General features: G+C 45.8%; 1 protein-coding gene across 1 annotated transcript; it reads right to left on the bottom strand.

Moving 5' to 3' along the window:
• Positions 1–52173: 52173 nt before the first annotated feature.
• Positions 52174–140931, bottom strand: SYNE3 (spectrin repeat containing nuclear envelope family member 3). Its single transcript, XM_038746849.1, has 17 exons — positions 140782–140931; positions 128533–128705; positions 127010–127319; positions 109560–109721; positions 107853–108197; positions 105458–105594; positions 104480–104654; positions 99435–99617; positions 99116–99259; positions 97008–97142; positions 95081–95242; positions 93589–93761; positions 89406–89535; positions 86668–86817; positions 83962–84111; positions 81122–81160; positions 52174–52508 (listed from the first exon to the last, which is right to left on the bottom strand). Exons 1-17 carry the CDS (start codon positions 140923–140925, stop codon positions 52311–52313), a joined length of 2910 nt encoding a protein of 969 aa, XP_038602777.1. The 5' UTR covers positions 140926–140931; the 3' UTR covers positions 52174–52310.
• Positions 140932–144179: the final 3248 nt, after the last annotated feature.

The following is a 144179-nucleotide window of genomic DNA, read 5'->3' as shown; positions in this document are numbered from 1 at the left end:
GAATTCCTCCCCAATACTTCCAGGATTTGCTCTCTTTCTTTATCATTTATTGTTATTATTATGGCATTTGTTAAGGCTTACTATGTGCCAGGCACTGTTCTAAGTGCTGGGGTAGATACAAGGTAAACAGGTTGTCCCACGTGGGGCTCAGTCTTAATCCCCATTTTCCAGATGAGGGAACTGAGGCACAGGGAAGTTAAGTGACTTCCCCAAAGTCACACAGCTGGCAAGTGGCGGAGGCAGGATTAGAAGCAGGGTGGCTTAGTGGAAAGAGCCCGGGCTTTGGAGTCAGAGGTCGTGGGTTCAAATACCAGCTCCGCCACTTGCCAGCTGTGTGACTTTGGGCAAGTCACTTGACGTCTCTGGGCCTCAGTTCCCTCATCTGGAAAATGGGGATGAAGACTGTGAGCCCCACGTGGGACAACCTGATCACCTTGTAACCTCCCCAGCGCTCAGAACAGTGCTTTGCACATAGTAAGCGCTTAATAAATGCCATAATTATTATTACTGGTATTATTAGAACCCACGACCTCTGACTCCCAAGCTCGTGCTCTTTCCACTAAGCCATCCAAACAGCCCTGGTCCAGTTGCTCTGTCATATCCTGACTAGACTACTGCATCAGCCTTCAAACTAGTCTCCATGCTTCCAGTCTCTCACCTCTCCAGTCATCATCATCATCAACAATCGTATTTATTGAGCACTTACTATGTGCAGAGCACTGTACTAAGCGCTTGGGAAGTACAAATTGGTGACATATAGAGACAGTCCCTACCCAACAGTGGGCTCACACTCTAAAAGGGGGAGACAGAGAACAAAACCAAACATACTAACAAAATAAAATAAATAGAATAGATATGTACAAGTAAAATAAATAAATAGAGTGATAAATATGTACAAACATATATACATATATACAGGTGCTGTGGGGAAGGGAGGGAGTAAGATGGGGGGATGGAGAGGGGGACGAGGGGGAGAGGAAGGAAGGGGCTCAGTCTGGGAAGGCCTCCTGGCGGAGGTGAGCTCTCAGTAGGGCCTTGAAGGGAGGAATAGAGCTAGCTTGGCGGATGGGCAGAGGGAGGGCATTCCAGGCCCGGGGGAGGACGTGGGCCGGGGGTCGATGGCGGGACAGGCGAGAGCGAGGTACGGTGAGGAGATTAGTGGTGGAGGAGCGGAGGGTGCGGGCTGGGCAGTAGAAGGAGAGAAGGGAGGTGAGGTAGGAGGGGGCGAGGTGATGGACAGCCTTGAAGCCCAGGGTGAGGAGTTTCTGCCTGATGCACAGATTGAGTCCATACTTCATTCCATTACCTGGATTATTTTTCTAAAACACCATTCTTTGGCCGTCTCCGCACAAACCTCAAATGGCTACCTATTCACCTCATCAGCGAGAAACTCCTGACCATTGACTTTAGGGCACTCAATCAGCTCTCTCCCTCGTACTTATCCACACCCTTCTCGCATTACACCCCAGCTGGCATTCTTCATTCTTTTTAAGCCAGCCTTCTCAGTGTCCTAGTTATTGTCTCTCTCCCGACCGACTTCTTGCTCATCCTCTCCCCTCTGCCTGAAACTCCTCCCTTCTTCAAATCTGACGGACCACAGATCTTTCAAAACCTTTCTGACATCTCAAAGAGGTCCCCATTTAATTTCTAATTGTTCCCTTACTGCCTTTCCAGCATTCATGTATCCCAAAACACTCAAGCATACACAGAGTGGCCTGTGGTCTAGCCTGGAAGTCAGTGGCCTGGAAGTCAGAAGGACCTGAGTTCTAATCCCAGCTTCTCCACTTATCTAATAATAATAATAATGGCATTTATTAAGCACTTACTATGTGCAAAGCACTGTTCTAAGCGCTGGATCTGCTGTGTGACCTTGGGCAAGTACTTAATTTCTCTGCACTTCAGTTACCTCATCTGGAAAATGGGGATTAAGACTGTGAGCCCCATGTGGGACAACCTGATTACCTTGTGTCTCCCCCAACACTTAGAACAGTGCTTGGCATATAGTAAGCGCTTAACGAATACCAAAATTATTATTATTATTATTATAAAAACCCCAAACCTCCAATTTCACTTTTGTGGCTCAGTGGAACAGAGCCCGGGCTTTGGAGTCAGAGGTTGTGGGTTCAAATCCCGGCTCCACCAATTGCCAGCTGTGTGACTGTGGGCAAGTCACCTAACTTCTCTGTGCCTCAGTTACCTCATCTGTAAAATGGGGATTAAAACTGTGAGCCCCCCGTGGGACAACCTGATCACCTTGTAACCTCCCCAGCACTTAGAACAGTGCTTTGCACATAGTAAGCGCTTAATAAATGCCATCATTATTATTATTATCTACCGTATCTAATTCTTGAGCACTGACATAACCTTCCTTTCCTCTATCTGTAATTTATTTTCACGTCTGTCTTCCCTGCTACATTTGTGAGGCCCTTGAGTGTACATGTCACATCTACTAATTCTTCTGTACTCTCTCGGGTGCCTAGAACAGTGCTCTGTACCCTGAAGGTGCTCAATAAATACTACTGATTGATTGATTGCTGCCACCCCTGTCCATTAGAGGACAACTCCAAATACTACCTAACAGCGGATGAGGTGTCCTACTACGCTCCAGGTTGGAGTGAAATCCCTAGGGAGTTTGGGAACACTAATAATAATAATGGCATTTGTTAAGCGCTTACTATGTGCAAAGCACTGTTCTAAGCACTGATAATAATAATAATGGCATTTATTAAGCACTTACTATATGCAAAGCACTGTTCTAAGCGCTGAGGAGGTTACAAGGTGATCAGGTTGTCCCACGGGGGGCTCACATTTTTAACCCCCATTTTACAGATGGGGGACTGAGGCCCTGAGAAGTGACTTGCCCAAAGTCACCCAGCTGACAATTGGCGGGGTCGGCATTCGAACCCATGACCTCTGACTCCAAAGCCCCTGCTCTTTCCACTGAGCCACCCTGCTTCTCTGCAGAAGGAGCCTCCAGGTATCCTGGCCAAGAATTTCTGCGAATAGTCACCACTGCCCTCTACTGTAAATCAACGAAGAAATTGGGCTTTACAAACACCAAGGAGATTTCATATCCAACACATCCTAAGGGAAGGTCAAAATTGGGGCAAACGAGTCTTCTTAGTGTCAGTTGAAGCAATTTATTCGGACACCCGCGCTACTGAGGGGCTCCTTAACAACAAATTTTTGCAGATGGAAATCTCCCACAGGTGCCTTCTTTCTGAAAGGATCTGCAGCTCCTTAAAACTGATGATCTGAAAGCTGTTTTACGAAAACCAACACGAACCTTCCCTCAGCACAAATCACCTTCAGGATTATCAATTGTTACCGGGCCTCTCTTTAACAAGCGCATGGTGGAAAGATTTTTTTTAAAAACGTGCTTCTTTTCAGTACCGCTTGTTCTGCTCCATATTTCTTCAGAATTGAAGCCACATTAAACATAATAGTGGGGAAAGCAGCCAAAGAAACGCTTCCTTCTCAGTGGGCATTTCAAGATAAAATCTATATTCCTTCAGAGATGTTTCCGCGTAATGTTCGTTAGTTAATGTTGGTTACCGTCCTGTGCATTTCGGTGCCAATGGTACAAGTTGTGGAAGTGTAATAAATCCTTTCATGCTGTTTAATAAAACAAGAAAATGCGTTCCTCACACTTGGATGCTAGACTTTATTACACAAACACAGCTAAAAAAATAAATGGAGTATTTCCTGTTTAGAAGTGGTTACCAGTCAGGTGATGATGATTTTCTGCAGGTGCTGAAATCTGTACTGCAGTTGTTCTTGAAGAAATAAACTCTCCTTTTAAATTAAACAATATGTTTTTCAAGTTGGAATAGTGAGAGGAAAAAGCGCATACTACTTACTGAATTTTAACGGTCGGATAGCCAAAATCTACAGAGTACTTAGGCAGATACAATTCAGTCTATGTCTTTATTCATTCTCTTTCTGTGAACTTTTTTCCATCAGCATCTACATGAGGAAAGAAAATGCAGGTTGATTCATTTTCTCTCTCTCTCTCTCTCTTCACCCCACTCCTTTTCTCCCCATCTCCCTCCTCTTCATCTCAACAGCCAAATTTACTTCAAGTGGAATAGATACAAATGATTCAGTTCTGTTCTGAGCTTGCTTTCTCACAGCTGATAGCTCTCGAGGTGAGAATTTTTAAAAAAATTACTCGCAAATTTATCTTCCTTTCTCAATAAAATGAAAAAGTTCTAGGAATTCAAAACTCTCCGGGATATAAAAAAAAGCCTGCAAATATGGTCATTCCAGGAAGATAAAACTGAAGATTGACTACCCTATTAGTCTGACCTGAGGTGGATGACAAGCAAACACAACTAGCCTCTCAGGTACTAAATTCCCCAGTGCCTACTCTATTTTCATCCCACAGATACAGGAGTTTCTAAGCTTTTCCAAGATATCATGTGGAAAACGTTCCTGCTGACTTTGCAACCTTGCTAATTTAATTCTGTCTTATCCAAGTCCTAATTAGTGTCCATATCCCCTAACACTCTTGCCTCTCATTCAAGCTTTATAGGCCCCAGCATGGAAAAGCATTTTTGAGGGGGAGAAGAAGGGAATGGAGGAGGAATGGGAATTTTTCAGGAAAAAAACCCTACAAAATACAATGAAAACTTTTTATAAAAATCTGCATCATTACTATACAATAAGGTTGATGCCTACAAGAGGCAAAATATTAGCATTACCCTGGCCAGCTTCTATGCTTCCTTTGATGCTTCCTAAAGTTAATGGACTAGGGATACCAGGTTTCTGTGTTTTCCAGGGCAGCCCCTCTGTAGTAGTAATAATACTATTTATTGAGCACCCACTGCGTGCAATGCACTATACTAAAAATAATAATGAGTATGGTACTGGTTGTGTTTAGTATGTGCCAGGCATTGTGCTAAACACAGCGGTAGATACAAGTTAATCAGGCTGGACACAGTCCCTATCCCACATGGTGCTCACAACCCAAATAGGAGGGAGTAGGATTTCCAAGCTAAGTACTAAAGGCTTTGAAAGTACAAAACAAAGAATGACATATCCACTGCCCACAAGGAGCTTACACTAGGCCAAGCTGCACCATGGCCCCAAAACTCTTTCTGATTTGGGGGACACCTCCAAACCCACTTCTCGCAGAGGTGCTGAGGTTTGGTCTTGAGTGCGATTTCAGTTGTCACCTCACCTAATCTATTTGCTGTAACAGCCAGGAAGTTCACCTTAGGATTAGAAAAGATGACCTGAAAATGTACATGTCAGCACGCAAATCCATAGAAAAAAGTTCATCCCTTGACTTACCACATACAAGTTGTTAGCTGCAATAGTACAGTTTCTTGAAAAAGAATTCCAAGCCCATGTCTTCCATGAAGAGAGGGAAGATGCCTATATCCCTCACCTGTCATGCATAACTACCTCTTTCCCTGCCGAGCGAGTGTTTGGTGAAAAAATTCCGAATATAAAACGTAGTGGTAACATTAGAAAGGCTGACAAGTTTTTCGTGTTACTTTAGCACGGCCTTTCTGAAAAGAAAAAAAAAGGAGAAAACTTATCAGTTCATTCTCCCATTAGGCTCCATTACCTCTGCAGAAAACATCAGCTTCTTATTCATGAAGAATGATCTGTCATAAATTGGTACTGGTGTCGTGAGCTGGGGGTGAATGGCTATCCAGAAGACTGCCTGGGACTATGTGCTTTCGGACAGCAGACATCCTGTCTCTCTTGAGCAGATTCTGTGTAGGGCCCAGGCTAAAGTGGCGATGTATGCAGAGGGTTAGAAAGAATCAGAGGAGAGGAAAGAGAGGAGGCGAGAGGGGCCACAGGTCAAAGAGGAAAAAGGACAAATGGAATAGAGGAGAGGGGACAGAAGGAGAAAGACAAAGAGGCAGATGACTGTAAGAATGAGCTTGTCTAACAGATTTTTCTATCAAAGGAATAATACCATTAACTCTTGTTTGAACGAAAAATCGGGGACTTTTATCAGTTATGTTGGTCTGCATTCTAAAACTGAACAGTGGCAAACTGCACATAATAAATCTTCAGACAACAAACACAATTCTAGAGTCCTCTGGGACGTGTTGAAATGTAAGGTGTTGCAGCAAAGAATCTTTTCCATTAAAATTAAAGGGAAGTAAAATGAATATTCAGAATATTCCAAAAATTGTTTTCTTTTCTTGCCCTCGGGGCTTGAAGGGGATGAGAATCTCTCCAAATTGGTTTCAGTGTAGCTATTTACGGCTAATCTTTTGCGGGGTGGGGGAGGGAGGGAGGGAGGGGTGAGAGAATGGACAGGAAGTCAAGAGAGAAGAAGAAGGTTTGGGCTATCAGAAGGGTAAGGGGTATCTTGCACTATTAAGTTCTACCCACCAAAAACACTGTTGGCCACCAGTTTTCCCTGGAGGTGTGTGTGACAAAGTCATGCTTAAAATTTCAAGGGCCAAGATTTATTTTATAAAGAACAGCACAAACTTTAAATTCCACAAAGCAAATAATTATCATCCTCTGGCTATGAGAAATTACCCTGTTGTCTCTATCAGGATGGCCCTGCTCAGATATCTCCCGTGGAGAAACCTCTGTGGAGATGTTTCTCTATAAATTATGTATTATAAATTATTTATAGTCCATAAATTATATATTCTATTATAAACTGCTGATTTATATTAATGTCTGTCCTCCCCTCTAGACTGTAAGCTCATTGTGGGCAGGGAACATGCCTACCAACTCTGTTGTATCGAATTCTCCCTAGTGCTCCTTACAGTGCTCTGCACACAGTAAGTAATCAATAAATACCGGTGATTGATTGATTGATTTATCCAGGTGTAAATGAATTCAGTGTATGGGAGGGAAGGGAGATGGGAGAAAGCAATTAGACTAAAACACACTCTCCATTTCCCCTTCGGATTACTTGCCCCCACACAAGTGCAAGAATCAAAATGCCTGCGAGAAAAACCTGCTTTCATCCCAAGAGCCCAGTCAATTTCAGCTCCACCCAGACAGCTGATGCTTGGCTCCCAGCTCTCACAGTTTCCCCATTGCTTATGATTTCCAGAAGAGTAAAGGCCTAACTCTGAGAGACTGACTCACTGGATAGCTAAAGGCAATGTTTATGTTCTCAGTTTAATCCCTAAAACCAGAAGCATTTGAAATCCTGCAACTGCAGGAAGCATTTCTTTTTGAAAAAACCCATCTAGGCTGCAAAGTAATATTCAGACTGGAGTCAAATAAAGTATGGGTGTCTAATGCTGCTAATACATTGATTTTTTTTCCTTTGGAAGAAGACAGGTTTTGATTATTCATAAGTAAAAATTGAAGCTCCAGGAGTTTTTTTCAATCAGTACCACCACCTAAGCAGCTGAATTTCATTCTTCTAGCATCTGGACTTTCTACATCCTGCTCTGACCCCCTTCCTAAATAGGTAATGTATTTGATTGTATTGAGATAAAAAGAGTCATTCCCAATTTCCTTTTCATCTAAATCCGGGCGGACATACACTATTAATGCGGAATACCTGACAATCAATCAATGGTATTTACTCAGTGCTTACTTTGTGCAGAGCATTGTACTTAGCATTGGGAGAGTATAATACAACAGAATTAGAAGACGCATTCCCTGCACATGACCAGTGAATTCACTTCCCTTTTTTCCGCCAGCAGGTCTCAGCACCTGCTTGCTTGAACATGTACATTGACCCGGTACTTTCCTGGCTGGATTACCTTGGGGAACTTCCTTGACCTCTCTGTGCTCCAGTTTCACCAATCTTACCTCTCAGGCCTTTGGAAATTATTACTTCACTTACTGATGATGGAGAACATCTTGCCTATGGAAAATGCTACCCCATAACCTGAATCTCCTGTCTATCTACGATTGGAAGAGTGGGGCCACAATGATGCCTGGATTCTATTGTCCAATGACCCTCTGAATTTTAAATGGAGGATTTCTTAATGGAAGGAGCTGGTAAAAGTTTGCAATGCATGGATTCTCTCTAGTTTTCCATTCTATTCATTTTTAGTAATGTGACAAAATGATAGTGTTATTATTTATTAAATGCTAATAAAGTTCCAAGAACTCGAGAATATAGAAGAAAATCAGGTCAGACATAATCCTTGTCCTATATGGAGCTTATAGTCTAATAACAATAATAATTCCTTTTATTAAGTGCTTACTAGGTGCAAAGCATTGTTCCAAGCGCTGGGGAGTATACAAGGTGATCAGGTTGTCCCACGTGGGGCTCACTGTCTTAATCCCCATTTTATAGATGAGGTAACTGAGGCACAGAGAAGTGAAGTGACTTGCCCAAAGTCAGACAGCTGACACGTGGCGGAGCCAGGATTTGAACCGCTGACCTCTGACTCCAGAGCCCATGCTCTTTCCACTGAGCCATGCTGCTTCCCTAAGAGAGAGGGAGAGAGAAAAGATATTTTATACCCATTTTACAGATGAGGAAAAAGAGGCCCAGAGAAGTTAAGCGACTCACCCACAGTCATCCAGAAGGCAAATGGTAGAACTGGGCCTAGAACCCAGGCCTCCTGACACCCATCCCCAGCTCTTTCCACTAAACCACACCACCTCACTTCCCTAGACTATAAGCTTGTCATGGACAAGGAATGTGTCTACCAACTCTGTTGTACTCTCCCAAGTGCTCAGTTCTGTGCTCTGCACACAGTAAGTGCTCAGTAAATAGGATTGATTGATTGATTTTCTTCTTCTATCCCTCTAGGAAATCAGCTTAACTGAAGATTATGCCAAAATTTTCGAATGCAAACTTCCCGTAAAAACCTCCCTTTCATGCAGTCACACAAACCCACCCAGAGTCTCTCTCGCCTCTCCTCCCCTTCCTCTGTTCCCCTCCCCTCGCGACCTCCCTTCTGTCACCTTTCACAGACCCCGTCTCCTAGGTCCGCTCAGAGTTTACTGCCAAGCCCGATTGCTTCCTGTGGACCCTCTCTCCCCTCCAAGTTTTCTTTCCGTCCCTGCAGGAGTTGGTCGCTTTGTGGTCATTACTGCTTTCCCCTCTTTCCCATGCACGTTTTACTGCGGGGTGTACTGGGTTTCAAGACGAAGCGGGTGTATCTGGGCCTTCTTTGTGCTTTTTCTGGTAGATGTCGTGTTTTGCTTACTCTCTCCCCAATGGCATCTCGGTTACTTTATTACGGCGGCCCCGTCTCCAGGCTTCTCGGTGAGGGACTCCCGTTTGCTTTCCTCCTGGAGCAGCCCTCCCCCTCAATACACCCCCAACTCCCCCACCACCTCCCCAGCGGCTTGTGTTCACTTTTATTACCTCGGAGGCCATGCCTATGGTCCTTCAGGCTATTTGTTCTGAGACTTTTATTGGCTGCTCCATAAATATGTGGGCCGTTGGGGGTCCTTAGATGGTTTCCTTACCTAGTTTATTGAAGCCGGGCTTCCAGACGGAGTGTTTAGCAGCACTCTCTGTGGCAATCTGGTTTCTTCCGAGCTCTTGCATACTTTCCTACATGTTTGATTTGGCAGCCCGGCTTTCTCCTGGCTTTTTTGATCTCTCGCTCATGTTTGGGCCTTTTGTTGGGGCTTTGGGAGTGGAGGTGGCTTTTCCTAAGCCGTTTTCCTTCAGCCTGGGGATACAAATAAATCCTTGTGCCAAGAGGCAGGTGGAATGGAAAGATCTCAGGTCTCCCTTCAGGCCCCGTGCGCGCAGAGACATGTTTGAGATTTTTGAAGAAGCTAAAAAGACCCACAGCAACCCTCCAATACGCACACAGGGAAGCCCACCTCCCTGATGAGCAGATCAGATTGCTCTATTTCAATTACCTCAAACTCCTCAGAGCCCCAGGTAGGAAAAGGTCTGGCAGATTTAATGTCCTGCATGGGGATTTGGGTTCAGAATCCCAGAGTGGGGGGCCCGTGCTCACATTTAGTCTTAGAAAAACTGACAGTGATAATCTTGGAGTTTCCTTGGTGTAGACGGATAATATGTGGCCAAATCGAAGAATGTGTGTAATTTGAGTTTAGCGCGCGAATCCACCTATTCAAGAAAAGTGAGGTGGGGGTTAAATCAAAACAATGACCCACAGAATGAAATGAAATGGCTTGGTTGTTTTCTAAGGTTCAGAAGGGAATGATCAAATCTGTCCCCCTCCTCCCCTCTCTCAATGCCCCCTTGTAATCACAGCTGTACTATGCTAATGACAACAGACGTGCCCCAAAGAGAGCTTGTGATTACTGAATTTGGTATTGAGGGAATGATTGTTTCAAAAAGAATAAGGGATGGGTTCCAACCCCCTCCACAAAATACCCCAAACACGCATACAACATACATAAACGTCAGTGCAAATAATGTAACATACAAAAGCCAGAGTCGATTCCATTTTGCCATTAGCGATTCTCGGCAATATTTCCATCTTCACTTTTACTGATGGCTGTCTCTTTGCATTTTCAATGACTTTAAATGAGCATTTCCAGTCAATTGTATTAATTGAGCACTTGCTGTGTGCAGAGGACTGAATTAAGCACTTGGGAGAGTACAGTATAACAGAGTTGCAGAGTTGGTATGCGTGTTCTCTATCCACTGTGAGCTTACAGTATACAGTGGGATACAGACATTAATTAGGGCTATGTACACATAAGTGCCATGGAAGGAGTGAATAAAGTGTGCCATTCCAAGGGCAAGGGTGATGCAGAAGGGAGTGGGAGAAGAAAAAAATGAGGGCTTAGTCATTTGTTGGATATGAAAAGAGAGGATGTTTCAGGCTGGAGTCGGGACTTGGGTGAGAGTTTGGTGGTGAGATAAGATGAGATTGAGGTACAGTGAGTAGATTGGCACTAGAGGAGCAAAGTATGTGGGCTGGATTAAAGTAGGAAAGCAGGGAAGTACGTTAGGAAGGGGAAAAGGGTAAATTAGGGTTTTAAATCAAATTGTAAAGAGTTTCTATTTGATGTGGAGGTGGCTGCGCAACCAATGGAGGTTCTAGAGGAGTGGGGAAACATTGACTGAATGGTTTTATAGAAAAACTTTCCAGGCGGCAAAGTATGAACTGAGTTAGGAGAGACAGGAGGCATGGAGGTCAGCAAAGAGGCTGATGCAGTAATCAAGGTGGGATAGGATAAATGCTTTGATTAATGTTGCAGCAGTTTGGATGGCGAGGAAAGGGTAGATTTTAGCAGTGTCATGAAAGTTGAACCAACAGGATTTGATGATAGGTAGATATGGGTAGAATCAGAGAGATGAGTCTAGGTTAATGCCAAGATTACGGGCTTGTGAGACAAGGAGGATGGTGGTACTATCTGTAGTAACGGGAAAGACCTGGGGAGGACAGGGTTTGGGTGGGAAGATAGGTATTCTCTTTTGGACTTGTTATGTTTGATGTGTCAGGGGGACATGCAAGCACAGACGTCCTGAAGGCAGGAGGAAATGTGAGAATACGAAGGAGAGAGATCAGGCCTGGAGTTGTAGATTTGGGAATCATCTGCATAGAGGCGATAGTTGAAGGCATGGGAGCGAATGAGTTCTCCAAGGGAGTGGGTGTAGATGGAGATTATAAAGGGACCTAGAACTGAGCCTAGGGGACTCCCACTGTTAGGGGGTGGGGGGGCAGAGGAGGAGCCCATGGAAGAGACTGAGAATAAGCAGAGAGATAGGAGGAGAACCAGGAGAGAACAGTGTTAGAAGGCGAGATTGGATAAGGGAGCGATCGACAGTCTCAAAAGCAGCTGAGAGGTCAAGGAGGATTAGGATGGGGTTGAGGCCATTGCCCGTATAAATATATTCAAAGGTAAGAAAATATCAAGCTACTGCCCTTTGGGACACCAATACATGTGAGGTTAAAAGTACAGTTTCTATATTTGGTAAAATTTTCTGAGTTTGTCTCTGATTCTCTCAGGAACTAACTCTGATGGGTGTTTCCTGGTATTTTAGCCCCCTGAAAGAAGGCTGAATTCTGCATCTCACAAATATCTCTTTCTCTTGCTGAAAACAGAAAGGGGTTTGCCCTGAAAAGCCTTTTCTCCTTCAGGTTAATTTGTGCCTGAAATACTCAAATATTCTATAACTCATTATATCCAGAAATGTATTAGTTGGGGCAAAAGTGAATTATTTCTTATTCAAGAGATCATCAGAACTAGAAGCGGAACATGGATTAGTTGATTCTGTTCATAACAGTCCTCAGCAAGACTGCAGGATCATCAAACTCTTTAAGCAGAGTTGGAGACCTTCCCACTGCGGATTGTGATGGTTGCCCCTCTGAACCCTATTTCACTTTATCCTCTTGGTCATCACAAAATCATTCAGAATATTAACATACAGCAAAGAAGGAGGGGTGTTGTGGGGTTCTGCACTCCCCTCCTCAGCCTCTCCATTTGAGTGTTGTAGCTTTGTTTTCCTGAGAAGAGTGATCTGATTCTCTCTGGAAAGAAGACGCAATTGGGAACAAAAGTATTCTCAAGGACCTCTTTATGATTCGGCCAAAACTTGGGGTATGGTGCAGGTGGTGAATGACTGTCCATTCGATAGAGTCATTCCCTGCACATTAGCCATTTCTAATCAGTTCCCTCTTTATCTTCAGCTTCAAAGAACAAAAACATTTACTTCTGTAAGAGACACTGTTCGAATTCTTCTTTGGCTGCTGAACTTCCATGGCATTGCCTTCTGAGTGGGATTTTCTGAAGAAATCATTTTAGGAAAGTGTCCATCAATCATCATCAATAGTATTTATTGAGTCTTTACAGTGCAGAGTGCTGTACTAAGCACTTGAGAGAGTAATAATAACAATGATAATAATTGTGATATTTGTTAAGCACTTACTATGTGCCAGGCACTGTGCTAAGCGCTGAGGGGGGACACACGTAAATCCAGTTGCACACATGGGCTCATAATCTCAATCCCCATTTTACAGATGAGGAAACTTAGGCCCAGAGAAGTTAAGTGACTTACCCAAGTGGCAGAGCCAGGATTAGAACCCATGACCTTCTGTCTCCCAGGCCCGGGTTGTAGTCACCACACCTTGCTGCTCCTGCAATAGAGTTGGTAAGGCACATTCCCTGCTCACAGTGAGCTTACGGTCTAGAGGAGGAGATAGACAATAATATACATAAATAATCTATACTATACAATTTAGAGATATGTACATAAGGGTTGTGGGGTTGAAGGTGGGGTGAATATTAAGAGTACAATACCCTAACAGAGTTGGCAAGCACGTTCCCTGTCCACAACAAGCTTACAGTCTTGTGGGGGAGATAGACATTAATATATATAAATAAATTATAGGTATGTACATAAGAGCTTTCAAGGGTGCAAATCCAAGTGCAAGGGTCATGCAGAAGGGAGTAGGAAATGAGGAAATGAGGGCCCAGTCCAGGAAGAGATATGTTGGAAGAGATATGCTTTTAATGAGGTTTTGAAGATGGGATCATCTGTTGGATATGAAGAGGGAGGGAGTTTCAGGCTAGAGGCAGGACGTGGGTTACAGGTCGATGGTGAGACCGATGAGATTGAGGTAGTGAGTAGGTTGACAGTAGAGGAGTGAAGTGTGAGGGCTGGGTTGTGAACCTCAGATGGGATAGGGACTGTGTATGACCTTATGATCTTGCATCTACCCTAGTGCGTAGTAAAGTGCTTGGCACATAGTAAGCACTTTATTACAACAATTAGTATTTATTATTAGGAGACTAAAGAGAAATGTCATTGCAAATCTCAAATTAACACATAAACCATGCCTCTGATGGGGTGAACGAGGGATGAATCTAACATTGTTCATTAATGAATTCCCCTGGGAAGATCACGTTCCATTTGGCCACAATGGAGTCTTTTTCAAAATCACAGAAGAATGGGTCTCCCATTCTATCCCCAAATAACCAGAGGGAGTCAGACTGATAGAAAGCGTTCAGGCTCCTCTCCTGGAAAAGAGCCAACACCTGATAGTTCACTTTGGAAGAAGACTCGGTAGTTGATCTGTATAAGCTTAGAACAGTGCCCATTGTTTAGAACAGTGCTTGGCACATAGTAAACGCTTAACAAATACCATCATTTTTATTATTACAAGGGTTAAAGCTAGAGAGGTCCAGGGCTTGTGAGATGTGAATCGCTGATGGAATGAAGTTACTCTGGGGTGTCAGATGCTTTTGAAAGTCACTTACAGGTCCTGACCAGGGGTCAGGGAGACGAAGAGAGGGAAGAAGGAAGGGAAGAGAAAAGGAGGGAGGGAGGAATGGAGGAAAGGAAGGAGAGAGGGAAGAAAGGAGGGAGGGAGGGAAGAAGGAAAGGAGGAAGAGAGTGAAGGAAGGAGGAAAGGAGGGAAGACGAGAAGGAGGGAGGGTTTCCTGAACCTTTAAAAAATGTTTACCAATAGAAGGAACAGGAGAGTTGTGCCAGAGTGAAAGCTATCCAATGTTTGATGGGCATTAAAGGTTTGGTGTGCTCAAAGTAATTGTCAGGTTGGTCCAGCCCCCTGCCTTTGGATAGGGCCACATGTTCATGATCACACAAAAGAGTCAGGAAAAGCTCTCTGAGGTCAAGTGAACTGAAACATTGAAGAGTTCCAACACCATATATACCACACTAGTGATAGCCTGACTTGACAACTTCATCACCTTCCTCTCTGATTCCCCTGCCTCTGGCCTCTCCCTTCTCTAGCCCATACATCACTCTGTTGCCATATCATTCCTAAGCCATCGCTCTCTGCCCACCTCCTCACTCCTCAAAACCTTCCAAACTGCTTACATTACAAACACCGGTTTTGGACACCCCCTCAGGCTGCTACTATTCAGAAGGAATTAGCAGACCCCATGAGCCCTGAAGGTCACTGCCCTACCTCGCTCCTGCTGCCAACTGCTTCTGAGCTTTGCACTGTGGGAGAGGTTTTCCCCAGTCATTGCTGCCTTGCAAATGCATCCAAGAGGTCAGAGGGAGCTATGCTTCCCCAAGACCTGGTTTCCACTGCAGGATTTGGTTCCATCAAATAACAGCATGAAACCCGAATCTGTTATTCTTTCTTATTTGTCTGTTTCCTTCAGGGTGGAGTTCAATAATATGACACTTCCTTCGTCCTCTCTGAGCATTAAAATTAATTCTTCTTCTGGAGAGGACAAGGTGAACAGCAGGCATGTGAAAATATGCAGAAAGACCCTTGAGGCAAAGATATCTTTAATTATCTCTCCAAGATCTAGTGAACAGTAAATTGGGACCATGCTTCTGCGCATTTAAAGACAGACAGACTGGGACCTTAAATTAACAGTAGTTTCTGTGTAGACAGCACAATTCAGAAACACTTCAAACTCCCAGAGATGTGTGTATGTCTTCTCCAGTCTTCTGAAACAGAAGCAAATATATTTTGAGATTTTGGTGAATTGAAAGAGAGTAGTTGGTGATAAGGTCTCCATCCAAATGATCCCCCTATAGACAACTCTTCTTTTTTTGCTGACCAGCGTTCACCTTCAACCTCATCCTTCAATGGCTACTGGCTGCTCTGTCTTCCCCAGAGGCAGCAGGGAGCAAGTGAGAGCAAGTCATTGGTGGACTGGGCTTGGGATCAGAAGAGTTAAGCCCTTAAAAGTTGACCGAGTGACCCTTGAGAACCACTTAATTTCTCTCTGCCAAAATTCCTTCATTTGTAAACGGGACTGATAAAGCTTGCTCCCATCCTACTTCACCACAACCAGTACAAAAGCCTGGAATATTCTTTTAACTCATTGGAGAAAGAGTCTCCGTGACATAATTCATGGTTATTGTGCGTCTCTAGATGGTGAACTCACTGTGGGCAGGGAACATGCCTACCACGTCTGTTTTATTGTCCTCTCCCAAGTGCTTAGTACTGTGCTCTGCTCACAGTACGCGTATGATTGATTGCTGGGCTGAAATTCCCAAATAGATCTGTCCCAGGTCTTTAATCAGTAGTTTGGGGGTCAAAGTTAGACCATGCACAGTACCTGGAAGTGTGTATCACTTGTGTCATTTTCCCATCAGTGCACCATCAAATCTGCCTTTCTTTGCTTCTTGGCAGAGAGTTTTTGAGCATGATCTCATTCTCTTTCCATGAGCTGCCATGCTGGGTCCAAGAAGATACGGCAGAGCAGCTTTCTCTGGTATCCCCGGTATCTCTAGAGCTGCTCAGACACCATGAGAAACAGCATGGGCTGGGAAGCAGTGTGGCCTACTGGAGAGAGCACGGGGCTGGGAGTCGGAAGGACCTGGGGTCTAATCTTGCTTGCTTGCAATATGACCTTGGGCAAGTCATTTGACTTTTCTGTGGCTCAGTTTCCTCAACATTAAAGTGGGAATACCTGTTTTCCCTCCTCCTTAGACTGTGAGCACCATGTGGGACAGGGACTGTGTCTAATCTAGTTAACTTGTACCTATCTCAGCACTTAGAACAGTGTTTGACACATAGTAAGCACTTAAGTACCATAAAAAAGGAGCGCTAATAAAAAAGGAGCACTATCAAATGGCACTGCTGATTCTCTCTCGGTAAAGGATTCTAAAGGGGCTACCCAGGGCTAGCTTCAGAATTGGCAATTACCTTAAGGCACACCACCAAGAAGCAGTAGCGGGGGTCTGTGAGAAGGGCAGAAGCAGTAGTTTTTTTAAAAAAAAATCTGGAGCAGCACCTTTATTCATAGCAACCGGAAGACAGAAAAGAAAAAGTTCTGGAATAAGGAGAGTAGATCAAGGATTCCTCTAGAGACTCACTGTAAGTTCAGGGGTTTGACCAGACTTTTGTGGGATATCACAGTGAGATGACAGTGGGGAGAGAGGGAGGTGAACTTTTCCCCACTTCAGGGTGCCTAATGTCTGAAAAACTGCCCCTGGGTCTGCCCAGGCTTCAGAAAACCTTTACAGGGAGCAGTCAGAATCCTTGGTGGACTTTGAAGTATCTTACAGAACAGGTTTTCCTTATGGAGCAGTAAACTAAGTGCAGACAAATCCTGTTCACACCCCACCCCTCCTCACACACCTTACAGGAACCAGATGTCAGCGGGAAGACTTCAAATAGGAAGTTAAAGGTAAGAGCTTCAAGGAGTTCAAAGAAGCTTCTTATTCGACATCTTCAGAGGGTTTAGTGGCAATCAATCCACACGAATCTACTCTGAATAGAGCATGGAGCTTAGCACTTGGCAGAGAACACCAGAAACAAATTGCATAGTACAGTGCTCTGCACGCCGTAAGCCCTCAATAAATACCATTGATTGATTGAAACAAAAGATGAAGCTCCTACCCTGAAGAGACTCAAAATCTAAAAGCAAATAGTCAGGTGAATAGTATTTATAAAGGGAGCTTGAGGAAGAGTAAGAATATTAGTATGAATATGTCAGGCTGCAATAGCTGAATCAATAGTTGAATATCAATGAAATATACACATTTACATAAGTGATGATGCTGGGTATAAATAGATCCGTGCAAAGGGTGGCTGTTGGGTTCACATGGGTTGGGGAAACTCGTGATTAACTGCAGACAGCTCCTTGGAAGAGGAGATTTTTAGGAGGATTTTGAATACGAGGAGGACCGAGCCTGGTGTATTCGAGGAAGGAGGAAGTTCGAGACAGGGAACAGGTGGGAAAGTCAAGAGTAGGTTGAACTAAGAGGCATGAAGAGGGGGAGCTGGGGAATAATGAGTGAAAAGAGCTAATATGTAAATTGGAAAAATCTAGTGGAGAGTTGGTTGAAACTATTTATTTCCCTTCACTGTCTCCTTAACTTAGAGGAAAAAAAAATTGGGTATCTATTGGAGGCATAGAGGAGTATAGAGACCTATGCCCATTTCAGGAAAATGACCTGGACAGCAGCATGTTGAAAAAGCAGACGGAAGGTGAAACGGGTGGCGAAGAGAACAGCGAGGAGGATAATACAGCAGCATTAATAATGATAATAATGATGGTGTTTGTTAAGCGCTTACTATGTGCAAAACACTGTTCTAAGCACTGGGGAGGCTACAAGGTGGTCAGGTTGTCCCATGTGGGGCTCATAATCTTAATCCCCATTTTACAGATGAGGTAACTAAGACACAGAGAAGTTAAGTGACTTGCCCAAAGTGTGGCCTAGTGGAAAGAGCACAGGGCTGGGAGTCAGGAGTACTGGGTTCTAATCCTTGCTTCACCACTTGCCTGCTGTGTGACCAGAAGCTTCTCTCTGTCTGATTCCCCATTCTGTAAAGTGGGGAATGAATAGTTATTCCCCCTCCCGCTTTGAGTGTGAGTTCTATGTAGGTCTGCTGTGTCTGATCAATAAATACAATTGAATGAATGATCTGAGTATGTTGTATTTCCTCAAGTGCTTGGTCCATAGAAAGTGCTTAACAAATGCAACAATTATTCATGGTAGTAATAGTCTAGCCTCGATCTGATGATAGCTTGAACCAGAGTGGTAGGTGAAAGAAAATGGCAGGAGATCGAAAGATAAGATTATCATCATCATCAATTGTATTTATTGAGTGCTTACTGTGTGCAGAGCACTGTACTAAGCGTTTGGAAAGTACAAGTTGGCAACATATAGAGACAGTCCCTACCCAACAGTGGGCTCACAGTCTAAAAGGGGGAGACAGAGAACAAAACCAAACATACTAACAAAATAAAATAGAATAGATATGTACGAGTAAAATAAATAAATAAATAGAGTAACAAATACGTACAAACATATATACATATAAACAGGTGCTGTGGGGAAGGGAAGGAGATCAATCATTCAAGAGTATTTGTTGAGTGCTTATTGTGGGCAAAGCACTGTCCTAAGCACTGGAATAGTAAGATGGAGGGTTACTACAAGCATGCTGCTATTAGCACTACTTCTGTGGGGAAAAACAAAAAGGGCAAGTCAAGGAAAAGGGTAAACTGTCAATGGCAGACTGGTTTATGGACACCGTAAATGCGCATATGTGTATGTGTAGTGCATATGTTCAAACCAGCAGGTGATTGAGGAGGGCCAAACTGATCAAATAATGGCTGGAAGATAGTCGTGATGGAGAGAGAGCACCAATGAACAACAAGAACAATGTTCACTAAGAATAAAGAAGCAGCATGGCTTCATGGAAAAAGCACGGGCCTGAGAATCAAAGGAACTGGGTTATAATCCTAGCTCCACCGGTTGCCTGCTGTGTGGATCTTGGGCAAGTCACTTAAACTTTTCTGTTTCCTCAACTATAAAATAGGGACTCAATATCTGTTGACCCTCATACTTAGGCTGCACGCACCATGTGGGACAGTGACTGTGCCTGACCTAAATAACTTGAATCTACCCCATCACTTAGAACAGTGATTAACACATAGTAAGCACTTAACAAATACCATAATTATTATTGATTATTATAATTATCTGTTCCATGAAGAAATTGAGAAGCAGCGTGGCTTAGTTGATAGAACAGGGGCCTGGGAATCAGAAGGACCTGGGTTCTAATCCCAGCTCTGCGAATTGTCTGCTGTGTGACCTAGGGAAACTCTCTTCACTTCTCTGTGCCTCAGTTCCTCATCTGTAAAATGGGGGTTGATTGTGAGCTCCATGCATAGGGCATGTATCCTCCACTGGTACGTTGTAAGAACTTAAACAAATACCACTAAAAAAACCAAGAAATTGCACAGAATTATATGCTTCAACTATTCTGAAAAGGTTTATCATCTCTTACCTTGACGATATTGATGCTCACACCCTTCAGGGACACAGCAAGCAAAGACGCTAGTGGACGGGTTCATCCTGCATTTATCTCACAATTGCTTCAAACTACTAGAGAAGCAGTGTGGCTCAGTGGAAACAACATGGGCTTTGGAGTCAGAGGTCATGGGTTCAACTATCCCGGCTCTGCCACTTGTCAGCTGTATGACTTTGGGCAAGTCACTTAACTTCTCTGTGCCTCAGTTACCTCATCTGTAAAATGGGGATTAAGACTGTGAGCCCCACGTGGGACAACCTGAACACCTTGTATCCCCCCAGCGCTTAGAACAGTGCTTGGCACATAGTAAGTGCTTAATAAATGTCATTATTATTATTATTATTATTATTACTAGTCTTTTGCATCTCCTTGACCTCTATGCCACCCTCTGGTTGACAAGCAGGCACTTGAGGGTGATTCCAAACAACTTTAATTTGGGAAAAGAGAAGAAATAATTGCCAAGGAGATAGGGACTTGGGGTTTTTTTGTTTGTTTGTTTGTTTTTGTTTTTTAGTAGTGGTGATGCTTTGCCCTAAAACCATCCACACTTTCATGCCCAGAGATCCTGTGACCAGCAGCTGGCAGCGCTAGACAGCCGATGAGGATGAAGGGTGCATTCTGTGGATCATAAGAAAGGTAGTGTGGGCGAGCCCTCTGTGAGTATGACAACAGATTCAAAGCTCCGTTGTTTTCCTGGAAAGGAGCAAGGAACAGTGAATAAGGCAAAAACTCCTCACCCTCGGTTTCAAGGCTGTCCATCCCCTCGCCCCCTCCTACCTCACCTCCCTTCTCTCCTTCTCCAGCCCAGCCCACACCCTCCGCTCCTCTGCTGCTAACCTCCTCACCGTGCCTCGTTCTCGCTGTCCTGCCATCGAACCCCGGCCCACGTCATCCCCCCTGGCCTGGAATGCCCTCCCTCTGCCCGTCCGCCAAGCTAGCTCTCTTCCTCCCTTCAAGGCCCTACTGAGAGCTCACCTCCTCCAGGAGGCCTTCCCAGACTGAGCCCCCTCCTTCCTCTCCCCCTCCTCCCCCTTTCCATCCCCTCCGCCTTACCTCCTTCCCTTCCCCACAGCTCCTGTATATATGTATATATGTTTGTACGTATTTATTACTCTGTTTATTTATTTATTTTACTGGTACATTTTTATTCTACTTATTTTATTTTGTTAATATGTTTTGTTTTGTTCTGTGTCCCCCTTCTAGACTGTGAGCCCAATGTTGAGTAGGGACCGTCTCTATTTGTTGCCAACTTGTACTTCCCAAGCGCTTAGTACAGTGCTCTGCACACAGTAAGCACTCAATAAATATGATTGAATGAATGAATGAGTGAATGATCTTAGTAGTAGTAGTAGTAGTAGTAGTAGTAGTAGTAGTAGTAGTAGCAGTAATAATGGTATTTGTTGTGTGATTACTTAGCACAATGCCAGGGTAGCTATATACAATCTGATCAAATACATTCCCTGTCCTACATGAGGCACACAGTCTAAGGTAGCAAATCCTGACTTCACCGATGACCAAACTGAGGAACAGAGAAGGTAAGTACTTTCCCAAGATCACAGAGCATGCAACTAGTGGAGTTGGGATTAGAATGCAGGTCCTCTGACTTTCAGGCCCTTGCTTTTTCCACTAGACCACGTGGCTTCTCGTAATTTTCCAGTGGGTATTATATGCGAAGATCAACCCTGATCAGTAAAAGTTTTGAAAATAGGGTGAGCAACCATTTTTGCAGACTCTGGTCAAATCTGGAGTCATGGGGATGCTCTTGACCTTTCAGCACATTTTGGGAAAGAGCCAGAGAGGTTTAAATGATCACTGACATTATTGTCTTTAGTGTCATTCCCGGTTCTCCACCTATCTCTCTGAGCACTCCGCCTCTTCTTTTGCAGGCTCCTCCTCTGACTTCCACCTTTTAGCTGCAGGGGTGCCTCAATTCTGGGTCCCCCTTTTATTCTCCATCTACACCCATTCCCTTGGAGAACTCATTCACACCTATGACTTCAACTACCGTCTCTACGTGGATGATTCCCAAATCTACCTCTCCAGCCCTGACCTGTCTCCTGCTCTAGAGTTTCACATTTCCTCCTGACTTCGGGATATCTCTACTTGGATTTCCTACTGACACCTCCATTTTAACATGTCCAAAACAGAACTCTTCATCTTCCCACCCAAACCCTGTTCTCCCCGGCTGACTTTCCCATCACTTTAGACTGCACCATTCAGATGTTTAATCGTACAAGTTTTATCACCAGCAATTCCAAGGCTTATAATGGTGGCGTGTGTTAAGTGTTTACCATGGGCCCGGCGGATAGTAGATACCAAATAATCAGGTCAGACACAGTCCCTGTCCCAAACAGGGTTTTCATTCTACAGAAGGAGAACAGCTATCTAATCCCCGCTTCTCTAACACCAACCCGTTCTCTGAATCTTGATTTTATCTATCCCACCACTAACCCTTTGCTCACATCCTCCCTCTGGCCTAAAACTCCCTCCCCTTTCATAACCAACAGACCACCACTCTCCCCACCTTCAAAATCCTCCCAAAATCACATCCAAGAGGTCTTCCCTGACTAAGCCCTGGCCCATGTCCTACCTCTGGCCTGGAATGCCCACTTTCCTCAAATCCACCTAATAATCACTCTTCCCCCCTTCAAAGCCCTACTGAAAGCACACCTCCTCCAAGAGGCCTTCCCAGACTAAGCCCGGCTTTCCTCAGCTACCCCTCCCTTCCGCATCACCATGACTCACTCTCTTTGCTCTTCCCCTCTCCCCCAAAAAGCACTTACTTATGTATATATATATATATATATATATATATATATATATATATATATATATAATTCTATTTGTTTATATTGATTCCTGTTTACTTGTATTGAGGTCTTTCTCTACCCCCCTCTAGACTGTAAGCCCATTGTGGGCAGCGATTGTCTCTCTTTATTGCTGTATTGTACTTTCCAAATGCTTAGTACAGTGCTCTGCACACAGTAAGCGCTCAATAAATATGATTGAATGAATAAACTCTTTATTTCCCCTATCTGCCCTCCCCTCTGCATTGACTATGCACTTGACTGTGTACTCCTTAAGTATTTTGACACTCAGACCAGCCCCACAATATTATGAAAATATTCTTGTACTCTGCTATGTACCCCTAATCTATTTTAATGTCTGTCTCCCCAGGTAGATTGTAAACTCCTTGTGAGCTGGGATTGTGTCTACCAACTCTGTTGTATTTTTTTTAATATGTTCCAGGCACTGTCTGAAGCGCTGGAGTAGATACAAGGTAATCAGGTTGGATACAGACCTTGTCCCACATGGTGCTCACAGTCTTAACCCCCATTTTACAGATGTGGCGAGTGAGATACATTCATTCATTCAATCGTATTTATTGAGCGCTTACTGTGTGCAGAGCACTGTGCTAAGCGCTTGGGAAGTACAAGTTGGCAACATCTAGAGACGGTCCCTACCCAACAGCGGGCTCACAGTCTAGAAGGGGGAGACAAAAAACAGAACAAAACGTATTAAAAATAAATAGAATAGTAAAATATGTACAAGCTATCATCGAATGCCCAACAAATGCCATCATGATTATTATAGTAAGCGCTTAACAAATTCATTCCTTCATTCATTCAATCGTATTTATTGAGCGCTTACTGTGTGCAGAGCACTGGACTAAGCGCTTGGGAAGTACAAGTTGACAACATATAGAGACGGTCCCTACCCAACGGCGGGCTCACAGTCTGGAAGGGGGAGACAGACAACGAAACAAAACGTATTAACAAAATAAAATAAATAGAATAGTAAAATATGTACAAGCCATCGTATTATTATGTGAAGAGTGCCAGGCACAGAGTCAGCGCTTAATACCGCCATCGTTATTATTATTATTTACTATGATGATGATGAGAAGATAAGTCAAGTGACTTTTCCAAGATCACCTGGCAGACAAGTGGCAGAGCTGGAATTGGAACTCGGGTCCTTCTGACTCCCAGCCTATGATCTATCCACTAGACCATGTATATTTTTCCAAGTGCTTAGTACAGTTCCCTGCACACAGTAAACATTCAATATAGACCACTGATTGAGCTCTTTCAGATGGGCAGAAGCAGAGAGGGTGTTTCAACTGTTAGGAAGCCTTCTGCTTACTCTCAAAAACAGTCCAATTCCTCATATAATCATTGTTTTGAATTGAAAGGGGGCTTCCTGATCAAAGCACCTGTATAGATGTCTATATGTTTGTACGGATTTATTACTCATTTATTTATTTTATTTGTACAGATTTATTCTATTTATTTTGTTAACATGTTTTGTTTTGTCGTCCGTCTCCCCCTTCTAGACTGTGAGCCCGCTGTCGGGTAGGGACCGTCTCTAGATGTTGCCAACTTGGACTTCCCAAGCGCTTAGTGCAGTGCTCTGCACACAGTAAGCGCTCAATAAATATGATTGAATGAATTTATTTATTTTATTTGTATATATTTATTCTATTTATTTTATTTTGTGAATATGTTTTGTTTTGTCGTCCGTCTCCCCCTTCTAGACTGTGAGCCCGCTGTCAGGTAGGGACCGTCTCTAGATGTTGCCAACTTGGACTTCCCAAGCGCTTAGTACAGTGCTCCGCACACAGTAAGCACTCAATAAATGCGATTGAATGAATTTATTTTATTTGTATATATTTATTTTATTTATTTTATTTTGTGAATATGTTTCGTTTTGTCATCTGTCTCCCCCTTCTAGACTGTGAGCCCACTGTCGGGTAGGGACCGTCTCTAGATGTTGCCAACTTGGACTTCCCAAGCGCTTAGTGCAGTGCTCTGCACACAGTAAGCGCTCAATAAATACGATTGAATGAATGAATGAATGAAATTCAGATGTCCCTACCGACCTCACCGGGAGGCAAAGAGAAAGTAAACATGACTATTTCCAGTGTAGCAAGTCCAGATTGGCACAGCAGAAGCTGAGGAGCATTCAACAGAAAGCAGCAAAGGCAGAAATAACATCTTGTACACTCTGACCTTTTGGGAGATGTGTGCCTATGTTATAGAAATGCAAATCAGTACTTACACTCCACTGTTTTATGGAATTTGTTAAGCACTTACTGTGCGTCAGACATCGTACTAAGCACTGGGGTAGACACCCGCTAATCAGGTTGGACAGTCCATGTCCCCCATGGGAACATGGGGCTCAAAATCTTATTTCCCATTTTACAGGTATAGTAATTAAGGCAGAAAGAAGGGAAGAGACCTGGCCAAGCATCTGCTGTGTCATCAGCATGGCTCAGTGGAAAGAGCATGGGTTTGGGAGTCAGAGGTCATGGGTTTGAATCCCGACTTGACCATTTGTCAGCTGTGTGACTTTGGGCAAGTCATTTAACTTCTCTGTGCCTCAGTTGCCTCATCTGTCGAATGGGGATTAAGACTGTGAGCCCCCCCATGGGACAACCTGATCACCTTGTATCCTCCCCAGCGCTTAGGAGAGTGCTTTGCAAATAGTGCTTAATAAATGCCATCATTATTATTATAGAGAAGCAGCGTGGCTCAGTGGAAAGAGCATGGGCTTTGGAGTCAGAGGTCATGGGTTCAAATCCTGGCTCTGCCACTTGTCAGCTGTGTGACTTTGGGCAAGTCACTTAACTTCTCTGGGCCTGTTACCTCATCTGTAAAAATAGAGATTAAGACTGTGAGCCCCCCCATGGGGCAACCTGATCACCTTGTAACCTCCCCAGCGCTTAGAACAGTGCTTTGCACATAGTAAGCGCTTAATAAATGCTATATAAAAAAAGTGGCAGAGCTGAGATTAGAACCCAGGTTCTTCTGACTCACAGAACTGTGCTCTATCTAGTAGGCCACCCTGCTTCTCCCTGCTTGTGCATTTAGTTGAAGGCAATAAGATTGCAAAGTTCTTGCATCACTAAAGTAGATGTAGCAAGATGTAACCACTCTATTTGGTTTACATGTTTGTTTTGTTGTCTGTTTCCCCTTTCTAGACTGTGAGCCCGCTGTTGGGTAGGGACTGTCTCTATATGTTGCCAACTTGTACTTCCCAAGCGCTTAGTACAGTGCTCTGCACACAGTAAGCGCTCAATAAATACGATTGAATGAATGAATGAATAACCACTCCCAACTTCTGTCACAGTGCCAGTTGGCCCGTCAGTCAGTCAGTCGTACTTATTGAGTGCTTACTGTATGCAGAGCACTGTAGTAAGTGCTTGGGAGAGTACAGCAAAATGATAGAACAGGCACAATCCCTGCCACAACGAGCGTACAGTCTAGAGGTGGGGAGACAGACATTAATATAAATAAATTACAGATATGCACATCAGTGCTGTGGGGCTGGGTTGGGGGATGAATAAAGGTAATGAGTCAGGGCAACGCAGAAGGGAGAGGAAGAGAAGGAAAAGAGGGCTTAGTCAGGGAAGGCCTCTTGGAGGAGATGTGCCTTCAATAAGGCTTTGAAGCGGGGGAGAGTGATTGCCTGTCGGATATGAAGAGGGAGGGAGTTCCAGGCCAGAGGCAGAACACGGGTGAGAGGTTGGCGGCGAGGCTGATGAGATCGAAGTCCAGTTAGAAGGTTTGCAAAAGAGGAGCCATGTGTGCAGGCCGGGTTGTAGTTGGAGAGTAGAGAGGGAGCTCCAGGGTGACCTGTCCACTGCTGCAGCTGTTCCTTCACCAGATGGAGTGGACACAGGCCATCCGGCCAGGGATTCCAGCCCTTCCCCTCGCCCGCTCTGCAGGAGAGGAGCCACTGTTGGGTTCGCGACCCAACGCCGACTGCGTGGCAAAAATATTCGCCGCACACAAGCGTACCCGGAGCCCCTAGGGTCCCGCACTCAACCACTTTGTCGAGTTAAGTAAGGGTCAGAGCCAAGCGTCTGTTTCTTCCCTGGAGAACGCAAATCAGCTGGGTGCGAGAGGCTGCTGACAGGCGGGGAGGACCTGTGGGCCGAGGGGGGAAAGTAATCAAGACCCAACAGCTCCCTCCGAATGAAGACTGACTTCCTTCTCCCCCTTCCAAGTTATCTGTGGCGGAGCTCCATCCAAGCCAAACAATTGGCAAAGACCGTTCTTCACGACGTAGAAACGCCTGCTTATTTTCAGCCTCGATAAGCCGCGATTGCGGCTCAATCTAACGAATCGTAGTTAAATGTTTGAAGCCTGTTTATCTGGTTGCCATGGCTTTCTCTTCCGCATCAGACACTTGATCCATCAAACATGACAATCCAATAATATTTTTATTTTTAGACATGGGTCGCAGATTCTTTTCATCATCCTACCATTTTCTCCCCCACTTTGGTGCTCTGGAAAATCTGCTCTGTAAAACTTTGGATAAATGAATTACTTTCGCAGCTGGCCAGGGGAGATTTCTATATATATGTGGCAATCGGTTTGTGCTGGAGTGAAGGAACCTTGTCCACCATCAGCCTGATTATTGATAGGAGACCAGCACGGCACGCAATCCACATTGTTTTCCTTGTTTTTTTGGAGACATTTTTCACATTTCCTGGAAGAGAGGAACCGCTGCTCCTTATAAGATGGAGTCAGGGAGGCAGCTGAGAAGAGATGGGGATGGAGCTTTGCTGCCATATTACTATTTGAGGTTGAAATTCTGAAGATCCCACCCGACGCCTGTCTGAAAACACATCGGCTTCAGCTATGTTGGCGTGGCCCGGACTCCCTGGGCAAGGCGTCTGTTGGAAGATCTGGAGACTCAAAAATCATTTTCTGTTTGACACTCACCTCTCGGTCCAAGTTCAACACAGCGCAGACAGAGACAAGGGATTCCGAACCAACTGGATGAGAACAGTCAGACAGACTCCCCGTCTCCCTGGACTCTGGATTCGCTGTCAGTATACTGGGGTGAAGTCACCCCACGAAGGTTTTGGTGCCATCCTGCTGGAATCAGCCCTCTCCATTCATTCATTCAATCGTATTTATTGAGTGCTTATTGTGTGCAGAGCACTGTACTAAGCGCTTGGGAAGTACAAGTTGGCAACATATAGAGATGGTCCCTACCCAACAACGGGCTCACAGTCTAGAAGGGGGAGATGGACAACAAAACAAAACATAGTAACAAAATAAAATAAATAGAACGGTAAATATGTACAAGTAAAATAGAGTAATAAATCTGTACAAACATATATACAGGTGCTGTGGGGAGGGGAAGGAGGTAGGGTGGGGGAGACGAGGAGGGGGAGAGGAAGGAAGGGGCTCAGTCTGGGAAAGCCTCCTGGAGGAGGTGAGCTCTCAGTAGGGAGAGCTCCAGCCTCCAGCCAAACTAAAATTTGGTTCCAATTTCACCATAGGAAGAGAATGAGGCCAGCTAATGGAAAGGCTCCTAGGCTTCACAGGGTTTAGATCCTATTTCTGTTTGCGTGCCATTTCCTCTCCTGGGCAGGCATGGAGTGGTTGGGGGTGCTTATAATCAAAATAATAATAATTGCGGTATTTGGTAAGCGCTTACTCTGTGCCAGGCACTGTACTAAGCACTGGGGTGGATACAAGCAAATTGGGTTGGACACTGTTCCTGTCCCACATGGGGCTCAGGGTTTTAATTCTCGTTTTACGGATAACTGAGGCACAGAAAAGGGAAGTGATTTGCCCAAGGGCACACAGCAGACAAGTGGCAGAGCCAGGATTAGAAACTATGACCTTCTGATTCCGAGGCCCGTGCTCTAGCCACTACGCCATGCTGCTTCTCATGAAGCATGTCCCTTGTGTCTCGTGTCTCTCCCCACTTCAATCCATACTTCATGCTGCTGCCCGGATTATCTTTTTCCAGAAACGCTCTGGGCATATCACTCCCCTCCTCAAAAATCTCCAGTGGCTACCGATCAATCTGCGCATCAGGCAGAAACTCCTCACCCTGGGCTTCAAGGCTGTCCATCCCCTCGCCCCCTCCTACCTCACCTCCCTTCTCTCCTTCTCCAGCCCAGCCCACACCCTCCGCTCCTCCGCCACTAATCTCCTCACCGTACCTCGTTCTCGCCTGTCCCACCAACGACCCCCAGCCCACGTCATCCCCCAGGCCTGGAATGCCCTCCCTCTGCCCATCCGCCAAGCTAGCTCTCTTCCTCCCTTCAAGGCCCTACTGAGAGCTCACCTCCTCCAGGAGGCCTTCCCAGACTGAGCCCCTTCCTTCCTCTCCCCCTCACCCCCCTCTCCATCCCCCCCATCTTACCTCCTTCCCTTCCCCACAGCACCTGTATATATGTATATATGTTTGTACATATTTATTACTCTATTTATTTATTTTACTTGTACATATCTATTCATTTTATTTTGTTAGTATGTTTGGTTTTGTTCTCTGTCTCCCCCTTCTAGACTGTGAGCCCACTGCTGGGTAGGGACTGTCTCTATATGTTTCCAACTTGTACTTCCCAAGCGCTTAGTACAGTGCTCTGCACACAGTAAGCGCTCAATAAATACGATTGATGATTGATGATGATGATGAAGCTACCTCAGTGAGCAAGCAAACCTTCCTTGTTCAGCAAAGGGACAATGTCACATAAAGGGGCCAGCTACTGTGCCTCTTTCCTTGGACCAGACTACCAGCTCCAAGGCAAAGCGAGACACAGCATGGACTAGCAGAAGGAGCACAGGCATAGAATCTGGGTTTTTATCTCGGCTTCACCACTTATTTCCTGTGTGACCTTGGGCAAATCACTCAACTTCTCTGTGCCTCAGTTTACTCAACGGCAGAATGGAGATTAAATACCTGTTCTCCCTCCTACTTAGATTGTAAGATCCATGTGGGACAGGGACTGTGTCCAACTCATTTATCTTGAATCCACCCCACTGCCAAGTACATTGCCTGGCACATAGTAAGTGCTTAACGAATACGATTTTTAAAAAAACCAAAACACCTAAACCATCACATCCCTTTACTGACTCCCTTCCCTGACTAATCTCTCAACTCCTCTCACTCCCTAAGCACTTAGGTATTTAACCACCATCCCCCCCTTCCCCTCCTCCTCCTACCCAACAGTACTAAATTGCTTTTCCTTACCCATAATTTATTTTGGGAATCAGCAAGGCCTATTGGAAAGAGCACAGACCTTGGAGTTGGAGGACCCGGGTTCTAAACCCCACTTTGCCATTTGCCTCCTGAGTGACCTTAGGCAAGTCCTTTAATTTCTCTGGACTTCAGTTACCTCTTCTGTAAAATGGGCATTCAATACCTGCTCTTCCTTCTACATAGACTGTGAGGCCCATGTAAGACAGAGACCGTGTTCGACCTGGTTATCTAGGATCTCTCCCAGTGAGTAGTACAATACTTGGCACACAGTAAGCTCTTAATAAATAATAATGATGGCATTTGTTAAGCGCTTACTATGTGAGAAGCACTGTTCTAAGCGCTGGGGGGCTACAAGGTGATCAGGTTGTCCCATGTGGGGCTCACAGTCTTCATCCCCATTTTCCAGGTGAGGTAATTGAGGCTCAGAGAAGTGAAGCAACTTGCCCAAAGTCACACAGCTGACAAGTGGCGGAGCCGGGTTTAGAACCCATGACCTCTGACTCCCAAGCCCAGGGTCTTTCCACTGAGCCACACTACTTCTTGTTATTAGTAGTAGTAGTAGTTAGTAGTATTGTTCTAGTGATTATCTCCCCTACTAGGCTGTAAGGTCCTTGAGGGCAGGAATCATGCAGCATGGCTCAGTGGAAAGAGCATGGGCTTTGGAGTCAGAGGTCATGGGTTCAAATCCCAGCTCCGCCAACTGTCAGCTGTGTGACTCTGGGCAAGTGACTTAACTTCTCTGTGCCTCAGTTCCCTCATCTGCAAAATGGGGATTAAAACTGTGAACCCCCCATGGGACAACCTGATCACCTTGTAACCTCCCCAGCACTTATAACAGTGCTTTGCACGTAGTAAGTGCTTAACAAATACCATTATTATTATTATTATTATTACTACTAACTCTATTATACTCTTCCAAATGTGTAGCACAGTACTCTGCACAGAGGAAGCACTCAGTAAACTCGACTGACTGATTGATTGGCTGTACCAGCATACAAAGCACCCATCCTTTCCGTGGAGTTCTTTTTCAATTTACATTACCATCAGTATAAAACAGACTCCACCATGGCTAATGGCAGGTTGGAAACACTTCACAGATTCTGCCTAGGTTTTAAAGGCAAGGATATCCGATCCAACAGCCAGCTGAAGGGATGGGGATTTGTTACTGGTACTTTTATTTGTCATGATTAAACAAGGAAGGGCTGGAAAGTGTCGGGTTAAGTAGGACAGGCAGGATGATGTTTTCTTTTGTAGTATTTATTAAGAACTTACTATCAACCACTGCCGGACACTGGGACAGATCTAAGAATCTTCTCGGAGAAGCAGCGTGGCCTAGGGATACAATCAATCAATCAATCAATCGTATTTATTGAGCGCTTACTATGTGCAGAGCACTGTACTAAGCGCTTGGGAAGTACAAATTGGCATCACATAGAGACAGTCCCTACCCAACAGTGGGATCACAGTCTAAAAGGGGGAGACAGAGAACAGAACCAAACATACCAACAAAATAAAATAAGTAGGATAGAAATGTACAAGTAAAATAAATAAATAAATAAATAAATAAATAGAGTAATAAATATGTACAACCATATATACATATATACAGGTGCTGTGGTACAGCACAGGCTTGGGAGTCAGAAGAACCTGGGTTCTAATCCCAGTTTTGCCACTTGTTTGCTGTGTGTGACCTTGGGCGAGTCATTTAACTTCTCTGTGCCTAAGTTACCTCATCTATAAAATGGGGATTTAGGCTGTGAGCCCCATGTGGAACAGAGACTGTGTCCAACCTGATAATCTCGTACCTATCTCAGCACTTAACACAATGCCTGGCACGTAGTAAGCACTTAATAAATACCATTAAAAAAAAGAAGTAGGGAGATCAAGTATCTTATCACCACTTAACATGCGAGGAAACTGAGGCATAGAGAGATGGAATGACTATTGACTTGTCCATGGTCACTCAGCAGCATGACTTAGTGGAAAGAGCACAGGCCTGGAATTGTCCTTTTCATTTTACTGCCAACCTGCCTGAACTTGGAGAACTGTCATTGCCACAGCGGAATGGAGTTGCAAGTTTTAGGAGAGTTGTAGTGGGAGGACTAAGGGATTAAATCTACAGTAAAATTTGACAATCCAATTAGCACTCACCATGGCCTAATGGAAAGAACACGGGCTTAGGAATCAGAGGACCTGGGTTCTAATCCCAGCTCCACCGCTTGTCTGCTCTGTGATCGAGGGTAAGTCACTTAGCTTCTCTGGACCTCAGTTCCCTCATCTGTAAAATGGGGATTCAATACTTAAAATGTGAGCCCCATGTGGGACCTGATATGCTTGGCACATTAATCATTGCTTTACAAATACCACAATTCCTCATCATTACCCATCAGCGCAACCAGCCTGGGCTCAGAGGTCGGACCTAAATTAATGCATCTTCTAAACTGACTGTTGTGTCTGAATGGTGTGAACCCAACAGATTGGTCCCAGCGCAGTCTGGGGCCAAATTTAGAAAGTCCTCCAGGAAAATCCCTTCGAAAAAAACCTACAAGTGCAACAGTTTTGGTGATTCCACTCCAAACCTTCCTACAGAAAGTTAGAATAATTTTTTTAAAGGATGTAGTATAATCACCAAAGATGCCAGTCAGGGACCCTTAAACAAAAAGATTTGTTCAGCTTTTATTTGTTTGTACAGAGAAAAGCATGAAATATTTAACAGCATCTTAACGTCTAACAGATGGGGATAATACATACTTTAAGGGCATTGCTAATCACCTCTCTCCCACATTGCTTCAATTGGAAAAAAGCAAGTGCCCCATTAGAACAATTTATGAACTGGACTTCCACTAAGGGAGCTCGAGCAAGAGGTTCGCAGTCAGTTCAGTGCAACTCTGATAACATCTGTTAGGGTTATTCACTGAAGAGGATTATATTACAATCCTTGGTAATACCGTGAATGCTACAGTAGAACTGGATGAGACTTTAGAATCAATTCCTCTCCGGCAATATGCGTTTATCAGAGCTCGGTATTTTTCCATAGTAGGAAGACGACTGCATTCATGGAATTTCCAAGCACAGAATCCAAAAGCTTGAAAAATCAACCTAGAATAAACTCTAATCTGAACTGGATATTCCGCCCGGTCCCTCACTCCCCACATCAGCAAAACCACCGGGCAGTTTTCCTAGAGTGATTATCTTTTAAACCAATCCCCTTTTACATTCCTCTGTGGATTCCAATTTCATTAGCATGGCTTCATCTCACTCTTCTTTAATTTACTGGATTGAAAATGAGCCCTTTTATTTAGATTGTGTCCCAAACGAGCCCCTAGGGGTCTTGCCCAAAATGTTTTCGTTAAATCTCAAACACTTTTCTGCAAATAAAATCTAGCTGATCGGAGACAGAAGGAGTTTGGAGGGGTTTTTTTCTGGACAATCGCAAGTGGTTAGTCACTTTAACTGGACCTAAGACCCCAGATAGCAAAAACACCAGGATAAGAAGATACTTCTTTAATTCTGAGCAATCTATTTATTTATACCTGCTAAACTGCTCTAGGGTCCCCTAAATGCTTTATTGTCATTCTTTGTAGAAGCACCGGTTCCCACTGATCCACTACAGACTCCATGTCCGCCTGAACTTGGTCAACAAAATGCTCGTTAGCTCATCAAAGAATGTTTTTCTTTCCAAGCCCATGAAAACCTCAGCATCCATTCTCTTTCCCCCGCTTGGAGTAATCCCCAAATTATGCCCAATATCCGGAACAAAGCCCTGGCCCCAAATTTAATTTTCCGGTCTCTGAAGAACTGACTTGACCCAGACCTGGAGCCCTAGCAGGAAACCTTGGGAGTCTGTTCCTACAACTGGGCTGCCCCCAACCTCATCACCCACAGAAAGTGGTTCAGGACAAGAGGAAAGAGCTCTGAGGAAAGACAGCTGTGCAGCCCCAGCCCAACAATACTTATGTAAATATTCTTCTACTTTGCTATTCCCCCATCCCTGTTTTGTTCTGTTTTTATGATATTTGTCAATCACTTTTTATATGCCAGGCATTATACTAACCGCTGGGGCAGATGCAAGTTGTCAGGTTGGATGCAGTCCCCTGTCTCACATAGGGCTCACAATCTCATTCCCCATTTTCCAGATGAGGGAATGGAGGCACAGAGAAGTGATGTTATTTGCCCAAGGTCACACAGCAGATACGTGGAGGAGCTGGGATTAGAACCCAGGTCCTTCTGCCTCTCGGACCATGCTCTATTCACTAGGTGATACTGTGGGGGCAGGACGAGGGCAAGAGATCCGCGGCGAGATAGATGAGATTGAGGTACAGTGAGAAGATTAGCATTAGAGGAGCAAAGTGGGAAAGGGCCCGCAGGAGGCGAGTTTTAAGGCTGCTGAAATGGATTCAAGTATGTTCTCTGCATCCCAGTTTTCAGGCCAGCTGATTAGAGACTAAGGGCAACCATTTTCCAATAAGCCATGATCCAGCTTTTGACACAATGGGATCCCAATGCTTAGCATGTGCCCACATTCAGGAGAGCCCTCCCAATAGATATAAAATGGGCGATTCGGAAACAATTTCCCCTGAAGCACACAAGTGGGGAAATTTTCTCATTATAATTTGGCAGAGGATAAGAGAAGGCGCAAATGAAGACCAGGTTGGAGCTGGAGCCCAGGAAGGAACCAATCCCACAGTGACACTCCAAGAGGAGAGTCGCTGAAACAATAGAAAAAATGGTAATCGTTTTTGAAACCTAATATCATCATCAATCGTATTTATTGAGCACTTACTATGTGCAGAGCACTGTACTAGGCGCTTGGGAAGTACAAATTGGCAACATAATTGGCAACATTGGAAACCTAATAAAGGGAAACAGGGTGGAGAAAGGTTACCGTAGGAACACCGAAAACCAAAGCTGGGAGACATTGATGGAGGATCTGAAAAGGGCCAAGTAGCTGAACTTTATTCTGCTCAGATCTCAGAGGCATTCACATTAGAAAATGATGAATATCGCCAATTAAATGTGTCACAATTGTGCTTTGAAAGCAGAACATGAAAATGATGGTATGATAATCACTACTATAGGACTTCCCAAATTAGTAGTGGAGCAAGAGGGAGGGAGAAACAAGCCCAGGAGATCAAATTAATCACTGAGCTAAAAAGTATTCAAGAAAACTCTGTCAAGATGTGGGAACCACATAAGCATTTACCAGACATTCAAAACGGCCATAAAGGCAGGCGTGAATTCAGAGGCCCAGAATCTCACCTCAGTCAGCCTTCACCCAAACTTTACCAGGAAGATCATCATACCTCTGTTATTCAATGGGAAATAGATAATCTTCCAGAGTCATTTTGATGAAATTTGAGTGAGAGGCATCCCAATCAATCAATCAATCGCATTTATTGAGCACTTACTGTGTGCAGAGCACTGTACTAAGCACTTGGGAAGTACAAGTTGGCAACATATTGAGACAGTCCCTACCCAACAGTGGGCTCACAGTCTAAAATCCCAAGAGGGATTGGGTTTGTACAACCGAAGTGAAGTTGAACATTGAGGATTTATTCTTTTAATTTTTTATGGTATTTGTTAATACATTCATTCAATTGTATTTATTGAGCACTTACTGGGTGCAGAGCACTGTACTAAGTGCTTGAGAGAGCACAGTATAACAATATACAGACACATTCCTGCCCACAATGTGTCAAGAGCTGTTTTAAGCACCAGGATAGATACAAGATAATCAGGTTGGACACAGTCCCGCCCCACATATGGCTCACAGTCTAAATCAGAGAGAAGAGGATTTAATCCCCATTTTACAGATGAGATAACTGAGGCACAGAGAAGTGAAATGACTTGCCCAAGGTCCCAGCAGATAAGTGGCAGAGCTGGGATTAGAACCCAGATCCTAATCTGGGAGAAGCAGTGTTGTTCAGTGGAAAGATTTTGGAGTCAGTGGCCAGGTGTTCAAATCTCCGCTCCACCAATTATCAGCTGTGTGACTTTGGACAAGTCACTTAACTTCTCTGTGCCTCGGTTACCTTATCTGTAAAATGGGGATTGACTGTGAGCCCCACGTGGGACAACCTGATTACCTTGTATCTTCCCCAGCACTTAGAACAGTGCTTTACACATAGTAAGTGCTTAATAAATGCCGTCATTATTATTTTTATTACCTCCCTCCCTTTGTCTTTAAGGACCACTCAGGGCTATCTTTGCCATTCTCGGGGTCCCGTCTCTCACCTGTGATCCTTTACCAATGGCGATTATAACTGCTGCTTCATCGTCCAGTCTGTCTGCTCATCGGGTTGGCCTGACCAGGGCCGCTCCATCGCCAAGCCTGTCTGCTCACCAGTCTGGTCTGAGTGGTTTAGAGTCTGTCCACCAGGCTGGTCTGATTTGGTTCTTCTTCAGCATCCAGTCTGTCCACCGGCCTGGTCTGACCGATGCTAGTTCATCGCCAAATCTATCTGCCCACCAGTCTGATTTGACCAGTTCCTGCTTCAGCGTCCAGCCTCTCTTCCCACCAGGTGGGTCTGATCGGTGTTGCTTCAGTGACCGGTCTGTCGGTCCACCAGGTTGGTCTGATTGGTGCTTCTTCATCACAAGTCTGTCTGTCCATCAGCTGGCCCGACCAGTGCTGCTTCAGTGTCCAGTACACCTGAAGTATGTCTGCCCACCAGGCTGGTCTGCTGTGGGCATTGCAATCCTGCGTCAGGTGTACCAGATGATACATGGCTTACCAGGGAGAACCTATGTGGCTTGTGAAGACTGGCCTAACCCATCACTCACTTTGATAGCTGGAAAAATAGTTAAGATGGATTGGGGTTTTCCATCTGCCCTGGAACTGGGAATGTTCTTCCTGGAAGATCTAATTCCTGAGATGGAAGAAGATGGGCAAATCTCAGGATAGATCTGGGTCAATTCATTATTCTGAGTCTCCATCTCAGCCATTTAGCGTTTGGATTTGCAGGTGTAAGGTGCTCTAACTCCCTTAGGAGAAATAAGGCATCAGTGCTAGCCACACGTCACAGCTCTTTCCAAAACAGCACCATCCTATACTCTTTCATTTTCACAAAAACAGAACTGTGAGTGGTGATGTTCAATTTTTTGGATTCAGTTTGAGTTCCACCAATGATGAGTTTTGTCATAGGTAATTAACATAACAATAATAATAATAATAATAATAATAATGGTATTTCTTAAGCGCTTACTATGTGCAAAGCACTGTTCTAAGCGCTGGGGAGGTTACAAGGTGATCAGGTTGTCCCACGGGGGTCTCACAGTTTTTAATCCCCATTTTACAGATGAGGGAATTGAGGCCCAGAGAAGTTAAGTGACTTGCCCAAAGTCACAAGGCTGACAATTGGTGGAGCTGGGATTTGAACCCATGACCTCTGACTCCAAAGCCCGTGCTCTTTCCACTGAGCCACACTATGCAGTATTCATACCTGAATGTTCATCTCCTCAAAAAAATTCCCAAGCCACCCATTCCATAATGCACATATTTGTGTATGAGACAGACAGAAAGAGAGGTGGGCGGGGGGGTGGGGGAGAGAAATGGAAAGGGAAGCAGTGTGCGCATGCATGTATTTGCATTTGTGCATGGGAGGGAGGGACAGAGAGAGAGATATGCAAAAAGAGAGAGGGAAGCAGATAGGATGAGAGAGAGAGAGAGAGAGAGAGGAAAGGAAGGAAGGAAGGAAGGAAGGAAGGAAGGAAGGAAGGAAGGAAGGAAGGAAGGAAAGGAGAGAGAGAGAGAGAGAGAGAGAGAGAGAGAAAGAGAGAAAGAAGGAAAGAAGGAAGGAAGGGAGAGAGAAAGAGAGAGAGAGAGAGAGAGAAAGAGAGAAAGAGAGAGAGAGAGAAAGAGAGAGAGAAAAAGAGAGAAAGAGAGAAAGAAAGAAAGAAAGAAAGAAAGAAAGAAAGAAAGAAAGAAAAAGAAAGAAAGAAAGAAAGAAAGGAAAAAAGAAAAATGAGCTTTCTAGCTGATACAGCCCAGAAGGAAAGGGGCTTAAAATGCAGCTCAATGGATTTTGGTTAGGAAGATGGAAGAACTCACTGAAAGTGAGGACAGCTGACTTGAATGGGATCCTAGAAGAAATACTTACACTTGTTAATGTGGCCGTTACTGGGTCCCCTTTCCTTTACTCTGCGTAGAAGCTGGGTCAGGAATCCTGAAGCTTCTTGATCAGATTTATGTTTGAAAAAGCATTTCAAAACAATATTTTTCATAGACCAAAATATATATTTTATTTCCAAACATAAAGCAAGCATCAATTTACAAAAAAATGCTACTGCAGTATTGCTGATTCAAACATGAACAAAAAGGCAAAACATTAAAAATGATGTATTGCATAAAAGACCCCCACAGTTTTGGTTAGAAAATACCCTGGTCCACATACTCCTGTATCTAGCAGGAAGGTTAAAGAAAGGTCCTCAGCAAAGTTAATCTTGGACTTGATATAAACCGTGATTACTTGCAAACAAGACAGCTGTTTGGCTCCAACATTGTTTCCCTTAACTGGAAGCTTGATTTACTACAAATGCATATGAAAATTATAAACAATATGACAAAGAGGTTATGGTCCCTGCAGTATGAGTATTTGTGTTTACACAACAGAATGTATTTAGGCATCCAGTCGTTTTGCTTTCCCTGCCGAAAAGCAATTAGCTTAACAGTTGCTACATTAGCTGCATACGTGAAGATGAAGTTGATTCACACGAGCGTCACTGAGTAGGGGATGTGTGAATGTGTGGGTCACCATGACAACTGCCTGGTACAGTGAACACTGAATGAGAAACTACATGAGGAAAGGATATTAGTGAGGACTCTCTCAAACGGTTCTTTGGATTTGAAACTGTGACATCATGACTGCCTGTTTAAGCTTCCATATTCTTGTCAAGGTTCTGAGGGAAATACATTTTCCCAGGAAGGAATTGGGTGCCTCTTCGCTATAGCCTTTTTGTGCTTGTTTTACACCTGCTAGTAAGAGGGAGGTGAAACTACGGCCCAGCCCTACTGCCTTAACTATTCAACTCTTAAGCCTTTACTGCATCAACAAGGATGGAGAGCACTCCGGAAGATTGAGTCCGCTAATAAACCAGTTCATAATAATAATAATAATTGTTGTTAAGTGTTTACTCTGTGCCAAGCACTGTACTAAGCACTAAGATAGGCATAAGACAAATCAGGTCAGACACAGTCCCTGCCCTACATGGGGCTCAGAGCCTAAGGGGAAGGAAGAATCTCTAGTTTTCAATGAGGAATCTGAGGCGATGAGAAGCAAAGTGATTTGCCCAAAGTCACACAGCAGACACGTTGCAGAGCTAGGATCAGAAACCAGGTCCCCTGAATCCCTCTGTCCACTAGCCACCCTGCTTCCTTGAAGAAATGTTTGGTATATTTCCTGGACCTTTTTGCAACATGGTCCTAAGGGATTTTGAGTGGGGATGCTGACTCCACCGTTAGATAGTAAGCTCCTTGAGGGGAGGGAACAATTTTCTCCCTCTTCAAGGCCCTTCCAAAATCACATCTCCTCCAAAAAGGCTTCCCCAATTAATCTCTCATTTCCCCACCCTATTTTCCTCAGCCTTGCCTCTTCAGCACTTCAGTATCACCTAAACACTTGGGTTTTCTTTCTCTTTCTTTCTCTCTCTCTCACACACCCAAACTTCTCACTCCTCACCACTGCTCTTTTATACATATCTTCATATTCTATTGCTTCCCCTTATCTGCAATCTTATTTTTGGTTCTCCCACCACAGTTAGACTGTAAACTCCTTAAGTGCTTGAGCACTTGATATTTATCCCACCCTAAGTCAAACAGCATTCATGTACATATTCTCACACCCTGTCATTTCCCCTATCTGTAATTCATTTTAAGGTCTGTCTTCCCCTCTAGACTGTAAACTCCCTGTGGGCAGGGATCATGTCTACCATCCCCATTGTATTATACTTTCCCAATTGCTTGTACAGTGCTATACACACACAAAGTGCTCCAAATAAAAGCCGCAGAATGACTGAGTCAGGATCATGTCTACTAACTCTACTGTACTCTCCCAAGTGCTTAATACAGTACTCTTCACAGAGTGAGTGCTCAGTAAATACTACTGATTGATTAAGTCTGTTGTACTATGTCAAGCACTTAGTAGAGAGCTTCCCACTCAAAAGGAGTTCAATGCATATCTTTGATGGGTTGATTGTAATGACCATGAGGAGTTGAGTCTGACAGCCTTCCTGTTCCCAGAACCAGAGAGCTGGAGTTTGGGTGTGATCAGGAAAGAGGAGGAAGAGAGAATGACAAAGGAGTGCAGGAGTGTGACTTTAAAGGAGGCTTTCTAAGCAATTCTTCCCCAACTATCCCGATTCCCAAACCCCCAATTTGTCCTATGGAATAGGTCTAGCTTCAAAGCTAGATTCTTCCAGAAGAAGATGATACATACAAAACAGCGATCTCTGTGTCTGGACACTAATTAGTTGTGGTACACAAACCTTATGAAATGACGCACACACCCTCTAATAACAGTGCCTTGAAAGTGGGAAGTGGTTAGTCAGCGCTTTTTTCATGATACAATCAGGACCCAAACAGTATCCCCCTACCTGCTTCCTCCTTGCTGATGAGAAATCTGGAATTATAGCGGCTACGGTTTGGGGAAGGAAAATACTCCTTTAGAGGGATGGAGTAATCTGAGTCCCTTCACACTCAATCATTGAAAAAAGCTAGAATCAACAAACAAAAAAAGCCACATCAAATGGGAGCGGAGAGGGAGGAAATCTTTCCATTCCAGACCTGACAGGGACAGCGTACAATGCTCTTCACACAGTAAGCACTCAATAAATACGTTTGGATGAATGAATGAATGAACAAGGTCCCCAAGTCCCAACTTTCAACAGTGGATTTTAACGCAGACACCAGGGCCAGGAAGCTGCATGGCCTAGTGGAAGAAGTACAGGGTTGGGAGTCAGGAGACTTGGGTTCTAATCCTGACTTCCCACTTGCCTGATGGGTAACTTTGGGCAAGTCACTAAACTTCTCTGGGCCTCAGTTATTTCATTTGTAAAATGGGAATTCAATACCTGTTCTCCCTACTCCTTAGATTGTGAGCACCTCATACGATAGAGACTGTGTCTGGCCTGATTCTCTTGAATTTACCCCAGCGCTTAGCCCAGTTCTTGGCACGTAAGCGCTCAATGAAAACCACAGTTATTACTATTGTTGCGGTAAGAACTCAGTTACCGACTCGAAAAGGGGAAGGAGAGCAAGAATTCACAACTTGGGGAGCACGGTGGATATCTAACCACGCTCCTACATGCCCCCCCACACACTAAATATACCCTCCAGAGGAGGCTAATCAAAATATGAAATCAAAAGTCTCTCTGCCCTTTTAAAATCAATCTCCATTCTTCCTTTCCAGCTGCCTCTTGATTGATCAATGGTATTTATTGAGCGCATAGTATGTGCAGAGCACATAATGTTTTGCCCTTTCGATGACGCAATCAGGGTCAGGAATGTCCTCTTTCTTGATGCAGAACAATTACTAGATTCGACCGTGGTGATGATCACTGCACTAGGGTCTGGACAGTTAAGCTACTGTGTTGAGCCACAAAGAACCCATTTGCGTTGTTCGGGTTTCGGGCAAAGGACATACCCTTAGATGAAAAGGGATCTTGGGGAGGGAAAGGGCAAAATCCCATCACACATGAGCAATTTCCCCCCCCCCCCCCCCCCCCGCCTCTGGTATTTTGCTGGAATTCTTTTTTCTCATTCTGGGAGAACAGAGCAGGAAGGACGCAAGTCACTACTGCCTCAGACGGCTGGAAACTTGCATTCCTCCTGCCGAGAGCGGGATTTTGGTAGGTATAGGCCCGCCTAAGATAAATTGGGGTGTGTTTCTCTAGGATCACCTGGTCCCTAAAGAACTGCCCTCTCTAGCTGAACGGGGTTTGGCAGGTAGCCTAACGCTGACTATCTTGTGAAAAGCAGGGTAATTATGATGGTGCCACTTGGGCTCCCAGAACTAAGGTAGTTTCAGGATTCCTCTCCAGACTGCTTGGAACAGCTTTGATCGCCGTCCTGTAGAATATTTTGTATGTTGAACCTTTTTTGTTAAACCTGCAATTTTTTCATCTCTACAACTTTATCTTGACAGTTTTGTGTGTGATGGGAGCAGGGGGAGGTCAGAGGGGAGACAAGCGGGGAGGAGAATTTAACTTGTAAAATGAAACCGAGAGAGAAATCTTGGATGGGTTAATGGTTGTGTTATTATTTTTCCGCTGGGGTAATTCAAAGGCTGACCTGGATAAGAAATGAAATCTGACTAGCGGTCCATGAGGTGATCACATTCTGGAGACCATTTTGAATACAGAATTTAAAATGGTGTCCGCTATGAACCTTGACTGCTAACTCCTCGAACGCAGCGGGAAACCCTTTTCTGAAGCTGGAACAGGCCAGACTCTAAATATGTTTGAGCAACAGCATGTGTTATGCGAAGAGAAGAAAGGACATTCATTTGTCCCACATGATTTAGGTGATCTTATTCTAGGAGGCAGGGGACTGGACCAATTGACTTTTTGGGTGTCCTTTCCTGACTTGTGATTCTATCTCTAAGAATCATCTTCACTGATTAAAAAGGAGCTTATTTGGTTCAGCAGGAAAGCATGTTATTCTTCATTTTTTAAAATGGAATTTGTTAAGTGATTATTGTGTCAAGCACTTCTCTGAGCACTGGGGTAGATATAAGTGAATCAGGTCGGAGATCCTCCCTGTTCCTGTTCTACATGGGGATCATAGTCTAAGTAGGAGGGGGAACAGGCATTTAATTCCCATTTTGCAGCTGAGTAAACTGAGGCACAGAGAATTATTATTATTATTTACGGTGTTTGTTAAACACTATGTGTCAAACACTGTTCTAAGCGCTGGGGTAGATATGAGTGAATTAAGTTGGACACAGTCCCTGTGCTACATAGGGCTCATTGACTAAGTAGGAGTGAGAACAGAAAAGCTGAGGCACAGAGAATTTAAGTTACTTGCCCAAGGTCATATAGTAAGCATTTGGCAGAGCTCGGATTAGAACTCAGGTCCTTTGGCTCCTAGGCCCGTGTTCTTTCCACCAGGCCAGGCTAGTCCATTTACTCACCAACCTGAGTCTTACAGGCTAAATAACACATGTTCAGTATTCAGGGATGTGCCTTGAATACAGTCTCCACCATGCATAGTAAACATTTAACTCTCATACAGTCAATCAATCAATCAATGGTACTTATTGGGCTCTTGCTGTGTGGAGAGCACTATACTAAGCACTTGAAAACGTACAATATAATAGAATTGGCAGATGTGACTCTTGCCCACAAGGAGCTCACCTGTCTCTGGGGGATGCGGTTGGGTCAAATCTGACTTTCCCAGGCATCCTCTATTTTCTTGAGCCAAGGGAACAGGGTGGGAGGTGGGGATAAATAAAATGCAATGCTATTATGGCCCCTTAATGTATATGTCATTATTCAATCACACCTAGGATCTGCAGAGAGAGACAGGGTTTAGATGTCCCCGCCTGCTGGGAAAATGTTGGAGGCAGAGGAGATACGGTGGCTTGGACTATGGAAGAAATGGGATAATGAGGGACAATGTCCAAAGGGGAAGGAGTGCTCTGCACATAGTAAGCGCTCAATAAATACGATTGATGATCGTCAGAAAGGTAATTCACGTGCCTGGCTAGCATGGGCCACTTAGCCTGGCTAATCCAAACTGGGCCACGTGAGTTCATTCTAGACTGTGAGCCCGTTGTTGGGTAGAGACCATCTCTATATGTTACCGACTTGTACTTCCCAAATGCTTAGTACAGTGCTCTGCACACAGTAAGCGCTCAATAAATACGATTGAATGAATGAATGAATGTTGAAACTCAAGTTTTTCTGATTGATGATCACCACCTTAGGCTATCCCTCTGCCCACCCCACCCCCCATTCTGGGAGCCTGATGCTCTTGTATATACATTCGTTTGGGCCTATTGACCTTAGGTCTGAAGGGTCAGGGAGCGTACAATGTCCAGCCTGTTCGGGCATTCGGGCTCAAGGATTTTTTTTTTATGGCATTTGTTAAGCACTTACTATGTGCCAGGCACTGTATGAAGCGCTGGGCTAGATACAAGCTTATCAGGTTGGACAAAGTCCAGATCCCACGTGGGGCTCAGCAGAATTAACCCCCATTTTACAGATGAAGGCACTGAGGCACAGAGAAGTGACTTGCCCAACGTCACACAGCAGACAAGTGGTGGAGTCAGCATTAGAACCCAGGTCCTTCTGACCCCCAGGCCTGTGCTCTATCCCCTAGGAAAACTGGAAATTTTTGGAGGGGAACCTTATTTTGAGTATTATAATCATTTAAATACTTGGTCGTTGGCCATCCGAAGGTGATCTGGGGCCACCCAAAGATGATCAGGTGGCCACCCCTTGAAAGAGTAATCAACTGCAGGATGGCCTATCCCCTCTAGACTGTAAATTTGCTGTGGGCAGGGAATATTTATGTTATATTGTTTTGTTGTACTATCCCAAGTGGTTAGTACGGCGCCCTGCATGCAGTAAATCCTCAATAAAATACATTTGATTGATTGCACTACTAGGATGGCGCCTAGGTCCAAGGGCTCCATGGGTAAAAAGTAAGCGCTCAATAAATACGATTGAACTGAACTAATAAAAACTGCCACGATCGGTTCTGGTGGTCCAGATGGAGCTGGGATGGTGGGTCTTTTTAGCTTTTATTTTGTTCTGTCCTAAATGTCAGTTTCTTAACGAAAGATTGGGGTCTTTATCTACTCCATCCTACCCTGATGGCCCACAGGATTTTGATCTCATCTAAAATATCAGCAAGCATCAAAAACTTCCCAAACACTCAACCGAAACCTACTAAGATCTGACCTGCCTCGTCCACTCCAAAGCATGGTACTGTGCCGCAAGATTCAATCCGAAAACTTTAAAATGATCCCAATCTCAGGGTCAAGGGGCCCTGAGCAGAGACTTTCCTAAATTTAGATCCTGACCTTGCTAGTAGGAAACAGTCGCTGACATTGTGCAAATCTTCAGGATACGTTACGCCATTCAATTTCTTTCCACCTCAAAACCTGCCCTATACCAAAGAACACTGTTTAATCATTTGCCAGAAGAAACTTTCATCCGTTTTGGATTAGGGTACCCCCTCTGCCATGAATTAGATAATCCGGTGGTTTAGTTAGTTAATGAACAAGACAGATGTTCGACTGGTAAAAAAAAAAAAAAAGCCTCGGGTTTTAGTCAGACTATGCAATATTCATCACATAATCCAAAGTGGCGGGAGTCAGGGGAAATTTGAGTAAAGTGGGGACACAGAAAGCATAAGGTTACTCTTGACAAAGCATTAACCTTTTAAAGGAATCAAATTATTTGATTTACAGCAGACTTGCAGATAATTCCAAAAGGTTTACCAACCCACATGGCTTTAAATCATCCCACCAACGTGATAAAAGCAATACAATCAAAATTCTATCCCACCCTCTTGGGGTGTGTTGCCCGTCAACCCGGGTGAGTGGACAAGGAGCTTTAGGCTCCTGGCCCTTGGACTTCTGGTTTGCCTAATTGTACATTTGAGTATTTGTGTTTGTTCTGTCACCTCATTAGACTGTAGCAGTCGTAAGTAGCATTCGTTGAGTGTCCCTGTGGTGCGGTGCACTGTTCTGGACACTTGGGATGCACAGAAAAAAGAAGCAGCACATTCGCTGCCCATGAGGAGCATAAACTCCTTAAGGCCAGGGGCCAGGCTAGTGTTTCATTCCTCTTCTCAATGTCTCTTAAGTGCCTAATCCAGTGCTCCGCTCAATAGTCACCCAGGACAGTGCTCAACCCACAAAATGTTCTCAATCGATGCTGCTGCTAATGACACATGAGTAGAACACACATTTTTAAACCTGTTCTACCCAATTTCTGAAGGACGCAGTCAGTTTGTGGCTTTTGATGACATAAAGGGGGTGAGAGGCAGCCTTGCTCCCCCCGGGCTGGTCCGTTATTGGAGGCTTGGCAGAGAAGACCCTCATATCACAGGGGTGGACTTTTCCAGGGGAGGCAAGGTGGGGTGAGGGGGGGAATTAGCCTCTCTGGCTAAAATTAAGAGGAGGGACGAGAGGGATCAGCTGGAGAATCGATTCAGCTCAACGCCTCCTGCGGAAAAGGAGCTGTGGGAGAGAATGGGACACCAACCCCAGAGGAAGCACCTCAGAGCCAAAGCTTTCGGGGAGTCTCGCTCCAGCGTCTCTTCGGTTTTATTTCTTTTTCCAGTTGGACGTCTGAGCACCGGACGTTTCCCCTCGGAGCGCTATGTGAGTCTCATTAGCACTAATGGGAGTTACGGGTGTGCGTCGAACATGGAGGAGACCTGTCTATATTTAATATCGGCCACGACACCGACCCAAGTAAATTCCTCCAGCCTCCAGGCGGCAATAAATAACTTAGCAGGTCATTTTTCCCCTAAGAAATATGCATATCTGGAGCTCTGACTCAGGGCTGGCCCCTGCTCTTTCAGTCACTCTGTCTCCTTTCTGGGGACTGTCTCTCTCGCCCAGGTATAGGATTAAGGGAAGATTATGGCTGGTTAGAGGAATCTGGTGGAACAGGCAAAGCCATCACCGCACACAGAAAGGCAGCATTGCATGAGTAAAGCTTTCTGTGGCTTCTTTAAGCAATCAATCAATCAATCGTATTTATTGAGCGCTTACTATGTGCAGAGCACTGTAAGCAGGAAAAATAGGGGCAGGAAGTGAAATGCTGCCTCTCTAAAAGCAATCAAGTGGCTCTCCATCTCTGTGGTCGAAAATTTCAGGATCCCTGGAACGTTTCTCCCGGATGCTGTTGTCCAGAGAATCCTGGATTTTAGATATTTAACCCACTTAAATACAGGGGTAGAGTTTTTCACTGGTGGCATTAACTGGTGGAATCAAAATTAGTCGTGGAATAGAGGAATCCACTCCAGCGCTTAGAACAGTGCTTCGCACATAGTAAGCGCTTAATAAATGCCATCATCATTATTATTATTATTATTAGGGAGGTAGTTAGCACAACAGGCAACTTCAGCTTCACTATTCCATGGTCACAAAAAACAAATAACCGAACTTCTCCCATTATGACTCGTGCACAATTGTGAGAGCGTTACACAAGGGTGTTTTTAGGCACATTTCTTGCTTATGTTTTTGGCTGCTGCCACATGACGCTTCTCTACCAATCAATCAATCAATCACTGAGATTTACTGAGCACTTACTATATGCAGAACACTGTGCGCTTTCTCTTCTCTGTAATTTTTTATTTATATTAATATCAATCTCCTCCTCTAGATCTAAGCTCCATGTAGGCAGGGAACGTATCTACCAACTCTGTTGCATTGGACTCTCTCAAGTTCTTAGAACGGTGCTCTGCACACAGTGAGCACTCAGTAAATACCATTGATTCTCCCCACTCCAAGCCTTCAGAGTACAGTGAAGGGCCATGCTGAACTTATTGACATCTATAAGGGCAGTCACCGACAGGCCACACCCTGTCTGAAATAACTGTGTGACTGACTTGAAGCTGAGAAGCAGGAAAAAAAAAAGACAGAACAAGAAAAGCCAATCCAAAATTTCCTGTGAGTTATGGCAAAATTTACAACCAGGATGTTTCCGAATAAAATCAGATAAATTCCCAATAGGAAAAAGTGTGTTTCTAATTTGGATTCTACCTGCCACGATACTGAATCTTGAAGGTGAAACGTCAGCTCGTTTCATCTCCCAGCCGGGCGTGTGGAAAGAATGCACCGGCTGAATCCTCGGAAATCCAGCCTCGAAGCCTAAGGTTGCCAACTGATGGAAACTCCAAAACTCGGTTCCAGTCGGGGATACGGCCCACACGGTCATTTCCTCTCCCAATTTCTGTCCTTCCTGTCCCCTGCCTCTGTTTCCCTTCCTTTTCACATCCTCCGACTTTGCTCTTCCCTCATTTTGGAGCTGCCCAGCAAGCTCAAAGCCACAGCAAGGTGTCTTGGCAAGAGGACTGATAACTTCCAGATGTCTCTGGTGCCTCATGTTCCCTTGCTGTTTCCTCTTTGATCTAAACTGAGGGCAGGGTGAAGGGACAGAGAGTCTCGAATTGAGACTGCTTGATCATTTTAATCCTGGTGTTTTCAAACCTGCTACCATCGTAAAGAAATCACAGCGGGGAGCAGTGCAGCCTAGTGGATAAAGCATGGGGCCTGAGGGTCAGAGGACTCGGCTCCACCGCTTGCCTGCTGTGAAATCTTGGGCAAGTTACTTAACTTCTCTGTGCCTCAGTTTCTTCAACTGCAACATGGAGATTCAATAGCTGTTCTCCCTCCTACTTTGACTGGAAGACCCATGTAGGACAGGGACTGTATCTGGCCGGATTAAACTGTACTTACCCCAGGACTTAGAATGCTGCTCACATTTAACAAATGCACCCACTGCACACACACCCCCCCCCTCCAAAAAACATTTTATAAAAAAAACTCTGCCTCCAGTTCAGAGAGTGTGTCTTTGGCCACTTTTTAAACAAAATAAGGAGAGGTTTGGGTGTGTCAACCTGGGATCATAATGCCCAAGAAGGATGTGAACTGGAACAGCTCCCTGGAATTAATCTTCTATCAAGCCAGCTACTTCATAAAGGATAGCCTGCAGGCTTTGCAGGAACGAATATAGACAGGAAAATAAGATAAGCCTCCTCTCCTCTCTCTCTGTCTCCCCAAAGCTCCTGACAACCAGTCCTCTGCTATGGATCTTCCTTCCCCTTTCCCTCTCCAAATTCCCCTTACGTCTATTATTCCTTTCTTGCCTTTTTTTTCAATCCTCCTGGCCCTTTCTCTTCACTAAAAACAAAACTAAAAGTTTCTTTCCCTTAGATCCGTTCATCTTTTTCCTCCCGCGCTTTCCTGCCATCGTTCTCTCCTCTATCAGTGAGCATTTATTCGTTGAACACCACTGAACCCAACACCTTGTACAAGATGCTCTGGGGAGTGGTAGAGGAAGTAGAAGGCAAAGCCTCTATCTTTGAGCAGCATACAGTCTAAATATCAGTGCTGTGCAAAAAAAGGTAAAAAAAACACTTCCCGTGTCTATTCTCACTCACCTCCTCTCATCGAGAACAGAGATAATCTGTCCAGTCATGCAGCTTAATATAAGAAACACATTTTCCCTCAGCAGGACATTCTTTAATGCCACCGGGGCCAATCGAACACTTCAACAAATTTGAAACTAAATCAACCACCTTATGTTATTACTCAGGAGGAGCAGTGTGGCTTAGTGGACTGAAAACGGGTTTGGGAGTCGGAAGGATCTGGGTTCTAGTCCCAGCTCCGCCACTTGTCTGCGATCTGGCCTTGGGCAAGTCACTTCACTTTTCCGTGTCTCAGTTACCTCATCTACAAACTGGGAGCCCCATGTAGGACACGGGCTGTGTCCATCCTGATTTGCTTGTATCAACCCCAGCGCTTAATATAGTGCCTGGAACATAATAAGCGCCTAACAAATGCCATTAAAAAAAAAGGGTTCGACATAATGGACAATCACTGTCTGACTTTAACCTCTGATCCTCTCCCAGACTAGACTGTAAGCTCTTTGTAGGCAGGGATCATGTCTACTATGAGAGGCAGTGTGGCTCAGTGGAAAGAGCACGGGCTTTGGAGTCAGAGGTCAATCAACCAATCAATCGTATTTATTGAGCGCTTACTGTGTGCAGGGCACTGTACTAAGCGCTTGGGAAGTACAAGTTGGCAACATATAGAGACAGTCCCTACCCAACAGTGGGCTCACAGGTCATGGGTTCAAACCTCGGCTCTGCCAATTGTCAGCTGTGTGACTTTGGGCAGGTCACTTAACTTCTCCGTGTCTCAGTTACCTCATCTGTAAAATGGGGATTAAGACTGTGAGCCCCCTGTGGGACAACCTGATCACCTTGTAACCTCCCCAGTGCTTAGAACAGTGCTTTGCACATAGTAAGTGCTTAATAAATGCCATCATCATTATTATTATTACCAACTCTGTCATACTGTACTCTCCCAAGGGCGTAGTACAGGGCTTTGCATACAGTAAGTGCTATATGACTGATTGACTGATGGGTCCATTTCTCTTTCCAAACTAACCATAAGGCTCCGGGTGGCAAAAGACAGCGGGGATCTCAAGGCTCCATGGCATCCAGGGGTTCCTGACCTTGCTCCAGCCTAGGATGACTGGGTGCCCCCAGAGATCACCCCTGCTGGGAGCAGTGCCTGGGGCTCTGTCTGAACAGCCAAGTCAAGGACCAACTGCGCTTCAGAGGCTGGGCAGAGTCTGTCATTTCCAGACATGGTTATTGTTTGCTTGGGAGGTCAGTCCGTCTAACAGTCGGCAAGTATTTCTCGAGCACCCACGCGGTGTCCAGCACAGCACTACGCCCATGGCTGCTGTAATGATAACTGTGGTATTTGTTACGATCTTACTGTGTGTCAAGCAGTGTACTAAGTGCTGCGGTAGATACGAGATAATCAGCTCCCACATGGGGCTCCCAGTCTGAGGGAGGGAGAAAAGGTACTGAATCCGCATTTTACAGAGGAGAGAACTGAGGCACAGAGAAGTCCAGTGATTTGCCTAAGGTCACCCAGCAGACAAGTGGTGGAACAGGAGTTAGAATCCAGGTCCTCTGACTTCCTTGTTCTTTCCACTAGGCGCTCCTGCTACCTGTGCTTTCTCTCCAGGACAACGAGCCTTGGCACCACACACACAAGTAATTCCACCTTGTCATCTCCCTCTCTCCCATTCTTCCCTGTCCTCCTCTACCCATACTCTTTCTCTCCATACCAACAACCCTTTTTCCTTCACCCAGTCTGCACAGGATAAAAAAAAAAATTGGAGGGAAATGGCAGGATGAGCACAATCCTCATATGTTGAGCTCAGATCAAGTAAACCCTGGGAGTCCACAAGGCCTGACCTATCATTCCCTTAGAAAGAGGCAGACAGCCAAAGTGACGCCCCACCCCAACCCTCAGGGTGGCAATCCCAGCCAAAACTCCCCAGAGAAACAGGGTCCTCTTGAGCTACAGAAGGAAAGTAACCTCTGGATGCCCCCTTCCTTTCATTCCAACTGAGGCCTACTCCTCTCCCAACTGAATCACAGTATCAGCTCAATGGTGATTTTGTTTAGACTCCTAAAGTACAAATTCAACCCAGGGAAGAACTTAGGAGCAATTTCCTGCGGATTGCTTCATCAGTGCAAATGTTCCAGACTAGGCCTTCCTCGCCATTTTGGGCTGGGGAAATGACATGCAGGACAAATGATCTGAGGACCCTCCTTCTACCTCCTTTCTCTCCTCTGCTTTCTTTTTTATGGTATTTGTTAAGTACTTAGTATGTTCTAAGCATAGAGGGTAGATACAAGTTAATCAGGTTGGAAAGAGTCCTTGTCTAAGGAGGAGGGAGAAAAGGTATTGAATCCCCATTCTGCTCTTTCCTTGTCACCTCCTGTTTCATTAGTCAAAAGCCTAAGGGGACTGGGAAGGCGCAAAGACTTCTTACAATGTTCCCTGTGCTACAATGAATACCATCTTGGGATTTCAACATGTGTGGGGCATGAAAGGAGAAATGGCAGTGCCCCCCAATTTTTGGAGTACCCACGTTTCCCACAAAACACAACCGAGGAACCACTGTTCTAGGCTGGCCAGTTGGCAAACGAGCCTAAGAGCCCATCTCTCTGGCCAGGTCACACATGGCCTGCTCCACAACAGTCGGTACCCAAGAGTATTCTCTCTTTCGGGATGAAACCCAACATCTTCTAATGCCCTGTCCTTTCCATGCCTGCTCCACTACACCCGCCCTGACTCCCTTTAAAAACTGGGGTACTTAAATCACTTTTATGGTGGTTTAGACTATAAGGGGGTGGGCATTCTGAAAGTGTTAGTGAAAAATAGTCCAGTTATAACACTTTATATAGTGATCATAAGACCGAGGTTGAGCTGAGAAGGGGCCCAGGGAGAGGAGAAAAAAAGGAGAGTGAGTGACAGAGAGAGAGAGAGCGCACAAGTGAGCATCCAGGCTGCTCCACTCTCTCACTGAGATGGATCACTGGGTTCATAACCTTGATAACATGGTAAATGTCCTTCTGGAATGATGCTGGTGCCCAGGGCACACTACGCAATAGCCCTCTCCAGCGCCTGGGGGAGGAGAGCGGGTGAGACCATGACCCTGCTGCTCATCTGACACAATTCCAATCTGGAACTCCTCTTTAGCATACTCTTACGTGGAATATCCCTTGGTCCCTTTCACTTTGGTTGTAAACAGTAAAAATCCAGCCCCAAAAAACACTTCTGCTTCTCAATGCGGAGTGCGGTCAGGATCAAAAATACTGTAGGATTATAACCAGGGGGAGGGGGCGGAGGGGGATAGATTGTCAGGCGCTTTTATATCTCTATATAGCAATGTCATATACAGTATAAATATAGGAGCAGCATATACATACTCTGTATATCGCTTCCCTAGCCACACGTACATACACACATACAGTATAAATATATCCCATTTATATTGTATAAAAATTAATTTTGCTCTGGTAATGATGATATTGGATTTAAAGGACTCAGCTTTGGCTGCCCGGCTGTGACCACATTTACAGTTAAAAGGGCGACATGGAGGTTGCGGATGTCACCTCGGGAGGGGCCGATCCTCCAGCTGGCCGCTGGCCACCGGTTAAGTTGGAGGCGGCCCGTTGTAGTGCAGCATCAGGTTGAAGGAGCGGGCGAAGTTGTTGGAAAGTGTGCAGCTGTGGGTCTCTTCTGCCAGAGGCAGCAGGAAAAGCAGGAGAAGCAGCAGCAGCAGGAGGAGTTGGAGGGGCAAGGCCACACGGCACACCCGCTCCAGGAACGTGCACAGGCCCCCCGAGCGACTCTAAAAAAAATCAAAATGGGGCAGAGATTAGTTGGCGTCTTGATGGGGAGGTCACCCACCCACCCTTCCAGCATCCCACTAGAAATGCAAAGGCACATCGACTGTACGGTCCCCCTTCTAGACTGTAAGCTCCCTGTGGGCAGGGACTGTGTCTACCAACTACACCATACTGCTTCTCCTGGAAAGCAGCGGGAAGCTTTCTCCCCACCATGGCCCGGGAAGGCCTGGTTCCCACCATGTCTTCTACACAGCAGTCTACCAAATCCGTTATATTGTATTCTCCCAAGCAGTGCTCTGCACACAGTAAGAACTTAATGCGATTGTCTCTCCTATAGACTGTGAGCTCGTTGTGGGCAGGAATGTGTCCATTTGTTGTTATATTCTACTCTCCCAAGCTCTTAGTACAGTGCTTTGCCCACAGTAAGCGCTCAAAAAATACTATCGAATGAATGAATCGACTCTGCTATGCTGTACTGTGCTCTGTTTACAGTAAGCGCTCAATAAATATGACTGAATGAATGCTCTGCACATAGCAAGTGCTCAATAAACATCATTGCTTGTTGATATTCTAGTCCTCGTTCTACCTCTGCTTTACAGAAAATCATTTTAAACCTCTTCGGGTCTCAGTTTCCTCATCAATCATTCAACAGTATTTGCTGAGCATTTACTCTGTGCAGAGCACTACATTAAACACTTGGGAGCGAACAATAAGGAATCAATCATTGGTATTCACTGAGCAATTACTGTGGGAAGAGCACTTCATTAAGTGCTTGGGACAATACAACAGAGTTGATAGACACATTCCCTGCCCACAGCAAGTTAGACATAATCCTGCCCTTCAAGAGCTTTCAGTCTAACAGGGGAGACAGATACTGAAATAAATTACAAGTAGAGGGAGGCGAGAGAGTATACAAATGCTAACAGTGGGAAATCTATGAAATGGGAACATTTTGAAATCTGTCCCACTGTGGGCACAGTCCCCTAAGTTCCACAGCAAGTAGAAGGCACAAACTTTTGCCCCCAATAAACTGATACCACAGACTTATAGTGTCCCCATAGATAAATTACAGAAAAGTGACACTGCTTAAATATTGTTAACCAAAATAGATCAGGTCTTTGTGAATTGCAAATAAATACGAGCAGGGACTGGTGAGGATACATTCAATAGGGTCACACTCACGTGCAGTGGGTTTGTGAAATACCCTAATGCAACTACAGGCTTGTGTCTTTTCTTAAAGTGAAGTGGGCCTGGGGCCTCTGGCACTACTCAGCTGGCCCACAATATGGACTTTGTGTCCATAAGGGCAGAAGAGCCATCCCTGATTGATTCCCCACGCCCTTTAATCAACTCAACCCAATAATCTAACAATCATTCTTTTTTCTTTTATTTTTTTAAAGGTCCTTGTTAAGCACTAGCTATGTGCGGGCCACCGTATTAAGCTCTGGGCTCGAGACAAGATAATCAGGTTCTGTCTCTGTCCCACACGGGACTCAGAGTCTAAATTGGGGGGAGGAGGATTTAATCCCCATTTTACAAATGAGGTGACTGGGGTACAGAGGAGCTGAGTGACTTGCCTAAGGTCACTCAGCAGACAAGTGGAGGAACCAGGGTTAGAACTCGGGTTCTCTGATTCCCAGGCCCATGCTCTTCCATTAGGCCACTCTTAGCTCTTACATCTCCAGACCCATCCTCGGCACCTTTCTACATATATATAGAACAGTGCTTGGCACATAGTAAGTACCTAACAAATACCATCATTATTATATATGTTCATTCAAGCATTTATCCAGCTATCACAGCTGGCATCCTAGAAGGCTTCTTCTTCTATCCTTGTTCTCCCACTATTTGTAAATAATTAAATCTGCCTGTCGAACCTATTAGGTCGTAAGCTCTTTGAGGGCAGGAGAAGTGTCTTTGTGCCTCTGGTACTTTTCCACACTCTTAGCACTCAGTACAGCCACAATAAATACCAGTGATTGAGTGACTGATTCTAAAGAAAGAACACGGCCCGGTTCCTGCCCTCGCAAAGCTGAAATTCTAATTTTAACCATCTTTCTTTTGAGGGATGGTTCTGTGCTTGGACTGATCTCAGGATCACTTCAAAAAAATGACTTGGCACTCACCAGAGGAAAAACAACTTAACTGTCATCGGGATTGATTTTGTGACTACTGAACAGTTGATATGAATATAATGAATAGGAAGCTGCCAGTTGACCTTATTTCAACAGTGAATTCTGGAAAAAAAAAGTATTTTAGCAGCTGTATTTTTATTCCAGAGGAAAATATTCCCTAAGAGAACTCAGACTCTCTTAATTTCTTTGCAGCAGCAGCAGATCGCTGTGTGCTGCCCATATTTGTGATTGACAGCCTTGCTTTAGTTACCTCGGGCCCCGAGGCTGATGGAGGCTAGGCCCTTTTCACTTAATTCTGCTCGGTAAAATTACTCAGTCCCTCTCTCCCAAAAGAGCTACGATGGAAACTGGTTTCCAATGCTTTCTGCCGGAGAATCCTGGCCCAAAGGAGGTGGAGGCCTGATCTGAAGACAACAACGGCCCCCACAAAAGTGCCACCCTCAGACCTGTTTGGGGAGATCTTCGCGGGCAATGGAGCAGTGATCACCACACACTTAGGCTCGGGAAGGACTGAGGAGGGAAGATGAGTCAGTGTCTTCCTCGTTGCCCTCACCACCTCTTCCTCCTCTTTCTACCATTTCTTTCTCCTCCAGCTCCTTCCCCGCCACCGCCTCCTCGGGTGGATGGAGAAAGAGAATTTAGTCTTAATTTTGTTACTATTATCTTGTAATTTTGGTGTTCTCCAAGCTCAGGTTACTAACTTCCATGGGATATTTAGTCTCTGAAAATACTGGCTGCATCAGGGATACAACTTGGTTAAAAATAATATACTGGAGGGGCACTGCAGCACATGGCATGATAAACCAAGAGAAACTGAGTGGCCTAGTGATAAGAGGCCGGGCTTGGAAGTTAGTTGACCTGGGACCTAATTCTGGCTCGGCCACTTGTCTGCTGTGACCTCGGACCAGTCACCTACCTTCTCTGGGCCTCAGTTTCCTCATCGGTAAAATGGGGATTAAATTCTACTCCCTCCTACCTAGACTGTGACCCCTATGCGGGACAGGGGCTGTGCCCACCCCGATAACCTTGTATCTATCCCAGAATTTAAGACAGTGCTTAGCACACAGTAAGCATTTAACAAATAGAATAGTGATAACAATAATAATAATGACACAAAGGCAAGAACTAACCTGGCTTTTCAATGCTGAATTGTACTTTCCAAGCCCTTAGTTCAGTGTTCTGCACACAGTAAGCACTCAATGCAACCGAATGAATGAATAAGCAAACCAATTATATATCTCAATTCAGACATTCCCTCCCTCCTTCACAGATGACAGATCACCACTCTCCCCTACTTCAAAGCCTTATTAAAATAACATCTCCTCAACAGAAAAGGACACATTTTCCTGTCCATAAAGAGCTTACACTCTATCGGGGGAGACAGATAAAAATATTTTCAAACAAAGAGGCTTCTCCGACTAAGCTCTCCTTTCCCCTACTCCCTCTCCCTTGCGCGTCACCTGTGTACTTGGACCTGTACCCTTTAAGCATTTGATATCTGCCTCACTCTCAGCTCCACTGCATGTATGCAGAGATCTGCAATTTATTTTAACGTCCATCTCCCCTCCTACACTGCAAGCTCCTGGTGGGCGGGGAATGTATCTACCAACTCTGTTGTACTGCACTCTCCCAACTGATAAGTCCAGTGCTCTGCACACGGTAAGTGCTCAGTAATCACCACTGATTGACAGGTACTCAAAAATATACGCATGAACAGTTGGTTGCAAAGTTAGGAAGCTGGGAGAAGTGGGTGGAGCATTTCCACCGCAGCCGCCTGAGCCACCAGGAGGATCTGTACTGGACGAGGAGGAAATAATGGTGCTGAGAATCCCCAGACCGGAGTCCCTCAAGGATCAGAGGTTCTGGGACCCAAGGACAGTGTTGGCACTGGGCATGGCCTTCACCTTCCCCCAGTCAGGGACCACTCTGGACCAGGCCCAGGTTTCTGTTTCACCCACACTGGCCAAAGGGCAGCTTTCTTTTAGACTGTGAGCCCACTGTTGGGTAGGGACTGTCTCTATATGTTGCCAACTTGTACTTCCCAAGCGCTTAGTACAGTGCTCTGCACACAGTAAGCGCTCAATAAATACAATTGAAGATGATGATGGTGGGAACTCCAGCCTGGACCAGACTCCCTGGTTCTGGGATGTCCACAAAGTCACCCTCAGACCCAAACCAAACTCTAGCTAGCTCTGGAAAAACTGGTGGGTTTAGTGAAACTGCTTTGCTTTTTTTATGGTATATGTTAAGGGCTTACTACGTGTCAGGCACTGTACTAAGCGCTGGGGTAGATACAAGCTAATGAGGTTGGGCACAGTCACGGTCCCACATGGGACTCACAGTCTTAATCCCCACTTTACAGGTGAGGCAACCGAGGCACAGAGAAGTTTAGTGACTTGCCCAAGGTCATATAGCAGAGAAATGGCAGAGCTGCGATTAGAACCCAGATCCTTCGGACTCCCAGGGCTGTGCTCTATCCCCTAGACCATGTGGCTTCTGAAAGTTGCTCTCTAAAATGGAGACGTCCTATTGCAGAATTCGATTTGTAAAAATTTTTATTTTAAAGGCAGCATGAGGGGGAATCTAGCAGCTAGAAAGGCAGACCCAGGAGTCGGTTAACTGGGGTTTTCTCCTGGATCTCCATGAGCAATGTGGCTTAATGGAGCCTGGAAATCTGAGGACCTGCATTCTAATCTAGGCTCCACCACTTGACTACCCTGCAGCCTCGGACAAAACACTTCATTTCTCTGTGCCTCTGTTTTTTCATCTGCAAAATTACAGATGCAAAACCTGTTCTCCCTCCTACTTAGACTCTGGGACAAGGGACTGAGCTCAATCTGATTAATTTGTAACTATACCAGCACTTAACACAGTACCTGATAAATAACAATTATTGTTGTTATTATTATTCCCTTAATTTCCATGTCTTGGGAGACACAGATGATGAATGCTTCTTGCCTTCTAAGTCCCACTTGGGATGGTATTTACTGGTATCTACTGAGTGCTTACAGTGTGCAGAACACTGTACTAAGCAGCTACTACATTAAGAGTTGGTGGACATAACCCCTGCCCACAAGGAGCTTACAATCTATGGTTTTTGTAAGATACAGATAGCAGTTTGGGAGCTATTGATGTAAAGATGATGTGCAAATTCAAAGTGTTACTATTGTAAAGGTGAGAAGGATGGGCCTAAGACATGTGGGACAAGTTCTTTGGGAGTCTGTAGGAAACTTGTCTCAGCTGCTGCAGTTGCACAAGTAGTAACAGGAGTTATGCTGTTTATTGAGAGACCAGTGCACTGAACTAAGATCTTGGGAAACAACAGAAAAAGATGCATTTCCTGCCCATACGGAGCTTACACTCTATTGGGGAGACAGATAAAAATATATTGCAATAAAGTAATCAGAATAAATAATTAAATGTATGATGGGAGATTAGATAGATTTCCTGTGAAAATACAGAATGCATCAGATACAGCTGCAGAGCTTTAAACAAACCCTACAACCATTCATTCCATATGGTTTTAGAGTCCATGAGCATGGAGACAGGGGGCTGAAACAGATGATCCCTTGAGGTCACACCAGATTTTAGAGTCGATCACTGCTGCAGGGGCACTGACTTTTTTTTTCCATGAGTGTGGTCATTTTTTTTTTCACGGCAGCTACCCTGGGTAGCTGTTCTTTTGGACATTAAGATATACCGAACCAATTGACCCCGATTATGATAATAATAATAATATTTGTTAAGCTCTTACTATGTGTCAAGCACTGTTCTAAGTGCTGGGGTAGATACAAGTTAATCAGGCTGGACACAGTCCCTGTCCCCCCTGGGGCTCACAGTCTCAATTCCCATTTTACAGAACTGAGAACACAGAGAAGTGAAATGAATTGCCCAAAGTCACACAGCAGACAAGTGGCAGAGCCAGGTTTAGAACTCAGGTCCTTCCGACTCCCAGGCTCGTCCTGTGCTCCATCCACTACTTGCCCAGGGTGCCATTCCTGACTTGCCTCGCTGAACCGACCAGGATTGGGTCACTGGGTACCATGTTTTAGGATAATGAGTAATAAAAGGCAACGACTAAGAGCTTATTGGCATTCCACATTAACTAAAAAAGCAAGGCCTCTGTCTTCCTTGAGGGGAGGGATTCTAAACTAAGTTTCTCTTGTTCACTCCCAAGCATTTTATACAATAGGCATTCAATAAATGCTCACTGATTGAGGGGGCTGGTTAAATTGGTCCAAAAAAAATCTGGATTGTGTGGGAAGCAGCACAGCCTAGTGGAAACAAATTGGGACTGGGAGTCAGAGTACCTGGATTTCAAGCTCAGTTCTGTTCTTTGCCTGCTGCCTGTTCTTTTAGACTGTGAGCCCACTGTTGGGTAGGGACTGTCTCTATATGTTGCCAATTTGTACTTCCCAAGCGCTTAGTACAGTGCTCTGCACATAGTAAGCGCTCAATAAATACGATTGATGATGATGATGCTGGGTGCCCTTGGACAAATCCCTTAACTTCTTTGTGGCCTCAGTTTTTTCATCTGTAAAATGGGAATTCAGCACTTCCCCCCCCGCCCCCCGCCCCTACTTAGACTGTGAGCCCAGTGAGGGACAGAGACTATGTAAGACCTGATTATCTTATACCCAGCCCAGCGCTTCATTCATTTCATTCAATCGTATTTATTGAGCGCTTACTGTGTGCAGAGCACTGTACTAAGCGCTTGGGAAGTACAGGTTGGCAACATATAGAGACAGTCCCTACCCAACAGTGGGCTCACAGTCTAGAAGGGAGAGACAGAACAAAACAAAACATATTAACAAAATAAAATAAATAGAATAAATATGTACAAATAAAATAAATAAATTAATAGAGTAATAAATACATACAAACATACATACATATATACAGGTGCTGTGGGGAGGGGAAGGAGGTAAGGCTGCGGGGATGGAGAGGGGGAGGAGGGGGAGAGGAAGGAGGGGGCTAAGTCTGGGAAGGCCTCCTGGAGGAGGTGAGCTCTCAGTAGGGCTTTGAAGGGAGGAAGAGAGCTAGCTTGGTGGATGTGGGGAGGGAGGGCATTCCAGGCCAGGGGGATGATGTGGGCCGGGGGTCGACAGCGGGACAGGCGAGAGCAAGGCACCGTGAGGAGGTTAGCGACAGAGGAGCGGAGGGTGCAGGCTGGGCTGTAGAAGGAGAGAAGGGAGGTGAGGTAGGAGGGGGTGAGGTGATGGAGAGCCTTGAAGCTGAGGGTGAGGAGTTGCTGCCTGATGCGTATGTTGATTGGTAGCCACTGGAGATTTTTGAGGAGGGGAGTAACATGCCCAGAGCATTTCTGGACAAAGACAATCCGGGTAGCGGCGCAAAGTACGGATTGGAGTGGGGACAGATGGGAGGATGGGAGATCAGAGAGGAGGCTGATACAGTAATCCAGGCGGGATAGGATGAGAGCTTGAATGAGCAGGGTAGCGGTTTGGATGGAGAGGAAAGGGCAGATCTTGGCAATGTTGCAGAGGTGAGACTGGCAGGTTTTGGTGACAGCTTGGATGTGAGGGGTGAACGAGAGAGCAGAGTCGAGGATGACACCAAAGTTGCGGGCTAGTGAGACGGGAAGTAGTGCTGTCAATAGTGATGGGAAAGTCAGGGAGAGGGCAGGGTTTGGGAGGGAAGACAAGGAGTTCAGTCTTGGACATGTTGAGTTTTAGGTGGCGGGCAGACATCCAGATGGAGATGTCCTGAAGGCAGGAGGAGATGCGAACCTGGAGGGAGGGAGAGAGAACAGGGGCCGAGATGTAGATTTGGGTGTCATCAGCGTAGAGATGATAGTTGAAGCCGTGGGAGCGAATGAGGTCACCAAGGGAGTGAGTGTAGATCGAGAACAGAAGGGGGCCAAGCACTGAACCTTGAGGAACCCCTACAGTAAAGGGATGGGAGGGGGAGGAGGAGCCCACAAAAGAGACTGAGAATGAATGACCGGAGAGATAAGAGGAGAACCAGGAGAGGACGGAGTCTGTGAAGCCAAGGTCAGATAGCATGTCGAGGAGAAGGGGGTGGTCCACAGTGTCGGAGGCAACTGAGAGGTCGAGGAGGATTAGGATAGAGTATGAGCCGCTGGATTTGGCAAGCAGGAGGTCATTGGTGACCTTTGAGAGGGCAGTTTCCGTGGAATGTAGGGGATGGAAGCCAGATTGGAGGGGGTCGAGGAGAGAGTTGGCATTGAGGAATTCGAGGCAGCGCATGTAGATGACTTGTTCAAGGAGTTTGGAAAGGAATGGTAGGACGGAGATGGGGCGATAACTAGAAGGTGAGGTGGGGTCAAGAGAGGGTTTTTTTTAGGATGGGAGAGACATGGGCATGTTTGAAGGCAGAGGGGAAGGAACCAGTGGAGAGTGAGCGGTTGAAGATGGAAGTTAAGGAGGGGAGAAGGGACGAAGCAAGAGATTTTATGAGATGAGAGGGAATGGGATCAGAAGCACAGGTGGCCGGAGTAGCACTTGAGAGGAGGGAGGAGAGCTCCTCTGAGGATACTGCTGGGAAGGATGGGAGAGTAGTGGAGAGCATTGAGAGCTGAGGGGTTGCAGAAGGTCGGGGGGAGTGACTTTGGGGAGGTCAGACCTGATGGATTTAATTTTATTAGTGAAGTGGGAGGCCAGATCGTTGGGGGTGAGGGAAGGAGGATGGGGAGGAGCTGGGGGCCTGAAAAGGGAGTTGAATGTACGGAAGAGCTGACGGGGATGATGGGCATGGGTGTCAATAAGGGAGGAGAAATAGTTTTGTCTGGCAGAGGAGAGGGCTGAGTTAAGGCAGGAAAGGATAAACTTGAAGTGAACGAGGTTGGCATGGTGTTTAGACTTTCGCCAGCAGCGTTCGGCAGCTCGAGCATAAGAGCGAAGGAGGTGGACAGTGGCAGTGATCCAGGGCTGTGGGTTAGTGGTGCGAGAGCGGCGAAGGGAAAGGGGAGTGAGCAAGTCTAGCTGAGTAGAAAGGGTAGAGTTGAGAGCAGTAATCTGCTTGGCACTTAACAAATACCACACCTATTAACAAATACCACAGCTGTTTACAGCAAAACAAAGCCCTGAACAGTTCACTTGGGCAAGTCAGTCTAAACATTTTGTCCTCGGTCTTCAGCATAAACAGGTACTTCTAAGATAACAGCACCCATCCCAGTCCTCTGTTGGGTAATAAAACTTCTCCCCCCAACCCCCAAATGATCTGTCACGTAAATCTCTTACACAGCAGCCATGTTCTGGTTATGAAACAGCTGGTTCTGGGCAGTGACTGAGCGTGTTGGTTAATTCTGGCCAAGAATAGCACTTAAGTTTGGAGAGGGGACAAGAATGGTCCTGTGTGAGCCCTTGGTCATCACTCAGATGAATCCACTGTCTCCCGGGAGCCACTGGGAGGCTGGATTGGGTCTCTCACCCCAAATGACAGAGTCTGGGGTCCACAGGGCAAGGTCAACCGGCAGATGCCAGCCTCTCGGGCCAACGGATTGTTTGCAAAGCCCCACGTTGGTTCAAAGCTGGCCAACACTTCCAAAGTGAATTTTAGTTTTAGCAATCTGTTTAGCTTCCTCTGGCTCCTTTCAAGAAGTGCCAATGCAACCTCAAAGTTGGCTTTCCCATCCTCTCTTTCAGCTGGAACTCCCGGGGCAGCAGGCTTACCTTTCTGCCATTCGTCCAGAGGACTTTTCAGGGCATCCAAGGGCTCAGTCACTCTGAATGTGGGCTATGACTCTCTGGCTCTAGACTGTAAGTTCGATGTGGGCAGGGAATGTTTCTGCTATATTATTATATTGTACTCTCCCAAGTGCTTATTCTCCCATCCACCTCTGCAAACAAAAACTCCCTACCATTTATTTTAAAGCACTCAATCACCGTGCCCCCTCCTACCTCACCTCACTACTCTCCTACTATATCCCAGCCCGCACACTTCATTCCTCTAATGCGAATCTTTTCACTGCCTCAAGATCTCATCTATCTGGCCGCCTACCTCTCACCTGCATCCTACCTCTGGCCTTGATCGCCCTCCCTCCTCATATCAGACAGATAATTGCTCTCCCCCTACTTCAAAGCCTTATTGAAGGCACATCTCTTCCAAGAAGGCTTCCCTGATTAAGCCCTCCTCTCTTCTTCTCCCACTCCCTTCTTCATCACCCTGATTTGCTCCCTTCATTCATCCTTCTTCTCATCACCTCAGCACTTGTTTATATCTGTAATTTATTTATGTACGTTGATGTCTCCCCCTCAAGACTGTGAGCTCGTTGTGGGCAGGGAATGTGTCTGTTTACTGTAGTACTCTACTCTCTCAAGTGCTTAGTACAGTGCTTTGCACACAGTAAGTGCTCAACAACCATGACTGACTGACTGGCTTCTGCCTCAGTCACTTGGCATCTCAGTTCCCCAATTGCTGTCCTGTGAAGGCCGCTGGACTTGGGAAAAACAAGGGCTGTTGGGATGGCCACGGTTTGGGTTTTTTTCTCCCTTCTCCATGGTCCTGGACGGAGCCCTCCCATGAAAGCAATGTGTCTGGCAAATCTAAGGCCCCTTTGAAATGGGAAGTGGAAAAGACGGGTTGCCTTCAAACCGGCAAATGCAACGACAACAACATTGTCGTTGTGATGTCCGTTAGGCCCTTACCATGCCAAGCCCCATGCTGAGTACTAGGGAAGGTAGATACAAGATAGTTCGGTTGTATACAATCCCTATCCCATGTGAGGCTCACAAGATGAGGAGAGGACACGGGCACAGAGAATTGAAGTGACTTGCCCAGAAGGCCTGATGCCTGATGTGAGGTCTAGCCCTCCAGACCCAACACCTGGGATCAGACCTGTGGGTGGAACGGATCCGGCCGGGTAGACAGATCTACCGGGCCCCTGCTCTGGCCACCCGAGAGCTGGAGACAGTAGGGATCAAGGGCCCCGCTTGAAGCTTTTTAAGCATATATGTTACCTCTTGGCCCCATCTATATGCCATGTGAGCAGCGGTCATATTTTTTTATTTGTTATACACTTACAACATGCCAGTAACTGAACTAGGCGCTGGGGTAAATACAAACTAATCAGGTTGACAGAGTGCACAACCCAGTGGTAGACTGCAGGCTCGGGAATCGGAAGGACCCGACTTTTAAACCTGGCTCTGCCACATGTCGGCTGTGTGACCTTGGGCTTTGCTTCTCTGTGCCTCAGTTACCTCAACTGTAAAATGGGGGTGAAGACTGTAAGCCCTGTGTGGGACAGGGACTGTGTTCAACCCAATTTGCTTGTATACACCCCAGGGCTTGGTACAGTGCCGGGCACATGATAATAATAATAATAATAATAATAATGGCATTTATTAAGTGCTTACTATGTGCAAAGCACTATTCTAAGCACTGGGGAGGTTACAAGGTGATCAGGTTGTCCCACAGGGGGCTCACAGTCTTCATCCCCATTTTACAGATGAGATAACGGAGGCCCAGAGAAGTTAAGTGACTTGCCCAAAGTCACACAGCTGACAATTGGCGGAGCCGGGATTTGAACCCACGACCTTTGACTCCAAAGCCCATGCTCTTTCCACTGAGCCACGCTGCTTCTCATGAACATGTTAATAGTGCTTAACAAGTACCACAGTTATTATTATGTCCCACCTGGGGCTCACGGTCTTCATCCCCGTTTTACAGATGAGGCTATTAAGGCACAGAGAAGATAAATGACTTGCCCAAGGTCACACAGCAGGCAAGTGGCAGAGCTGGGATTAAAACCCAGGTTCTTCTGAAGCCCACACCCGTGCTCTCTCCACTAGGTAATACTACCAGCATATGGTGATTTGACAACTCATTTCCTTCCTGATGCCCACTCATTGACACTCTGTGGTAACAGGGAGGTGCTCCTTGTGGGCAGGGAACATGTCTACCATCTTTGCCACATTGTACTCTCCCAAGCTCTTAGTACAGTGCTCTGCACACAGAAAGTGCTCAATAAATAGTCAATATAGCAAACTAACAGAAATAAAACTCTTAGACTATTACTCTTCTGGGTATCAGCGTTAGTATGAGCTGGGGCATAAATTGAAGTCCTGTGCAAAATTCATATTTATCTGGCTCAGGGAAGGAGTCTCTTAAATCACCAGTGAGGGTGGGACTTAAACCCTGCTCTTTCTTGAGGATAAATCCCTCGCCTGAAAATAAAGACAGGGTGTGCTGTCTTCTGGAACTCGAGGGGTTTGCTAAATGCAACCTGTCACCTCCTCCGTATCAGAATCACCACCTCAGCACGCCAGGAAGGAGGCACCGAACTATCTGAACCAGCTGCTCTGAGGTGTAGGGAAAGAGTGGGCGTTTAAAGAAATCTTCTGAAAAAACAATACATTTGTTGAGCTGGTCCAGGCCCTCAGCTTCCTTCATTTAAAAGTCTTCATCACTATCCGGGGGGAACCGAGGACGTTCACTCTTCGGTGAATTTTCAACAAGATTTGCAGGGCTTTCCCTGTGAATGTGTCAAGACTGAATTTCCTGAGGGAGTCAAGAGAAGAGAGTCGGGATACAGAAAGGAGTCAGATTTGGTGGGAATTTGTCACTGGCCATCCAGATGCAACAGTTCCTTGTGAAGGAGGATGGATTTTTCTCCCAGTCCCCCGGCTGGTTGGTGATTGTGACACCCTTCTAAGGCAGACTCTGTCATATGACAACTTGAATGTTATAGCTGCCCCGCAGGGAGGGAGTGTGAGAAGAAGCAAAAGAGTTGTGAGAGCAGAACCAGAGTAACTTGCAAAACAACAAAGAGCTTTGCTATTACAGGGTGGGCAGACCTGACAGGCATCAGCGTTTGGCAAAATGTCTGAGGCGATTTTTCAAACATGCTGGGTTTCGGAAAAATCCAAAACACATTTTGCCAAGCGCCTTTCTCCTTAAATTTTGGCATTTCAAGGAAAATTTAATCCATCTGTTTTTGATTCATTTACACTTAACTCATCAAAACGCTGTTTTGCAAGGGCTCTCTGATGTCAAAAAGGCTTCTCAGCCTTTTTGGGTCCTAAAACCAGGAAGTTAGTTATATTTTGCCAGCATTAAATGCAATCCAAATAGTTCAAATTCAGATCTAGAATCAGAACACATGAACTTTGAGGGAGGTGGGGGGCGGGGGGGGGGGGGTGTCCAAAAATCTGGCCAAATTCATCCTCTCACTCCTCACTGAGCTCTCACCAGAGTGGCTGGGAAAAGGCAGAGTTACAAACACTGTGAGCAGATCAAATGCTTCAGAACTGAAAGGAGGATACAGTTGAAGATTGCTTTTCCTTGCTGGAATTAGAGAGCAAGTGGGACGCAGACATTTTTAAGCCAAATTCACCAGACTGAGAGGGCTTAAGTGCAGCTGAAATGGGCTTAGTACAGGCTGAAATGGGCTTAGCGCGGCAGTGACTGAAAGACCCCGTGGTAAAACCTCAAATGAAGTGTCACAGCTGTGGACTTCTGGGGAGTGAATTGTGGCAGGAAGATGGACCTGGGGAGCTGCTGTCTGGTATGAGATGGCTCTTCCGAAACAAAGGGAATGTACCTGCCAAATCTGTTGTATTGAACTCTCCCAAGAACTTACAGTACTTTGCCTACAGTAAGTACCTCTCAATAAACGCCACTGACTGAAGATCTAAAATGCTTCAAGGAAGCTTTGAAAACAAGTACCAGGCACTACAAATAGAAAACAAAGGGCTACGTTTATCATCATCATAAGGCCCTACTGAGAGCTCACCTCCTCCAGGAGGCCTTCCCAGACTGAGCCCCTTCCTTCCTCTCCCCCTCGTCCCCCTCTCCATCCCCCCATCTTATCTCCTTCCCTTCCCCACAGCACCTGTATATATGTTTGTACATATTTATTACTCTATTTATTTACTTATTTATTTATTTTACTTGTACATATCTATTCTATTTATTTTATTTTGTTAGTATGTTTGGTTTTGTTCTCTGTCTCCCCCTTTTAGACTGTGAGCCCACTGTTGGGTAGGGACTGTCTCTAGATGTTGCCAACTTGTACTTCCCAAGCGCTTAGTCCAGTGCTCTGCGCACAGTAAGTGCTCAATAAATACGATTGATGATGATAATGATAATAATAATACCTTGCTTCTATTTGCATAGTACTTTTACTTTCCAAAATGCTTTTTTATCAGTTACCTTCTTTATCCTCACATCACTGTCAAGTAGGGGGAGGCAGGTATTTTTACCCTTATTTTACAGATGAAGAAACTGATGCCTAGAGAGGTTAAGTAACTTGCCCAAGGTCACACAGCAGGGTGGTGGCAAAGCTGGAACTAGAACACAAGTTTCCTGCCTCTCAGCCCCACGCTGCCTCCAATAGATTTCACCATGAAGGGAAGGCATATGTTTCCAGCCAGAGCCACCTAAATGGATATAGTTCACCAACAGTAGTGTCACCTTCCTTCATGAAGGGCAGTCTCACACAGACATATCACTTGGATGAACAAACTCAGAGGCAGCAATATCTGGAAAACGATTAGCACTGAAAGACGACAAGACTCTGATTAGGTAAGGCAATAGCCAATTAACTTGTATCCCCCAGGGCTTAGTACAGTGTCTGCTACACAGTAAATGCTTAAATACCATTGAAACAAAAATGAAAAAGTGATCAGACTCTCTCCCTGGCCTGTACCAATCGACCTGTTGCATTCGAGTGCTTACTGTGTGCAGAGAACTGTACTAAGAGCTTGGGCGAGTACAACACATTCGCTGCCCATAATGACTTACAGCAACAGGATCCTAACCCAATAATAATGATAAAAATACTAATCTTCAAAATAATTGTGGTATTTGGGTGTTCAGGTGAACACAGAGCCAACACAGTCTGGGCATACACTACTTAGAGGGCAGCACCAAGCCATTTCCCCAAGAATGACAACAAGTAGACGCGAACATTGAACAAGGAGTGACCCAGATGATGTATGGTGTGTCCTGGACAAAATTTTGGCTAACTGAAGAAGTTCAGAAAGAAGAAATTCACTCCCCATGTTACACTCTGAAAATACAAACCTCCACATCTATAGAAACATACTGGTGTATGCGTGTGCATATGACTGTGGCGGGGGGGGGGGTCTGCACGTACACACCCATATCAAGAATGGGCAATTAATTTCACTTCCATCTTTCATTTGCAAAGGTGGTTCCAACACTGCTTTTATGAGGCAAAAAGACCATTTCTATTCCAGGACAGAGAAGGGGGGACGGATAAGAGTGGGAAAGAGTGAAAAAATATTGAGAGAGAGAAAGAAAGGAGGAAGAGGGAGAAGTTGCTGCAAAGTAAGGGGAATTATGAGAGCAAAGCAACAATACAGTGTTTCCTACCTTTCAACTCCTGAGGCACAATAGGCCACAACCCTACTTCTGCCATCCTTTGGAGGATGTTCATGCCATAGAACATCAGGTATGTTCTTTATACTAGCGTATATGCTAAAATGCTGCTGCAACCTTTGAACTAATTCCCTAAATATAGAACACCAGGTATGTTCTTTATACTAGCACATACGCTAAAATGCTGCTCCAGCCTTTGAACTAATTCCCTAAATTCTCTCCATCCTCAACAATGCAATTTCATTGTAAACAAGGAAATTCCAGCCAACTCAGTTATCACAGAGGGTGACCTCTAGTTTTCAGATAATAACAACAACTGTGGTATTTGTTAAGTGCTCATGTGTACCAAGCACTGTGTAAAGCACTGAGGGAGATAAACACTATGCAGATCAGATACAGTCCCTGTCCCACAGGGGAATCGAAACGGATGACGATGATGGCATTTGTTAAGCGCTTACTATGTGCAAAGCACTGTTCTAAGCACTGGGGGGATACAAGGTGATCAGGTTGTCCCACGTGGGGCTCACAGTCTCAATCCCCCTTTTACAGATGAGGTAACTGAGGCCCAGAGAAGTTAAATGACTTGCCCAAAGTCACACTGCTGACAATTGGCGGAGCTAGGACTTGAACCCGTGACCTCTGACTCCAAAGCCCGGGCTCTTTCCACTGAGCCACGCTGCTTCACTAAGAACTGAAGCGACTTGCCCAAGATCACACAGGGTTAGGGAAGGAAGATGGAGGTGAGAGCGGGAGACAGACAGAGGGGAAACTGGAAAGCTTCAAAGAGGTATTCATTCAGTCAGTCATATTTATTGAGCACTTACTGTGTGCAGAGCACTGTACTATGTTTGGGAGAGTACAATACAACAATAAACAGACATATTATCTGCCTACAACAGGCTTACAGTCTATAGACAAGCTTATAATAATAATAATAATGGTATATGTTAAGTGCTTACTATGTGCCAAGCACTGTACTAAGCGCTGGGGTAGAAACAAGGTAATCAGGACGTCCCATGTGGGGCTCACAGTCTTAACCCCCATTTTTACAGGTAAGGTAACTGAGGCACAGGGAAGTTAAGTGGTTTACCCAAGGTCACACAGCAGACAGGTGGCGGAGCCGGGATTAGAACCCACGACCTCTGATTCCCAAGCCTGTGCTCTTTCCACTAAGCCACGCTGATTCTCTTATCCACTATCCATTATCTCTTATCCAAGCTTATCCATTCCAACTTCACCCAGGCCTCACACCACCTTCTCTTCCAGCTAACGTGAGACTGGTATCGAAGAGTTTCCTCTACCTCAGGTTTGGGGCAACTCCAGGAAGCTGAAGGAAGAGTTTTGCAGGCGGCTTCCCAAAAGTTGTCCTTGTACTTCCCAAGCGCTTAGTACAGTGCTGTGCACACAGTAAGCGCTCAATAAATACGATTGAATGAATGAATGAATGAAAAGTTGTACGGGAGCAGGAAGGGCTCGACTCCAGCCTGCAGTTGGAGGGAGGCCCTGAAATAATGATCTCTTCCAAATTATAATCGTCATCATATTCTAGAGTGCCAGAACTGGTGCCAAAGGTGGATGTGGAGGGGAGGATAATGATAATAATAATAATAACCGTATTTGTGTAGCGCTTAGGGATCCTGGAGTCCTGGAGGATGGCCCTCCCAGGGAGGAAGCTGGCCTGCACTAACTCCCTGCTCTCTGAACCAATTCACCACCCACCGCTGCCTGGTACTTTTCAGCCAGCTAACGTGTCTCGTACGAGTGAGCGGTTTAATGCCTTAGCGTAATTCCGCTCACCCTGGCTCATGGCAGGCTCAAACTCAGTAATAACCCACGGCATTTTTACAGGGCTTTTCATTTTCAGAGAGCTTTGCAAGCATTAGCTAATTAATCTCGAGGCATTACTGTTTCACATGAGTCCCTTTATGTCGCTGTGGTTTGGATTTTTTTCCCAGATATGTCTTCGTCTGCAGTTATCCAAGTTGCAGCAAGGATGTTGTTGTTTTTTCTTTGTTTGTTGGCTGGTTTGTCATTCTTTTTCCACTCTGATATCATCAGTCTGTCTTCAGTGGCCTGCCTTCTGAGAAATGCAGAGCATTTGGGATTTCAACCAGTATGCTAGTTTTGATCCATCAGAGTCTTCCAGATAAACTGCATGTTTGAGACTTGTTTCTAAAATAAGCCAAAGGAATACCCTGGTGGATTCCAACATGGATTGAAATTCTAGCTGTGGGTAGATCCTACTTTATAAGCTAGAACATTTAATGCTGGTGGGGTGAACCACAGCGGAAAAGCCCCTTCACAAAGCTACTTACTTGACTTCTTTGCTTAAGCGTTTCTAGGTATCTCGGACTCCCTTTGCTTCCTAGGACGTTTGATCCACTTCAAACATACAAGGAGCGGATCCCATTTGGGGAAATTCCTAAAGAGAGGAACAGCTTCAGGCTGGTTCTTGAGAACCATGGTCCTCATCCTCCCCATCTTCTCATTATTCCTCCCCTCCCTCAACTTCCCTATCTTCACTGACCACATCTTTATCCCTCCTCCCCTATCTTAGCCCCACGGCATTTATGTCCATATCCATAATTTATTTATTTAATGTCTGCCTCCCCCTCTAGACTGTAAGCCCGTTGTGGGCAGGGAACGTTTCTATCAACTCTGCTATAGTGTACTCTCCCAAGCGGTTAGTACAGAGGTCTGCACACAGTCAGCGCTCAATAAATACCACTGATGGATTGATTGACCACCAATCTCCCTGTCACTGGGACCATCGTTGACTCCTTAAACTCAGTCTTCTCTCATCCATTCTACTGTCCAAATCTGCCAACTCCTCTTCTGAAGCAATTTGCCAATCCACCTCTCCCTTCCCACAGTGTAGCCGCTACCCTGGTTCAAGCACTCGTCGCATCACGATTGGAGGCAGAGAAGTGAAGTTACTTGCCCAAGGTCACACAGCAGACAAGTGGCAGAGCTGGGATTAGAACCCATGACCTGCTGATTCCCAGGCCCGTGTTCTATCCACTAAGCCATGCTGCTTCCCATCTCAAATCCACTAGGCCACTACCCTCTCCGCCTTCAAAATCTTCCTAAAAACACTTTCTCTGGCAAGCCTTCCCCAACTAATTATCGGTACCCTGATTCTTATCAACCCTTATGTATTCATGTCCACCCTCAATATTACGGATGTTTTGCATATGTGATATTTCTGTGTCTCTCCCAGTTAGAGAGTAGGTTTCCTTATGGGCCGGGAAAGTCCTACCCACTACACTGCTCTGCACTCAGGAGGTGTTCAATACAAGCCACTATTAATAATAATGATGGCATTTGTTAAGCACTTACTATGTGCAAAGCACCGGGATAGATACAAGGTTATCAGGTTGCCCCACGTGGGGCTCACTGTCTTAGTCCCCATTTTACAGATGAGGAAACTGAGGCACAGAGCAGCTAAGTGACTTGCCCAAAGTCACACAGCTGACAAGTGGGGTGCCATTTTTTCCAGCGCTCAGAACAATACTTTGCACATAGTATGTGCTTAATAAATGCAATTACTATTATTATTATTACTAAGTGGCGGACCCGGAATTCAAACTCATGACCCATGACTCCAAAGCCCGTGCTCTTTCCACTAAGCCACGCTGCTTCTCCAAGCAGCGTAGTAGTAGTATCATTACCACTATTATTGCAGCGTAGTAGTAGTATTATTACCACTATTATTATTACCACAGTAGTAGTATTATTACCAGTAGTAGTATTACCACTACTGCTGTCATTGCAAGATGCTCCGTTAAAAGAACCAGGGTTGCAGTATGGTCTGGTGGAAAAAGCAAAGACCTGAGAGTTGAAGATGCTAATCCCAGCTTTGCCACTTGTCTGCTGGGTGACCTCAGGCAAGTCACTTAAACATCTATGGGCTTCAGTTTCCTCATCCATAAAATGGGGATTCAATACCCAATCTCCCTCCTATTTAGAGCCTGTGTAAGACAGGGACTGTATCCAACCTGACCAGCTCTTAGTACAGTCCTTGGCACATAGTAAATGCTTAAACTATTATTATTAGTTTACATATTAGATTATACCAAAGTTCAGGGCTCTCTGTGAATGTGACTTTCAAGGCCCTAGGTAGGCCTGACAGACTGCAGGCCTGCTCAGAAGCAAAATTCATGACTGCCTTGAACAAAGAGTAACTATGGCTACTAAATACCAGTGAAATGGGTATTCCCTCATGCGAATCCAAGGACCAATGCCAAACAACTGCAACTGGTCAGCAAGCGGTCCTGAACCATTGGGACAGGTGAGGATCGAACTGAGTCAATTATAATAATAACTGTGGTATTTGTCAAACGCTTACTATGTGACAAGCACTGTTCTAAGCACTGGGGTAGATACAAGCTAATCAGGTTGGACATAGTCCCTGTCCCACATGGGGCTCACGGTCTTCATCCCCATTTTACAGATAAGGTAACTGAGGCACGGAGAAGTTAAGTGTCTTGCCCCAAGTCATACAGCAGACATGTGGCAAAGCCGGGATTAGAACCAATATCTTCTGATTCCCAGGCCCATTTTCTTTCCACTAGGCAACACTGCTTCCGCCCTGTCCTCTCTGCCAACTGTTTCACAGTATGGGGTCCCTCAGAGATTATCGTGAATTAGTAGGGGCTCACACATCCATAGCCTGAGAGAAACTACACCCGGCCAAGGAGAAATTGGACTGTGGGCAAACTAGAACCTAAACAACAATTGAGACCACAGATCACGTCCCCAGACATCACTCTCCTACTTCTCCCAGAGGATGGTCCTCACTGACATCAGATACTATAATAATAATAATAATTTTGGTGTTAAGTGCTGTACTAGGCACTGTACTAAGTGCTGGGGTGGATACGAGCTTATCGGGTTGGACACACTCCCTGTCCCACATGAGACTCACACTCTTAATCCCCATTTTAAAGAAGAAGTAACTGAGGCCCAGGGAAATTGGGCAACTTGCCCGCTGTCACACAGCAGACACGTGGTGGAGTCGGGATTAGAACCCAGAATTTATGAAGCAGCCACCGCCCCCAAGCCGGGCTTATGTTTAGCTGGGCCTGTGAATCGTTGAAACTGCTAAGTGAGCAGAAAATTTTTTTGAACCTTATCAGTCTCCCTGTTATGCGAAATCTGAGGGCAGGGTATATTTTAAGGGCTGGTGGGCACTTCTGTGGGATAAATGAAGCTGGTCAGACCTGAGAGACACCAGCTCCTGGCCATAAAGATGGGCACAGACTGAAGGTTGGGGGTGAGGGAAGAGTGAGGTAATTTAATTAACAAGTTGTTTACCTTACAGTCCGTTGCTTGGGCCTCTGCATTAGGTCACTAAGATCCTTCCTGACAGCTGGTTTTTTTAGCTGGAGCTATTCAGCGCATGATGAGGATTTCAGAGGTTGGACCTTAAGACTTGCAATTGGGCCAGGATCGGGTGACACCGTATCCATGAGGTAAACTCTGGTGTCTGGGCATCTCTCGTTAATTGGAGTCCAGGAGGGGTTTCAAAATTAGCAGCCCCTGAGGATTTATTATGGTTCTGCAGAATGCGCTGACACGGAAAGACAAAGCAAGTACATTCCTGAAAGTACTGTCATCTTCAAACCTGGTCTCCTCACGGTGAGAATCAGTGTGGTTTAGTGGAAAGAAGATGGGCTTGGGAGTAGGAGGACGCGGGTTCGAATCCCAGCCCCGCCACTTGTCTGCCGTGTGACCTTGAGCAAGCCATTTAACTTCTTTGTCCCTTGGTAACCTCATAGGTAAAATGGGGATTAAGACTGTGAGCCCATGTGGGACAACCTGATTATACTGTATCTACCCCTGTGCTTAGAACAGTGGTTGACATATAGTAAGCACTTAACAAATACCATAATTATTATAATCACTATTATTATTATTTGCCCTAGCAGGATGTGCAAAATGGAAATCCAGTAAATATCGAGATCAAGAATCTGATTCCTTTTGAAAAGCAGCAAGGATTAGGAGCATGAAGGTGCCACAAAGGTTCCAGGATTCATTGATAACAGTGCTTTGCACATAGTAAGCGCTTAACAAATGCCATCATTATTATAATCACTATTATTATTATTTGCCCCAGCAGGATGTGCAAACTGGAAATCCAGTAAATATCGAGATCAAGAATCTGATTCCTTTTGAAAAGCAGCAAGGATTAGGAGCATGAAGGTGCCATAAAGTTTCCAGGATTCATTGATAACAGTGCTTTGCACATAGTAAGCGCTTAACAAATGCCATCATTATTATTATTATTATTAGATTAGTACGGTACTAATCAATAATAATTTAGTACTGACTGTACTAATCAATAACAAAAATAATGATGGCATTTGTTAAGCGCTAAGTATGTGCGAAGCACTATTCTAAGTGCTGGGGAGGTTACAAGGTGATCAGGTTGTCCCACAGGGGGCTCACAGTCTTAATCCCTATTTTACAGATGAGATAACAGGCACAGAGAAGTTAGGTGACTTGCCCAAAGTCACACAGCTGACAAGTGGTGGAGCCAGGATTTGAACCCATGACCTCTGACTCCAAAACCTGTGCTCTTTCCACTGAGCCATGCTCCTTCTATGTGTATACACTTATACCTACGCATACACAGGAAGCCCATCAGATCAGAAACCATCCCAGTCCTATATGAGGTAGGATAGCAATGCATGAGACTAGGTATTTAATCCTCATTTTACAGATGAAGAAACTGAGGCACAAAATTTAATAATAATAATTGAAAATAATAATTACGGTACTTGTTACATAATAGTAGTAATAATAATGGCATTTATTAAACGCTTACTATGTGCAAAGCACTGTTCTATGTGCTGGGGAGGATACAAGTTGATCAGGTTGTCCCACAAGGGGCTCACAGTCTTCATCCTCATTTTACAGATGAGGAAACTGAGGTACAGAGAAGTTAAGTGCCTTGCCCAGAGTCACACAGCTGACAAGCGGTGGAGCAGGGAAAGACTGTGAGCCTACTGTTGGGTAGGGACCGTCTCTATACGTTGCCAACTTGTACTTCCCAAGCGCTTAGTACAGTGCTCTGCACACAAGCGCTTAGTACAGTGCTCTGCACACAGTAAGCGCTCAATAAATACGATTGAATGAATGAATGAATGAATTTGAACCTCAGACCTCTGACTCCCAAGCCATGCTTATTATGTGCCAAGCACTGTTCTAAGCATTGGGGTAGATATAAGTTAATCAGGTTGGACACAGTCCCTGTCCCACATGGGGCACACACTCTTCTCCCCATTTTCCAGATGAGGTGACAGACACAGAGAAGTGAAGTCAGAGCAGACCAGTGGCAGAACCAGGAGTGGAACTCAGGTCCTTCTGACGCCCATGTCTGTGCTCTATCTACTAGGCCACACTGCTTCTCTACGTGACCTGCTCATGGTCACACAGCGGGGAAGTGACTCCGATGCCTCAGTTCTTTCCCCTGGGCCCTGGCTGTCACGTGCCCTGGAACCTCCAAGTCACCTGGGTTCACACCAGAATCCACCAGTGATCAATCAATCAATCAATCGTATTTATTGAGCGCTTATTGTGTGCAGTTCACTGTACTAAGCGCTTGGGAAGTACAAGCTGGCAACATATAGAGACGGTCCCTACCCAACAGTGGGCTCACAGTCTAGAAGGGGGAGACAGAGAACAAAACCAAACATACTAACAAAATAAAATAAATAGAATAGATATGTACAAGTAAAATAAATAAATAGAGTCATCATCATCATCATCATCATCATCAATCGTATTTATTGAGTGCTTACTGTGTGCAGAGCACTGTACTAAGCGCTTGGGAAGTACAAGTTGGCAACATATAGAGACGGTCCCTACCCACTAATAAATATGTACAAACATATATACAAATATACAGGTGCTGTGGGGAAGGGAAGGAGGTAAGATGGGGGGGATGGAGAGGGGGACGAGGGGGAGAGGAAGGAAGGGGCTCAGTCTGGGAAGGCCTCCTGCAGGAGGTGAGCTCTCAGTAGGGCCTTGAAGGGAGGAAGAGAGCCAGCTTGGTGGATGGGCAGAGGGAGGGCATTCCAGGCCCGGGGGAGGACGTGGGCCGGGGGTCGATGGCGGGACAGGCGAGAACGAGGTACGGTGAGGAGATTAGTGGCGGAGGAGCGGAGGGTGCGGGCTGGGCTGGAGAAGGAGAGAAGGGAGGTGAGGTAGGAGGGGGCGAAGTGATGGGCAGCCTTGAAGCCCAGGGTGAGGAGTTTCTGCCTGATGCGCAGATTGATTGGTAGCCACTGGAGATTTTTGAGGAGGGGAGTAACATGCCCAGAGCGTTTCTGGACAAAGACAACCCGGGCAGCAGCAAGCGATGGCAGACAGCCTCTCCTTTCTGGCTGACCAGTAAGCCGGGCGGGCTGCCTGCACGAGGAGGAGCAGGGGGAGGCTGTGGGAGCTCGTGACCAAGGACTATTTCTCGCAACTGGTGAGGCGCCCAGAGGCTGCCCCGATCAGGGTCTGTTTAGCTGCTATTTTTCATGGTTGCTATTTTTATTGTGCAATTTTAACTTGCCTTCATTGACTTTGCATTATAGAGTGCTGTTATTCATGTCTGTCCCCGTGTGTGCCACGGTCTGGGTCTGAATTTGATTTTCTTGCAATTTCCCCAGTGCTTAGTACTGGGCCTTACACATTGTAAGCACCTAATAAATGGGGTAATAATCGTAGTAATAATAATCTGACATTTCTCCCCCAGCAAACCACCATTTCCCAGTTTGCAAAGAGTAATACCACTCAAAATCACATTCCCAGAAGTCCATGGAAAACACGATAAAAATTTCTTCATTATTACTCATCACAGCAATGGGTACACCATCTACTACATTATTGATAACAATAATGATAACAGTAGTACTAATTGTGGCATTTGCTAAGCTCTTACTATGTGCCGAGCACTGTACTAAGCGCTGAGGTAGAAATAAGATAATCGGTAGGAGGGAGAACAGGCATTGGATCCCCATTTTGCACATGGGGGAACTGAGGCACAGAGAATAATAATAATAATAATAATGGCATTTGTTAAGCGCTTACTATGTGCAAAGCACTGTTCTAAGCGCTGAGCATTGTTCTAAGTGCTGAAGCGCTGAGAAGTGAAGTGACTTGCACTGCAGCCAAGTGGAGAAGCCGGGATTAGTGTGGCCTATTGGAAAGAGCATAGACCTGTGAGTCAAAGGACCTGGGTTCTAATCCTGGCTTCGCCACTTGCTTGCAGTGTGACCTTGGGCAAGTCACTTCACTTCTCTGTGCCTTCGTTCCCTCATCTGCAAAATGGGCTTTCAATACCTTTTCTCCCTCCTATTTAGACTGTGAGCCACGTGTGGGATTTGATCATCTTGCAGGGCTTGGCACAGTGCTTCACAAATATCACAATTACTATTATTATTATTATTAAATGGATTGGTAAAAGGCACTACCACCACTCAAAAATCTCCAGTGGCTACCAGTCAATCTGCGCATCAGGCAGAAACTCCTCACCCTGGGCTTCAAGGCTGTCCATCACCTCGCCCCCTCCTACCTCACCTCCCTTCTCTCCTTCTCCAGCCCAGCCCGCACCCTCCGCTCCTCTGCCGCTAACCTCCTCACTGTACCTCATTCTCGCCTGTCCCGCCATCGACCCCCGGCCTGGAATGCCCTCCCTCCACACATCCGCCAAGCTGGCTCTCTTCCTCCCTTCAAAGCCCTACTGGGAGTTCACCTCCTCCAAGAGGCCTTCCCAGACTGAGTCCCCTTTTTCCTCTCCTCCTCCCCATCGCCCCAACCGTACTCATTCATTCATTCAATCGTATTTATTGAGCGCTTACTGTGTGCAAAGCACTGTACTAAGCACCTGGGAAGTACAAGTTGGCAACATATAGAGACGGTCCCTACCCAACAGTGGGCTCACAGTCTAGAAGGGGGAGACAGAGAACAAAACAAAACATATTAACAAAATAAAATAAATAGAATAGAATAGAATTGGCGTTAAAAGAATGAAATGTGTTGCCTGGATTGTAGTAGGAATTAAGCAATGAGGGGGGCGAGTTGAATGAGTATTTTAAAGCCAATGGTAAGGAGTGTTTCAATGGAGGTGGACAGGAAACCACTGATGGTCCTTGAGGAATGGGGCGATGAAGACAACGTTTCCTTCGAAAAATGATCCGGGGAACAGAGTTAAATATAGACTGGGGTGGGAAGGGACAGGAGGCAGGGAGGTCAGAGAGAAGGCTGACGCAATAGTCAAGGGGCAATACGATCAATGCTTGGATCGGCGTAGAAGCAATTTAGATGGAGAGGAAAGAGCCGATTTTAGTGATGTTCTGCTCGCAGAATCGACAGGTTTTGCTGACAGTCTGAATATGTGATTTGAGACAGATGAGGTGAGGAAAATGCCAAGACTGTAGGCTTGTGTGACAGGGAGGATAGTGGTGAAGTCTACAGTGAAAGGAAAGATGGGTGGGAAGATGAGGAGATCCACCATTCTGTAAAAAGCTGCTTCTCATAGATTATAAGAAAAACAGCATTTTAAAGCTTGTAAATTTATGTCTTTTTCAGCCCAGGAGAAACATAAAATGTTATACTTGGAGTTAGAACCGAACAAATTATCTTGCTTCTTTAGAGTAATTCGGCCCTGCACTAGAAACAAAGCAAGCAAGTACAACCATGACAAAAATTGAGTTACAGCGTTAACTCTTTTTTTAAAAAAAGTACTATACATGAAATGGCTTTAAACTATTTTACGTAAGCCTTAGATATGAATTATTTCAGTGCTAGACCCAAATATTTTCCTGCTAAATATGTGTAGGACAATGCAAAGCTATACATACTAGTTTCATCAAATAATGTTAACATCCGCCTTGATACACAGAATGCCATTTTGAACAGTCTGCTGTTACAGGGAATGTGTCTGTTATGCTGTTGTGTTGTAGTCTCCCAAGCTCTTAGTTCAGTGCTCTGCACACGGTAAGCACTCAATAAATACGACTGACTGCCTGACCATCCCAGCATGAATTTAGAGACGGGGAGTTTGTGAAGCCTTAAAAAACAAATAATCAACACTACCTACTTTGAATTGGAAGCGTTCAACTGAGAGCAGTGCAGTACCACCGTGCACTGTATACACTCATAGGAACCACAAACACACGGGCCATCTAATAAACTTCATGTCCAAGACATGAAGGGATTTTCCATCACCTCCTGACAAAACTGGCATTGAGCCACTGATTCAATGAGCTGTATCAATAAAACCAAGAGAAGACCCAGAATGATCTCGGTAACAAAACACACTTCACAGGCGATTAGAATTCTGTCTCATCCACTGGGGTTGAGACCAGGGTCACCGCGTTCCAATTTCCAACCTGCCTCATTTATAAGTGTGAAATGGAAATAATCCTAGCAGGGAGCATATGAGTATCTCCCTCTGAATCAAAAGTAATGACTCAAAATGACTGCCTCATAAGCATAAGTGGATAATTAGATGTGCCAGGAAAACTTCAGGTGATGAAAATACAGCACTGTTCTGCTTTCTCCATTTCCATAACGCAAGTACAACTTTCCCTGAATAAAGTAGATGTCTGCTATTCATTTTTTATTATTATTCATTTTTATTAATATCTGCCTCCCCCTCTAGACCGTTCGTTCGTTGTGGGCAGGGACCATGTCAGCCAACTCGGTTGTATCATCCCCTCCTAAGTGCTTAGAACAGTGCTCTGCACACAGTAAGTGCTCAATAAATATGATTGGCTGATGGCTAATTCTTTCCTCTGAATCCCAAGAAGGCACGCATATAACTCTTTAGAGAACCCTTACTTGGTTCAGAGGAGAAAATGAAATGACGGATTCTATATCAGTGAGCGTAGCTTTTCTAATGGTCTCACCTTACCTACCTTCCCATACCTCCTTCCCCTCCCCAAAGAACCTATATATATATATATGTTTGTACAGATTTATCACTCTATTTTACTTGTACATATTTACTATTCTACTTATTTTGTTAATGATGTGCACTTAGCTTTAATTCTATTTGTTCTGACGACTTGACACCTGTCCACATGTTTTGCTTTGTCGTCTGTCTCCCCCTCCTAGACTGTGAGCCCACTGTTGGGTAGGAACCGTCTCTATATGTTGCCGACTTGTACTTCCCAAGCTCTTAGTACAGTGCTCTGCACACAGTAAGCGCTCAATAAATACGATTGAATGAATGACTGAATGAATCTCTGCCCTTGAGCACCCTGCACAGCGACTGGACAAGCTCCAGGAGGGTGAAGTTTTAGGAGACCAAAAGAACTCAGTCCAAGTTTGCTCCCCAGAGCTAAGCACGAATGGACTTGAGCCCTTACCCCCTAGGGACTTAGGTCATAACCCCAATCCATATCCTTTACAACCCTCTCCCCCCACCACCAGCACTTATCATCATTAATCGTATTTATTGAGCGCTTACTGTGTGCAGAGCACTGTACTAAGCGCTTATGTATCTCTGTTTACACTCATTAGCTTCCCTTTACCAGTATTTCATTTTAAATGTCTAACCTGCTGAACAGTAAGATTTCCGAAGGCAGGGATTGTGTCTATTTACACTATTGTACTCTCCCAAGTGTTCAGCACAGTGATCTGCACGCTGTAAGCATCCAATTAATGCCAGGGATTGATTGAGATTCTTTCAGTCTTTAGAAAGGCCCAGGAGTCATGCTGAGAAGTCCAAGGGAGGGTGTGGAAAGGTATGCAAACATTCACAACACATATAAAACTGTAAATACTAAACCTCTGAGGCTGACTGGGTTGGAATCTGGCATGTGTGAAAATCACCTTTAAGATATCTTCCCCAGGTTCCCAACCATCTTAGAATTCAAACGACCTCCCATCATTAGATAAACAATGGGCTGCTAATGCCCAATATGGGGAAAGGAGAGGGAAAGAAGAATTTGTTTTACTTGGAAAGAAAACTGCTTCCCAGCTTGAAGTCGATGTTGTTTTACAGACTTTTTTTCCCCCTAATTCAGTTTGATAAAACTCATTTCCAAGAATTTAAAAAGTCAAAAAGAAAGAAAGAAAGAAAGGAAAAAAAAAAAACAAGTTTAACTGCAGAGGAGCAATCATCCCATCCTGCTTTTGGCGGGGAAACACTGTACCTTTCTGAATCCAGCTGGGCCCTCCAAAGAGTTGTGATTCTGTTTAAAAAAAAAAAGGAGAGAGGGGGAGGGAAAGTGTATGAAACGTCAATGCTGACAGTATCTAAAATGGAATATTCAATCAATCGTACTTATTGAGCGCTTACTGTGTGCAGAGCACTGTACTAGGCACTTGGGAAGTACAAGTTGGCAACATATAGAGACGGTCCCTACCCAACAGTGGGCTCACAGTCTAAAAGAATATTCATTTTGTCAGGGGGATGTTTCTTTAAAAAGGGCTCACAGTCTAAAAGATTATTCATTTTGTCAGGGGGATGTTTCTTTAAAAATTCTGGTCGTCTGGACAGGCTGAGCCTGCAGGTGATTCGGTTTAATGAGCTTTTTAACTCGCATCAGGCACACAAGACTAGTTGGGTTCTGTTTTCTGATGATTTCAGCCAAGAAGTAAGCAGGCATAGCTTTGATTGTACTGACGCCTAGTGGCTCTCTACATTTGAGAGTGTGGATTTGTTTAGTGGTGGAGAAACAAGCCTCCTTCCTCTCAGACTTCAGGCCCGAGCGCCTGCACAGTGGAATGGCCTAGGGTGTTAGTGGCTCCCACAGCACCATTCACACGCTCTCCTCTCTGCCAGTCCCACTGGAGCCCCGAACGCCACAAGTGAGAAGGAAGGCAGGGCTGCTGCAACTGCGACGTGCCCATGCCGTCTTTGCCCACATCTGCCAGCTACACGCAGACCCTGGACTAGAACCCAGGTCTCTGATTTCCAGGGCAGTGCTTTATCCACTGGACCCAATCAGTGGTACTTTTCGTGAGCTTACTGCGTGCAGGGCACTCTACTAAGGGCTTGGGAGAGTACAACACAACAATATAACATACATATTCGTTCTTGTTCTCGTTCTCGTCTCGTTCTCGCCTGTCCCGCCAACGACCCCCGGCCCACGTCTTCCCCCGGGCCTGGAATGCCCTCCCTCTTCCTCCCTTCAAGGCCCTGCTGAGAGCTCACCTCCTCCGGGAGGCCTTCCCCGACTCAGCCCCTTCCTTCCTCTCCCCCTCGTCCCCCTCTCCATCCCCCCATCTTACCTCCTTCCCTTCCCCACAGCACCTGTATATATGTATATATGTTTGTACATATTTATTACCCTATTTATTTTACTTGTACATATCTATTCTATTTATTTTATTTTGTTAGTATGTTTGGTTTTGTTCTCTGTCTCCCCCTTTTAGACTGGGAGCCCACTGTTGGGTAGGGACTGTCTCTATATGTTGCCAATTTGTACTTCCCAAGCGCTTAGTACAGTGCTCTGCACATAGTAAGCGCTCAATAAATATGATTGATGATGATGATGATGATATCCCCTACCCTCAGTGAGCAACTTATTCTGAGTTGCTTCCCTGCCTGTAACTTATTTCCATGCAGATTGAGAATTCCTTAAGGGCAGAGACTGTGTCCACCAACTCTATGGATTGTACTCTCCCAAGCGTTTAGCATAGTACTGTGCATGTAGTATGCGCTCAAGTGCTCAACCATCTTACTATTATATTTATTTTGTTAATGATGTGCACTTAGCTTTAATTCTATTTGTTCTGACGACTTGACACCTGTCGAGGGGCTTAGACTTCAAATGACCTCCCATCATTAGATAAACAATGGGCTGCTAATGCCCAATACGGGAAAGGAGAGGGAAAGAAGAATTCGTTTTACTTGGAAAGAAAACTGCTTCCCAGCTTAAAGTCGATGTTGTTTTACAGACTTTGATTGACCAATATTAGCCTTCAGGAATAGTCCTGTTCTGGGTCTGACCTCTTAGGCTCTGTCCTGCATGTCCCTCGCTAGTTAATTCCAAATGCCTGTTCTCCTTCCTCCTCAGAGACACTGAGTCCCGTATGGGACAAGAACTGTGTCTGACCTGATATTTGGGTATCTATTTGGTATCTTATTGAAGGCACATGTCCTCCAAGTAGTCTTCTCTAAGCCTTCCTCGCCTCTTCTCCCACCCTCTTCTGTGTCTCTCTGACTTGCTCCCTTCATTCATTCCCCCCAACCCCAGCCCCAAGGCACTTCTGTATGTATCTGTAATTTATTTTTTTATTTATTTATGTGTATTAACATCTGTCTCCCCCTCTAGACTATGACCTCGTTGTGGGCAGTGAATGTGTCTGTTTATTGTTATCCTGTACTCTCCCAAGCTCTTAGTGCAGTGCTTTGCACACAGTAAGCGTTCAATAAATATGATTAAAAGAATGAATGTCTACCCCAGTGTTAAGCACATAGTAAGCGCTTAACAAATGCTGCAGTGATAATAATTATCCTATAATAATGATCATTGCAATCATTATGGTTATTATAATATTATACATGCTATAAATATAATTTATGATTATGTGTAATATAAAATATAATGTGCATAATATAGAATGTTGTCTATATTATCAGTGGTATGATAAATAATAATAATAATGACGGCATTTGTTAAGTGCTTACTATGTGCAAAGCACTGATCTAAGCGCTGGGGAGGATACAAGGTGATCAGGTTGTCCCACGGGGGGCTCACAGTCTTAATCTCCATTTTACAGATGAGTTAACTGAGGCACAGAGAAGTTAAGTGACTTGCCCAAAGTCACACAGCTGACAAGCGGCGGAGCCGGGATTTGAACCCATGAACTCTGACTCCCAAGCCCGTGCTCTGTCCACTGAGCCACACTGCTTTCCTATATGATGATATCTACATCAAATATAATGATAATATAAACGTATGTATAATGATAATTGTCATAATTCTTCCTGGTAAGCCCCGCTGGGTCTCTTCAGCAGCAGGGTCTCACTGGACCGGGTACCTACCAGCAGGTGGATGGAGTCAGTGATTTTGGATTTGTAAACCATCCAGCGATAGCGGACGTCCTCCAAGTCTTCAGAGTTCCCTTTGGTGGACCAAAGATGAAGGAGATTTTCAAAGTGGTCCTGCCCTTCGGGAATTCGGGACTGCAACTCCTGGCGGGGAAGACAAAGAGTCCCCCACGTGGGTTAGACACCTGCCAGCCACGCACCAAAATTGGGATTCTTTACCATACCCCCTGCCAGATGGGAACATCAAATCTCCCTTCACCCCTATAAAATAAGTGTGAGTTAATAACGCTTTCTCCATCTCACAGGGTTGCAACTGAATCCGTGAAGTGTTTAAACTCCCAAGGGAAACGTATTCTAGATTAATAAGGGAATCCCACAATAATGCATCTGCAGGATTTTGCTCCACTCACTCTTCTATCTGTGGGTTTTACCGCTGATGTGCTAATGTACTGATGATTAGTGAATAGTACATGGTTATTTCCCAGCATACCAGAGTGGACCAAGAACAGGTCTTTAATAATAATAATAATAATAATGGTATTTTTTAAGCGCTTACTATGTGCCAAACACTGTTCTAAGTGCTGGGAGAGATACAAGGTAATCAGGTTGTCCCACATGGGGCTCACAGTCTTATTCCCCATTTTACAGATGAGGTAACTTAGGCCCAGAGAAGTTAAGTGACTTGCCCAAGGTCACACAGCAGACAAGTGGCGGAGCCGGGATTAGAACCCACGACCTCTGACTCCCAAGCCTGGGCTCTTTCCGCTAAACCACGCTGCTTCTCTCATTAAAGAATGGTCTTTAAGAAGCTGGAAAATGCATTTCATTCCTACCCATTCCTGTCCAATGGGCTCAAAACCACAAAACTAAAAATAAACCCAACTTGGAGTCACTCCAGAGTCTCTTGCTCCTTGCCAAGCCCATGTGTTCCAGCAAGTAGGATGATGGTGTCCATAAACCCAGTTTCCTGGAGAGAGGGGGCTTCCAGAAAGCAGGCACTGAGGTATAACACAATTTGCCTATGCCTTGGGATCCTGCTAGGATTCATTCATTCAATCGTATTTATTGAGCGCTTACTGTGTGCAGAGCACTGTACAATTCAGTAACAGGTAGAAACAATCCCTACTCAACAACGGGTTTATTTTTATTTTGTTAGTATGTTTGGTTTTGTTCTCTGTCTCCCCCTTTTAGACTGTGAGCCCACTGTTGGGTAGGGACTGTCTCTATATGTTGCCAACTTGAACTTCCCAAGCGCTTAGTGCAGTGCTCTGCACACAGTAAGCGCTCAATAAATACGATTGATGATGATGATGATGCTCACAGTGCGGAAGATGGGCTCACAGACGTAGGTCTTAGAATCCCAAATCTCCAACCACTGTCCCTGGAAAATATTCTAGGGAGGGAAGGGGTTACGACTTCACCCCTGCTCTTCCTCCTTTTTCCCAATCTCTTTCCCCAGTCAGAAATGTCACGTTGCTACTACATGAGGCTTCAGTCTACATGGTTCCTGCTCTGAGAGGCAGCAGGGAGGCAGAAAACGGTCAGGGAAAGGAATGAGGGAAGAGTAACCACAGAATGTGGGCCAGTTTAAAAATACACCCATACTACAGAATGCAGTCCATTAGAGGCTCGCCAAATACCAGGGTTTACATGAATCACACTGTAGCCCAGCCCTTGGGTCAATCGCCCTGAGGAACACTATGGATAATTATCTATCACGCTGATGTCTACAATGAAGAAGAAACCCACTGCTGGGTAGGGACTGTCTCTATATGTTGCCAACTTGTACTTCCCAAGTGCTTAGTACAGTGCTCTGCACAAAGTAAGTGCTCAATAAATATGATTGATTGATTGACTGAGAGACAGAGAGAAGAAAAGCAACTGAATGCCCAGATCAAGGCAGAGAATCAGTGTGGCCTAGTGGAAAGAGCACAGCCCTGGGGTCAGAGGACCTAGATTCTAATTCTGGCTCTGTCACGTGCCTTCTGTATGACCTTGGGCAACTCATGTCACTTCTCTGTGACTCAGTTCCCTCATCTGCAAAACGGGGATTCAATACCTGTTCCCCTTCCTACTTAGATTGTGAACTCCAGGTGGGACCTGATTATCTTATATCTGCCCCAGGGCTTAGTACAGTGCTTGGCACATAGTAAGTACTTAACAAATACCACAATTGTAATTATAGCAACACATTAATAATAATGTGTTGTTATTGGAAGGGTGTGCAGTAGGAACAGCTGTAGGGAAGCCTAGGCATAACAGCAGAATGGGCAGCTTTCCAAGAGGGTTGCATAACTTCCCATTGCTCCTCTTCCTTTTTAATAATAATAATAATAATGGCATTTGTAAAGCGCTTACTATGTGCCAAGCACTGTTCTAAGCACTAGGGAGGGGATATAAGGTGATCAGGTTGTCCCACGTGGGGCTCACAGCCTTCATCCCCATTTTACAGATGAGGGAACTGAGGCTCCAAGAAGTTAAGTGACTTGCCCTAGGTCACACAGCAGACATGTGGTGGAGCTGGGATGAAAAAACTCTTCCTGGGTGTTTGGAAAGACAGGTCTTGGAGAGTATTTTTATCCCAAGGCCTTCAAGAGAGAGGATGGGAAAACCAAGCATATAGCTAATTTTCTCAGCAGGATATTATATTTTTCCCGTCACAGACTCTTCAGCGAAAAAACCAGTGCTGAGGAAACGTACCTTCAGCTTGCTTTTTCTTGCTTTCACATCCTCTGGGGTGGAAACTTTCACCTCGATAATCCCGGCCAGTTTAGCATCTTCCACGAGCAACCACTGTTTAAACTTTTCCAGGCTGGAAGTGAAATCTCCTTCTCCAACACCCAATTCTTTCTGCATTAAAGATTAAGGAAGAAGAGTGAAAAGAGTTTCCCTCTGGTTGCAAAGGCTGAGGAAGGACAGGTGAGGGATCACTTTTTCTTTCTTCTTTTTTGGTATATGCTAAGTTCATTCATTCATTCAATCATATTTATGGAGCACCTACTGTGTGCAGAACACTGTACTAAGCGGTTGGGAAGTACAAGTTGGCAACATATAGAGACGGCCCCTACCCAACAGCGGCTCACAGTCTAGAAGGGGGAGACAGACAACAAAACAAAACATGTGGACAGGTGTCAAGTCATCAGAATAAATAGAATGTGCCAGGAACTCTACTACACTCTGGGGTAGATTCAAGCAAATTGGGTTGTACAAAGTCCCACATTGGGGCTCATGGTATTAACCCCCATTTTACAGATGTGGTAACTGAGGCCCAGAGAAGTGAAGTGACTTGCCCACAGCAGACATGTGGCAGAGCTGGGATTAGAACCCAGGTCTTCTGACTCTTAGGCCCATGCTCTTTCCACTAGGCCAAGATCTTCCTCGCTCGTGAACCTGGACTTTAAGGAAAGAGCTAGAATAGCTTTGACCGCTCCACATCAATGTTATTGGAAAAATAAGGACATCTGGGGTTGGGGGAGGCTGCTGGATGTCTTCTTGAGCCAATCTAAAGAACTGATGGACCCAGAATAGTGGATGTTTGGTAAGTCCCCGGCGCCAAAGCTCTCCTTCTACCTACCCTCACTCCTGGGGCAGGTGCGCTGGGACTATTTCACTGGCCATAACAGAGGGAATCTATCCCAGCACTTAGTACGGTGCCTGGATCACAGGAAGTGCTTAACAAATCCCATAAAGGAAAAAGGAACAAGATGGAGCAAAGGAAGGGAGGAAGTGTGACAAAAGAGTGAAAAGCAGTATATTATGGCCTCGTGGAAAGAGCACAGATCTGGGACTCAGAGGACCTGAGTCCTAATCCCGGCTCTGCCACTTATCTGCTGCATGGCCTCAAGTGACTTGCCCTACTTTTCTACGCCTCAGTTTCCTCATCTGTAAAACTGGGGCTCAGTCTTTTTCTCCCTCTTATTTACACTTTGGGGACGGGGTCTGTGTCCGACCTGATGGAACTGTATCTACCCCAGTGCTTAGAACGCTACTTGGCACATAGTAAGTATTTAACAAATACATTAATAATGATGATGGTGGTAATAATAAAAATAATAGCAATAATCCTTCAAATGGGATAGGGGAAGGTGTGTGGATCGGTCAAGTTGCCCCACAGTGTCTCCCAGTAGGCAACATCTGAGTTTGTTCAATAGCTAAAATGGCCCCAGGGCCAGCCCATAGTTAATAACAATTATAATAATAATTGTGGTATTTGTTAAGTGCTTACTATGTGCCAAGCACTGGGGCAATAATAATAATAATAATAATAATGGCACTTATTAAGCGCTTCCTATGTGCAAAGCACTGTTCTAAGCGCTGGGGAGGTTACAAGGTGATCAGGTTATCCCACAGGGGGCTCACAGTCTTAATCCCCATTTTACAGATGAGGTAACTGAGGCCCAGAGAAGTTAAGTGACTTGCCCAAAGTCACACAGCTGACAAGTGGCGGAACCGGGATTTGAACCCCTGACCTCTGACTCCAAAGTCCGTGCTCTTTCCACTGAGCCACGCTGCTTCTCTAATACAGGGCAATCAGGTTGTCCCACGTGCGGCTCAGTCTTAATCCCCATTTTACAGATGAAGTAACTGAGGCACAGAGAAGTTAAATGGCTTGCCCAGGGGCACACAGCAGACAAGTGGCAGAGCTGGGATTAGAACCCACGTCCTCTGACTCCCAAGCCCGTACTCTTTCCACTAAGCCACACTGCTTCTCTATGTAGCTTCTGTAAGTTGAGTAGCCAGAAGTCCGATTTTGAGGAGAAAGTGCCTCCATGGCCTGCCAAGCTGTGACATTCGGAGCCCTTCCAAACGTAAACCAGGATGCTAAGCTAGCTCTCTTCCTCCCTTTAAAGCCCTACTGAGAGCTCACCTCCTCCAAGAGGCCTTCCCAGACTGAGCCCCCTTTTTCCTCTCCTCCTCCCCATGCCCCCAGCCCTACCTCCTTCCCTTCCCCATAGCACCTGACCATATGTTTGTACAGATTTATCACTCTAATTTATTTTACTTCCACATATTTACTATTCTATTTATTTTGTTAATGATGTGCATTTAGCTTTCATTCTATTTGTTCTGACGACTTGACACCCGTCCACATGTTTTGTTTTGTTGTCTGTCTCCCCCTTCTAGACTGTGAGCCCGTTGTTGGGTAGGGACCGTCTTCTCTATGTTGCCGACTTGTTCGCTGTGTCGGGCCGGGAGGTGGAGCGGGCCAGCGCCCAGCGGGTACTTGCCAAGCGTTCAGTACAGTGCTCTGCACACAGTAAGGGCTCAATAAATATGATTGAATGAATGAATGACGCTGGTCCTTTAAAAAACTAAATGGCAAAAACAAAGAACAAAACGATGGTTGGGGCAATCGAGGAGGGTGGGCACGGATCTGCATGCTCTGGGAAGCTTGCCTCCCCCTGTTTCGTGTCTCAGGGAGAGAGCACAATCCTCACCCAGCCGTAATGCCCATCAACAGCATTCCCTGCATGCCTGGAGGAGCCGGGTTTCGGGATGTGGTTTGTCATCCCTTTTTTCTTCCCTGAGTCGGCATTCGCTCTTTTCAGCTGCCAGCTTCTGACGAGGCTGGAAGACACAAAGGAACACGATCTGTAAAGAATGATCTCTAATAATCTCGAGGTTACCTCAGACTCAAAGAACTTCTCTTACAAGGCCTTTGACCATTCATTCATTCATCCAATCATATTTATTGAGCGCTTACTGGGTGCAGGGCACTGTACTAAGCGCTTGGGAACTACAAGTTGGCAACATATAGAGATGGTCCCTACCCAACAGTGGGCTCACAGTCTAGAAGACAGCATCTATTCTCTGCACACTCAACAGTTGCCATGTCAATTTAATTGGTAATTGTTAATTGTGGTATTTGTTGAGTGCAGACTATGTGCCAAGCACTGTATAAGAGCTGGGGTAGATATACGATAATCAGGTCACGCATAGGGCTCACAGTCCAAGATAAGCAGTGCGGCTCAGTGGAAAGAGCACGGGCTTTGGAGTCAGAGGTCATGGGTTCAAATCCCGGCTCCGCCAATTCATTAATTCATTCAATCAATTATATTTATTGAGCGCTTACTGTGTGCAGAGCACTGTATTAAGCGCTTGGGAAGTACAAGCTGGCAACATACAGAGACGCTCCCTACCCAACAACGGGCTCACAGTCTAGAAGGGGGAGACAGACAACAAAACAAAACATGTGGACAGGTGTCAAGTCATCAGAATAAATAGAAATAAAGCTAGATGCACATCATTAACAATTGTCAGCTGTGTGACTTTGGACAAGTCACAACTTCTCTGGGCCTCAGCTACCTCATCTGTAAAATGGGGATAAGACTGTGAGCCCCATGTGGGACAACCTGATCACCTTGTAACCTCCCCAGCGCTTAGAACAGTGCTTTGCACATAGTAAGTGCTTAATAAATGCCATCATTATTATTAGTAGTAAGTAAGAGGGAAAATAGGAATTGAATCCCCATTTTGCAGATGCCATGTCTATGACACAGCTAACAATAATAATAATAATAATAATAATAATAATAATAATAATAATGGTATTTGTTAAGCGCTTACTATATGCCAGGCACTGTACTAAGCGCTGGGGTAGATACAAGCATATTGGGCTGGACACAGTCCCTGTCCCACATGGGGCTCACATGTTTAATTCGCATTTTACAGATGAGGTAACTGAGGCCCAGTGAAGTGACTTGCCCAGGATCACACAGCAGAGAAGCAGCAGTGCCAGGATTAGAACCCAGGTCCTAATTCCCAGGTCTATGCTCGATCCACTAGACCACAAGATGACTGGCAGTTCTCCTATAATACGGGGATTGCCCTCTTGCAGATTCCCCCATTGGAGGACTCACCCCATATCTGACACCGCACACACATTCATTCATTCAATCGTAATAATTGAGTGCTTACTGTGTGCAGAGCACTGTACTAAGCGCTTGGGAAGTACAAGTTGGCAACATATAGAGACGGTCCCTACCCAACAGTGGGCTCACAGTCTAGAAGGGGGAGACAGAGAACAAAACAAAACATATTAACAAAATAAAATAAATAGAATATGTACAAGTAAAATAAATAGAGTAATAAATCTGTACAAACATATATACATATATACAGGTGCTGTGGGGAAGGGAAGGAGGTAAGATGGGGGGATGGAGAGGGGGAGGAGGGGGAGAGGAAGGAGAGGGCTCAGTCTGGGAAGGCCTCCTGGAGGAGGTGAGCTCTCAGTAGGGCCTTGAAGGGAGGAAGAGAGCTAGCTTGGCAGATGGGCAGAGGGAGGGCATTCCAGGCCCGGGGGATGACGTGGGCCGGGGGTCGACGGCGGGACAGGCGAGAACGAGGCACGGTGAGGAGATTAGCGGCGGAGGAGCGGAGGGTGTGGGCTGGGCTGGAGAAGGAGAGAAGGGAGGTGAGGTAGGAGGGGGCGAGGTGATGGACAGCCTTGAAGCCCAGGGTTGAGCAGTTTCTGCCTGATACGCAGATTGACTGGTAGCCACTGGAGATTTTTGAGGAGGGGAGTAACATGCCCAGAGCATTTCTGGACAAAGACAATCTGGGCAGTGGCGTGAAGTATGGACTGAAGTGGGGAGAGACAGGAGGATGGGAGATCACACATGTACAACTGTGTCTTCTGACTCTGCTTCACGCTGTATCCAGACAGATCCCACAAGGCCTGAAGAGCATTCTCTAATCCTTCCTTCTTTCTTCCCAAAACAGGGACTGAAAACCTCAGCTCTGGCAGGAAGAAGTGAACTCTAATTCTTATCCAGTTTTCCCTCATGCCAAAATTCTGCCCTGGAGCAACTGACACTGCCTTTGAAAGGAACCGGATAAACTTGCCTGAGACCCCAGTTTGGTACTTAGAACACTTTAGGGTGCTTCCTTAGCCCTGCTTTTGGTGGCAATAGTAAAGTCCCAGAGAAGAGTTTGCTTGACTTTATACAGGGCCCAGCTCCCAATTTTATGTTTTTAACGGTATTTATTAAGCATTTACTATGTGCCAGGCACTGAATAAGCACTGCAGTAGAGGTAAGCTAATCTGGTCGGATACAGTCCATGTTCCATAAGAGGCTCACCATCCTAATCCCCATTTTACGGATGAGGTAAGTGGGGCACAGAGAAGTTAAGTGACTTGCCCAAAGTCACAGAGCAGATTAATTGCGGAGTCGGGACTAGAACCCAGGTCCTCTGATTCCCAGGCCCGAGCTCCTGCCAATAGGCCGTGCTGCTTCCCCAGAACAGAGGGCTGTGAGACCATGACTCCAACACAACACTGTAAATCCTCATCTCCTCTTCTTGCCCCCAAGGATCAATCAGTGGTATGTATTGAGTACTTTCTCTGTGCAGTCAGTCAATCATTTTTTATTGAGTGCTTACTTTGTGTAGAGCACAGTACTAAGTTCTTGGAAGAGTACAACAGAGTTGGTAGACGTACCCTACCCACAAGGAGCTTACAGTTCAGAAGTATCTGTGCTCTACACACAGCAAGTGTTCAATAAATACGATTGAATGAATGAATGAATGCAGGTGCTTGGAATTTGAACTCTTTCTGGAGTGAGACACGTTAAGGTGTTTTTTTTCCCCACAGAAATACAAAACCATGTGTGACTAATGCGAGTGGCTCGCCCTGCCTTGCTCCCTCCACGCTGTGACCTAACAATATGCCCCGGAGCAAGTGACCTCGATCTTGTCTTATCGATCTTGTCTTGCCGCAGACCTCTTGCTCCCCTCCTGCCTCTGGCCTGGAACGCCCTCCCACTCCACATCCGAAAGACAAATACTCTCCCCGGCTCCAAAGCCTTAATGAAGATGCATCTCCTCCAGAAAGCCTCCCCTAACTAAGCCCTCATTTCCTTTTCTCCCACTCCCTTCCGCATCACCTGGATTTGCTCCCTTCATTCAATCCCTCCTCAGCCCCACAGCACTTATGTACCTATCCTTAATTTTATATTAATGACCCAGTCTCCCCCTCTAGACTGTAAGCTCACTGTGGGCGGGGAACGTGTCTACCAACTCTGTCACACTGTACTCTTCCAAGATCTTAGAACAGTGCTCGGCACACAGTGAGCACTCAATAAATACAATTGATCTATCCTAATTGTCAGAGCACCAGGCTACCCAACTTCAAAGCCTAACTAAAATCATATCTCCTCCAGGAAGCCTTCCCTGACTAACCTCTCATCTCCCCCACCCTATTCTCCCTTCCTTCTGAGTCAGCCAGGTACTTGGGTCTGATCCCCCCAAACCCTTTGATACTCACTCCACCCCAACATCCACAGAACTTATATGCATAACCTTAGACTCTGTTGCTCATCTTATCAAGCGCTTAGTACAGTGCTCTGCACATAGTAAGCGCTCAATAAATACGATAGATGATGATGATGTTGCTCATCTTATCTGTAATTCATCTTAATGTCTGTCCCCCCTAGTTCTAGTCTGAAAGATCCTTCAGGGCAGGGACTGAGCCTACCGACTCTATTGTACTCTCCCAAGTGCTTAGTTCGGTGCTCTGTGAGTGCGCCATGAATATCATCGATTGATTGATCGATTGTCAGATTTTCTAGGGACAAAGCTGGGGGAGAGCAAGAGAGCAACGATTTTTAAGAACCACTTTACCCTGACAGCATGTCCTCTAGCACCCGTAGGGAATTCCAGGACTCCGTCAGCTGTTTCAGCTCCTTCTGGATGAGGGCAACCCCTCCTGGAGAAGACTTCTCCATCACCCTCTGGCCATGAGCTTCCACCAGGTGCAGCTGGACCTCTCTGTTGGGGAACTCAGCCGACAGTCTCTACAATGCACAAGGATTGTAATTATTAATCATCATGATATTTTTATTGCTAACGGTACGAATTTCCTCAGAGGAACAGATATTTAAAGCCCAGAGAGGTTAAGTGACTTCATGATAATAACTATGGCACCTGTTAAGAGCTTACTATGTGCCAAGCACTGTTCTAAGCACTGGGGTAGATATAAATTAATCAGATTGGACACAGTCCCTGTCCCCCAGGAGGCTCATGCTCTTAATCCCCAGTTTACAGATGAGGGAACTGAGGCTCAGAGAAGTGAAGTGATTTGCCCAAGGTCATACAACAGAAACACGGAGGAGCTGCGATGAGAATCCAGGTCCTGATCCCCAGGCCCATGCTCTATCCACTAAGCCACAGCTGCTTCCTGAGTGTGACCTGACTTACCTTAGGTCGCGCAGCAGGAGCATCTTCAGAAATGCAGTGTGGCAGAAAACGCAGGGTGGTTTAGTGAGAAGCAACATGGCCTAGTGGAAAGATCACTGGCCTGAGAGTCAGAAAATGTGGGTTCTAATCCCGGCTCTGACATTTGTCTGTTGGGTGACCTTGGGCAAGTCACGTAACTTCTCTGGGCCTCAGTTACCTCATCTGTAAAATGGGGATTAAGACTGTGAATACTACATGGGATCGGGACTGTGTCCGACCCAATTATATTATATCTTCCCCAGGTCTTAGTAAACTTGTCCTCTAGACTTGTGGACAGCGAATACGCCTTCCAACTCTGCTTTACTGTACTTGCCCAGGTGCTCTGAGTACAGTGCTCTGCACACAGTAAACGTTCAGTACATACCATTGCTTGATCATCATCATCATCATCAATCGTATTTATTGAGTGCTTACTATTTGCAGAGCACTGTACTAAGTGCTTGGGAAATACAAATTGGCAACACACAGAGACAGTCCCTACCCAACAGTGGGCTCACAGTCTAGAAGGGGGAGACAGAGAACAAAACCAAACATACCAACAAAACAAAATAAATAGAATAGATATGTACAAGTAAAATAAATAGAGTAATAAATATGTACAAACATATATACATATATACGGGTGCTGTGGCGAAGGGAAGGAGGTAAGATGGGGGGGATGGAGAGGGGGACGAGGGGGAGAGGAAGGAAGGGACTCAGTCTGGGAAGGCCTGCTGGAGGAGGTGAGCTCTCAGCAGGCTTGATTAATTAGTACAGTGTCTAGTACAGTGCTAAGCACTTAGTACAATGCTCTGCACATAGTAAGCGCTCAATAAATACGATTGATGATGGTGCATGCTAAATGATTAACAGATACAATGACAAAAAAGATTCTGACCTCAATTTCCCCAGCTCGGGTCTCTACCTTCCACCTGTCATTGTCCCCCTGGTAGGATTCCAGCTTCTCTTTGACCACCATGATCCACTGCTGTAGTTCTAACAGTACGTTGCTGAACAAGCAGTGCTCCTCGACGCACTGCTGACTTTGCTGTAGCATCATCTGAAACACCAAGAATGACCCCAAGATACTGGCATTAAACCCAGACAAGACACAGGCCTGCTGGTGAAAGGGAATCGAATGGGGAGAGGAAACAGGGGAGGGAAGGGGAGGGAAGACAGACGGCCGACTCCAAGCAAACATCTTTGTGGTTTTGTTCTCTGTCTCCCCCTTTTAGACCGTGAGCCCACTGTTGGGTAGGGACTGTCTCTATATGTTGCCAACTTGGACTTCCCAAGCGCTTAGGACAGTGCTCTGCACACAGTAAGCGCTCAATAAATACGATTGATTGATTGATTTCCCTGAAAATCAACTTCCACGTGTATCTTTGAAGAACAGCGTCTATGAACTCAGCCAGCTGGGGGAGTACCATGACCTCAAATCCTTTCCCATTTAATAAACAGATGTAGCTGCAGAGTTGAGTTCTGTATTAGTTTCTCACTGACACTTAGCTAACTGAGCCAACCCAAGAGCACAAGAGCTGTCCTGAGCATCTAAGAGGAATGACGACTGGCATTTTTTGCAGTGGTCTGGAAAAGGAGATACCTCTGCAACAAACTCACTTCAGTTACTCGGTAGCAGTCCAATTCAGTCTCCTTACTGCGGAGCTAAACGTTACTGTGCGGAATTTCAGGCTGAGGCAACGAAGCAAAGACAGTGGCAGACTGTCCCTTTTTTAAGGGATGTGTTAAGCGCTTACTATGTGCCAGGCACAGTTCTATGTGCTGGGTTAAATGGCGTGGCTCAGTGGAAAGAGCCCGGGCTTTGGAGTCAGAGGTCATGGGCTTGAATCCCAGCTCTGCCAGTTGTCAGCTGTGGGACTTTGGGCAAGTCACTTAACTTCTCTGGGCCTCAGTTCCCTCATCTGTAAAATGGGGATTAAGACTGTGAGCCCCACGTGGGACAACCTGATCACCTTGTAACCTCCCCAGCGCTTAGAACAGTGCTTTGCACATAGTAGGCACTTAATAAATGTCATTACTATTATTATTATTACAAGCCCGAAACCTTGGTGTGACCCTTGACTCCTCTCTCATTCAACTCACATAATCTATCACTAAATCTTGTCGGTTCAACTTTCAAAACATCGCTAAAATCCGTCCTTTCCTCTCTATCCAAACTACTACGACGTTAACTCAAGCACTTATCCTAACCCACCTTGATTACCGTATCGGCCTCCTTGCTGACCTCCCTGCACCCTGTCTCTCCCCACTCCAGACCATACTTCACTCTACTGCTCTGATCATTTTCTACAGAAACGTTCAGTCCATGTTTCCCCAATCCTCAAAAACCTTCAGTGGAAACCCATCCACTTCCGCATCAAACAGAAATTCCTTATAATCAGCTTTAAAGCACTCAATCACCTTGCCCCCTCCTACCTCACCTTGCTACTCTCCTACTACAACCCAGCACTCACACCTCACTCCTCTACTGCCAACTTACTTACCATAGCTTGATCTCGTCTATCTCGCCACCGGCCTCTCACCCATGTCCTGCCTCTGGCCTGGAACACCCTCCCTTCCCATTTCCAACAATTACTCCCCCCACCTTCAAAGCTTTATCGAAGGCACATCTCCTCCAAGAGGTCTTCCCTGACTAAGCCCCCATTTCCTCTTTTCCCACTCCCTTCTGCATCTCCCAGCCCCATTGCACTTATGTACATATCCCTAACTTATTTATATTAATGTCTGTCTTCCCTTCCAGACTGTAGGTTCATTGTGGGGAGGGAATGTGCCTGTTAAATTGTTGTGTTGGAACACTGCCCTACCTCCAAAGACCTCTTCAGAGTGAGATAGTCGGAGGAAAGCTGGCTCATTTTATGCTGGTGACTCGGCTCAGACTGAACCAGGAGTTTCAGATCATCCATTTGAACTTCCAATTCCAGCAAATCTTCATGGAGTCTCTGCAAAGAAAGGCGGAGATTGCGCGTTTCAGAGGCGGTATTATAGGGGAGCCACCGGCTGACCCACCTCTTCTGAAACCTCGGCTGTTGGTGGGTGGACCTCTGCCTCCTCTTTCAAACTCGAGGAGGGAGCTGGAAAGCTGAGGGGACATTTGGGGAAGTTCTCGGCTGATGGGCTCCATTTGGTCAGCCGAGTAACTGGCAGGTCATTGGGGCGAGGGGGTTTCAGGAGGGAGAAAGAGGTCTGAAACAGTTGCTGTGGGCCATAGGCATGGGATTCAATAAAGGAGGAGATGCAGTATTGCTGAGCAGAGGAGAGGGCAGAATAATAGCAGGTGAGGATGAAGTGGAGATAGCCAAAGTCATCCTAGTGCCTGGATGACCGCCATGGACGTTATTACAGGGTGATACTGGTAACCCAAAAACTTTAAATCTGCAGCAAGGATTCAGGTGTGGAGGAGCGGGGGTGGGGAAAGAAACGAAATGTCCAGAAAGAGAGTGGAGCATTCTGGCATGAGAACAGGGCACAAGACTATCTATGGAACTAATTACTGAGAAAACCCTCCAAACTATAATTTCAAGGGATTTTAAAATCTATCAGTGGTATATTTATTGATCACTTAGTGTGTGCTGAGCACTGTACTAAGCATTGGGAAAGTACAATAGAACAGAGTCGGTAGACAGACATTAAAAGAGATATAGTAAAATCAATCGATGGAATTTACTGAGCGCTTACTATGTGCAGAGCACTGTACTAGGCACATGAGAAAGTACACTACAACAGAATTAGTGGACATGCTCCCTGCCCGTAATTTCACAGAAACACTAGATTCAACTTTTGCCTATTTGTAAAACTAAAAAAAGTGTGTTGTACCGATTGGTTGACCGATCAGTAGTATTTTTTGGACATCTCCTAGAGAAAGAACAAAATGCTAAGTGCTTGGGAGAGTTTAACAGACAAAGACTGTTGCCACAATGAGCTTGCAGTCTAGCAGGCGAGGCAGACACAACATAAGAGAGGCAGTGTTGCCAATTTGTACTTCCCAAGCGCTTAGTACAGTGCTCTGCACACAGTAAGCGCTCAATAAATACGATTGATGATGATGATGATGATGGTGGATAGAGCACGAGCCTGGGAATCAGAAGGACTTGGGTTCTAATCCCAGTTCCACAACTTGCCTGCTGTGTGAACTTGGGCAAGTTACATGACTTCTCTGTTCCTCAGTTACCCCTTCTGTAAAGTGGGGATTAAGACTGTGAGCCCCACAGGGGGCACAGACTGTGTCCAACCTGACTATCTTATAATAATGATGGTGTTTGTTAAGCGCTTACTATGTGCCAAGCACTGTTCTAAGTGCTGGGAATATCTAATCCAGTGCTAATACAGTGCCTGGCACAGAGTTAGAGTTTAACAAACATCCGAAAGGAAAAAAAATGATCGGAGAAAAAAAATGTTTTAATAGCGCAGATGAAGCTGTCGATGATATTCATTTTCGTTGTTGCTGTCTCTCAAATATCAGCAACAACAAGATTTGAGTGCCAAAGTGCTGAGATGATAGCTGGGAGGATTCCATCTGGGGAGAAGAAATAGTAAATTGGGGAATGCTTCCTGAAGCGGGTGTCATTTCAGGACTTGGAAGTTGCAGAGAGCTGAGGTGTGGTGGATTTGAAGGAACAGGGAGCTCCGGTCAGGTGAAAGGGGATGAATCAGGAGTCAGAGGTGGGCGATCCAAAAACCTGGCACGGAGAGAAGGTGAGGGTGGGAGAAACGGAGAATGTGAGCTGGAGTTCTGTAAAAGACGAGAGTGGAGACTAGAAAGGACAGACCTGATGGGGTGCTTTAAAGCCAGTGGTCAGGCATTTCTGTTTGATGACAGGAGCAATGGGAACCCCACATTTTTCCTTGGGTAGGACGTCCCCAAAACGAAGGTGGCATAATCTAGCCACAGAGTTGCCCCAACACGCCAACCTACCTGCAGCTTCTGGAGCTGGGCCTGTTTACCACGAAGGTCAGACTGAGGCTCTTTTTCAGCGGTCACCCTGATCCTCAGAGCTGCTAACCTCTCCTGCAAAGGCTCGAATGCAGCATCAAAGTCCTTTTGCTGAGAGAGCATATTCTAGAGAGACAGCAACAACGAAAATGAATATCGTTGCCAGCTTCACCCGCACTTTTTTCCACGGGGTCCCTCCATACCAGTGACCAGTAACCGACGGCATAGCTGGCCAGGACGCTGCATTCTACTCTCTTGAATTGGGCACAGAGGGTAGGATTTCAGCCAGTCCGATGCTCACCAGCAATTTACTTTTCCTTTGCAGAAGACCGTAATGGAGCAGATCTCTGTCCTTGGTGGCGTCAGTCACTTCCGCCATGAGAGACTTTGCTCGCTCCTCACCAAAGATGCCGCTCAGCAAGTCTTTCTTGAGTAATACTGCCGTCAACTTCTCTTTCAAGTCGGAGCTCTCAGACAGTGCTGCCTAAAAGGGAGAATGGGCCTTATTTAAGTATTATACGCTACAATTTCCCCTATTCCTAATCTATTTTAATGTCTCTCCCCCGTGGCCTGTAAGCCGTAAGGGTAGGGTGTTAAGTGCTTACTTTGCATTGTACTCTCCGTGCAGTAAGTGCTCAATAAATACCATTGATTTAATAATAATAATAATAATGGCATTTATTAAGCGCTTACTATGTGCAAAGCACTGTTCTAAGCGCTGGGGGATACAAGGTAATCAGGTTGTCCCACGGGGGGCTCACAGTCTTAATCCCCATTTTACAGACGAGGGAACTGAGGCACAGAGATGTTAAGTGACTTGCCCAAAGTCACACAGCCTACAATTGGCAGAGCTGGGATTTGAACCCATGACCCCTGACTCCAAAGCTCGTGCTCTTTCCACTGAGCCAGAACAAGTTTTCTGGGTTTTTTAAAATAGCATTTTTAAACAGTATCATCATTAATCATACTTATTGAGCGCTTACTATGTGCAGAGCACTGTACTAAGCGCTTGGGAAGTACAAATTGGCAACATATAGAGACAGTCCCTACCCAACAGTGGGTTCACAGTCTAAAAGAGTATGTGCCAAGCACATACAGTATGTCCCAGCTCCACCAATTTCAGCTGTGTGACTTCGGGCAAGTCACTTAACTTCTCTGTGCCTCAGTTACCTCATCTGTAAAATGGGGATTAAGAGTGTGAGACCCCCGTGGGACAACCAATCACCTTGTAACCTCCCCAGCGCTTAGAACGGTGCTTTGCACATAGTAAGCACTTAATAAATGTCATCATCATCATTATCATTATTATTACTATTAATCAATCAATCAATCGTATTTATTGAGCGCTTACTGTGTGCAAAGCACGGTACTAAGCGCTTGGGAAGTACAAGTTGGCAACATATAGAGACGGTCCCTACCCAACAGCGGGCTCACAGTCTAGAAGTCTATTACTATTACTGTGCATTGGGGCAGATATAAATTAATCAGATTGGACATAGTCCCTATCCCACATGGGGCTCACAGTTTTACAGATGATGAGAAATTAAGTGACTTGTGCAAGGTGATACAGCAGACGTGTTGAGGAGCTGGGAGTAGAACCCGTCTTCTGATTTCCAGGCCCGTGTTCTTTCCACCAGGCCATATTGCTTCTGTTACCAATGGAAGGGGAGGACAGAATGAGACGGAGCTCGCTCTGCTCCTAACCCACTGGACAAAGAGCAAAAGCAAGTGAAACCTGGCCATTCTGAACACTTCCGTGACTGAAGCAGGAACCCCTGAGCTCTGCTTCCATTCTACCGACAGGGAGAGATATCCACTCCAGCCTGACCCCTAATCCCAAACTGATAGCTATATTTGGCCCCCTTTCATCCAGACTCCGCTACACCTCCCCAACAGACTACATTTCGGAAGCTTTGGGAGCTTCGGTCCTCCACAGAGTGCTATTTACACTCCTGAGGGAAGGGCTTAGGTCTTCAAGCCCCTACTGTGCTCTCCCAAATGCTTAGCATAATACTCTCCCAAATGCTTAGCATAACACTCTTCAGAGAGTAGTCACAGAAATATGAAAAGCAGCATCCTTTGTGAAAAGAAAAGCGAAAAGTTGGGCCTGGGAGTCCCCGGGTTCTGATCTCAGCTCCACCATTTGTCTGCTGGGTGACCCGGGGCAAGTCACTTCACTTCTTTAGGCCTCAGTTTCCTCATGACTCAGTTTCCTAACCCCTTCTACTTAGACTGTGAGTCCCCTGTGGGACAGGGACTGGGTCCAACCTGATTACCTTGCAGCTACCTCAGTGCTTAGAACAGTGCTTGGCACACAGTAAGCACTTAACAAATCAATCAATTGTATTGATTGAGTGCTTACTGTGTGCAGAGCACCTTATGAAGCCCTTGGGAGAGTGAAATATAACAGGCACATTCCTTGCCCACAATGAGTTTATAGTCTAGAGGACGAGCTTACAGTATATACATATATATATGTATGTATATATATACGTTATTAATCTTTGTTATAATAATAATAATAATAATGGTATTGGTTAAGCACTTACAATATGCCAAGCACTGTTCAACTACTGATGAGTTGTCATCATTATCATCAGTGGTACTTATGGAGTACCTACTGCGGACAGAGCACTGAACTAAGTGCTCGGGGCTGACTGGATCATGCCCTAAATCTACTGTTAGAGAGCCTGCTGAGAGCCCCCAGGGATGGAGGTCTGCATCTTGAAAGGCTAAGATTTTGAACGAAGCCTGCCAAATGCCCTTCTCCCCATCTGTCACCAAGTACCATCACACCTAGAGAGCCAGCTCTTTCTGCCTGGGTGATTCAGGCTCTGTCTGATGCATAGATTGGCTTGCTGCTACATGAATTGACATCCGACCAATAAGTAGCATAACTAGATCCTTCCCTGGGGACTTTCACTGCCCCTGCTTCCCCAACTTGATTCTTCCCCCTTTCCCATCCTACATCAAATAAATTCAAGGCCACTGAAGATGGCTCCATAAATGTCCACTCCATGGGGGCAAAGGGGCTACCTGCCCCCAGACCATTTTGAGCTAAACGCCCAGGTTGCCTGACCAGCCCTGAGAGTTTCCAAATAGGATTGAAGAGACCCAAAATGGTGGCTCCAGGGCCTGTTAGCTTCTTGTTCCTCTTAAAATCCCTTCCCCTTTCTCGGTACCACACCCTAACTGAAAAGCTGTGAATGACCCCTGTGAATGGCAAACAACCAGGGTGAATTTCACCCCTCATGTTCATTAAAGCTTTCCCCAGAGATGTGGCCCCACTAAAAAACCTCCACATGCAATTTGCCTAGTATCTGACTCAAAACAACAGAATGAGTCAACGGAAATCCTATTGGAAAGTCTTTGTTGCTTTCAGCACTTGAATGATGACATCCAGATGTAGTTCAGGGAGGATGATGGGTCCATTTTTGTTTTAGGACACACACACACCCTCCCCGCCCGACATGAACAATGAGGCCAAGAGATAGTGCATTACATACCAGGACTTTGTTAGTGTTCAACTGAAGAGTGAGGGTCTGATTTTTCATTTCTATAAGTACTCATTTCCCTGTTTACAGATTTCTTTCCAGATTTCAGTTGCCCTGTCTTCTTGAGAGGGCATATCAATAACCTTGCCTCATCCTACCTCAAATCGCTGCTCTCCGACTACAACCCAACCTGCACACTTCGCTCCTCTATTCCCAATTTACTCTCTGTACCTCAATCTCATCTATCTCACAGCTGACCTCTCGCCCACATCCTGCCATTAGCCTGGAACACCCTCCTTCTTCATATCTGACAGACAATTATTCTCTCCACCTTCAAAACCTTATTGAAGGCACAGTTCCTCCAAGAGGACTTCCCTAAGCCCTCCTTTCCTCCTCTCCTATTCCCTTCTGCATTGCCCAGACTTGCTCCCTTTATTTATCCCTCCCTCAGCCCCAAAGCACTTGCATACATATCTGTAATTTAATTGTTTCTATTAATGTCTGTCTCCCCCCTCTAATAATAATAATGATGGCATTTGTTAAGCGCTTACTATGTGCAAAGCACTGCTCTAGGTTGTAAGCTTGTTTTGGGCAGGGAATAACAACAATGATGGTATCTGTTAAGTGCTTACTATGTGACAGGCACTGTAGTAAACACTGGGGTGTATACAGGCAAATAATAATAATAATGGCATTTATTAAGCGCTTACTATGTGCAAAGCACTGCTCTACGTTGTAAGCTTGTTTTGGGCAGGGAGTAACAACAACGATGGTATCTGTTAAGTGCTTACTATGTGACAGGCACTGTAGTAAACGCTGGGGTGTATACAGGCAAATAATAATAATAATGGCATTTATTAAGTGCTTATTATGTGCAAAGTACTGTTCTAAGTGCTGGGGAGGTTACAAGATGACCAGGTTGTCCCACAGGGGGCTCACAGTCTTAATCCCCATTGTACAGATGAGGGAACTGAGGCCCAGAGAAGTGAAGTGACTTGCCCCAAGTCACACAGCTGGCAATTGGCAGAGCCGGGATTCTAACCCATGACCTCTGACTCCAAAGCCTGGGCTCTTTCCACTGAGCCATGCTGCTTCTCTATCGAGTTGGGCACAGTCCCTGTCCCAACGGTGTAAATATCTGACTTAGCGGGAAGGTGACATCCTTAGCTCATTGTGGGCAGGAAATGTGTCTGTTTATTGTTATATTGTACTCTCCCAAATGCTTAGTACGGTGCTTTGCAAACCGTAAGCGCTCAATAAATATGATGAAATGATTGTGGGGCTCACAATCTCAATCCCCATTTTACAGATGACTTAACTGAGACCTAGAGAAGTGAAGTGACTTGCCTGAGGTCACACAGCAAAGTGGCAGAGCAGGGATGAGAACCCATGACCTTCTGACTTCCAAGTTGTGTCTTATATTGTTACACTGTACTCTCCCACGCGCTTAATACAGTGCTCTGCACACAGTAAGTGCTCAATAAATATGACTGATTGATATCTGTCTTCTTCCTGTCCTTTTCTGCAGAGCTGGTGAACTCATGAGCATACGGGACTCTGACAAGCCTAACCGCTGCTAGTTGTGTCTTATATTGTTACACTGTACTCTCCCACACGCTTAATACAGTGCTCTGCACACAGTAAGTGCTCAATAAATATGACTGATTGATATCTGTCTTCCTCCTGTCCTTTTCTGCAGAGCTGGTGAACTCATGAGCATACGGGACTCTAACAAGCCTAACCGCTGCTTCCTAAGTAAAAGCGCTCAGCATCTGTCCAAGACCGCTACATCATGCAGGTGTGCCTGTTCAGCCAGGGCACAGTGACCAACGCAATAAGCTGCCTCAGTTACCTCCAACTGTGGTAAGAAAGTGGGGATCAGCGAGTGATCAGGAACACTGGCTGTGATATTCACAAGTCCCTGGGCCTCTGTCTTCCACAGCTGGAAATCCCGGAGCAGGCGCTGAAAGCTCTGTGCCAGTTCCATGCCAGCGCTGGTCAGCAGTTTGGCCGTTTTCCCTTTCAAGCTGCAAGAATCAACAGACGGTGTAAATATCTGGCTTAGCGGGAAGGTGACATCCTTAGCTCATTGTGGGCAGGAAATGTGTCTGTTTATTGTTATATTGTACTCTCCCAAATGCTTAGTACAGTGCTTTGCAAACCGTAAGCCCTCAATAAATGCGATTAAATGAATACATTCTATTGCTTGATCGATCCTTCATTTCCATCAGGGCACCATCCACTGTGTTCTTTGCACATCACCCGCATGAAACTTAGAGGATCTCAGCAGAAGACAGAAGAGATGCAAATGCCTTGCTTCTGTTTTAGCCTCCCAAGGGTTTAGCGCAGTGTCCAGTGCTAACTAGATGTTCAATAAACACCACCGATTAAGTGGCTGATCAATGCCCCCAAGGCAATCTAGTTTCTGGGGTTCAGTTCTGTTGATTAAATATCCAGAGGACCCATGGAGGATTCATTCATTCACTCAATCATATTTATTGAGCGCTTACTGTGTGTACCAAGCGCTTGGGAGGTACAAGTCGGCAACATAGAGAGACGGTCCCTACCCAACAACGGGCTCATGATGATGATGAAAGTAATAATAATAATTGTGGTATTTGTTAAGCACTGTGTTAAGTACTGGGGAAGATCCATGAGATTCAGGTGGGCACAGTCCCTATCCCACATGGGGTTCACAGTCTGAGGAGCAGAGAAGTCGCAGAACTGGGATCAGGGTCTACTCCCTCTCCCTCCTGATTCAACTATGGACTTGGATCTTTACCGTTTAAGGACTCTGGAACCTAGATGGCCAAGACCCTAATCCAAATACCTTTGGAAATCCTGAAGAGCAGACACGGCATTGGCCGAGAGGGGCTGCCCGTCCTGAGAAAATTGGATGAGTTCCTTCAGCTGAGCCTTCAGCTTTTCCGCTTTGGCCTCTTCTGCCACAAGAGCCGATCTGGTCACCTGAGTTGTCCAAGCAGTAATGGAGTTAAAAGCAGCGAAAAACAATAACTGGAGTGGGAAACCAACCGTGCAGAGGAGGGACTGATTTGAGGTGGGAAAAGGAAGGTTGAAGCCATATCAAGCCCAATACCCTCTTGTTTACCTACTGAACCTGTGATGGATCCTCTCTCTTGCTCACCAGCCTCATAACAGGGGTGAGTTTATTTCATTTTGGGAACTGAATCCTGAATTACATTCAAATTAACACTTCCATTTCCCTTCATCATAAACATTTCCTGTCAAAATTCAATATTTAGTAATAATAGTAATAATGATACTACTAATGATAATTGTGGTATTTGTTAAGCATTCACTATGTGCCAAGCACCGTGCCAAGCCCTGGGGTAGATACAAGGTAATCAGGCTGGGCACGTCTAAACAATATGTTGCTTGCTGCAAAAATTTCGATAGAAGGGAAAAAAAATCCTGGTCAGTGAATAAAGCCCGTGTGATTTTACTTAATGAAAAGCTTCTTAGATCCATTTCCTGAAAGGAGACCAAAACTAGAAGAAAGAAGTGAGTTTTAACCTGGGAGAAAAAGGAGGGAAAGGATTATGAGTGCAAATCAGGGGCTTAGAAACACTTGGAAGATTTTCTACAGGATCAGAGCAAAGCTTGTCCACATCACGTGAGACCCTGGATTCAGATGTGCTCAGTTAATCACATCTATTGAGCACTTACTGTGTGCAGATGACTGTACTAAGCACTAGGGAGAGTACAATACAGCAATATAACAGACACCTTCCCTGCTCATAATGAGCTTACAGTCTAGAGGGCAAAAAGAGGACTCGGTTTTCCTGGAATCTAATACAGGGAACGGACTTGGACTGAGAGAAGGATGGGGATATTTTTAAGTGGCTAAAAATCATGAAATTATAAATTGGGGTTACAAAGAAACCAGGGCTAGAAAGAATACAAAGAGCTCATTTGATCCAACCCCCTGCCTTCACACGGGACCACTCCTAAACCATCTCAGACTCTCGTTCCGAAGAGCTCCATGGAAGGAGCTTCTTTGGTAATCTGTATCAGGATTTAAAAATCTTCAGCATCTCCAGGTTCTTGACAACAAAAATTTACCTTTCTCTAATTTCGGTCTGTCTTCTCTTGTTTTATCCCTACAGGAAATAAGGAACAGCTACTTAACTCATAAAAACAAAGGTCCACCTAGTCCGCTTTCTGCCTCCAAAGCTTCTTGAAGGCCCATAATCTGCACCCCTCCTGCCATCACTCCATGTTTTCACTAGAAAGTTAGGGAATTAGGGAATGCTCTTCCAACACTGCAAGTCTGTTTGGCTTCAGGGCAAGATGGTGTCAGAAGAAAGGGCTCTGCACATACATGCACTATATATGGGTTAATATGATAATTTGAATCTTCATAAACAAGGGGTCCTCCATAAACTCAACCCCAGCATTAGAGATGTTAACTTTTAATGCCTATCTCCCCCTGTACACTGTAAGCTCATTGTGGGTAGGGATCGCATCTACCAACTCTGCTGTATTGTAGCTTTCCCAAGCGCTTAGTACAGTGTTATTTCTGCACACAGTAAGCTGTCAATAACCAAGATTGAGTGAATGAATGATTCTCAAAGGATCACAGTGGGCATATGTTTTAAGGCAGGGCACACCGCTGAGCTCCTGGGCAGTGATAATTCTGATCATCCAGGCAGCAAAAGGAGCAGGAGCAGCCCAAAGGGACGAGAAGAGAAATTGCACCTGCCATCAATGTGCATCGCTTTGGCCTCTCCGGAGTTGGTGTCTCTGCCAGAAGCGTGAGCTTCAGGGAGGTGGAGGTGCCAGGGGCAGCAGCCAGGGCCGTTTCTCTCCTCAATGGGGGTCAGGAAGGGAGGTGGGAGAATAAGTTAGGCACAACTTTTTTCCTTTCCTCAACTCCCTTCTGCATCAACCTGACTTGTTCCCTTTATCCATCCTCCCTCCCAGCCCCAGAGCACTTATTTAACTATCCGTAAATCATTTATTTAATGTCTGTCTCGCCCTTTAGACCGTAAGGCTCACTGTGGGTAGGGAATGTGTCTGTAACAGTGTACTCTCCCAAGCCATTCGTACAGTGCTCTGAACACAGTAAGCACTCAGTAAATATGACTGACTGACAACTCGTCTGCAGGGGTGGAGTTTCTTAAAAATGTTGAACATCCCTGGCGTCAAACACAATCAGGATCCTCCCGACGCACGTGACTATTCATGTGGCTTCAGCTACTCACGGTGTATTTCCTCCAGAGAGTAATTAACTCCTCTTCATTTCTCGCCTTCTCGCCTGGCTCCAAGCCTTTGGCCAACCTTTGGATCTCTTGCTGAAATTCAGCGACCTCAGTTCCCAACAGCTGGGCCTGAGATCGGTAGGCCCCGTCCAACTTCAGGGCCTTCAGGAGTCTCTCCTCTTCCTCCTTACACAGCAGTTTCAGCTTCTCCAGGGCTTTCCTCAGCTCTTCCAGCTCACGGGTGATCTTCTCGGCGCCCAAAGGAGAAGTGTTCTGGATAACTCCCTCCGACTGCCTCTCGAGGTTTTTTAGAGACTCCTCTCCTCTTAGAAAATCTTTGGCAATATCCTGGTGTGGGGAGAATATAGGAGGATAACTTAGAAGGGCAAAGATGATATCAGAAAATGAGTCTACTGACTGCATTGTATCATCCTCTCCCAAGCGCTTAGTACAGTGCTCTGCACAGGGTAGGTGCTCAATAAATATCATTGATCGGTTGATTGGCACCTGTACTTGTGGTTTCCAGGGTATTTTCATCTAAAGTATTGTATGTTGTACTCTCTCAAGAGCTTAGTACAGTGCTCCGCACAAGTAAGCTCGCTGTGAGCAAAGAATACGTCTATAATAATAATAATGGCATTTATTAAGCACTTACTATGTGCAAAGCACGGTTCTAAGCACTGGGGAGGTTACAAGGTGATCAGGTTGTCCCATGGGGGGCTCACAGTCTTCATCCCCATTTTACAGATGAGGTAACTGAGGCACAGAGAAGCTAAGTGAGTTGCCCAAAGTCACACAGCTGACAATTGGCAGAGCCGGGATTTGAACCCATGACCTCTGACTCCAAAGCCCGTGCTCTTTCCATTGAGCCACACTGCTTCTCTATTTATTGTTATAATGTACTCTACCAAGCGCTTAGTAGACTGCTTTGCACACTTACTGAGCATGGGCTTTGGTGTCAGAGGCTCTGCCAATTGTCAGCTGTGTGACTTTTTACCTCCTTCCCTTCCCCACAGCACCTGTATATATGTATATATGCTTGTACATATTTATTACTCTATTTATTTATTTTACTTGTACATATCTATCCTATTTATTTTATTTTGTTAGTATGCTTGGTTTTGTTCTCTGTCTCCCCCTTTTAGACTGTGAGCCCACTGTTGGGTAGGGACTGTCTCTATATGTTGCCAATTTGTACTTCCCAAGCACTTAGTACAGTGCTCTGCACATAGTAAGCGCTCAATAAATACGATTGATGATGATGATGATGACGACTTTGGGCAACTCACTTAACTTCTCTGTGCCTCAGTAAGTGTTCAATAAGTACGACTGAATGATTGACTAGTAAGCACTCAATAAATATGATTGAATGATTGATTGATTGACTGAAATTATAAATTGACCAGTCACAAGGTTGCAGGTCTCCCTATTTGGAGGATTCTTATGGGTGTCTCCTTGGGCTGGTATATAAAAGGAGTCTGACAACCTTGGAATCATTCTGTGGCCTTTTTGGTTGCCCTGCGATTTGACTTGCCAACATTTAGATAGAAAGGGGCATACTGTGTGCTCCTCCTGAATGAGGGGGATGACAGGCCAACTCACTGGTTGCTAGGCAGTAAGGCTAGCTACGGCTGGCCCCAGAGGGCAGGAATGACATCTCCATTCTCCAGCACAGCTGGACCATCGGACGAGTTCCCACGGAATTATCACCTGCAGATCTCTGAGCTGGTTGTCGAGGGTTGACTGGTTGGCTCTCCCCAGTCGGCCGCTCACCCGCTCCGTCACGCCCACTAGCCATCCCTGGAACGCGTCCACCTTCTCCGTGTACTCCTTGTGCTCGCAGGTTATCTTTTCAAGCAGCTTCACCCTGTCCTGTTTCAAGAAGTTCACGGTTATCAATTCCCCTTGGGGTCAGGCTTGATCCATGCTGTGTTTTTTAAAAAGTGAAAATGGACAACCTGGATTTGGGTTTCGCCTGATTCCCCAAGCACCCTCAGTCGCAAAACAAAATGTGCTCAACTTTTTCAGGAATCTACTCTGCCTCGGGCTGAGGATAAAGGCCACTGGGTCTCTGCCCTGGATGTGGTTATATAACTGCGCATCGCAGCCCAGTTGCTCTGGCAAAGTCACATGAGGTTTCATGCACTAACTCCCTTTCCTGCCAAGCCAGCTCATTCTCCCAGATGTTTGTGGGTCCTATTTTCCACGGACAGAAAATAACCCTTGAGTTTGTAAGCACTGCCTGGGTGTGAGCCAATGCAAGGCCATTCTACCAGGGGAGGCAGAAGCCTGGAGACATATCTGGGAAATACAAATGACTTTAGAGGGCTGGCATACACACACTGGGTAGAAAACACCCCTGCTAAGGCCTCTCTTCCTCTCTTTGGCTACACCAAGCAGGTCAGAAATAACAAACCCGAGAGCCCGGGGCTGAAACTGATGATGATTAATGCGGCCCCTAAATGAACACTCTGAAACACACATGTATCATGGTACTTGGTAGTGCCAGATGTGCTAAGCTCTGAGGACTCTGCGCTGGAAAGAAACAAATAACACTCCACGAGATGAACAGAAGGTACTTGGAGTGGAAAACGGCTGAGCGGCGCCAGAATCCAAGGAAGATTCATGAGGAACATAAACAGTGTGAAAGTGTAATTTAAACCGCTGCTCAGAACCCTGCAAGGAGGGAGCATGACAGGTGAGACAAACCGAGAAAGAGCTTAACCTTTCCCGTAAGGAAAACAATTCAAGTGCAATCCGGCAGCCATGGTGGGGATATTACTGTCGAAAACTTCTAACTCCATTCTATTAAGAAACAAATGGCAGATTTAAGCAGACGCTCGACTTACAGACTGCTGAATGAAAAGCTTTGACTTTCTGCCAAGCGGTTGGGCAGGTGCTGCTTCTCAAAGGGAAGCCGGTTAGAGGAAGGATATAAATCTTACCAGTTGCTCAATCATCTGGTGAAGAACTACAGATTGGGAAATGACCCAAGAGATATGAATCAGTCGATTAATTACATTTATTGAGCGCTTACTGTGTGCACAGCACTGTACTAAACGCTTGAGAGAGTACAATATAGCAGAGATGGTAGACACGCTCCCTCCCCTGACTTTCAACTCCCTACAGTTCTCTGGAGCACTGAAGTTTGTCCCCTTCTCAGTCCTCCCTAGGCACTCCCCTAAATCAATCAATTGTGTTTACTGAGCACTTACCGCGTGCAGAGCACTGAACTAAGTGCTTGGGAGAGTAAAATATAACAGAGTAAGTAGACACGTTCCCTGTCCACAACAAACAGACTTTCAACTCCCTACAGTTCTCTGGAACACCAAAGTTTGTCCCCTTCCTGGTCCTTCCTAGTCGCTTCCCTAAAGAAAACAAAGAAAAGTCCAGCTACCTTGTTGACCCAGCCAAAACTCTAATTAAACTTAAAATAATCCACATCACACAAGACTTAATGCGGTGCTTTGCACATAGGAAGTGCTCAGCAAATACTATCGAATGAACTGTTGAGTGAGAATCCACGTTCTCGCCCGTGAGGCCCCTGCGGATGTTTCTGGTTCGAGGGTAGGAAAGCAGTGGGTGCCCCAGAAAAGGAGGTGAAGGTTGATCTCCCATACCAGTGGCTTGGCAACGCGTGCCAGGAGCTGCCAGGTGGAAGACCGCCAGTGACCCTGGAGACCCTCTGCACCGTCTGGCCCGGGCATCTCAGAGGAACTGGTTTCCCAAGGTGGATCCGTTTTAGGTGGGGCCATCCCGGTTTTAGGGAATTGGGTCCACGCTCTGAGAGGCGTGGGGCCCTCTAGGAACCTGCCCACTTTATGCCAAGATGTTAGCCAGAACCCACCGTTGCAGTGGTGATGCAGAAGGAGAGGAAGGGTAACAGTAACAGTGCTTTGCACACAGTAAGCACTTAATAAATGCCATTATTATTATTATTATTATAACAGTAGGGGTGGCTGCCGTTGCCACTACTGAAGGAGAGTCCTTCTCTCTTCACCTACAGTGGTGAAAGCAGTCACTACCTCCACTGCCACTGCTGACCTGGAACTCAGAGATGGGAAAAGGAGTTTTTGATGAGGCCACATCAGAATCTCCTCATCTTGGATCCAAGGCTCATAGCCATCAGTCCCTGTGTCCTCGTGCCTTTTTTTAAAAATGGTATTTGTTAAGCACAAACTATGTGCCAGGCACTGTACTAAGCACTGGGGTAGGTGCAAGCTAATCAGGCCGGACACAGTCCATGTCCCACGTGGAGCTCACAGTCTTAATCTACATTTTATAGATGCGGTAACTGAGGCACAGAGAAGTTAACTGAATTGCCCGAGGCCCCACAGCAGACAAGTGGCAGAGCCGGGATTAGAACCTGTGCTCTATCCATTAAGCCATGCCGCTCAATAAGGGCAATAGCCTTTATTGGGTACAGCAATCCAGCTCGGGCAGAACTACTGAGACTGACAACCCAGCTAAGGCCAATGTGGGGGCTCAGAAGAAGAGGGGGGTAAATGGAAAGCAACTGTGGAGGAGGAGCAACATCCCCACTGTTCCTGATTTTAGCTCTCCTCTCTCCCTTTCCCACTTTCTCCCCCCCTGATCCTGTCCCCTTTTAAGCCCCTCACCCTTCAAGTCCAACTTCCTTTCCCCTTGACACAGTAGGAGTAGAGTGTTGTGACTCCTCACTCCTCTGGAAAGACAGAAAAGGGAAAGTGGTGCAAACATTGCTGGCATTTTTTGTCCTCAGGGGTCAGGAATTCCCTCATATAGCAACTGCCAGTTATCCATAATTTACTACATTCATTCATTCATTCAATCGTATTTATTGAGCGCTTACTGTGTGCAGAGCACTGTACTAAGCGCTTGAGAAGTACAAGTTGGCAACATATAGAGATGATCCCTACCCAACAACGGGCTCACAGTCTAGAAGGGGGAGACGGACAACAAAACAAAACATGTGGTCAGGTGTCAAGTCATCAGAATAAATAGAGGTAAAGCTAGATGCACATCATTGACAAAATGTGGTTCAAGTAATTCAACTGTATTCTTTCAATCCCTTATTAGTATTAGGATCCAATATTACAACCAATATTTATGCTAATATCTGTCCCCACCTCTACCCCTCTAGACTATAAGCTCATTGTGGGAAGGAAACATGTCTACCAACTCTGTTATACTGTACTCTCCCTAGCACTTAGTACAGTGCTCTGCACACAGTAAGCAACCAATAAAAACTTAGTAGAGTGCCAGGCGCTTAGTACAGTGCTCTGCACACAGTAAGCGCTCAATAAAGCGCTGCTCAAAGAAGCAGCATGGCTCAGTGGAAATAGCATGGGCTTGGGAGTCAGAGGTCATGGGTTCAAAACCCGGCTCCGCCGCTTGTCGGCTGGGTGACTTTAGGCAAGTCACTTAACTTCTCTGAGCCTCAGTTCCCTCATCTGTAAAATGGGGATTTAGACTGTGAGCCCCACGTGGGACAACCTGATCACCTTGTATCCTCCCCAGTGCTTAGAACAGTGCTTTGCACACAGTAAGCGCTTAACAAATGCCATCATTATTATTATTATTATTATTATTAAATACGATTGAATAAGAACAACTGATTGATTGATTGAGAAGTGAGGCCTATTAACTAATATTAAAAGGCCCTCAGAGGAACTAAGGAAACTTTACTTAGGAATCCTGGCTCTGCCACTTGTCAGCTGTGTGTCTTTGGGCAAGTCCCTTAACTTCTCTGGGCCTCAGTTATATCACCTGTAAAATGGGGATGAAGATTGTGAGCCCCACGTGGGACAACCTGATCACCTCGTATACCCCAAGCGCTTAGAACAGTGCGTTGCACATAGTAAGCGCTGAATAAATGCCATCATTATTATTATTATTATTATTACTGAACCACTAAACAGTAGCTTTGATGTGTTCAGGGATCCCTAGGGTCCTTCTTCTAACGGAAAGCCCGGCTGCATCGTGAAACAAGATCTCAAAGCTCTGCTGAAAAAGCAGATGTCTGCCCCACGGCCAACGTGAGAAGAGCAGCTGTCCAGGTTCAGAGCAATTGGACCCTGCTCTGATCTCTCAATCCGAGGCCAGGAAGCAACTGCAGCTAAAAACTTAAGACGCTGGGTGAGGTCACAACCGGGTCAGACCAAAGTCTCCGTTCACTTCAGTGATCTGTCTCCAACAGTGACAACAGGATGCTTGGAGAAAGTGTGAGGCGGCCACTCTTTTTGACATCCCTCCTCCTGGAGAAGGGTGAACCGAAGTTCTTGCCTTTTCTCTCCAACAACCATTAATGAACCATCCATGAATCTCTATATTAATCAATCAGAAGAATTCACTGAGCAATTACTGGGGGAAGACCATTCGTCATTCATTCACTTCACTTTTCTGAGCCTCAGTTATCTCATCTGTAAAATGGTGATGATGACTGTGAGCCCCCCGTGGGACAACCTGATCACCTTGTAACCCCCTTAGCACTTAGAACACTGCTTTGCACATAGTAAGGCTTAATAAATGCTATCATTATTATTATTCATTCATTCATTCAATCGCATTTATTGAGAGCTTACTGTGTGCACAGCACTGTACTAAGCGATTGGGAAGTACAAGTTGGCAACATATAGAGACAGTCCCAACCCAACAGCGGGCTCACAGTTTAGAAGGGCATGGAACTAAGCTCCTGGGAGAAAAGAGCAGAAGAGAAGGACATGATCCTTATCCTCAAGGAGTTTCCAATCTAACGTAGGAAAGTAGTCACCTTCCAACATCCCTACTGTTCTTTATACATTCTCCAGACTTAGCCAAAAAAGGCCTGACTTTTTTGGGGGGGAGCGGGGATAGGGCAGTTACGGTATTTGTTAAACGGTTATTATCAATCAATCGTATTTATTGAGCGCTTACTGTGTGCAGAGCACTGTACTAAGCGCTTGCAACAAGCACTGTTCTAAGAGCTGAGGTAGATACAAGTAAATCAGGTCTGGCACAGTCCCTGTGCCACGTGGGGCTCACAGTCTAAGTAGGAGGGAGTAGAGTTATTGAATACTCATCATCATCATCATCATCATCAATCGTATTTATTGAGCGCTTACTATGTGCAGAGCACTGTACTAAGCGCTTGGGAAGTACAAATTGGCAACATGTAGAGACAGTCCCTACCCAACAGTGGGCTCACAGTCTAAAAGGGGAAGACAGAGAACAAAACCAAACATACGAACAAAATAAAATAAATAGAATAGATATGTACAAGTAAAATAAATAGAGTAATAAATATGTACAAACATATATACATATATACAGGTGCTGTGGGGAAGGGAAGGAGGTAAGAAGGGGGGGATGGAGAGGGGGACGAGAGGGAGAGGAAGGAAGGGGCTCAGTCTGGGAAGGCCTCCTGGAGGAGGTGAGCTCTCAATAGGGCCTTTGCAGATGAGAGAACTGAGGCATCGAAAAGTTAAGTGACTTACCCAAGGCCACACAGAGGACAAGCACTGGAACTGGGATTAGAACCCAGCCCCTTGCTTTATCCAGTAGGCTATACTGCCTCCCTATCACTGTTCCAAATCACCATAAGCCCAGCCTCAGAGCCCCAAAACCTTCCTTTCCTATCAATCAATCATATTTATAGAGCACTCAGCATTGTAGGGAAGCAGCGTGGCTCAGTGGAAAGAGCCCGGGCTTTGGAGTCAGAGGTCATGGGTTTGAGTCCCAGTCCCACCACATGTCTGCTGTGTGACCTTGGCCAAGTCACTTAACTTCTCGGAGCCTCAGTTCCCTCATCTGTAAAATGGGGATTAAGACTGTGAGCCCCCCTGGGGACAACCTGATCACCTTGTAACCTCCCCAGCGCTTAGAACAGTGCTTCGCACATAGTAAGTGCTTAATAAATGTCATCATTATTATTATTATTATTAACAGTGGGAAAGTGTAATATAACAGAGTTGGTAGATACTTTCCCTCCCCAAACCCTCTAAGTCTGCCCTAGTTTGGAACATCATATCACCTACTTGCCTTAGGGTGACCCTAAATTCCTGTTGGATGGATGGAGTAGGAAGGTAGGAAGATGGCTGGCTTGGATTGGGAGGCTTGGGACCCAAGTTTAATTTTGTTTGGTTTTTAATGGCATTTGTTAAGTGCTTACCAGGTATCAGGCACTGTACTAAGCACTGAGGTAGATACAAGCCAATTGGGTTGGACACGGTCCATGTTCCACATGGGGCTCACAGTCAACCCCTATGTTACAGTTGAGGGAACTGAGGCACAGAGAAGTGAAGAGACTTGGCCAAGGTCACACAGCAGACAAGTGGCGGAGCCGAGATTAGAACCCAGGTACTTCTGACTCTCAAGCCTATGCTGTATCCACTTGACCACACTGCTTCTCTATTTTTGACTCCTGCGGTGAGAGTTTTAATTAATAAAAATAATAATAATGGCATTTATAAAGCACTTACTATGTGCAAAGCACTGTTCTAAGCGCTGGGGAGGTTATGAGGTGATCAGGTTGTCCCACGGGGGGCTCACAGTCTTAATCCCCATTTTACAGATGACGTAATTGAGCCACAGAGAAGTTAAGTGACTTTCCCAAAGTCACACAGCTGACAATTGGCATAGCAGGGATTTGAACCCTTGACCTCTGACTCCAAAGCCCCTGCTCCTTCCACTGAGCCACGCTGCTTCTCTGATAGTTCTGTCTATTGTGTGTCCTTGGACAAGTCATTTAACCCCCTTGGTCCTCATCTGTAAAATGGTGAGAAAATAGATTGTGAGTCTCCCAGGGGATAGGGAATGTGTCTGATCTCAAAATCCTGAACCTGTGGACAGGGAATGTTGCTGGTTTTTGTTATATTACACTCTCCCAAATGCTTAGTACAGTGCTCTGCATACAATGAATGCTCAATAAAAATGATTAGCTGACTGAGTTCATTTTCATATCCAACAGACCAGCACTCTCCCCATTTTCGAAGCCTACTAAAATCATGTGTCTCTTCCAGAAAGTCTTCCTGGACTAAGCACTCATTCCGAAACCCTATTTTCCCTCTCTACTGCCTCAGCCATGCATTTAGTCCTACCCCAACCTCTACGGCATTTATGTACATATCCTTAGACTAAGCAGCTTCCCCTAACTGAAATTTAGATTTATATCCTTAGACTAAGCAGCTTCCCCTACCTGAAATTTAGATTTATATCTGTCTTCCGTTAGCCCTTTATAGCAAATACATAATGACAGAAGTCAGACTGGATGAAGATGAATGGGGAGTAAAGATTGGAGGAAGGAATATAAACAACCTCCGTTATGCTCGTAATATTACTTTACTAGCAGAATGTGAAGGAGATTTGAAGGGCTTATTATTAAAATAAAGGAGCAGAGCAAAAAGATGGGCCTGCACTTGAATGTCGCGAAAACAAAGATCATGACAACTGGAAGTTCTAACACCTTTATAGCGGATGGAGAGAAGATTGAAATAGTGGACAATTTTTCTTTCCTGGGATCAATAATTAATAATAAAGGAGCTAGTAGTCAAGAAATAGCCAAAGATTAATGTTAGGAAGATTTGCTACAAAGAACCTGGAAAAAATATCAACTGCGCTGTTGTAACATTCACCACAAAAATACAAGTTGTCAATTCTATGGTGTTTCCAGTGACAAATGTATGGATCCGAAAGCCGGACGGTGAAAAAACAGGATAGAAAGAGCATCGATTCTTTTGAAATGAGGTGTTGGAGAAAGCTTTTCCTAATATCATGGACTGCCTGAAAAACAAACAAATGGGTTTTGGAGCAAATTAAGCCAAGCTGGTCTTTGAAAAACCAAATGACTGGACTCATATTAGCATATTTTGGATGCATCAACAGGAGGACTAATTCTCTAAAGAAGAGAATTAGTATGCTAGGAAAAGTCCAGGGAAAACATGGAAGAGGCAAATCAGCACTTGGACGGATAGAGACGATAAAAGCGATAACGGAAGAACCGTTAGCAGGGTTACGGATTACGGCAGAAGATAGGACATTCTGGAGAAAATGTACCCATAGAGTTGCCATGAATCGGAAATGACTCGACTTCATTTGATAATAATACTTCCCCACGCATTGGTTAGCTCCCTGAGGAGAAGAAGCATGACGTAATGGAAAGAGCACAGACCTGTGAGTCAAAAGGGTCATGGGTTCTAATCCCGGCTCCACCATTTGTCCGCTGTGTGACCTTGGACAAGTCACCTCACTTCTCCGTGCCTCAGTTACCTCATCTGTAAAATGGGGATTGAGACCGTGAGCCCTATGTGGGAAAGGGCCCGTGTCTAATCCAATTTGCTTGCATATCTCCCAGCGCTTAGTACAGTGCCTGGCACATAGTAAGCGCTTAACAAATACCAACAATAAGCAAAGACCACCAGGGATTGTGTCCTACTCTAGTGTACTCTCAAGCACTTAGTACAGTGCTCTGCATAGAGTAAGCACGCAAATAGCCTTGATCGATAGTAATCACTTAAATGTCATGGTTTGAAAGCTCCTCTCTGGACTTAAGCGCTTAGTACAGTGCTCTGCACACAGTAAGCGCTCAATAAATACGATTGACCATGATGATGATGGACTGGACGCTCCCTGTGGGCAGGGACTGTGTCTACCAACACTATCGTATTGTCTTCTCCAAGCACTAAGTTCAAGGCTCTGCATACAGTAAGCATTCAAAAAAATCACTGATTGATCAATTGTTTATATTTAATCTACTCAAAACCCTACACAAGAAGGGTGGGAAAAAAATAAAAATTAATAAAAATTAATAGAGCCCCATGTGGGACAGGGATTGTGTCCAACCTGATTACCTTGCATCTACCCCAGCACTTAGACAGGTGCCTGGCACATAGTAAGGGCTTAACAAACACCATAAAGCAAAGATTCCTCTGCATCCCTGTACCCCATCCATCTCTACAAAAAATCACACAAACGCACACCCCAAACCCACCCTAGAAGATGTTCCTCTTGACCCAAACAAATGACTAGTTGGATGAAAGCAGCGGTCTAGTGGATAGGGCGCCAGCCTGAAAGTCGGAAGGACTGGGATTCTAATCCTTACTCCACCACTTTTGTCTGCTGTGTGACTATGGGCAAGTCGCTTCCCTTCTCTGTGCCTCAGTTACCTCATCTCTAGAATGAGAATTAAGATTGTGAGCCCCATGTGGGGCAGGGATTGTGTCCAACCTGATTACCCTGCATCTACCCCAGCACTTAGACAGGTGCCTGGCACATAGTAAGGGCTTAACAAACACCATAAAACAAAGATTCCTCTGCATCCCTGCACCTCATCCATCTTTACCAAAAATCACACACACCCCAAACTCACCCTAGAAGATGTTCCTCTTGACCCAAACAAATGACTAGATGGATGAAAGGGCAAGAGAACAGAACCACCCTTCCTGCCTCCACAACTTTACCCCCAGGCCTATAACTTGAAAGTGGGCCTTGAAGGAAAATAATCATCAGCTGCAGCAGCTTCCCTGGGCAGAGAGATTGGAGATGAATCAGATGGACTCAAAGCAATTTCACCTTTATTAGCTCCTTTATCCACACAAGATCCCTGGGAAAGAAGCAGAGGCAGGGGTAATTATCCCCATTTTACAGACAGGGAAACTAAGGCCCAGATAGGCTAAGTTTCTTGCCACGGGCCATACGAGTCACAGCTGAATCCGGGGGAAGAAGGTCTCTCACCCTCTTTATTTTTTTAAATAGTATCCGTTAAATAGTATTTGTCAATTCTAAGGTATTTCCAGTGACAATGTATGGATCCGAAAGCTGGACGGTGAAAAAACAGGATAGAAAGAGCATAGGTTCTTTTGAAATGTGTTGTTGGAGAAGGCTTTTGCAAATACCAAGGATTCCCCAAAAACAAACAAATGGGTTTGGAGCAAATTAAGCCAAGGGGGTCTTTGGAAGGCCAAATAACTCAAATTAGCATATTTTGGACACATCATCAGGAAGACTGGAGAAGACACTAATGCTAGGAATAGTCCAGGGAAAACGTGGAAGAGGCAGACCAACTGCTAGCTGGATAGAAACCATAACAACGATAAGGGAAGAACCATTAGCAAGGTTCTGGATTATAGCAGAAGATAGGACATTCTGGAGAAAATGTATCATTCATTTAATCATATTTCTTGAGCAATTACTGTGTGCAGAGCACTGTTTTAAGTGCTTGGGAAGTACAAGTCGGTAACATAGAGAGATGGTCCCTACCCAACAGCGGGCTCACAGTCTAGAAAATATACCCATAGAGTCGCCATGAATCAGAAACAACTCAATGGCGTTTGATGATAATAATTTGTTAAGCACTTACTATGTGTCAGGCACTGTACTAAGCACTGGGGTAGATACGAGATAATCACGTTGGACACAGCCCATGTCGCACATGGGGCTCACGGTCTTAATCCCCATTTTTACAGGAGAGAACTGGGGCACAGGGAAGTGAGGCGACTGGACCAAGGTAACACAGCAGACACGGCAGAGGTGTGATTAGAACCCGGATCCTCTGCTCCCAGACCCGTGCTCTTTCCATTACGCCGTGCTGCTTCTCTGGCACACACTTCCAGTTGGGGAAGGCCGGGGCACAGCTCAGGGCTGCTGCTGACTTTCTTAGGCTCTCTATCCTCCTAGACCCACCGTCGCTTACCTTTTTCGGTGCGTTGTTCCAGGGACTTGGACACACTGAAATTTGGCTGGCAATGGACAAAGATGACAAGTCTTAGGGAGACAGGTAAGCAGGAGGGCTCCTGGCCTCGTTCAAGAAGAAATAGCCTGGCCTCATCTTGGAAAGAGCTCAGGACTGGGAGTCATAGGACTTGGGTTCGAATATCAGGTCAGTCACGTGTATATGTGTGATCTGTATATATCATCATCATCAATCGTATTTATTGAGCGCTTACTATGTGCAGAGCACTGTACTAAGCACTTGGGAAGTACAAATTGGCAACATATAGAGACAGTCCCTACCCAACAGTGGGCTCACAGTCTAAAAGGGGGAGACAGAGAACAAAACCAAACATACTAACAAAATAAAATAAATAGAATACATATGTACAAGTAAAATAAATAAATAAATAGAGTAATAAATATGTACAAACATATATACATATATACAGGTGCTGTGGAGAAGGGAAGGAGGTAAGATGGGGGGGATGAAGAGGGGGACGAGGGGGAGAGGAAGGAAGGGGCTCAGTCTGGGAAGGCCTCCTGGAGGAGGTGAGCTCTCAGCAGGGCCTTGAAGGGAGGAAGAGAGCTAGCTTGGCGGATGGGCAGAGGGAGGGCATTCCAGGCCAGGGGGAGGACGTGGGCCAGGGGTCGATGGAGGGACAGGCGAGAACGAGGTACGGTGAGGAGATTAGCGGCGGAGGAGCGGAGGGTGCAGGCTGGGCAGTAGAAGGAGAGAAGGGAGGTGAGGTAGGAGGGGGCGAGGGGATGGACAGCCTTGAAGCCCAGGGTGAGGAGTCTCTGCCTGCTGCGCAGATTGATTGGTATATATGTTTGTACATATTCATTACTCTATTTATTTTATTTATTTTACTTGTACATATCTATTCTATTTATTTTATTTTGTTAGTATGTTTGGTTTTGTTCTCCGTCTCCCCCTTTTAGACTGTGAGCCCACTGTTGGGTAGGGACTGTCTCTATATGTTGCCAATTTGTACTTCCCAAGCGCTTAGTCCAGTGCTCTGCACACAGTAAGCACTCAATAAATACGATTGATTGATTGATTGATCTTGGGCGAGTCACTTCACTTCTCTGTGCCTCAGTTACCTCATCTTTAAAATGGGGATTAAATCCCACTCAGATTGCAGGATCCGTGTGAGACAGGGACTTTGTCCAATCTGATGATTTTGTATCTACCCCAGCTCTTAGAACAGTGCTTGACATATAGTAAGCGCTTAGCAAGTACTATTATTATCATTGAGAAGCAGCGTGGCTCAGTGGAAAGAGCACAGGCTTTGGAGTCAGAGGTCATGGGTTCAAATCCCGGCTCCGCCAGTTGTCAGCTGTGTGACTTTGGGCAAGTCACTTAACTTCTCTGGGCCTCAGTTCCCTCATCTATAAAATGGTGATTAAGACTGTGAGCCCCCCATGGGACAACCTGATCACCTTGTAACCTCCCCAGCGCTTAGAACAGTGCTTTGCACATAGTAAGCGCTTCATAAATGCTATCATTTTATTATTATTAATATTATTATCATTAAAGAGACCAAACCGGTTTAAACTGCTTTCAAGCCAAAAACTATCCCATGGGCAGTTTTACTTTCACCCACCTCTCACCCCCTCCTCTTCCACGACACCTTCCTCTGTTCCCTTAGTTCAGTGCTCTGAACACCTATGTACAGATCTATAAATTATATATTTATTATAAATTGTACATTTAGATTAATGTCTCTGTCCCTTCTCAACTGTGAGCTCACAGTGGCGGGGAACGTGTCTACCAACTCTGTTGTACTGAGCTCTCCCAAGTGCTCAGTACAGTGTTCTGCACCCAATAAGCACCAATAAATACCATTGCTCGATTGATAAGCACTCAGTAAGTACCACTGACTGTGACAGGAGAAGGGGAAGCAGCAGCTGAGTCAGGACAAGACCTGTATATATGTATATATGTTTGTACACATTTATTACTCTATTTATCTTACTTGTACATATCTATTCTGTTTATTTTATTTTATTAGTATGTTTGGTTTTGTTCTCTGTCTCCCCCTTCTAGACTGTGAGCCCGCTGTTGGGTAGGGACTGTCTCTATGTGTTGCCGACTTGTACTTCCCAAGCACTTAGTACAGTGCTCTGCACACAGTAAGCGCTCAATAAATACGATTGATTGATTGATTGATTGACTGACAAGAGACAGGTCCAGTGGAATATGTGGGGTCACTGTGAGAGTGATTCAAACGGGATTAGTCAAAGGAAAGTCTCTCAAGTCCACCCGAATTCTTTTGCCTCTTCCAACTAATCCTGTTTTAACCCCTTCTACAATGACCCACCTACTCCACTCTGTTTAGCTCTATAAGAGGGTTGGTAGACAGGATGCCTGCCCTCGAGGAGCTTACGACTTACCATCAATCAGTGGTATTTATTGAGCCCTTACTATGTGCAGAGCATTCTACTAAGCACATGGGAGAGTAAAAAAACAACAGAATTATCAGGTATGTTCCCTGCCCATAACGAGCTTAAGGTCTAGAGGGAATTATAAGAACTAGGATGCCTTGGTGTCTAATACTCCCCCATCCTGAAGATTGAAGAGAAACAAGAGAGAGATGTTCAAGGATTCCGGGTTGTTTGCAAAGTTGATGGAAAGAGTTTGAACTGAGTCAAATTTAACCTGCCTCTTGAAGCCCTTAGGTTTCGCTTCTCTCTTTGAGTCATTTTCCTTTAACTCTGCTTCCACTGGAATGCCATCTTCTTCGGGTTGCATTTGTGACAGTATTACTTTGACTCTTGTGGGGTTTTGTTGGCCATCTTCCTTTCCAAGAACACTCTGAGAACCCCCGCTTTCCCTTTGCCCCATCCTATGTCTATTCCTCTTTGCTAAAAGCAACTAATACAGAGAAAGAAGAATAAGAGAGGAGGGGAGAGGGAGAGAGAGAGAAGAGGAGGGGCGAGGGGAAGAGAGGAAAGAGGAAAGAAAGTGTGGGGGGGGGAGGGGGAAGGGGGCTAGGGCATTGAACACAGCTGTTCCACAAAGACTGCCACAGTCTGTCACGAACCAGACAAAAGCCAGTGTTTTTGCTGCCCTGTTTTATTTTCTGGTCTGTGTGGGATAAAGGAGAGCGGGCTGCCTGAACCAGAGAGAGAGAAAGAGGAAGAGAGAGAGTTTGAAACTGCACCCTTCTTTTACAAGTTCTCTGTCAGTCAATAAAGAGAACAGAAACCCGGCCAAAATGTCACCTCGTCGATCACCTGGTAATTGCCTTTGCACTGCAAGATGAGCAAGTTCCAACTGGGCTGACCTGACGGCAGAGTTATTGCTTTTGGCAGAGTTAATGGACTGCAAGGGCATCCCAAATAGAGCCACAGGAGTCAGGCCTGGAAGTGTCAAAGCAGCTGTCACAGGGTGAGGGAACCCCAGATTACGGCCCCTAACGACCCATCCCATTTCACGCAGGAAAAGTCGCCAAAAAGTCCCATTCCTGTCCCCGAGACCATGGAGGACTTCAGAACAGTGCTTTGCACATAGTAAGCAGTTAACAAATGCCATCATTATTAAACGGGAGCTGTGAGACCATTCTATTCTATACCACCTCTTCCAGGATGCCGTCCCGGATTAACCCTATCTGTTCAGGCACTTCATGAGCTCCCAGCCCACACAAGAGATGTGTAAATCTCCTTTGTACAAGTCTGTCCTTCATATTTTGCCTTATCTCTCATACAGCTCTATCCTTCTAGTCATGATATTTTGTATGTTGACCTGTGCCCTCTTTGAACAGAAACTCCTAACCATTGGCTTCAAAGAACTCAATCACCTTGCGCATTCCTATCTTACATTGCGAATCCCCTACTACAAACCAGCATGCTCACTTCACTCATGAGCTCCCAGCCCACACAGGAGATGGGTAAATCTCCTTTGTACAAGTCTGTCCTTCACATTTTGCCTTATCTCTCATACAGCTCTATACTTCTAGTCATGATATTTTGTATGTTGACCTGTGCCCTCTTTGAACAGAAACTCCTAACCATTGGCTTCAAAGAACTCAATCACCTTGCACATTCCTGTCTTACATTGCTAATTCCCTACTACAAACCAGCATGCTCACTTCAACTCCCCTAACACCAACCCACTCACTGTTCCTCAAGCTCATCAATCACTCAATCATATTTACCGTGGGCTTACTAATGTGCAGAGCACCGTACTAAGCACTTGGGCCTGTTCAAGAACTAGCAGATACGTTCCCTGCCCATAACGACCTTACAATCCAGAGGAACTTACATCTATCTCGCCGCAGCTCCCTTGCCCATGTCCTGCCTCTGGCCTGGAATTTCCTCCCACTCTCTGCAACCTCAAAGCTTTATTTAAAATCACATCTACTCCAAGGGGCCTTCCCCAGAAAAGCCCTAATTTCCCCTACTCTTTTTCCCTTCTGTGTCACCCTTGAGCTTGGATTCGTAGACTTTATTTGCCCTGAACCCCACAGCACTTATGTCCACAACCATAATTTATTTTAATGTGTGTCTCCCCATCTAGTCTGTAAGCTACCTGTGGGCAGGGAAGGTGTCTCTATGTTGTCCTCTCTCAAGCTTTTAGCACAAGGCTCTGCACAGGGTAAGTGTTCAATAAATACCACTGATTGACCGATTGGAAGGCGGACTTTCTCTTTCGTAACTTCCTCCCGGTGCCTATGACTGCACTTCGTTCTGGATCAACGCTGTGGGCGTTTCAAGTGGCCGACAAACCATGCCCGCAGCCTGGGTTTCCCACTTGCTTCTCTGGCAGCCATTTACTTATTTATTTATCTGTATTAATGTCTGTCTCCCCCTCTAGACTGTGAGCTTTTTGTGGGCTGGAATGTGTCTGTTTGTTGTTATACTCTCCCAAGCTCTTAGTACAGTGCTTGCACGCAGGAAGTTCTCAATAAATACGACTGAATGACCGAATGAATAATCCCCTGCTCCTAGGGGTGGGATGACCTGCCGGCTGCCACTGCAGCTGCTGAGCGAAGCCAGGATGGAGCCAGCCCGCCGACACCAGGGAGTGGAGATTTCGCACAGCCAGTCTGCGCGATCCAACATGCCTGGGAGCTTCCCTGCTAACCTCTGGCCATCACACCTCTGGAGTACCTCAAAAGCCATCACCAATCAGCTGGGAAGTTTTATGCCAGCTTTCAGAGCTGGAGTAGGCATCAGACAGACCCAGGAGGCCAAGAATCTAGTCCTAACACTTTCTCTTCTTTGCTGCTGGATTTAGAGCACTTGTGCGTGGATCAGATTTGGGGAGTCCACTCCTCCCCACCCTGGCTTAGAACCGCTCCGAACCGAGACGCACTGAAGGATCCAGGGCCTGGGCCCCCAGATTTGAAGAGCCGGGCCTGAGAGGCAGAAATGACATTTCACGAGAATGCTGCCCCCGGTTCCCCCCCATCCCCTGCCGAGACCGGCTGCTTGGTGACTGGGTCTGCCCACGTGAAGCTTCCAGCTGAAGAAGCGGTGGTGGCAATGGCAGCAATAGTAGCAGCAGCAGCAGCAGCAAGCATTTAGGGGAAAATTGGCTGACATTTTTTCAGGAATTTAAAAGGCAGAGAACCAAAATGAAGAACGTTTAAATGCGTTCCTGCTCAGGATTTAGCCAGACAGTAGCTTAGGATTGGTAGACTTGGGCAGCCCACACCAGACTCTCTTTCCCCTACCCTCAGTCCCCAGTCCTCGAGACTGTGAGCTCGTAACAATCATCATCATCATCATCATCATCAATCATATTTATTGAGCGCTTACTGTGTGCAGAGCACTGTACTAAGCGCTTGGGAAGTACAAGTTGGCAACATACAGAGACAGTCCCTACCCAACAGTGGGCTCACAGTCTAAAAGGGGGAGAAAGAGAACAAAACCAAACATACTAACAAAATAAAATAAATAGAATAGATATGTACAAGTAAAATAAATAAATAAATAGAGTAACAAATATGTACAAACATATATACATATATACAGGTGCAGTGGGGAAGGGAAGGAGGTAAGATGGGGGGAAGGAGGTAATATAATGATGGCATTTGTTAAGCGTTTACCATGTGCAAAGCACTGTTCTAAGCGCTGGGGGATACAAGGTGATCAGGTTGTCCCACGTGGGGCTCACAGTCTTAATCCCCATTTTACAGATGAGGTAACTGAGGCTCAGAGAAGTAACTTGCCCAAGGTCACACAGCAGACATGTGGCGGGTCAGGATTAGAACCCATGACCTCTGACTCCCAAGCCTGTGCTCTTTCCACTGAGCCGCGTTGCTTTTCAAGCTCATGGAAGGCAGGGCACGTTCCTACCAAATGTGTTGCATTGTACTCTCCCAAGCATTTAGTACAGCGCTTTGCACAAAGTAAGCACTCAGTATATACCACCGATGGATGATTGATCCATTGCCCTCGCTGGGCCTCCATTTCCTCCTGTGTACAGCAGCGTCCTGGACCCCAGCCTCACCCCTGCCTCGTGGCATGGGACAGGTCCGCCTCACCTGAGCCTTGGCTTTGATTTCCTCGTACTCGGCTTTCATTTTCCTCTGGACGTCCTCATCCACGCTGGGGTCCCCGATCCTGTTGAACAAGGAGGCCGCTTCCTCCAGGAGCCTGTCCAGGAGGACGGCCTGGTTCTGGACATTGCCGAGCAGGACCTCGGAGTGGCTCAGTTGCCACTGCTTCTCCTTCCAGCCCAGCTGCAGCTCCAGGGCGGGCTCCAGCGTCGCTCTCATGCTCTGAAACCAGCGGTAGAACTCATCCTGGGCCCGCAGGTACTCACTCCAGTGCAGCCACACCCACTCGATCCGGCTGTGGAGGGAGAACGAGGAAGAGGGAAAATGAGGTTCTCCAGGTGCACTGATGGTAGCCACTGGTGAAGGCCCCTGGGAGGTGGCAGGGTTTCAGGGAAAGAGCCCGGGGCTGGGAGAAGAGAGACCTGGGTTCTAGCCTCAGCTCTGCCACTGGCCCTGCTGAGTGACCCTGAGTAAGTTAATTAACTCTCTCTGCCTCATTTTCCTTATCCACAAAAAAGGAAATAGGATACCATTCTCTCTCTTAGATTGAGAGCCCCAAGAGGGTCAAAAACTAGGTCTAATAATGCACCTACTCCAGTGCTTAACACAGTGCTCTGGCATCTCTTAAGCACCACCACTACCATCATCGTCGTCATTATTATTACCATTGCAATGAAGTGCCCACCGTCAATCGGATTTATTGAGCGCTCACAGTGTGCAGAGCACTGTTCTGAGCACTTGAGAGAATACACTATAAAAAGAGTTGGTGGGCAGGAGCTTACAGCCTAGAGGAGGAGACAGACATTAACATTAGTTAATGTCCCCTTTTAGACTGTGAGCCCACTGTTGGGTAGGGACTGACTCTATGTGTTGCCAATCTGTACTTCCCAAGCGCTTAGTACAGTGCTCTGCACATAGCAAGTGCTCAATAAATACGATTGATTGATTGATTGATTAGTTTCAGATAAGTGCTGTGGGACTGAGGACGGAGTGAATAAAGGGTACAGATTCAAGTGCAAGGCGATCCAGGTATTGCAATCGGTCGAGGTGCATGCAAAGACAGCATAAGGCTATTTGTTCAATCGTATTTATTGAGGATGGGAGAGTACAGTACAAAAGAGTTGCTGGACTTGTTCCCTGCTTACAGTTTACAGCGGGGAACTGGAAAACCCAACAGGGTTGAGCCTTCCAAACTTCTGCCCCAGTGATGGTATTCTGACTCCCTGACTTGGCCAAGACCCCAGAAGTTGGAGGTTCTTTGGTGGAATCTTTCTAGGGTGGAGAGGGGAGGGGACAGGAGGAAGAGGAATGCTAGGATGGTGGGACGGCCTCCTTCCTCTTCCGTAGCTCCCTCTCTCATCAAACTGGGTTAGGAGAGACCTTGGATGCCCCATCTAAACCCTCTTCTCTTCTGCCCCCGAGTCCTGGTCACCTCGCGACAAAGCAGGTTGGCCACCACGGAGGCTTCCCCTCCCATCCCTAACCCCCGTGGCTTGGCTGTGTCCTACCTGTGACAGTGAGTGATGTAGACGACTGTATCTTCCCACAGTGTCTTGATGCCTTTCAGCTTGCTCAGGACCAAGGGCTTCTGATCCTCACTGCACGAGCCAAGGAAGGTGTCGGCCGACTTCAGGACCCTGTCCATCCTCATCCGCCCTTCCGGCTCCAAGTGGCATATCATCTACCCAGAAAGATAAGGTACGAGGTTAAAAGGGAAACCCAAACTTATCACCTCGGAGCAACTCAGGTGCTTGGTGCTGATCCACGTGGGGGGGAGTTGAAAGACGCATCACCAGACAGAGGGCAAGAAAAGCAAATGGTTTGCTGAGAAGCAGCGTGGCCTAGTGGAAAGAGAACTCCTGGGAGTCAGAGAACCTGGGTTCTAATCCTGGCTTCACCACCTGTCTGCATGTGACACCTTGGGCAAGTCACTTCGCTTCTCTGTGCCTCATTATCTCATCTGTAAAATAGGGATTCAATGCCTGTTCTTCCTACTCAGAGTGTGAGCCCCATGTGGGACATGATTATCTTGCAGCCACCCCAGTGCTTAGTTCAGTGCTTGACGCAAAGTAAACGCTTCACGGATATTATTATTATTATAGCAAAGAATGGAGGGTGAGGACTGTTAAAATATAGGAATGGGCTGCCTGGTGGAGAATCAATCGATACCATGTATTTATTGAGCGCTTACTGTGTGCAGAGCACTGTACTAAGTGCTTGGGAGAATACAATGAAACAGAGTTGGCAGCCATGTTCCTTGCCCACAATGAGCTTACAGTCTGGAGGAAGAGAGGGAAAGATTTCAGGGCTCCTTTTCAGGAGATCTTAGTGGGGAATTGATGGCATCAGTTGACAGGTCAATCGCTGTGGCCGCGACAGGGAAAAGCCTCCTTCCTTACTGGCTTTGACCCTTCAAAGATAAACCAAAAAAAAAATGAGCCGCTTTTCATTTTCCATGGCTGCTCTTTAGAATCATGAATTGGAAGGGGCTGTCCCCAACTGCACCTGTTTTGCCCACCCACCGCCTGCATCTGAGGTCAGACAATCCTAAGAGAGACTTCCAAGACCCTCCCCAGTTGAGTGAAGAAGTATTTCCTGAGTAACCTTCACTATACTGGACATAGGCTCTGGAGACCTCTATTTAAAGGATTAAGCACAGTCCATTCATTCATTCATTCAATCATATTTATTGAGCGCTTACTGTGTGCACAGCACTGTACTAAGCGCTTGGGAAGTGCATGTTGGCAACATATAGAGATGGTCCCTACCCAACAACGGGCTCACAGTCTAGAAGGGGGAGACAGTCCGTGCCCTCACGGGACTGACACTCCAGTAGAGAAGCTAATAATCCTGTTAGGAATGTTCCATGATATGCCCAAAGGGACAGACGTCCAGGAGGTTGCCTTTGGTGTCAATAATAAAAGTAATAACTGTGGTATTTGTTAAACCCTTACAATGTTCCCGGCACCACACTAAGTGCTGGAGCAGATACCCGGTAATCGGGTTGGACGCGGTCCCTGTGCCACATTAATGTCCCACATTAATCCCCATTTTACCGATGAGGTAACTGAGGCCCAGAGAAGTGAAGTGGCTTGCCCAAGGTCACACGGCAGTCCAGTGGCTGAGCCGGGATTAGAAACCAGGTCCAGGCTCTATCCACTTGGCCATTCTAGATGGACAGTTGGGCTGGGCCAGACAGACAACGTCCTGACCCAGTATCGGCGCTGCTCAGGGTCTCGGCGACTTAACCTTCCCCGGCCAGAACAGTGTGATGGAGGGTGTGTTTTCGGAGCGGATTTTTCTAGGGGAAAATCCAAACTGGGATCAGCATCTCTCCAGGAACTGACGCCTAATCCTAGGGAGGGAGCCGTGAACAAAGAGGTCATGATTGGAGCCCCAAGCTGCACCTCTGATGACAGCATGTCTTCCTGAAACGGATCACAATTAATTATTATTATAATTCCTGAAACTGATCCCATTTCTGGGGTTTCCAGCTCCAAGCCTCCTCCCTCGGCTCTTCGCCACCCTGGAAGGAGGGAGGGCAAGTCCCAGGGCCCGTACGGGCTGAAAGAGAGTGAAAAAGGATTCTCCAGTAGCCCTGGGTGGCAGCTGTGAAGAGAAAGACTGACCGATCGGGAGGCACGCAGGGAATTAAACTCACCCAGGTGAAATCCCATGAAGGCATAATAATGGCAATAATATTAACCTTGGTATTTGTTAAGCACTCGCTATATGCCAAGCATTGTGCTAAGCGCTGTGGCAGATCAGAGAAGCAGCGTGGCTCAGTGGAAAGAGCCCGCGCTTTGGAGTCAGAGGTCATGGGTTCAAATCCCGGCTCTGCCAGTTGTCAGCTGTGTGACTTTGGGCAAGTCACTTCACTTCCCTGGGCCTCAGTTCCCTCATCTGTCAAATGGGGATGAAGACTGGGAGCCCCCCATGGGATAACCTGATCACCCTGTAACCTCCCCAGCGCTTAGAACAGTGCTTTGCACATAATAAGCGCTTAATAAATGCCATTATTATTATTATACAAGACAATCAGAGCAGATATAGTTCCTGTCCCACAAGAGAAGCAGCGTGGCTCAATGGAAAGAACACGGGCTTGGGAGTCAGAGGTCATGGGTTCAAATCCTGACTCTGCCAATTGTCAGCTGTGTGACTTTGGGCAAGTCACTTCACTTCTCTGGGCCTCAGTTACCTCATCTGTAAAATGGGGATGAAGACTATGAGCCCCATGTGGAACAACCTGATCACCTTGTATCCTCCCCAGTGCTTAGAACAGTACTTTGTACATAGCAAGCGCTTAACAAATGCCATCATCACGGGGCCCAAACTCTAAGGAGGAGAGAGAATGGGCATTTAATCTCCATTTTACATTTGAGGTAACTGAGGCACAGGGACATCCCCACAGCAGGTTAGAGGATGGGCTGGGATCAGAACCCAATCAATCAATTGTATTTATTGAGCACTTACTGTGTGCAGAGCACTGTATTGAGCGCTTGGGAAGTACAAGTTGGCAACATATAGAGACAGTCCCTACCCAACAGTGGGCTCACAGTCTAGAAGGGGGAGACAGAGAACAAAACCAAACATATCAACAAAATAATATAAATAGAATAGGTATGTACAAGTAAAATATATAGAGTAATAAATACGTACAAACATATATACATATATACAGGTGCTGTGGGGAAGGGAAGGAGGTAAGACGGTGGGGATGGAGAGGGGGATGAGGGGGAGAGGAAGGAGGGGGCTCAGTCTGGGAAGGCCTCCTGGAGGAGGTGAGCTCTCAGTAGATCTCCTGACTCCCATGCTGTTTCTCCAGACACAGGCATGAAGGTAACTTTAGGTGGAGAGAAGGAGAAGGGCACGTCAACCCTCCCAGACCACTGTGGGGCCACGCGGGTACTGAGACACTCCTACTGCTACTGATGGGAGGGAGAGCAGAGCACACAGCCAGACTCCGCCTGGGTTCCAATAAAGTAGCAGCATTCATTCATTCATTCAATCGTATTTATTGAGCACTTACTGTGTGCAGCGCACTGTGCTAAGCGCTTGGGAAGTACAAGTCGGCAACATATAGAGACGGTCCCTGCCCATGGCGTTGTGGATAGAGCACAGGACTGGGAGTCAGAGGGTCATGGGTTCTAAACTAGCTCTCTTCCTCCCTTCAAAGCCCTACTGAGAGCTCACCTCCTCCAGGAGGCCTTCCCAGACTGAGCCCCCCCTTACCCTCTCCTCCTTCTCCCCTTCCTATAGCCCCCACTCCCTCCCTCTGCCCTACCCCCTTCCCCTCCCCACAGCACTTGTGTATATTTGTACGTATTTATTACTCTATTTTATTAATGATCAATCAATCAACCTTATTCATTGAGCGCTTACTGTGTGCAGAGCACTGTACTAAGCGCTTGGGAAGTACAAGTTGGCAACACATAGAGACGGTCCCTACCCAACAGTGGGCTCACAGTCTAGAAGGGGGAGACAGAGAACAAAACCAAACATGCTAACAAAATAAAATAGAATAGACATGTACGAGTAAAATAGAGTAATAAATATGTACAAACATATATACATATAATTATTATTAATGATTGTTATTACATATATGATTATTAATTATGATTTTTGGGTGGGTTAGCCGGCGGGATTCGAACCCAGGGCCCGGGCCGAGCCGTCGTCGCCTCAGCGGCTCACTCGGCCAGAACTCGTTTTCTTCGATTTGTTTACGTCTCCCTCCGCACCTCAAGCATAACCACGTTGTCACACACTGTGGCCCCGTGTCCTTCCGCCCACTATGACGCCCCCTGGAAACCCCGCACGATTTTTATTTTATTTTTGATGTGATGGGATGTGTATAGATCTATAATTCTGTTTATTTTGACGGTATTGACACCTGTCTACTTGTTCTGTTTTGCTGTCTGTCTCCCCCTTCTAGACCGTGAGCCCGTTGTTGGGTAGGGACTTTCTCTATGTTGCCGAATTGTACTTTCCAAGCGCTTAGTACAGTGCTCTGCACACAGTAAGCGCTCAATAACTACGATTGAATGAATGAATAATCCTGGCTCTGCCACTTGCCTCCTTAGGGAAGTCACTTCTCTGTGACCTCATCTGCAAAATGCGGATTGAGTCTCTGAGCCCCGTGTGGGACAGGGATTGTGTCCGACCTAGTTAGCTTGTTTGTACCCCAGCACTTAGTACAGTGCCTGGCACATAGTAAGCACTTAACAAATATCACAATTACTATTAATATTTTTATTTTGCCCTGGATATCAGACCCCTTTGGACGCTCTAAGTCCTGATTTCTCCAAGACCTTGAGGGAGCTGGTCCTTCTTCAGGGGGTTAATGAACGATCCAGCGAAATTCCAGCTCTGTGGGGCTCCTCTTCATTTCAGAAAGGAATGAAGTTCACCAGCCAGAACCTACTTCCTTCCACTGCCGGGCAAGGGTCCAGACGACCCTCCCTCCCCAACCCCCCTGAGGGCACACACCCCTTAGAAGCAGGCGTTCAGACATGTGTGTTTTGCCTTCAGGAGTCTTAAATCTCCTGTGCAAATGTACCCGGCAAGCGTGGAGAAGGGTCCAGACCCGTGCATGAGAACATTCCCAGAACTGAGCACTCTCTTTAAAGGAGATTCCAAAATTCCTCTTGCAACGAGGAGAGGAATCACTTGCGGGGATGAAAATGGGGAACGTCCAAATAAGAAAGCTCACCTAAAAATAAGGCATCACCCCTGCAGTTAAATCTCAGAAGTGCTTGCCACTTCCCTGAAAGCAAGGAAGGGCGGGAAGCCTCCAATACTTGGGAGCTGGCAAACTTTTCCAAAGAGCCAGTCTCTCCCAGTCATTGTTTCCCTTGGCTGATGTTTTTACGAGTAAACCAACAGAAAATAAATTGTAACGGGAAGTTAGGAGGTGCCAGGGCCAGCAAGTAAGGAATCCCTTGGAAGCGATACATTTGTGTGGCGTGCCTATTCATATTTAAACCAGCCAATGAGTAAGAGACAAGAGTTACGGGGCAGAGACAGCTGCAACAAGAAAAAAAAATCAGGAAAGAGAGGCGGAAGAGGGAAAACTGGGCGGTTTATCAAGAGCCTGGGACAGAGAAGGGAATGGTCAGAGTGGGCAGGGAGCATATTACCAGGGTAAAAGAATCCGAAAGGGGAATGGTCTGAAGATATGTTTCTGAGAAAGGGAAGGTATGGCTGAAAAACGCTGGGAAAGGCAGTTTCTGTGGTTTAGCCATTTTGTGTTCATTCATTCATTCAATCATATTTATTGAGCGCTTACTGTGTGCAGAGCACTGGACTAAGCACTTGGGAAGTACAAGCTGGCAACATACAGAGACGGTCCCTACCCAACAACGGGCTCGCAGTCTAGAAGGGGGAGACAGACAACAAAAGAAAACATGTGGACAGGTGTCAAGTCATCAGAATAAACAGAAGTAAAGCTAGATGCACATCATTAACAAACATCATGTTCCTCCTCTCTTCTGTTTATGCTTCTGTCAAATGATTATTACATATTTGTGAGTTTCTTTAGGGCTGCTACCCAGCCTACTAGTTCCCATTTGACCATAATAAGAACACCTTGGGTTTCCCTGGCACTTGAGCTTTTCTAACTTTTTATATCTAATATCTATTTTTTTTTTCATTTTATATACATATATTTGTGTGTGTATACAACATATTTATATTGAAAGAGAGAGTGACAGATAGGGGGAACTGTTCTTTGTACTCCAATTAGATGCCACTGATGGTGAAATTCCCCTATGGATGCATGTGTAGCTCTAAAGGTCGATATGAGACCCACAGTTCCAGCCGCATCGTACACACCCAAGACTGGCTCTTGCTCGGCTGTCATGGTCACATTATCCTCATGACAGAGCAGCGTGGCTCAGTGGAAAGAGCCCGGGCTTTGGAGTCAGAGGTCATGGGTTCAAATCCCGGCTATGGCAACTGTCAGCTGTGTGACTTTGGGGAAGTCACTTCACTTCTCTGTTCCTCACTTAACCCATCTGGAAAATGGGGATTAAAACCTGTGGGACAACCTGATCACCTTGTAACCTCCCCAGGGCTTAGAACAACGCTTTGCACATAGTAAGCACTTAATACCATTATTATTATTATTATTATTATTATTATTATTATTATTATTATTATTATCCTGAGAGGTTGAGAGTGCCTTTGACACTGTGGACCACCCCCTTCTCCTCAACACGCTATCTGACCTTGGCTTCACAGACTCCGTCCTCTCCTGGTTCTCCTCTTATCTCTCTGGTCATTCATTCTCAGTCTCTTTTGCAGGCTCCTCCTCCCCCTCCCATCCCCTCACTGTGGGGGTTCCCCAAGGTTCAGTGCTTGGTCCCCTTCTGTTCTCGATCTACACGCACTCCCTTGGTGACCTCATTCGCTCCCACGGCTTCAACTATCATCTCTACGCTGATGACACCCAGATCTACATCTCTGCCCCTGCTCTCTTCCCCTCTCTCCTGGCTCGCATCTCCTCCTGTCTTCCGGACATCTCCATCTGGATGTCTGCCCGCCACCTAAAGCTCAACATGTCGAAGACTGAACTCCTTGTCTTCCCTCCCAAACCTTGCCCTCTCCCTGACTTTCCCATCTCTGTGGACAGCACTACCATCCTTCCTGTCTCACAAGCCCGCAACCTTGGTGTCATCCTCGACTCCGCTCTCTCATTCACCCCTCACATCCAAGCCGTCACCAAAACCTGCCGGTCTCAGCTCCGCAACATTGCCAAGATCCGCCCTTTCCTCTCCATCCAAACTGCTACCCTGCTCATTCAAGCTCTCATCCTATCCCGTCTGGACTACTGCATCAGCCTTCCCTCTGATCTCCCATCCTCGTGTCTCTCTCCACTTCAATCTATACTTCATGCTGCTGCCCGGATTATCTTTGTCCAGAAACGCTCTGGGCATATTACTCCCCTCCTCAAAAATCTCCAGTGGCTACCGATCAATCTGCGCATCAGGCAGAAACTCCTCACCCTGGGCTTCAAGGCTGGCCATCACCTTGCCCCCTCCTACCTCACCTCCCTTCTCTCCTTCTCCAGCCCACCCCGCACCCTCCGCTCCTCCGCCGCTGATCTCCTCACTGTACCTCGTTCTCGCCTGTCCCGCCATCGACCCCCAGCCCACGTCATCCCCCGGGCCTGGAATGCCCTCCCTCTGCCCATCCGCCAAGCTAGCTCTCTTCCTCCCTTCAAGGCCCTGCTGAGAGCTCACCTCCTCCAGGAGGCCTTCCCAGACTGAGCCCCTTCCTTCCTCTCCCCCTCGTCCCCCTCTCCATCCCCCCCGTCCTACCTCCTTCCCTTCCCCGCAGCACCTGTATATATGTATATATGTTTGTACATATTTATTACTCTAATTATTTATTTATTTATTTATTTTACTTGTACATATCTATCCTATTCATTTTATTTTGTTAGTATGTTTGGTTTTGTTCTCTGTCTCCCCCTTTTAGCCTGTGAGCCCACTGTTGGATAGGGACTGTCTCTATATGTTGCCATTTTGTACTTTCCAAGCGCTTAGTATAGTGCTCTGCACATAGTAAGCACTCAATAAATACGATTGATGATGATGATCCTCATTTATAAATGAGGAAATGGAGGCACTGAGAGGTTTAAATGACGTACCCAAGGTCACACAGCAGGCCACTGGCAGCACTGGGACCAGAATCCAGATCTCCTGACTCACTATTCCACAGTCTTCCCACTAGATCGAGCTGCTGCCAATAATGCCTATTACAGCAGATACTTGGCAAACCCTGATGGGGAAGACAGGGCATAGCCACCAGAAGCTAAGGGACAGAGCTCGTGGAGTTGGATGTAGAGGAGTGGAAGCTCCCATTTATTTTTCTATTCCTCTCTCTTCCTCCCTTTATTTCTTCCCACCCTCTCTCTTGCTCATTCTCCCAAGAGAAAGGCATGGGAGAGCATTTCCTCATCATCTATTAAACCATTTTGAAATACCGAAGGATATTAAGAAATTCCTGATACCTCCAGGGCAGGAAGGAATAATCCTTTCATGATAAGAAGCTTGAATCTCTGCTTTCCGTACTCTAAGCCATTTTGCTCCCCTTGATATATCTGTCCTATGGGCTAGGAGATCTGAAGCTCCTTCCTATTAATGATAATGGCATTTGTTAAGCGCTTACTATGTGCGAAGCACTGTTTTAAGCACTGGGGGGGGATACAAGGTGATCAGGTTGTCCCACGTGGGGCTCACCGTCTTAATCCCCATTTTACAGATGAGGTCACAGAGGCACAGAGAAGTTAAGTGGCTTGCCCAAGGTCACACAGCTGACAAGTGGCTGAGCCGGGATTCGAACCCCTGACCTCTGACTTCCAAGCCCACACTCTTTCCACTGAGCCACGCTGCTTCTCTGAGCCTATTCTGATGGATTTTCTCCCCTGTGTGACACAATTGGCCTGAATCAGAGCAGAAAGCAAAACCTACTGTCTAAAGGAATCCTGTTTGATAACTGATGGAGGAAAACTGCCTCCTCTCCTTTAAATCAAACTGCTTCTATATTTGTTTCTCCTAAGGGAGAGACCCTGCTGAGATTAACTGACACCTCTGATATGGGCAGGTCAAGATTCCTAAAGCTCTTAGAGGCCCCTGAGATGAAACACTCACACTGCGCTATAATTGGAAGCAGCGTGGCTCGGTGGAAAGAGCCCGGGCTTTGGAGTCAGAGGCCGTGGGTTCAAATCCCAGTTCTGCCACTTCATCATCATCAATCGTATTTATTGAGTGCTTACTGTGTGCAGAGCACTGTACTAAGCACTTGGGAAGTACAAGTTGGCAACATATAGAGACAGTCCCTACCCAACAGTGGGCTCACAGTCAGCTGTGTGAGTTTGGGCAAGTCACTTCACTTCTCTGGGCCTCAGTTCCCTCATCTGTAAAATGGGGATGAATCAATCAATCAATCAGATTTATTGAGCACTGTGTGCAGAGCACTGTACTAAGCGCTTGGGAAGTACAAGTTGGCAACACATATAGAGACGGTCCCTACCCAACAGTGGGCTCACAGGCTAGAAGGGGGAGACAGAGAACAAAGCAAAACATATTAACAAAATAAAATAAATAGAATAGATATGTACAAGTAAAATAAATAGAGTAATAAATACGTACAAACATATATATATATATATATATACAGGTGCTGTGGGGAAGGGAAGGAGGTAAGATGAGGGGGATGGAGAGGGGGAAGAGGGGGAGAGGAAGGAGGGGGCTCAGTCTGGGAAGGCCTCCTGGAGGAGGTGAGCTCTCAGCAGGGCCTTGAAGGGAGGAAGAGAGCTAGCTTGGTGGATGGGCAGAGGGAGGGCATTCCAGGCCCGGGGGATGACGTGGGCCGGGGGTCGACGGCGGGACAGGCGAGAAAGAGGATGAAGACTGTGAGCCCCTCATGGGACAATCTGATTACCTTGTATCTACCCCGGTGCTTAGAACAGTGCTTTGCACATAGTAAGTGCTTAACAAATACCAACATTATTATTATCATCTCCCAGCATCTTCCTGTTTATCAAGTCTGACCTTCTCATTCAATCGTATTTATTGAGCGCTTACTGTGTGCAGAGCACTGTACTAAGCACTTGGGAAGTGCAAGTTGGCAACATATAGAGACGGTCCCTACCCAACAACGGGCCACAGTCTAGATGGGGGAGACAGACAACGCAACAAAACCTGTAGACAGGTGTCAAGTTGTCAGAACAAACAGAATTAAAGCTAAATGCACATCATTACCCAAGCACCACTCTACTCCAAAAGGAAGGGTGTGTGTGTGCGTGTGTACCGATATGCAACATTAGAGGGTTACAGCCTGACTGACTAGTTTTTCTGCTACACGCACACACATCCTGCCCCCTCTCTCCAGAAACCTGCGGGAAGGAAATTATCACTGGTGTCTCAGTGAACAGAGCAGGGCCGAGGGTTACTCAGTCATGACGGTCTAGACCACTTCAGCAAGTCAACACGGGTGGAAGTCATTGAGACCTCACAGGAGTGGTGGGCAGAGCCGTCCCTTACAGAAAGGGAGCCACCAGGGCATCGGCAAACCCAACAACTCAGCTGGTCCCAGCTCCAATGCTGCTGCGTCACGCAGCTTGGGTGACGGGGAGGCTTCTGGAAATCTGCGGACGGATAAAGCAGGGTCTCTTCATCATCATCATCAATCATATTTATTGAGCGCTTACTGTGTGCAGAGCACGGTACTAAGCGCTTGGGAAGTCCAAGTTGGCAACATATAGAGACGGTCCCTACCCACCAGTGGGCTCACAGAGCCGCCCCGGTGCAGCATTACCAAGATTTTCCAGGGGCAGGAGATACTGCCAAGACGGGAGCCTAGGGAGGGGAGCAAGATGGGAGCAAGCACTGTTCTAAGCGCTAGGGTAGATATGAGTTATTCCCTGTCCCACGAGAGGCTCACAGTCTAAGTAATGAGGACTTTTCATTGCCCCTTCTCCCTGCCTGCGTAGGGAACCCCCTGGTAGTCACTGTAGAGTGCTCGAGGGTTCGGACTAATCCCCGGCAGCCACTGCAGAATGGCCAGTAATAATAACGGAAGAAATAATCACGGTATTTGTTAAACACTTACTATGTGGCAAGCACAGTTCTAAGTGCTGTAGTAGATACCAGTTAATCAGGTTGGACACGATCCCTGTCCCACCTGTAGCTCACACTCTTTAAATAATGATAATGATGGCATTTGTTAAGCGTGTAAGTCCTGGTGAGATGTAGTGGATAGACCACAGGACTGGGAGTCAGGAGGTCGTGAGTTCTTATTCCAGCTCCAACATTTGTCTGCTGTGTGACCTCAGGCAAGTCACTTCACTTCTCCGTGCCTCAGTGACCTCGTCTATAAAATGGGGATTGAGACTGTGAGCCCCACATGGGACAGGGATTGTGTCTAACCCGATTTTCCAGTATCCACCCCAGTGCTAAGTACAGTGTCTGGCACTTCATACCACAATGATCATATATATATATATATATATATATATATATATATATATATATATATATATATATAATATAATGATAATAATAATAATGGCATTTGTTAAGTGCTTACTATGTGCAAAGCACTGTTCTAAGCACTGGGGGAGATACAATGTGATCAAGTTGTCCCACGTGGGGCTCACAGTCTTAATCCCCATTTTTACAGATGAGGGAACTGAGGCTCAGAGAAGTTAAGTGACTTGCCCTATTATTATTATTAACATTAATCCACATTTTACAGATGAGGTAAATTAATTACCCCTTCTAGACAGTGAGCCCGCTGTTGGGTAAGGACCGTCTCTCCATGTTGCCGACTTGTACTTCCCAAGCACTTAGTACAGTGCTCTGCACACAGTAAGCGCTCAGTAAATAAGACTGGATGAATGAGGTAAATGAGGCCCAGAGAAGTGTATTGACTTGGCCAATGCCACGCAGCAGACATTTCTAGACCGTGAGCCCACTGCTGGGTAGGGATTGTATCTGCCTGTTGCCGAATTGTACTTTTCAAGGACTTAGTACAGTGCTCTGCACACAGTGAGTGCTCAGTAAATACGATTGAATGAATATGGTGGAGCTGGAATTAGAACCCAGGTCCTTCTGACTTCCAGCCCCATGCTCTAGCCACTAAGCCATCCTGCTTCTGGTGGCCATTGTAGAGTGCCCGGTGGCTCCTGGCAGCCACTGTAGGATGTCTGATGGTCTAGTGGGAGAAGGGATGCCCCGGCTTTTGGGTACCTCAGTCTCTCTCAGCCGGGCTTCCAGGGCTGAGCGGGGTCCTTTGGTGTTGTCATTAATCTGCAGTCTCTCCTGGATGGCCTTCATCCATGCCACGGCATTCTCCAAGCTGCAGTCAAATTCATTCTGGGACTGTTGGGTCATGGCATTCGCAGGAGCTGCAAGAATTACCTTAAATCAGCCGAAGAGGAAGAAAGGCAACTTTCACGCATCCCTTTCCCGCCTTCCCGACTGCCTGCAACAGACAGCTCTCTGCGCGGCCCCGGAGCTCCGCGAAAACGTGTCTGTGGAATTCCCAAATCTTAGCAATGAGAATCTGGGTAAGGGGTAAATCCCGAGGATACTGACGCTCATCGACCCAATTTTTTCACCCTGATGAACTGGGTTGGTGAAATGAAAGCTTGCTCCACTCGGCCTCGCTTGAAACTTTCAGACTGTTGATAGGAGTTTCTCGCTTGATGGATTTTTCTGCATCTTCAGGAACACTTGGGAAGAGGCGGGTGAACCGTAGCAGGCACATGGGACCGTGTATTAAACACTATGAGTAGGTAAACTTATTGTGGGCAGGGAATGTGTCCGCTAACTCTGTTGCACTGTACTCTCCGAAATGCTTAGTACACTGCTTTGCCCACAGAAAGCGCTCAATAAATACCATTGTAGATAATGAGGGCGATGATGATGATCATGATGATGAGAAGGAATTACCCTGAAACGATCACTCTTTACATCATTCCAGATGGAAACTCTTCCCAGCTTCTACCCAAAATGAACACCCCCTGATTCAGGAGTGCCGTCAGTCAGTCAATTGTATTTACTGAGTGCTTACTGTGTGCAGAGCACTGTACTACACACTTGAGAGAGTACAGTATAACAATAAACAGGCACATTCCCTGCCCACGATGAGCTTACAGTCTAGAGGGAGAGCCGGGCATTAATATAAATAAATAACAGATATATACACCTCTAGGGAATCTGAAGCCCCTGTTAACTTGAACTGTCTATTAGAAGCAGAGTAGAGTAGTGGAAAGAGCCTGGGCCTAAGTTTTAATCCTGGCTCTGCCAATTGCCTTCTGTGTGACCTTGGGCAAGTCATTATACTTCCTCTGAGCCTCAGTTACCTCATCTATAAAATGGGGATTAAAACTGTGAATGCTATGTGGGATAAGGACTATGTCCAACCTGATTATCATGTATCTACCTCAATCCTTAGGCCCACTCCTGGCACATAGTAAGTCCTTAAAAAAAAAAAAATTAAAAAAAGCTAAACATCTATCTCATTCCCTTTCCTTTGCTGGCTGCTTAAGAGTTTGGTTTTGTTAAAATACTTCTCTTACCCCTCCTAACCTCTATGGAGCCACAACAAAATGCTGACTGTCAGAACTCAACGTACACAATCTCTACTCAATGAATGAAAATCGAGGCAGAAGGAAACATAAAAAATATATATACTTGTCCTTAGACTGCAAATGAGATGCCACTGACGGTGAAATTCATCCATGGGTCCACGTGTGGCCAGAGAGGCTAATGAGTGACTCGCAGCCCCAACTATAGCATGCGCACACAACAACTTTCTAATGGATGTATTAAGCTCTTACTATGTGGCAAGCACTGTTCTAAACACGGAGATAGACACAAGTTAATCAGGCTGGATACAGTCCTTGTCCCACATGGGGCTGACCATCTAAGCAGCGAAGCAGCGTGGCTCAGTGGAAAGAGCCCGGGCTTTGGAGTCAGAGGTCAGGGGTTCAAATCCCGGCTCCACGAATTGTCAGCTGTGTGACTTTGGGCAAGTCACTTCACTTCTCTGTGCCTCAGTTCCCTCATCGGTAAAATGGGGATTAAGACTGTGAGTCCCCCGGGGGACAACCTGATCAACTTGTAACCTCCCCAGTGCTTAGAACAGTGATTTGCACATAGTAAGCGCTTAATAAATGCCATTATCATTATTATTATTAAGTAGGAGGGAGAACAGGTATTGCATCCCCATTTTGCAGTTGAGGCAACTGTGGCACAGAGAAGTTAAGTGACTTGCCCAAGGTTACACAGCGGGCAAATGGCAGAGTCAAGATGAGAACCCAGGCCCTCTGGCTCCCAGGCCTGGGCTTTATCCACTAGGCAACACTGCTTACATTTGTTGGGTTGGCAAGTCTATTTGCCAAATACGCTGATAAAAACAAATAAGCTAATAACAATCCACCTAGGCAGTAGGATTAAGACTGTGAGCCCCATGTGGGACATGAACTATGTCCAGCCTGATTAGCTTGATCTACCCCAGCATTTAGTACAGTGTCCGGTGAATATTAAGCACTTAAATACCATAAAAAAGTGTTGAATGGCATTTGCGGGGGGCGGGTACAGAGTAGGGAGACGATAAATTAATCGGGGACGGCCTCCTGGAGAAGAGGTGATTTCAGAAGGGCCTTGAAAATGGGGAGAGCAGTGGTCTCCCAGATGGAAAAAGGAAGGGAGTTCCAAGCAGAAGGCACAGCTAGAGAAAGAGATTAGTGGCGAAAGAGATGACAATGAGAAAGAGTGAGTAGATTTGTGGGAAAGGGCAAAGTGAGGTGGGGTGTGGTAGGATTAAGAATGGATAGATAGGTGAGAGAGAGAAGGAGAGAGAGAGAGAGAGCACTTGTTCGGTGCCTTAAATCTGAGGATCAATAATTTTTTTAGTCGAGGGGAAGAATGGGAGGCCGCTGAAGGTTTTTGAGGGGTGGGGAGATGTATGCTGAATGAAGTTTTAGGAAAATGATCTGGGCATCAGAGAGAAATATGGATGGGAGAGAAAAGAGACTAGAGGCATGGAAGTCAGCAAGGAGGCTGATAATAATAATATTTGTTAAGCACTTGATATGTGCCAAGCACTGTAATAAGCACCGGGACAGACAGCGAACCAGGTCCCACATAATAACAATGACATTTATTAAGCATTTATTTATTAAGCGCTTACTATGTGCAAAGCACTGTTCTAAGCGCTGGGGAGGCTACAAGATTATCAGGCTGTCCCTCATGGGGCTCACAGTCTCAGTCCCCATTTTACAGAGGAGGTAACTGAGGCACAGAGAAGTGAAGTGACTTGCCCAAAGTCACACAGCTGACAAGCAGACAGAGCCGGGATTTGAACCCATGACCTCTGACTCCAAAGCCCGGGCTCTTTCCTACTGAGCCACGCTGCTTCTCGGTCTAAGGCTCACAGTCTAAGTAGGCGGGAGAACAGGCATTGAATCCCCATTTTGCAGACGAGGGAACTGAGGTTATGCAGTAATCAAGATAGGATATGACAAGGGCCCACAATCTATATCATCTCATTCACTGATGAGGAAACTGAGGTCTAAAGAGGTTATGTGACTTGCCCAAGGTCACACAGCAGGCAAGTGGCAAACCCAAGACTAGGAGCA

This window comes from Tachyglossus aculeatus, chromosome 1, assembly GCF_015852505.1.
Source record: "Tachyglossus aculeatus isolate mTacAcu1 chromosome 1, mTacAcu1.pri, whole genome shotgun sequence".
Lineage (NCBI taxonomy): Eukaryota > Metazoa > Chordata > Mammalia > Monotremata > Tachyglossidae > Tachyglossus > Tachyglossus aculeatus.
Note: the sequence above shows the minus strand (reverse complement) of the source record. Positions and strands in the feature narration are given on the sequence as shown.

Coding starts and splice junctions, on each gene's coding strand:
- SYNE3 (XM_038746849.1), bottom strand. CDS start 140,925: ATGACCCAACAGTCCCAGAATGAATTTGACTGCAGCTTGGAGAATGCC. Junction 128,706..140,781: donor CCCGGCTGAGAGAGACTGAG/GTACCCAAAAGC, acceptor CTTTCTGGGTAG/ATGATATGCCACTTGGAGCC. Junction 81,161..83,961: donor CTGACTCCATCCACCTGCTG/GTAGGTACCCGG, acceptor TTTTTTAAACAG/AATCACAACTCTTTGGAGGG.